Here is a 144,179-nt window from a genome sequence, read left to right as displayed (position 1 = left end):
AAAAAATATGAATGAATATTATTAGAAAAAAGATAAATATAACTTCATTCCAATATTCTCTTTCTTTCTAATGTAGAATTCTGTACTCTGCAGCCCAGTATTTTAGGAAATCAGTGAACATCTTCTAAGAAATAAAAATGAATGTACAATAAAATTAATTCTCAAAAGAAAGAACCAAAGCATGGCTTGTCTTACATTCAAAATTGAGCATGCCAAAACATGTATCTCACTCATTAATAGAAATAGCACATCAAAGGTGAATTTAATGATGTATTTAGAAAGACAAGAACTTCAGAGATAATAGTTTTTGAAAATTAAGCAACACATTTTTGGTTGTTTCCATTAAGTTTATCTATAGAAGTTGAAGAAAGCATCTTAGATGGTGGTCTCCTATTTTAAAGTCACTTCTATATATTGCTTAAGATAAATCAAATCCAAAATGATTATCAGTGATCGGGCCATAGCTCATGGCTAAGTACATACACTGTTGAGGAATGGACCTAAATCCTATCCTTACAGTACACTGAAAATTGATTATTTATTGGATAAATAAAATTGCTTCAGAAAATCCCAGATGGAGACATGAATCAGAGATCTAGTTTATGAAAAGAGACTCTATAAATTTAGAGAGTCTTGCATACAAGGTAGCTTTCAGAAAACTGAGAAAAAAGAAAGATTGAAGCTAATACTGAGGGAATTTAAAAAGGTCCCTAATGATTCCCGTACCGAATAGAATTAAATCAAGAGCATTTAAAGTTTTTGTGATAAACTTGTATCCCAACTTTCTTCCTTGCATTCATTTTTACATGATTCAATCTTGATTCAACTCTGAGTTTTTGAAAATGGGGACATTAAAATATTTTAGGAATGCTGTACAGCGCCATCAAATCGTACAGTAATAAATGTTAAAAACATCATGAAACAGATGGAACATTTTGCCACGTGTGGTAGACATGAAAAAAAACCCCAAAGTATTGTAAAGATATACATAGTACAATGCATTAAATTTTGGAATATAAATTTGAAATTAAATTCCAACTTTTCTTGCTGGTTATAATTTCAGAAAAAGAAAACCAGCAACAAACATTACAATTTATTTTAAAAGAAATATACTTACTGCAGCGAAAATAATTTTTGCCAAATACAGAAAGAAAGATATAATGCCAACAATATTTGGTAATTTAAATTGGAGAATATGTAGCAAAGGCTAGATTAAATGTATATAAAAGAAAATTAACCGAATTCAAGCAAGAATGGTTCTAGTCCAGTCAATATATCATGCAGCATGGCCAATGTAATCATAAATAGTCTGGCTTCTAAGGGGCTCAAATGTTTATAAATATTTTAAATTAGGAGGGGTACAAAAAGGGAAAAGTACAAAACCCAATAGATTTTTCTCTTTTTTCTTGTTCTTTTTCCCCCTTATTTTTTGGTATTTTAATAGTTGTGAAACTTTATCTTTTTTTTTCTTTTATCAATATGTAATAAAAGTATTAAGTAACAATATAATGGAGACATAAATACCAAATAATCAGCTTAAGAATTAAATCTTTATTGTACAATAAATACTTCAATGCAATCTGTAGTTTTTGTTTTGTTTTTTGTTTTTTGTTTTTAATGCTGTATTTTATTCTGGATGAAAAAGTCAAATACTTTTACACTCATTAACACTGATAGCCCAAAGTGCAATTAATATTGACTTAATACTTCTTTTTTTTCTTTTTATCCTCAAGAGTCCAAGCTATCAATATATTAGTGTGTTAATAATCCTCAAGCACTATTACAGAAATATTACTACATCGAAATAATATAATGTATTAAGATTTACAACAACATAATATTTTTTTTAAAAATAAAACAAGATAAAAAGAAAAGTGGGACCTTAATATGTTTCCTTATTAGTTGTTCCTCAAATACAGTCAAATACAGTCCATTAAAAAAAAAAAAAAAGGAAGCTACAGGCACATATAGGATCAAACAGGTCTTTCACATACTTAATGCAAATCAATTGAATAAAGAAACAAAAGGTGCAGGAATTAAGTCAGAAAGTGAGATATCAGATCAGGGTGAGAAAAATTGATCTAATATAGAAGTAGAGAGAAAAAACATGGAATATTAGAAGACTCTGAAAATGTAATTAGACAAAGAGGGAGATCATATCACTTTACCTAGAATTAAGCCTTATGCTTTCCATAATGCCCTCAGAGTTCACACAGTGTAAGATGTGGCTCATTCACTCCCCACAGTGTCTGCAAGAAGGACCTCCATTTCTTCAGTATCTATGATTCTATGAGTATTTTCTACATTAAGCGAATTAATCTTTCTTTAAGCTGCAGCTTTACGATTGCTAAATCTTCTAAGAAAATATATCAAAGTAAAAGTTCTTACATAAGGTCTTCATGCAATGATGGTGGGGGCTCCTCACTGAAACTTATAGCATTGTCCATGGAAGATGCTAGAGATGCTATGCCACCAACTATAACATCTCCCGATTCATGATAGGTATGTTGTGGCTTATGAGGAGTATGAATGTTGCATTTCACATTGTAAGCCTTGCATACTTTAGGAGAGAACAGAGCTACCAGCAATGGTACTACAAGCACCATCTTCAGTGCAAGTCAAATCTTACTTTTGCATTGGGATTCTTATTTCATTGACAGGAATTTAATTGACAGAAATTTAAGTAGACCACTTATGATTAAAACAAAATAAAAAACTACTCATACAAGTGGACCTTAGAAAAGAAGAATCTATCACACATTTATCTGAAAGGTCCACATCTGTTTTCATTCTTTCTCCTCTTCAAATAGATATTTGTGTGTTTAAATATTGTTCACTTCCTTTTGTACTTGGAAACTAAAAATCCAAAGGAGATTGAACCAAGAGATGCATTAATTGCCAGTCTTGGCATAATAAAAGGGTAGGATATTTACCCCTTCAATCCCCACAGTAGTTGAGGAAAACATGTTTTATTCACCTTTGAATGAACTTTCCTCTCCAACTTAGTTAGAAAGAAGGCCTGTAGACTTGACATATCCTACAGCAAAAAGGATGCTGGAAACACATAGACCATCCTCGCCCAACATGGTTCCCTCCAGATATGTAGAAACTACAGCTTGCAGAATTCCCAGTCATACACAAACATTGGAGAAAGTTATTCTAACATTTATGTTCTGGATATGGTCGAATCCAATGCTCCATTTTTGGTTTCTGTCAAATACTTTTGGGGGGTTGTGTTTTCCTCTTCTTTTCTTTTTTGCTTTTGGGAAAGCAAGGATTCTGTTTGGACAGGATTTCAAAAATAGTAAAGATCCCAGTTTCAGACGGGGTCAGAACTGTGCCATAAAGTTCCCAGATGAAAGGATAATCAGTTCTTACCTCTTAGGCTCAACTCTACTCTTGCATCTGCTCACCACAAGCACAAGACAGTAGTCCTCAAAGATACACAAAATAGCTATAATTTTGATCTTGCTGGAGTAGGGTTATCTTCCCTGTTTTCAGTCTTGCACCTTAGTTCTCTGAGCAATAGGAACTCAAAAAGGGAGCTCAATCTGTATCTATTACATCCATAATCCAGCAGTCATCAATCAATAAATAAAGATCTGTAAAATGAATGTGATGTTTAAAAGTTAAAATTCTTTAAAGGCAGATTTTTTTAGTTAAAGTTTTGATTTTTGTGTTTCAATGTGTTGGAAATTAGAATCAGAATTCTATAGAAATAAGAATGTTACTGGGATTCAGGATGCCATTTCACTTCAAGCTGACCCTAAAGAACATAGTAGAAGGCAGAGAACAATTTTGGCATTTTGAGGAAGTGAAGTATGAAAGAGATCCACCTCATCATAATATTGAAAGGAATGTCTATATTTTGGTTTTGAAAAAATGTCAAATAGAGTTGAAATCAAGGCTAAGCCCCAGTCTCCAGGCTAGGTCTGATTGATTACCCTATTGCCAATATAGAGTTGGGGGCTTCAGCTGTCTTCTAATGGAATGTAATTTATCATGACTGTTGAGGCACCTCTTTTATCTCCTCTATGAACCTTTGCCAATCTATTATCAGGGCTCTGGCTGTGTTGGCTATGAGCCCAGGGATTACTGCTGTTGGGTCTTTAAAAAAGAAAACGTCATTTCACACCTCTATTGTTTCAGTTCATACTTTACTGGATTGTTATTCTTCCACAACACAAAAAAGAAGGAATATTGATATGAATTTTTGAAACCGAAGGAAGGCAGATACTATAGATAAAAACAGAACTGGGCATCCAGGAAGGATATACAAGTAGTCCTCATCTAGCGACCACAATAGGGACCAGCAGCTAAGGACAATGAGGCCTGCAACAGCACTCTTAGGTGTTGGAGGCATGCCTCTGCTGGTTTCCATTCTTATGAGTTTGCCAGTTAGGAACTGAATGTTAGCCTCAACCAAAAAGTAGGAATTTCTTTTGTACCTTCAATGCCCTTCTCATTCCCACCTAGAAGACAGATAAAATCACAACCTTGTCTCCTCATAGAACAACCAGAATCACTCAGGCTGCTAACACAAGGGAGTGATCGGTGGACATAGAGACAGGTAGTCTCAGTTCAACATTATTGAAATGTTGTAATGTAATCATTTTTGAACAATGCTTTACTTTTGACTGGCATGGTGTCCACTTTTGTTACAAAAATGTATGTTTTGTTCTGTAATCAATTCTTTGAATAGGTTTTCACCAGCACTGTGCCTCTGGTTATCCACTGAGATTCAATACATGAGTTGGCCTGCATACAGTAGCATGCCCATATTTGACCCGCCTCGTTGATGGATACACACCTAGTTTTCTTGTGTGCTGTCAAGGGGACAACCCTCCTCTTTATTCCAGACTTAGGACCTGCTGCAGTTTCCTGCAGATGGAGCTGAACAGTAGCTGTAGATGAAGAACAAGATCTTCTTCACCGCAAAGGCCAAAGCCAGAATATGTTGGTAATTCTTAGCTACTGAACTAAAAGGGAACATGAAGTGCATGTGAGAAGGATATTCAAAGCCTGAAAAATCATGATCATTTACAGTACATCTTCCTGATTATATTCTTTGATATTATTTTTATCATACTTCCAAAGGTTAAATTGCTTCAGGTAGCCTGCCTTTATATTACAGAGCTAAGGGATATCAAAACCTAATCCTCTCTGTATGTTGGCCATTTATTTTTATTCAAAGAAGATGGTAAATTTAAAAGCATAGTTTTACATTACATTGTTCTATAAAGTGGCTGCATTTTAAATTTCCTGATTCCTTCGGCAGGACCTTTCCTATAAACTGTCCTAAAACCAAAGCAGGATGGAGAGGAATAGGAGAAAACATTCTGAAAGAAGAAATCCACACCCAAGCACATTTAAATTAACTAGTTTCTGTTTTTCCAACCAGAATGTAGAGACATGCACTATGCTGGTCTATGTCCATAATAAAGATTTGATTTGATTAGAGATGAGCATATGATCTTCTGATCCCTTAGGTGGGTTCAACCTGATTAACTGGTGGTTTTAATCAGTCCTCCAACTCTAAGCTGCACATGATGCTTTTTATTTCAGGTAAACCTGGAACTGATGGGTGTGGAGCCATGGCTTTCAGAAAGCAGATACTGTATCTATGTCAGGCATGTAGACTCAGGCATCTCAGAGGGGTGTGATTTCTATACCTGTCAAGGTCTTCAGTCAACACTGGAACAGGGACCATCGGTTCTGGTAGATTCTCTCCCACCTTTTCTTGTTTCATCCTCTAGCCTAAGTGATTCCTCTTTTTCACCCTTTTAACTGACAGTAAAAGATCACACAGCATTCTTGCCGCTGCTTCCTTACAAGTCCCCATTGGCTACAAAGACTGAATCCAAATGTGCCCTGGGAGTCTTCTGTCCCCAAAATGTCAACAGCACCCATTTGCACACTTTCCACACTCACCCTTCAGACATGCATGTGGGGTTTGCTGACTCCTTGCCATGCCAAAAAATACGGACTTGGCAGATGTGTTGGAGGCAGAAGCAAATGAGCTTCCTCCCTATCAGGCATATGACTGTGTCATGAACCTGAGAGCTGGGAGCTAATATTTTTTTCAGAAATTCCAATTGATTATGTATGTATCTTATTTAATTAAGGACTTCTATGCTACGGTAATCAGATCAAACTGAATAGCTTCTGTAATCTGATATAATAATTTTATTTTTCATAAATAATAATAACAACAACAAAAGTAACCATAAAAGCCACCACATGGCAACTTCCTCTTGCTTACCACTTTCACCTTCCCATTCAGAAAGGCACAATGTTACCAGATTCTGACATCTTATCAAGCCCTTTTATTTTTATTTACATTTTATTGTACTTATTTATTTATTTGTTTGTTTATTAAATTTATATAGCCACCTATCACAGACCAGTTACTCTGGGCAGCTAACAATAAAAACAATTAAACAATTAAAACAATACAGAAAATGAAATATAAATACAGCTAAGAGATCTTTAAAAACTGTGGTGTCACCACAATCACGAAACGGGGCCCTGAGTGTGTGAAGGCCCAGACATAAAGCCAGGTCTTCAAGGCCTTCTGAAAAGCCAAAAGGGTCGGGGCCATCCTAATGTCAGGAGGGAGGATGTTCCAGAGGGCAGCCACCATAGCAGAAAAGGCACGTCTCCTGGTCCATGCCAGCCGATATTCCTTGGCTGATAGGACCCAGAGCATGCCCATCCTGCCACACTGGAATGGATGGGTAGAAACAACTGGGAAAAGAAGGTCTCTAAGGTAACCTGGTCCCAAGCCATGAAGGGTTTTATAGGTGATCACCAGTACTTTGAAGTGCACCTGGAAACACACCAGCAACCAATGCAGCTCCCAAAGCAGTGGTGCTACATGTGCTGAGTAGCTAACACTATTTACAACCTGGGCAGCTGTATTCTGTACCAGCTGAGGCTTCTGAATGCTCTTCATGTAGAGTGCATTGCAACAGTCCAAATGGGATGACACAAGGGCATGAGTGACAGTGGGTAGAGCCTCCTGGTACAGGAATGGGTGCAACTGGTGCACAACCAGAAGGTGTGCAAAGGTCCTCTTAGCCATGGCTGCCACTTGCTCTTCCAGCAGGAGCTGTGAGTCTGAGAAGACCCCCAGATTGCACACCGGGTCTGTCTGGGGCAGAACTATCACATCCAGAACCAAAGATGTAAGAACCTTGGTACTGGGAGGCCCAAACAACCAAAGCCACTCAGTCTTGCTTGGGTTGAGCTGGAGCCCATTGTGCCCCATCCAGGTGCCTACAGCCTCCAGGCACTGAGATAGGACATCCACGGCATCACTCAGACAGCCCAGGGAGGAGATATAAAGCTGGGTATCATCAGCATACTGATGATACCTCACCCCAAACCATCAGATCACCTCACCCAGCAGCCTCATGTAGATGTTAAATAAGAGGGGCGAGAGAACTGAATCCTGTGCGACCATACACAGTAGGGAACGTTGACTGGACCTGTCCCCTCTTACCAACACCGACTGGAACCAACCCTGGAGGAAGGAGGAGAACCAGCACAACACAGCGCCATCCACCCCCAACTCCCAAAGCCAGTCCAGAAGGATAACATGATCAATGGTATTGAAGGCTGCTGAGAAGTCAAGAAGAGCAAGGATGGAAGCACTGCCCTCATCCTGCTCCTGCCAGAGGTCATCCAAGAGCATGATCAATGCCATCTCAGTCCCATATCTCGGTCTGAATCCTGACTGAAAGGGGTCCAGATAATCCACTTCATCCAGAGACCTTTGAAGCTGCCATGCGACCACTTTCTCAAAAACCTTCCTTAAAAACGGGAGGTTGGAGACTTGATGAAAACTATCCTGATTAGTTGGGTTGAGCAATGGCCCCTTGAGTAAGGGGTGTACCACCACCTCCTTGAGAGCTGGTAGGACCACCCCCTCCCTCAAAGAGGAATTAACCACTGCCCAGACCCAATTATGTGTCCTCTCTCGGGCAGCCCTGACCAGCCAGGAGGGGCACGGATCTAACACAGAAGTGGCTGAACTAAAGCTACAAGAACCCTGTCCACTTCCTCACGTTCAACAGGCTCCAACTCCTCCCAGATAACCATGCAATTTGCAGATTTGTATCCCTCCTTTCTTCAGAAGCAAAAGGCAGCAAACTTCACTGTCATTTTCTTCCACAACAACAATCCTTTGAGATACATTGAGCTGAGGTCACATGTAGGGAACCACAAAAATGACTTGGCTGAGGGTATGCGAGAACTGTTATAAAAACATGGTTTAAACCCAGTACAGGAAGAAAACATTTGAAAGAAACATCAACAGTTTTTATCTTGACTCTCTTTGGTGTAAAAGAGAGGGAGAGAGGGAAAATACTGTTAGGCTTTCAAGATTCTGTTATTGTAGTTTATAAAAATCAAAGAGCGTTCTACTAAATTTTGTCAAGTCTGTTTCCTGACTTGGCTATCTCCATCATTAAAAGATTCTTCCATATAAATCCAGGAGATCCTGCAAATTGCAAGGTTGATTTAGCACAATGCCATCCACACCCATATAAAGCTATAAAGTCTCAAAGATGGATTATTTCAGATTACATTTCACCAGCCTTACATATTGCAATGGAGAAAAAAATCATTGGTACAAGGAAGATGACTGAAATCAGCATCCATAGCGGAAAGCAAAAACAAATATGAACTTTTTATTATTATATTAACAACACACAATTGATACTTTATAAACTACAGCAAAGGACACTCTCAGTAAAACTCATTACTGTTTTCTATTCATTAGGCGTTCCCTGTGGTTAAGATTGGGCTTAACAACCTTCAACAAAATAATGTAACACTTGGGGAAAAAGATGCAGCCCACCAAACCAGTGCTGGAGGTTAAGATAGAAAATATCTCCACAGCCACCATGTATTTCCCTTTAGTGCTCAGATAGGTTGAAATGAAGGAGAGCCACATGCTGCAGAAGACCAACATGCTGAACGTGATGAACTTGGCTTCTTTGAAAGTGTCAGGCAGCTTTCTGGCCAAAAATGCAACTATGAAACCAATAACAGCCAAGAAGCCCATATAGGTGAGGACACAATAGAACATGGTCTATTCCCTGATTACACATTGATTTTGCTTTCCATTATTTTATCATGTATTTTTGCACCTTGTTCAAATAGTTTAGAGAATTTGGTAACTGGCCCTATATAGCCAATTCTCTCTGTCAATGTAAAGCAAATGCCATGCTTAGAAAATAATGGAGTGATCATATCAAGAAATCTTTCTCCATTAGCATTATCCATCACAAATACCACAATCCATGTCCATTTGAAATGAAGAAGCAAAGACAGGATCCCTTCATACTGAAGTCTTTCCATGAGGCTTATTTGGAAGAAGGAAAGGCCTGGGGTTTTATAGTTCATGACTGGAGCAGAGCCATAGACAAGCTGAAGTAGGTTCAAGGGTGAAAGGAGGAGGAGGAGGAGGAGGAGGAGGAGGAAGAGGAGGAGGAGGAGGAGGAGGAAGAAGAAGAAGAAGAAGAAGAAGAAGAAGAAGAAGAAGAAGAAGAAGAAGAAGAAGAAGAAGAAGAAGAAGAAGAAGAAGAAGAAGAAGAAGAAGAAGAAGAAGAAGAAGAAGAAGAATGGAGTGCTAGAGATTGAGAGGAAGGGGAAAACCTTCACATTCAGTTAACTGTTTCCAGCTTTCCTAGAGCTTCATTTGTTAAATGCAAGAGCCCCATTGACATCATTCCATTGTATTATTTCCTGCTAATCAAATAAAACTGATCCAAAATAATAGTTTCTGGACTATGACCTTGTAATTAGTTCAGGTGTGAGTGAGAAACTGAATTTTTACTAATTCTTTAAAAATAAGTTTTTACAATGACCACATGAAACTCAGGAAAAACATTTTGTTTATTTTTTGTGTATCCATTTTTTAACTTAAAATCTGCTTTTCTCTTTGCCAGCCCTGAAAGTCTCTTAAAACAATTCAGATATAAAATTCATGTCACTTAATAGAATTTTTCCCCTTGGATAGCTTTTTTTCCGAGGGTTGCATAATTATCCCTCAAGCTCATCTCTTCTTTCCCTATGATCACCAGTAATGAAGCATAACGTGCAACTACTGTATTTTCAACCTATGGATTCTAATTTTCATACGCATGAATCACCTAGATAATATTAATTTATCCTTGCATTATTTTTATTGAACAAGCTACACCTTTTCTTCTCTGCTTATATTCATTAGGTCTACCCTACAAGATCAGACTCCCTTTATGCAAATCAGTTCCACCCTTCCCCTTTCTTTTAGTTTCATTGGCACAGAACAAACCTTTGTTTTTCTTTCATTTTATTTTTAAATCATATTACTTCTTATTTCCTCCTGTTTCATTTCAATTTACAATCTTATATTTGCCATGGTTGTCACCAGATGAGCCTATAGAAATTAACCTCCACTGCTTAAAATAGCTTTGGGCCATTGTGGCTTACACGTAACACCTAAATGGATAAATATTTCAGTTCCTGGCTGCTGCTGCTGCTGCTGCTGCTGCTGCTGCTGCTGCTGCTTCTTCTTCTTCTTCTTCTTCTTCTTCTTCTTCTTCTTCTTCTTCTTCTTCTTCTTCTTCTTCTTCTTCTTCTTCTTCTTCTTGTCTCCATATTATCATATATTTTGTATTTTATTTTCTGCTGTTTTATAAAAACTTTATATTTTTGTTTGTGTTTTATAATTTTAATGGTCCAACTCTACAATATATAATATGGTCAGTGACTATAATAAAGACACTTCATTATTAATAAAATAAAAAGTAAACTAAGTTATCAGTTATCGCTAAGAGATAACTTCCAGAATGCCCGTTCACTTTTGGAGTTCAGTGAAACTACAAAGATGCTGCTATTTAACACATTTAAGGACTCTGAGATACTTGTCCCACAGTGCTGTTTTAACTATATTCATGATATTTTTTCCATAATATTTTTGAAATGCTTTCATGTGGCTTTCTCAGAAGCTGTGGAATCAGGTGGGGTATATTTTTTTTCATACATGAACAAATCAACCCAATGTTCTCACTCAAGGAATAAATGACCAGGCTCAAATTATCCTGCTTGGGACACAATATGTGAAGACCTAGCTCTGTGGAGAAGGCTCTAATGCTGAGAAAGGGGGAAGGAAAGAGAAGAAGAAGAGGATGACCAGCAGCCAAGTGGATGGACAAAGTTACAGTGGTGATGATGACACTGTTGGGAGACTTAAAAGAAGACATTAGGAATGGATTGTGATGGTCGGAATACAGTATATGGTGTTCGCTAGGATTAGAAAAAGACTTGAAGGCACATAATCAATCAAAAAGGTTATAATCAATCTATCAATCAATCCATGTGAAATTTTGAAGTATCACAGACTAGTTTGGACACATTTTTGCTGGACTGTCAAAAACGTAACCCTAGAATGCTGCACCTATGAAGAGCAGCTCTGCCATACTGGAAAGAGATACGTCATTTCTAATGAGTCACTGTCAGGTATTGTATAAGGTTCCACAAGTGATGTGAAGTATCTTTTCACCAGAAGCTCTGCCCAACCCTAGTCAAACATAGGATAACGGAATATTTACAGATTTAAGGCTAAAAATACCATGTGTGAAAATTCATGGCAGAAATATATCCCCAAAGGAAGTAATAACTATAAATTACTTAAGTGATACCTAGACTGGGATGAAGTTGGAAATGACAGTCATGAATTCACACTTCCATGCACTGCTAAAATAATGGAATCCATTAATCTATTACATTCTCATTTTAATTGCATCCATTATCTTGTTTTATTTCTCCAGTATGATTTTAAAATGTAAAAAGTACAGTTTTCAAAAGAACTTTCACAATGGTTGTATATGCAATGCTTTATCTGCAAATAATTCCTTGTCTCATTTCTATAGGAGCTACACTACAATTATGTAGCACCTACTGCTGAAAAAGTCTTACTGATGTAACTAAGAATCACTGCATGAACTCAAAAGAGATCCCTTTTAATCTTCTCTGAGTGCTTAGATTTGGGAATTTAAGTACATGTACAATAGGGATTTTGTTCACCAGAAGGTGGTCCTTGATCCTGCAGAGATGTTCCCCTCTTTTAAAGGCATTGCGCTGAACCACCACTTTTTCCAGATAATACTCTGTACACTGTCATATCCTTGAAGCAGGCTATTAGCCCCAAACTTTGAATTAATCTAATCTAATATTTACAGCTGAGATTTTATTCTTCATGTACCAATGTACAATTTTATTACTTTAAGCAGTGTCTCAGGAAAATGATGATGGTGTCATTGGACAAAAAATGATGAAAACGTGTTGTCATACCTTCCACCGTGTTGGTAATGGAGGCAGATTGTTCAATGAGGTTTCAAGAAATGCCCTTGATTAATATGAATGGATGAGAAGATATATTTACTTTAGAGCTAGATGAGCTTCCAATTTAGGGATACATGCATTATACACAGTTTAATTTACAAATAGGCAAATATAAACAATTTGAAAGAAATAGCCATTCACTTTGCTGCACCTCTGTGTTCATTTTTCATTTGCTCATTAGTTTTGGCTCATTCTCTTCCTCTAGAGGAAAAGGCAGAATGCAAACTGGTCTCCCAATTGCTTTTTCACAGTAGAGAGCGTGGCAGCTCCTCTGCTTCCCTCTCCCTTTGGCTTTTATATCCTCTAATAGTTTGTGTCTAGAGAACCAACCTTAATCAATTATCTTATCTTAACCATTAAGATGTTACAGAAGATGCTGCACAAGATTTAAACTACTGCTCCTGTGGAAATCATTACATTTCAGTAAATCATAAACTAAGTCTTTCATTGGTAATCTTAGTCACACTTGCTATGTGTTTGGGTACAATACTATAAATTGCCTTCAGCTTTTTTTTAAAAAAAGTCATGAGGAAACACATATAACGGGGAAATACTGCTAATAAAAGTTTCATTGGCTTTCTGTGATATAGAGATTTTAAAAAATCTTGAAGAAGCAGAGAAATAAGAAATGATATTGTGCTCCAAGTGTTAGACATAGTCTGAGGCTGATATACTCTACCTGTGAACCTTGAAGATATCCAAGATATTTGCAATGTCAATGGAGGTTTTGGAGTCGAGTCACCCAATCATTGCTGTCAGATTATTCTGGATGCCACAGATGTAGTTAGGAACAAACCTCTTCAGGTTGTAAAGCAGTAACATTGTGGTGTGACAGGTCTTCGGTGTGCTGCAGTAAGTGTCATAGATGTGGAAGCCCAAAGTGAAATTGGATAAGAGGTGTGGGTTTTCATTGATCTCCTTCACTGCAAATACCAAGGCCAGGATATTTGTTGATCAAGGGTAAGATTAATTTGCTCTGGAGCTCTTTATAAAGAGCACAACAAAGAAGAACGTGATCTATAGTTTCTACCTCTCCAATCTCACAAGAGCACCGCCTTTCCGCTAATGGAATTTTTTTATATCTGCCATCCAGCACTGCAGAAGGGAGAGCATGGCTTCAAGCTAAAGAAAAAGCTTTCCGATGTCTAGGAATTTCAAGCTGAGCAAGGTACTTAGCAGCAGTGATGATAAATTTACTATTCACTGGCGATAAGAAGTGGGAAGCCTTCCCTAAATCCGCTTGCCGCTGTATATCTTTTGTCCTTTGCTTCAAGGCCAATTTTGCCTGTTCATATTCCATCCTCAGAATTAGAGCTGTGGAAAATCCTAGCTTTGAGAGACTAAGTGCAATGTCCTTTTTCCAAGAAGATTGGAAATTATCTTGGAAGATAAGTGGTGTTAGACCTTGAGGATAATACTTGAACTTGAGCCAAAGGTTCAGGGAAGCTACGTGAACTCTTGTCTCAACTTTTATTATCCTTTCTTCCAGTTGAAACTATCACTTTTTCAATTAATATAAGCCTGTTTTTTCTATATTATGAAGCTAAAAACCTCCCATCTCTCCCAGGGATAACAAAAATAATAATAAAATAAAACAAAGGCAAAACAGGGTTCTGCTGTTTTCTCTTTTAAAAGCACACAGAAACGAGAGAGAGAGAAAGAAGGTAAACTTTCTGACCTGAATGGTGGTTTTGGAATTTGAATTTCCCAGGTTTTGCTGGAATCTGCTCATTATCTAAATTAATCCATTACTGATTTCATATTTGAAATACTGGGACTGTTTCCCCCTCTTCATCTCAAATATGAACAGCAGAAAGTTATTATTAAGAGTGAAAAAGATCTCAGAGGTCACGAAGAACTCTACCATCAGCTATAAAGTCTCAGGAATGGATGACTTCAGATTCCATTTTATCAGCCTTACATATTTTGAACAAAACCAATATATATATTTCTAGCAGGAAGATTATTGAAATCACCATCCATAATTGCTACTTTGCATATTAAAGCAAAGGGCAGTCTCTGTTAAATTCATTCCTTTTTTCTATTCATTAGGTGTTCCCTGTGGTTAAGGCTGGGCTTCAACAAAATAATATAACATTTGGGGGAAAAAATGCAGGCCAACAGACCAGCACTAGAGGCTAAAATGGAAAATATCTCCACAGCCACTGTGTATTTCCCTTTAGTGCTCAGGTAGGTTGGAATGAAGGAGAGCCACACGCTGCAGAAGACCAACATGCTGAACGTGATGAACTTGGCTTCATTGAAAGTGTCAGGTAACTTCCTGGCCATGAAAGCAACTATGAAACTAATAACAGCCAAGAAGCCCATGTAGGTGAGGACACAATAGAACATGGTCTCAGATCCCTGATTACACTGCAGGACAATTTCTTCAACCACCGAGTACATGTCAAACTCTGGGAATGGCGGAGAGGTTGCCAGCCATGACATACAAATGGCTGTTTGAAGAAGAGAGCAGGAAATGACCAGGGAGTTGGAGAATCTCTTTCCCACAAACATTCTCATCCTGGATCCTGGTTTGGTGGCCAGGAAAGCCAGAACCACAGTGACCGTTTTTGCCAACACTGAAGAAACAGCCACGGAGAAGGAGATGCCAAAAGCAGCTTGTCGGAGGAGACAGATCACCGTGTTGGGACGGCCAATGAAGAGGAGTGCCGAAAGGAAGCAGAGCAGGAGGGAGGTGAGGAGAACGTAGGTGAGGTCTCGGTTATTGGCTACCACAATGGGAGTGTTGTGTTTCCTCACAAAGATTCCAAGCACAAAGGCTGATAGCAAAGAAAAGAAAAGAGCAAAGGAGGCTAAACTGATCCCCAGAGGTTCTTCATAGGACAAAAAGATGACAGTCTTAGGACGACAGGAATCCCGATTGGTGTTTGGATAGCTTCCATCATTGCAAGTGTAGCATTCTTTACTATCTGAAAAAATAAACAGGCAATTGGGTCTTCATCTTAGGAACCTTTCCATAATACAGTGTACATTTCCAGAATAGAATAACTAAGCATCTAGAACACCAAAAAAAAAAAAAACCCAACAACAACAACAGAATAAGGTTGCCTGCATTAAAGTTTGTTACAAAGAAATCTAATTGCACACCGCAGGCAGAATCTCCAATTTGAGTCGAATCAGAAATGTTTTTACCAATCCATGGATACAGATACTGCAATGAACCAGTCAACACCTGACAAGGAAGAAACACTGGCATTGACAAAATCACCATCAGTCAATTGCAAATGGCAGCTTTACTTGGAACAGTTTGCATCCTGCGATGATATATTTCACACCATCAAACAAGAACATCTGCCTTTCCCAGGTAGTTGGATAAAAATGCCAAATCCAGTTGAAACGTAGCTTCTGTTCAGTGCTGATATTGTTGATGATGCTGGTGTGATGTACTGTGATAGGGTTCAATTCTGATATACATAATGGAATGTCAGTAAAATCATGTTCCCCAGATAACTGTGGACAGTGTCTCGAATTCATGTCTTTCAATATCTGTATCTCTTAAAACACCAAATCACTACCCCAAATTCTAAACAAAATGTAATATAAAAAACATTTCTGTCCTAATCAAAGCATAAGTGATGCCTTTCATATCTAAAGAGAAAAGAGTGAAGTTTCTAAGAATAATTTGCAATTCTCACTTTTGTGGACACAACAATGTTTGCTAAACTGAGTGATAAATAAAGGTAGACCCAAATTGGAAAGTTTTATACTTGGGATATAACAGGAATGGCCAACCTCCAGGCTTTAGTATTCATATTTCAACCCCTTCAGCACTTTTAGAATTATAAAAGGAAAGTACCCTGGTTACAAACGGCTCTTCCACATTGCTCTAGAGTGCCACCATTTTCCTTGCTAAATCCAAGCAGCACATTTCTTACCCTCCTTCTCTGAAATCTTCCCAGCGGGGCACAGGACACAGTCATAGCAGCAAAAGGGTTCCCCTTCCTTCACTTTCTTGCTGGAACCAGGATGGCAACTCTCACTGCATACTGAAAGAGGCTGAGACTAATCCAGCAAGGAGAAAAAACAATGGCAATCTTGAGTGAATGACTTCAGCATTGTTTGAGATACCTTTTTTCTTAGTTTATGAATAGGCTCAATTTGCAGCACCTAGAGTGTTATCTTTCCAGACTTATTCTTATTTTTATTATTACTATTTGCATGTGATAAAGGACTTCATGGCTGGTGAAAAACAGTAGCTTTCAAAAATGCCTTGATTTTGAATCTTACCTGGTTAAACCAGCTGTGCCAAGTGATGGCATGTTTATTAATGGTGAAAGTTTGCTGTGTGGGAACTCCAGAAACTACCTTCCCAACTTTCACTCTAACAAAGGATTGGTTTGAAAAAACAATCCAGTTCATTACGTCCAGACCAGCTAATAATTCTCCATTGGCATCAAGAGAAACCTCATCCCCAGCACTATTGTTAAATGAAAGGCCTTTCAGGAAGTGATGCACCTAGAATGAAAAGGGAAAGGCAGAGGTTTAGAAAGAGACAGAGTTTTATCTTTTGGAGAAAAAGTCTAGTAGCCAGAGAAGAAATATTGAACTCATACTTTGACTGAAGCTGTATTTTGCATCATTACTGTTGGTGTGAAACAGTGATGGAAATGGAACCAAAAATGGTTTACAGTTTCCTTGATAATACATTCTGCAGTTGCTGATTACCTGAAGATCTTCTCCCCATTTACCTGCCAGGCAACTTGATTGTGAAAATTCAAGCTCCATTCCTCTACCTTTGCTCTATTTCGAAATCTAGATGACAGCATGGTATGTAACGCATAGGCCACAGCATAGACAGAATTATAGATGCTGTAACTGTGACCAATCATGCCCATTTCAAAGACCATTTCAGGAAGGTTTTCCAAATTCTCTCTCCCAGTGCAGGGATCTCCAAACACCTTGTCAAACACTGAAGTTTGAAATACACAATTGAAAGTCTGTTCCCAGAAGAATATAATAAAACCATCTGCTTTTGGGTTAAGAGGGTTTCTGCTTTCAAGAAAAGGTTGAAATCCTGGTGGGTTGTTGGTGTGAATTCTGAAGGAGAGAGCCCCATGGATTATTTGTGTGTCCCAATCCTTTTGATAGACATTTGATGCAAGTTCTGCTTGAGATGTTAATATCCATACTTTCCCTTTTAATATGTCTGTATCATGTTCTTTTTTTGACAGATATGGTAACCATCTCAGGAAAACCAAGGCATTGGATTCTCCATAGAAAATTATAACATTGCTTTTGCTTTCCATGATTTTATGATGTATTTTTTTACCTTGTTCAAATATGGAAGACAATTCGTTAACTGACCCTATATATGAAATTCTCTCTGTCGATGTAACACAAATGCCATGCTTAGAAAACAATGGAATGATCACATCTAGAAGTCTTTCTCCATTATCATTATCCATTACGCCCACCCCAGTCCACGTCCAGTTGAAATGAAGAAGCAAAGACAGAATCCCTTCATACTGAAGTCTTTCCATGGGGCTCATTTGGAAGAAAGAAAGTCCTGGGGTTTTATACTTCATGACAGGAGCAGAGCCATAGACAAGCTGAAGTAGGTTTAAGGGTTTAAAAAAGGAAAAAGGAAAAAGAGACAGAGACAGAGACAGAGAGAGAGAGGAGAAGGAAAACCTTCACATTTAATTAATGGTTTCCAGCTTTTCCTGAGCTTCATTTGTTAAATCCAAGAGCACCACTGACATTATTCCATTGTATTATCTCCTGCTAATCAAATAAGACTGATCCAAGAGAATACTCTGTGTACTATAACCTTGTAATTAGTTTAGGTCTGAATGAGGAATTTTACTAAGTTTTACTAATCGTTTATAATCACTTTTTACAATTACTTCATGAAACTGAGGAAAAATATTTATTTGGTTATGCATTCATTTATTTATTTTTCAACTTAAAATCTGATTTTTTCTTTGCCAACCTTGAATGTCTCTTAAAACAATTCAGATATGAAATTCATGTCATTTAATAGAATTTTTCCTCTTGGATCACTTTTATTCAGATCATTGCATAATTATCCCTGAAGCTCATCTCTTCTTTCCTTATAATCACCAGAGAAAACTTGCAGAATGCCCTTTCATTCTGGAATTCAGTAACACTACAAATATGCTGCTATTTCAACAGATTTGAGGACTCTGAGGTACTTGCCCCTCAGGGCTGTTTTAACAATGTTCATGATATTTTTTCAATGTTATTTATGAAATGCCTTCATGTGATTTTCTCAGAAGCTATGGAATCAGGTGATGTATAACTCTTTTTAGTATATCAAACACATCAACCCAGAGTTCTCACTCAAAGCATAAATGATGAGGCTCAAATTACCCTTCTTCAGACGCAGTACGTGAAGACCTAGCTCTCTGGAGAAGGCTCTGATGCTGGAAAAGGGGGAAGGAAAGAGAAGAGGATGACCAGTAGCAAGGTGGAGAGACTCAGTTACATTGGTGATAAGGACACCATTGGGAGACTTGAAAGAAGAGGTTAGGGATAGCTTTTCATGGAGAAAATCAAACTATGTGGTCGCTAGGATTAGAAAATGACTTGGTGGCACATGATCAATCAAAAAGGTTATAATCAACCTATCAACCTATCCCTGCCAAAGTTAGAGATATTGCAGGTTGGTTGGACACATTTTGCCTGGAATCTCACAAGCTTCACCCTAGAATTCTGCAGCTGTAAAGAGCAGCTCTTTCATTCTGGGAAGAGTTACGGCTTTACTAATAGTCATTGTCAGGTATATTTTCGCATTTTAAATATTTTTTTAAGCATTTGTTTAACACCACTAACAAAATCCCAGGGATGTATGTGGAAGGGGAAATGGAAATCAGAAGACAGGAAATGAGAAACACAATCTTGTTCCCAAGAAAGCTAGATGGATCTCAACTTCAAGGAGATTTAATATATTTACAGTATAGTGATATGGGTGGAATGAAATAATGAAAGGTATCTTTCTTTGGGGAGTTATGACTGCATTGGAAAATGCTTATTTAGAATTCTTAGGTTGTACAATAGCTGCTAAAGAACTTTCGCAATGTTTATATATGCAGTGCTTTATCTGCAAATAATTCCTTCTGTTATTTCTATATGAGCTGTACTACAATTATTTAACAGGCACGCAACATATATAATTTGCAAATACTGCAAATAAAAATTCCATTGGCTTTCTCTGATTACAGATTTTCAAAATTCTTGAAGATGCAGGGAAGTAAGATATGAATTTGCGCTCCAATAGTTAAACATACTCAGAGGTTGATACACTCTACCTGTGGAACCTTGTAGATATCCAAGATATTTGCAATTTCAATGGAGATTTTGGAGTCGAGTCCCCCAATCACTGCTGTCAGATTATTCTGGATGCCACAGACGTAGTTAGGAACAAAGTTCTCCATGTTGTAAAGGAGGAACATTGTGGCGTGGCAGGTCTTCTGTGCACTGCGATAACTGTCATAGATGTGGAAGCCCAAGGTGACATTGGGTAAGAGATGAGGGTTTTCATTGATCTCCTTCACTGCAAATACCAAGGCTAGAATGTGTTGGTAATTCTTAGGCAGTAAACTACAATACAAAATAAATTCTATGTGAAAATATGTATCACTTTCCTGAAAGGAAAGCAAAAGAAACAAAACCAACCTAGTTTTGCCCCTTCCTTATAATTTTATTTTTATAAAATTTATATAACTTTCTGAAAGTGATTAGATTCGCTGAGTGAGCCGATACTCGTAGAGCAGAAATATGGAATATAACAAGTTAATTCCCAATTTCTTGATAAAAAGTATCAATAAGAAAAGGTTGCAGACTCCAGAGCACAACTATGTAATGTTAGATAAATCTGGTCCTGTCGGGTTCAGCCCAAGAATCACACAAGGCAGTCCAGAAATCAACTCAGCTTCTTTATTAGCTAACAGCTAAGAGACAGAATCTCGCCAGACTAACTCTAATCCCCAATGATAGCAACTATAGCCAACCTGCCCTCAGAGAGGGGCTATTCTCTTTCTCTTGACTTTCACACAGTCCATCTTGGGGCTGAGGAGATGCTTGCCTGGAATGTCTCTCCCCCCTCCCTGTAACCTGGAAGCTCCATTCCAGAATCCTCCCCACTCGTGCCTTCTATTAGAGGCCCATTTCTTAGTTCTTGAGGGTTTTGATGTAATAGATGGTTTAGCACATTGTCTTATGCCCCATTCTTTTATTTCTGCAAAAGCCTGTACAGTTCTATGGCTAAGAGGGTTTCTAAATAAAATAAATCAATAATAGGCATCAATACAATACAATAAAGGTGTATTCTTATACATTCTTTTCCATTAAATAATTTATTATATTACAAACTAGTATTTTAGGAGGTAATATGGTATCTCTGAAGAAATGGATGTGAGTGTAGAAGAGAACAGCCTCTAAAGAAAAGAAGCAAGTTATGTCCCATCTCAATATCTAGAATCAGGAATGATGATCAAACAGTGTTTCTCAGTGGGCAAAAATCCTTCCAAAGAGAATTCAACCATCTATAAAAGGGGCAAAGTTGACAGAGAGACTATACAGACAGAGTTTTCTTAATCTTCAGTACTCTCTTTCTCGATGATCTATTTACCAGGTTCTTTGGAAGCTTCTAAATATTATATTGTGATATAGGTCTGATGCATTTTTATTGCATTGGGCTTCCATAAAAGTTCTTACATGATATGATAAAACGTTCACTAGATTGAACTTCATATTTTCTTAATTTATATATTTTCACAAAGTATGTTTCCTTTGAAAGGTGGTTTGTAGATAAAGTAAAGCAAAAATAGGAATGAATTTATTTTCTGATGTAGAATTCTGTCCTTTATAGCCTAGTATTTCACAAAATCAGAGAGCATCTTCTAAGAAAGAAACGTAAACATACAACAAAATTAATTCTCAAAAGAAAGACTCAGTGGTTTGTCTTCCATTCAAAATTAATCATGCAGAAAAATATATGTCACTCATGAATAGAAATAGCACATGAAAGGTAAATTTAATGGTACGTTTAGAAAGTCAAAAATTGCAGGGATAATAGTTTTTGAAAATTAAGCCACACATTTTGGTTATTTCCATTAAGCTTACCTATAAAGGTTGAGCAAAGCACCTTAGATGGTGTGCTCCTATTTAAAACTTGTATCTAAATATTGATTAAGAGAAGTCAAATCCAAAAGCGATTATAGGTGGTAGGGTCATAGCTCATGGCTAAGTACATGTGTTGTTTATTAATGGACCCAAATTCTATCCTCACATTGAAAATTGATTATTTAATTGGAAAAGGAAAATTGCTTTAGAATTAATCCCAGAAGGAAGAGATGAATAAAAGACCTAGTTTATTAAAAAGAAAAAAAACTCTAAATTTAGAGAGTCTTGCATACAAGGTAGCTTTCAGAAAACTGAGAAAAAAGAAAGATTGAAGCTAATACTGAGGGAATTTTAAAAGGTCCCTAATGATTCCACTACTCTATATTATTAAATCAAGAGTGTGTAAAGCTTTTGTGATAAACCTCTATCTTAATTTTCTTCCTTGCATTCATTTTTATATGATGCAATCTCGATTCATCTCTGGGTTTTAGAAAGGCGGAAGCTTAAAATGATTTATGGATGTTATACAGAACGATCAATAGTATCTGAGATAGCCAAATCATACAGTAATAAATGTTGGAAAAGCCTGGAAACAGATGGAACATTTTACCACATGTAGTGGATGTTACAAAAAAACAAAAAAACAAAAACTCCTAATTATTGTCAAAGTTTGACAAAGTTAGAGAACTACTAGACCCCACCACATACAGAAAACTAAAACGGGATCCGACCAGCAAAATCATGAAACAAACTAACACCCTGACGAGGAGCTCCTCCCTTCACCCCAACGTACTTCAACGCATACGCAAGACAGAAGCCCTTACACCAGACTATACGGACTCCCCAAAATCCACAAAGACTCGATCCCACTCAGACCCATTGTAAGCGCCATTGGTTCCCCAACATATGAATTATCCAAACATCTGGCCACCCTTCTACAGACCCACGTTGGACAGACTCCAGCCCACATCAGAGACTCAGGACATTTCATCGACAAAATCAGCACCCTGAAACTCAACCCCACGGACAAACTGGTCAGCTTTGACGTGGTCTCCCTGTTCACCAAGGTACCAGTGAGGGACACCCTGGCACTCATCAAACAGATCTTCCCAGAAGACATAACAGCCTTATTTCAGCACTGCCTAACAACCAGTTACTTCCTATGGGATAATGAGTACTACGAACAGATGGACGGTGTCGCCATGGGAAGCCCCCTGAGCCCAGTCGTAGCAAATTTCTACATGGAACATTTTGAAAAATGGGCTTTAGAAACCGCACCCGCTACCCCAACAGTCTGGTTCCGATTTGTGGATGACACCTTTGCAATTTGGAGTCAGGATGAAGAAGACCTAGAGAAGTTCCTGAACCACCTAAACAGCGTCCACCCCAATATACAATTCACCATGGAAAAAGAGGTGGACGGCCAACTTCCATTTCTAGACACGTTGGTGATACGCAAACCAGACCTCAAATTAGGACACAAAGTCTACAGAAAACCCACCCACACAGACCGGTACCTACACAAAAACTCCAACCACCACCCACATCAAAAAAGAGGCATTATCAAAACCCTCATGGATCGTGCCAATCGGATCTGCGAAACCCAATTCCTAAACTCTGAACTTAACCACCTTAATTGGGTCCTACAAGTGAATGGCTACTCGAAAAATGAAATAAAAAGAGCCATCAAACCAAGAAAGCAACAAGCGACTGAAGAAGAAAAACAGCCACCCACCAACAAAGTTTTTCTGCCCTATATCAAAGGGGTCACAGACCGCATGGGAAAACTGATGGAAAAACACAATTTCCAAACAATCTTCAGACCCACCAGAAAAGTACAAGAAGTGCTAAAATCAGCAAAAGACAAAAGGGATCCCCTCACCGCCGCAGGAGTATACCGCATACCATGCAGTTGCGGGCAAGTATACATCGGGACCACAAAACGCAGCATCCATACCAGGATAAAAGAACATGAAAGGCACTGCAGACTACAGCAACCAGAAAAATCTGCAGTAGCTGAACATGCTCTCAGGCACACTGGACACAAAATCCTATTTGAAAACACAGAGATACTGGACAACACCAACAGCCACTATACCAGGCTATACCGGGAAGCCATTGAGATTCACAAACACCAGCACAGTTTCAATAAAAAAGAGGAGAGTCTAAAAATCAACAAAACCTGGCTACCAATCCTGAAAAATACAGCCTGCAAAAGGTCAATGAACTCAGCTCAACCACCAGGACATGTGAACAGTTCACACAATGAACTTGCTAATCACCCCCAGCAGCCCCTCGTTAACATTTCAATAGAAGAAAAAACCCTGCCTAATCCCCAGGAAGATACACACAGATTCTGACACCAAAACAAGCAGCCACTCAGTAACTCAACCCCCCCCACACACACACAATCCCCCCTTCCCCCCCCCCTCAGATCTCTATAAATCCACAGAAGGGTCACATCACCCTGGGCACAGAGAGAACTGCTCCTGTCTGTGCTCCTGCACTTTGAAGATGGCGGTCACAGGTGCTGGCGAAACGTTAGGAAACAAAACTTCAAGAACACGGCCACACAGCCCGGAAGACCCACACCAGCCATCGTATGCCGGCCATGAAAGCCTTCGACAATACAATCAGCTTAAGAATGAAACCTTTATTGCACAATAAAGACTTTGAGGCAATCTGTAATGTTTTATTCAATTCTGGATGAAAAAGTAAAATAATCTTATGCTCATTAACTCTGAGGGCCTAAAGTGTAATTAATATTGATAATATACCTCTTTTTCTTTTTATCCTCAATAGTTCAAGCTATCTACATATTAGAGTGTTAACAATCTTCAAGCAATAGTATACAAATATTACTGCACTGAAACAGTATAACATGTTACTATTTACAACATAATATTTTTTAAAAAAATGGAAAGATAATAAAAAGAAAAGTGGGATCTTAACATGTTCCCTTATTCATTGCACCTCAAATATAATCAAATATGGTCCATTAAAAAAGAAAAAAAGGGAACTACTGAAACATATAGGATCAAACAGGTCCTTCTCATAGATAAAGCAAATCAACTGAGTAAAGAAATAAAAGGTGAAGGAATTAAGCCAGAAACAGATTTCAGAGCAGGCTCAGTAAAATTGACCCAATAGAGAAGTAATGAAAGAAAATAAGGAAAATTAGAAGACTCTGAAAATGTAATTAGAGAAATAGGGAGATCATATCACTTTACATAGAATTAAGCCTTACTGAGTTCCGTAGTGCACTCAGAGTTTACACAGTCTAAGATGTGGCACATTTACTCCCCACAGTGAATGGAAGAGGGAGCTCCATTTCTTAAGTGTCAATGATTCATAAAGATTTTCTATATTAAGCTAATTAATCTTTCTTTAGGCTGCAGCTTTACGACTGCTAAATCTTCTAAGAAAATATATCACAGTAAACGTTCTTACATAAGGTCTTCCTGCAATGATGGTGGGGGCTCTTCACTGAAACTTATAGCATTCTCCAAGAAAGATGCTAGAGATGCTATGCCACCAATAATGACGTCTCCTGATTCATGATATGTATGCTGTGGCTTATGAGGAGTATGAATGTTATATTTCGCTTTATAAGCCTTGCATACTTTGGGACAGAACAGTGCTACCAGCAGAAGTACTACAAGCACCATCTTTGGTACAAATCAAATCTTACTTCTGCATTAGGATTCTTATTTAATTGACAGAAATCTAATTGACAGAAAGTTAATTAGACCTCTTATAATAATAATAATAATAAAAACCTGTTCATACTAGTGGGCCTTCGGAAAGAAGAATCTATCACACATTTATCTGAAAGATCCACATCTGTTTTCATTCTTTCTCCACTTCAGATAGATATATGTGTGTTTAAAAAATGCTCATTTTCTTTTGTACTTCAGAACTAGAAATCCAAAAGAGATTGAACCAGGAGAAGCATTAATTACTAGTTTTCGGATAATGAAAGAGTCAGATATTTACCCTTTCAATCCCCACAGTACTTGAGGAAAACATGTTTTATTCACCTTTGAATGAACTTTCCTCTCCAACTTAAGTCAGAAAGACCTGTAGACGTGAAATATCCAACAGCAAAAAGAAGATGCTGGAAATACTTAGAGCATCCTTGCCCAGCATGGTTCCCTCCTGATATGTAGACACTAGAGCTTGCAGAATTCCCAGTCACACACAAGAATTGGAGAAAGTTATTCTAACATTACTGTTCTGGATATGGTCAAATCCAATATCCATTTTTGGTTTCTGTTAAAGATTTTGGGGGGGTTGTGTTTTCCTCTTGCCTTGTCTTGTCTTGTCTTGTCTTGTCTTTTCTCTTCTTCTTCTTCTTCTTCTTCTTCTTCTTCTTCTTCTTCTTCTTCTGCTTCTGCTTCTGCTTCTGCTTCTGCTTCTGCTTCTGCTTCTGCTTCTGCTTCTGCTTCTTCCGCTTCCGCTTCCACTTCTGCTTCTTCCTTTTGACAAAGCAGGGATTATTTTTGCACAGGAATTCAAAAATAGCAGAGATCCTAGTTTCAGACTCACCCAGAAGTATGGTTCAACTGTCCTGTTGCATTTTTCCAGCAGAACCACAAGTCACTAACCCTGAAAGATACACAAAATAGCTAACCTTTGATTATCCTTGAGTGGGGTCACCTTCCCTGTTTTCAGTCTTGCACCTCACTTCTCTGAGCAATGGGAGCTTAAAAAGGGAGCTCAATCTATATCTGTTGAATCTATAAGGCCAGCAGACAGAAATAAATATAAAAATACATAAAATGTATCTGATGTTTAAAAGTTAACATTCTTTAAAAGCAGATTTTCTTAGTTAAGGTTTTGATATTTGTGTTTCAATGTGTGGGTAATAAGAATCACAATTCTATAGAAATCAGAACGTTACTGGGATTCAGGATTCCTTTTTTTATTTTTTTTATTATTTTTTACAACAAACACATACAAACAATAACATAAAAAACATTAAAAAAAACCATCTTCCATTTTAAACCGTGTGTCAGCCAGTTACCAATCATTTGTGCCATCCTTTCATAGTCTTCACTCATCATTTATATAGAATCTCATGTCATCTATCTAACATATATTTATATATTTATCAATTATCAATTATTATTCATTTGTTACTAGTCTATAACATCAGCTTTCATAATAAGATTTATATCATTTTTATCCATTGATTATATATATATATATATATATATATATAGTAATTTATATCAGTTTGTCAAGTTTCTATTATATAATTTGCTGATCTATTACATTACTATATCTTTTCATCCAACCATTGATAAAACAGATCCCATATCATATAGAATTGTTTATCTTCTTGCTCTCTAATTTCAAATGTTAATTTACTCATCTCTGCACATTCCATAATTTTCTTAATAACTTCCTCCTGCATAGGTACTTTTTCATTTTTCCAGTTTTTAGCAAATACAATTCTAGCCGCTGTCAAAACATTTACAATCAAATATTTCAGTTCTTTACTATATGTTTCAGGTATAATTCCTAATAGAAATGTCTCTGGTTTAAAGTCTATATGTTGTTTTGTCATTTTTCCAACCATGTGTGGATTTTAATCCAATATCTTTTAGCTTCTGGACATGTCCACCACATATGGTAATATGTACCGGGCTTCTGATGACACTTCCAACATTTATCAGACTTGTTCTTATACATTCTCGCAATCCTTGCTGGAGGTAAATGCCACCTGTAAAACATCTTATACAAGTTTTCTTTATATGCAGTTGACATTGTCATTTTATAGTTTTGAGACCATAGTTTTTGCCACTTCTCTAAATCAATTCCATATCCAAAATTTTTCCCCCATGCAATCATTGTATCTTTAACCTGTTCTTCCTCCATCTTAAATTCTAGTAAATGTCCATAAAGTTTTTTAATCACCTTTTCATCAGTGCCCATCAAAATTTTATCTAAAACAGTCAGCTCATCATAGATACCTTCTGTTTTAAAATCTTTATCAAATCTAGATTGTATTTGCAAATATGAAAACCAGTTCATTTTTATACCTTGTTCTTCTAACGCTTGCATAGTTTTAAGTTCACCCTTTTCATTCAATATCTCAGTATATCTAACTGTTTGTTCCTTTTTATATGTTATTGGATAAGAAAAAGCTTCAATAGTGGATATCCATCGTGGAACTTTTAAATAATATTGTCTTCTTATCTTCTCCCAGTTTAAAAACAATGCCTCTCGAATATAGTGCCTTCTAAAGTAGCCCTGTGTTTTCGTTCCCTTATACCATAAGAAAGCATGCCAGCCCAACAACAGGTCATGTCCCTCTAAAGTCAATAGTCTATTATTTCTTAAAGTTATCCAGTCCTTTACCCACATCAGATTTGTCGCCTGATAGTATAATTCCCAGTTAGGCAAGGCAAACCCACCTCTTACTCTTGCATCTTGTAGTAATTTAAGCTTTATTCTTGCTTTTTGCCCTGCCAGATATATTTCAATACAATTTTATTTAAATCATCAAAAAACTCTTTCCCTAAACGAATTGGAATTGTCTGGAATAAATATAACATCCTAGGCAATATATTCATCTTGATAGTGGATATTCTCCCAGTCATTGATAATTGTAAATTCTCCCATTTTGTCAGATCTATTACAATCTGTCGTTTAAGTTTAAGATAATTATCCTCCTTCAATGTACTACATCTTGGTGTAATGTATATCCCTAGGTATTTAACCCTGTTTGTAACCTGTATTTCCAAGACTTCTTCCAATTCTTTCTTTTGCCTTGCTAGCATATTCTTTGTTAATATCTTTGTTTTGTCTTTATTTATTTTTAGTCCTGCTACTTTTCCATATTCTTCTATCTTTTCAACTAATTTAGGTGCTGTTTCCAGTGGGTCCTCTAGTATAAATACTAGGTCATCTGCAAAAGCTTGCAATTTGTACTCTTCCTTTTAATCTTCATTCCTTTTATTTCTTTCTCTTCTCTTATATTCCTGTTCAACACTTCTAGTGTTAAGACAAACAACAAGGGCGATAGTGGACAACCTTGTCTCGTCCCTTTTGTTATGTCTATCTGTTCTGTTAAATCTCCATTTATCATGATTTTTGCAGTCTGTTTATGATATATTGTTTCAATGGCTTGGGTAAATTTTCTACCAAAGCCCATTTGTTCCAGTTGCAGTAGCATAAATCGCCAATTCACGTTGTCAAAGGCTTTTTGTGCGTCTAAAAATATCAGGGCCATTTGCTTTTCAGGGTGTGCCTCATAGTATTCCAGTGTGTCCAGAATTACTCTCATGTTGTCTTTAATTTGTCTCTTTGGCAAAAATCCGTTTTGATCGGCATGGATAAAATTATTTAAATATCTTTTTAGTCTTTCTGCCAATATTGAAGCAAAAATTTTATAATCTGAATTTAGTAGAGATATAGGTCTATAATTTTTAACCTGTTGTGGGTCAGTGTCCTCCTTTGGTATAAGTGTAATATATGCTTCAGTCCATGTTTGGGGTATCCTCTTCTTTGTCATAACTTCATTCATAACTTCCAATAGTTGAAGGCTCAATATGTCCTGGAAGGTTTTGTAAAATTCCACTGGCAGCCCATCTGGACCCGGGGCTTTCCCGACATTCTGCTTTTTTAGAGCTTCTGTTAGTTCCATCATAGTTATATTCCCCTCTAACATTATTTCAATGTCTTTAGGTATCTGAGGTAATTTCACTTTCTGTAAATGTTGTCTTACTTCTTCTTCTTGTACATTCTCTTGATAGTACAATTTTCCATAGTAATCTTGTATAATTTTTTTCTTGTCCTCATTACCAAAGCAGATCTGTCCTTCTTCATTTATCAATTGATTAATCCTTTTTGATTCTCTCTCTTTTCTCAGTTTATAAGCTAGCCATCTACCTGGTTTATTTGCATCTTCAAAATAATTCTGTTTAGCACTTCTAATTTTTTGTGCCAGCTCCTCCTTTTCCATTAATCCCATTTTATGTTTAATTAAATCCATTTTAGCTTTAATATCTTTTTTGCGGGGATTTCTGTAACTCTTCTTCCAATTTTTTATGGTCATCCTCCAATAGTTTAAAAGTCTTTTTCTGCGTTATGTTTCTTTTCCTTGTATAATCTATTATTAAACCTCTTGTATAAGCCTTCATTGTATCCCAAAGATTCTGTAATGATGTATCCTCTTTTTTATTTACATTAAAAAAGAAGGTAAGTTCTTTCTCTATTTTTTGTTTGAAATCTTTTTCTTTTAGTATCCTGTTATTTAAAGTCCATCTAGATCTCTTCCGTTGTCCTTTCCAGATAACTACCATTGGGTTGTGGTCGGCCCAAATACTTGTTTGTATTTCAATTTCTCGAATGTTAGCAAATAAATCCGCTGACATCCATATCATGTCAATTCTAGACCAAGATGCATGTCTGTCTGAATAAAAAGTATATTGTTTGTTTGCTGGGTTTCTTTCTCTCCAAGCATCTTTCAAGTCTATTTCTTCTGTCATTCGAAGGAAGGATTTTGGCAATGTCTTCCTAGTTCTCTTTGTCAATTTCTGTGTTTTATAGTCTAATTGATCATTCATTATTCCATTAAAATCTCCCATCATACAAATATTAACATAATCCAATTCAGCTATTTTCATATGTAATTTCCTATAAAATTTTTCTTGATTGTCATTGGGCGCATAAATTGCAATTAAAAGAGTTTTAACATTATTATCTATTATTTCAACCATCAAAATCCTTCCATCATCATCCGCATAGATTTGTTCTGCTGGCATTGTATCTCTAATATATAGGACCACACCTCTTTTTTTACATTGTGGCAAGGAAGTGAATAATTTACCCAGTTTTTTTTGCTGCAACAAATATTCGTGTTGTTTTTTGATATGTACTTCTTGCAGACAAATTATATCAAACTTTAACTTCTCTAATTTATGAAATACTTTCCTTCTTTTAATAGCCAAATTAAGTCCATTTATATTGATCGTAATCAATTTTCTTTCCTCCATGTTAGGCTTTATACGAGGGTTTAATTGCTCTAGTAGATCTTACTTCTCGTTGTTCTCTAGGAGCACCATCTCCCCCACTTTCTTCTTTTTCTTTTCCAATTGCTGCTGCACCTTCTTCTTGAAACTCAATTAACGACTCTTCCTTTTGTGTGTCTTCTTCTTTTCCTTTAAAGAATTCTGAATAGAATAGCTCTGCTTTTGGACTGTATCAACTCTTTGTCTTTGCTCCTGCCAAGTGAACTGAAGACCTTCTGGAATCAACCATCTGTAGTTTACTCCTCTTCTAAGTAGCTCTTTAGTCAGGAATGAGTATTGCCTTCTTATATCTCTTACTTTTCTTGGCACCTGCTTCAGGACTACAATTTCTTTATCTTTGTACTTTAGTGTTTTCTCTCTTGCCACCTGGAGTATCTGTGCCTTAATAGTTTTTTTAGTAAATCTTATGTGTACTTCTCTTGGTAGTTTATTTCTCATTGCATATCTCGTATATACACGAAAAATTTCATCCATCCCATCCGACATCTTCTCTGTGGTTATCTCCAATGCTTCTGCCAGTATTTCTGTCATTATTTCCGCAAGGTTTTCACCTTTTCCTTCCTCTATGTTTTGAAATCTCAAATAGTATTCTGATTTATCAATTTCCCATCCTAGCAAGTCACTCCTGGCTTTTTCGACTTCACTCAGTCGAGTATCAATATCTCCAATTTTCTTATCTCTTTGTGTGTCTTCATCTTCAATTTTCTTAAATCTCTCCTCATATTTTGTCATCATCTGTTGTATACTTTCATCTGTCTTTTCAATTCTATGCTCAATATTCTCCGTCCTCTTTCCAATCTTCTGAATTTCTTGCATAATTGCCTGTAATGTCACTTCCTTCTCTTTTTCATATTATATCATTGTCTGAATTGAACGTTGTCTCCCAGGAGGTGAAGAGGAAGCTACTGACGTTGATGGGATTGGGGCTGTTATTTTCTTGCTCATCTTGATGCTTAAAACTGCAGAAAAAAGAAAAAAGGGAGAGAACAAGGCAAGAACCACAGATACTATTCCACAAAGTGAAAATGAAAAACAATAGAAAGGAGATAAAAATAAACCTGGAAATAAAAGGGAATGGAAAAGGAAAAACCTTCAGGCACTTGTCCGCCTTAATCCAATAGTATACAGTTAAAAAAAAATTAAAGGAAGGGGAAAAGAAAGCTAAATTTCTTTTCCTTTAAAAATAAAAAAAAAAAGAAAAAGAAAAAAAAACCAAGGCTCTAGCAAGAAGTACGCTACTGCCACTAAATGTCCAAGGCTCTTGTGACTAAATCAGGCTTTCCACCTTAAACATTTTCAGAATCCACTCTCCGCTGTCTTGTTTATAAATATTCAGGTGGCACCTATATAAACAGTTTATGATGCACTTCGCTATCTTTTTAAGAGTCCTTGAGTATGAGTAAAACAAGTCACAGTAGAAAAAACAATATATATATATATATCCAAGCCTCTAGGTGGCAGTGCTACTTTCTTTCATTAGCTTTCACTTCACTTTTCCTCTTTCCCAGCCAGAGAGAAAGGAGAGAGAAAAAAAAAAGGGAAAAGAAGAGAAAAAGAAATATGCTTCTTAAAACACTAAAAAAAAATCTTAGTCCTAATGCTTGAAATCAGAAATTATTGAGTATCAAACAGAAAAGCCAGTCCAGTTGAGTTTAAAAATGAAATAAACCACACTCTGCCAGATTCAAGTCCATAAAAAGGGAAAGTTGAATAACTAAAAAAAATTTTCCCAAAGGCTTAATCTCGCCGCTTAGTCCCACTTTTCTTCACTTTTAAAAATTCACTTTGGATTACTTAGGGTGTTCTCTAAGCAAAATTGAATAATAAAGGTCCATCTCACCCGGTTGGCACACTTTCTTCTTCCGTTTGGAGCTGTCCCGGCTTTTGCAGTCTCAATGGCTGCCACTCCGTCGCTGGTTTCAGGGCTTCTCCCGGATCAACCAGAGATTTTGCGATATCCCTGGGATCAACAGGACGTGCCCTATCTAGTCGCCGTCTCTACGGGACGGCTTAGGTCCTTCGGGACCGTCCAGCATCGGAGATATCAGCTGCGATCTTGGGAGCTCCAGATCGCACACCGTACCGCCGCGACGCCAGCTCCGCCTCCCTCGGGATTCAGGATTCCAATGGGCATTGCATTTCTGTCCAAGCTGACTCTGAAGATCAAAGTAGAAGGCAGAGAAAAAGTAGCAGACTAGCATTTTGAGGAAGTGAAGGATGAAAATCTCCACCTCATCATAATATTGAAAGGAATGTCTATATTTTGGTTTTTAAAAAATGTCAAATAGAGTTGAGATGAAGACTGAGCCCCAGGCTCCAGGCTGGGTCTGAGTGATTACCCTATTGCCAATATAGAGTTGGGGGCTTCAGCTGTTTTGTAATGGAATGTAATTATTCATGACTCTTGAGGCATCTCTTTTATCTCCTTTATGAACTTTTGCCAATCTATTATCAGGGCTCTGGCTGTGTTGGCAATGAGCCCAGAGATCACCGCTGTTGGGACTTTAAAAAAGAAAACTTTGTTTCGCACCTCTATTGTTCCAGTTCATACTTTACTGGATTGTTATTCGTCCACAACACAAAAAAGAAAGAATACTGATATGCATTTTTGAAACCGAAGGAAGGCAGATACTATAGATAAAAACAGAATTGGGTATTCAGGAAGGATATACGAGTAGTCCTCATTTAGCAACCGCAATGGGGAATGGCAACTAAGGACAATGAGGCCTGTGACAGCACTCTTAGGTGCTACAGGCATGCATCTGCTTGACTGCATTTCTATGAGTTTGCCAATCAGGAATTGTATGTTAGTTTCATCCAGAAAGTAGTTTAGTTTTGAGCCTTCAATGCCCTTCTCATTCCCACCTAGAAGATTGGCAAAAACACAACATTGCCACCATATAGAACAACTGGAATCACTCAGCCTGCTAACACAAGGGAGTGATCAGTGGAGACAGAGTCAGGTAGTCTCAGTTCAGACAGTAATGCTTTGCTTTGGACTGGCATGGTGTCCAATTTTGATATACAAATATCTGTTTTGTTCTATCATCATTTCTTTGGCCAGGTTTTCACTGGCACCGTGGTTGTCAGTACCTGCAGCTTTCAGCCACAATAAAAAGGAACCTTCTCTGGAACTCAGGAAGTCCAAATGAAAATTAATGTATTGAGGGTTAACAGACAGTCCATAGTAGAGATTGCTGGAACTGAAACACCCACGTGTCCCAATGCTTTCTTAACCCCTTGTCCCTTGCCCCCCTTCCTCCCTTCAGTCTTTCTGATGCCTTCTCCTGCTCTCATGCCAGCACGACCTTGGCATTCTTGAGCACTAGATACCAGGCCATCTGCTCTAACTGCTATTCACCTAGCCCCCCCCCCCCCCACTACTACTATGGCAGAACCAAGCAAGCTAGCTATAATGCTGATTGATTGCAAGGTTTCTGACAGTGGTTCTGCTCATCCACTGATGCTGGATACATGAGTTGGCCTGAATGCAGTTAGATGTCCATATTTGACCTGCCTCATTGATGGATAAACACCTAGTTTTCTTGTGTGCTGTCAGGGGGACAACCCTCCTCTTTATTCCAGACTTAGGACCAGCTGCAGGTTCCTGCAGATGGAGTTGAACAGTAGTTTTAGATGAAGAACAAGATCTTCTTCACTGCAAAAGCCAAAGCCAGAATATGTTGGTAATTCTTAGCTACTGAACTAAAAGGGAACATGAAGTGCATGTGAGAAGGATATTCAAAGCCTGAAAAATCATGATCATTTACAGTACATCTTCCTGATTATATTCTTTGATATTATTTTTATCATACCTACAAAGGCAACATTGCTTGAGGTACCTTATCTTCATATTACAGAACTAAGGGATATCAACACCTAATCCTCTCTGTATGTTGGCCATTTATTTTATTCAAAGAAGATTGCAAATTTAAAAGCACAGTCTTACATTATATTGTATTATAAAGATGCTGCATTTTTAAATTTCCTGATTCCTTTGGCAGGACCTTTCCTGTAAACTGTCCCAAAAGCCAATGCAGGATAGAGAAGATTAGGAGAAAACATTGTGAAAGAAGAAATCCACACCCAAGCACATTTCAGTTAACTGATTTCTGTTTTTCTAACAAGAATGTAGATATATGCATTAGGCTGGTCTCCGACCATAATAAAGATTGAATTGGATTAGAGATGGGCATATGAACTTCTGATCCTTTGGGTGGATTGAATCCAACTAACTGATGATGTTCATCACTCCTCCAACTCTAAGCTGGTCATGATACTCTTTATTACAGGTAAACCTGGCACTGATGGATCTGGGACCATGGCTTTCCAATAGCAGATAAATATGTCAGGCCTGTAGACTCAGGCATGATGTCAGAGGGGTGTGTTTTCTACACCTGTCAGGGTCTTTTCGTCCACACTGGAACAGGGACCATCGGTTCTGGTAGTTTCTCTCCCACCTTTTCTTGTTTCATCCTCTAGCCTAAGTGATTCCTCTTTTTCACCCTTTTCACTGACAGTAAAAGATCACACAGCATTCTTGCTGCTGCTTCCTTACAAGTCCCCATTGGCTACAAAGACAGAATCCAAATGGGCCCTGGGAGTCTTCTGTTCCCAAAATGTCAACAGCACCCATTTGCACGCTTTCCACACTCACCCTTCAGATATGCACATGGGGTTTGCTGACTCCTTGACATGCCAAAAAATACGGACTTGGCAGATGTGTTGGAGGCAGAAACAAATGAACTTCCTCCCTATCAGGCATGTTACTGTGCCGTCAATCTGAAAGTTTCAAGCTGATATTTTTGTTATTAATTCCAGGTTATTATTTATATATCTTAATTTTTTCAGGACTTCTATCCTCCTTCAATCAGATCAAACTGAATAGCTAAACTTATATAACAATTATATTTGATTAAATAATAAGAGCAATAAAAACAACAACCATCAAAGCCACCACATGGCATCCTCTTCTTCCTTAGCAGCAGAAAGTTCACCACTTTTACCTTTCCATTCAGAAAAAAATAATTTTAACAGGTTCTGACATCTTATCAAGCCCTTTTATTTTTATTTGCAATTGGTTATATCTGTGTCCCTCCTTTCTTCAGGAGCAAAAGGCAGCATACACTATGCCCTTCCATGTTATTTTCTTCCACAACAACAATTCTTTGAGATATGCTGAGCTGAGATAATGTGGAGAGAACCACGAAAATGGCCTTCTTGAGGGTATGTGATGACTGTTACAAAAACTTAATTTAAGCTCAGTACAGGAAGAAAACATTAAAAAGAAACATATTCTCTGACTTTGCTTTGACACTTGTTGGTATGTTAGGTTTTCAAGATTCTGTTATTGTAGTTTATATAAACCAAAGAGAATTCTACTAAATTTTGTCAAGTCTGTTAACTGACCTGGCTATTCTCATAAATACAGGAAAACCTGCAAATTACAGGGTTCAGATAGCACAATGCCATCCATACCGTGACAGAATTCTCACAGAATCACAAAGATTCTGAATCTACAATCACTTTTTTTTAAATTAATATAAGCCTGTTTTCCTGTACTATGAAGCCAAAAACCTCCCAGCTGTAGGTCAGGACCTACAGAATAAGGGATATGAAATAAAAAAAAGGGGTTCTCCCTTTTCCCTTTTAAAAGCGCACAGGAGAGAGAGAGAGAGAGAGAGAGAGAGAGAGAGAGAGGGAGGGAAAACTTTATGATCTGAATAGCTGTTTTGGAGTTTGAATTTCTCAGGTTTTGCTGGACTCTGCCCACTATCTGAATTGATCCATTAATGATTTTATATTTGAAACTCTAGGACTGTTTCCTCCTCTTGATCTCAAATATGAAAAGGAGAAAGTTACTAGTAAGACTGAAGGAGATCACGAGGTCAAGCAGAACTCCACCATCAGCTATAAAGTCTCAAGGATGGAGGATTTCAGATTACATTTAATCAGCCTTCCATCTTTTGGAGAAAAAACATTGCTGTGAGGAAGATGATTGAAATCAGCATCCACACCAGAAAGCAAAAACAAAAATGAACTTTTTTATTATTACATTAACAACACACAATTAATACTTCATAAATTACAGCAAAGGGCACTCCCTCTTAAACTCATTCCTGTTTTCTATTCATTAGGTGTTCTCTGCAGTTAAGGTTGGGCTTGAACAAAATAATATAACATTTGGGGAAAAAGATGCAGCCCAGCAAACCAGCACTAGAGGTTAAGATAGAAAATACCTCCACAGCCACCATGTATTTCCCTTTAGTGCTCAAATAGGTTGGAACGAAGGAGAGCCACACGCTGCAGAAGACCAACATGCTGAACGTGATGAACTTGGCTTCATTGAAAGTGTCAGGTAACTTCCTGGCCATGAAAGCAACTATGAAACTAATTACAGCCAAGAAGCCCATGTAGGTGAGGACACAATAGAACATGGCCTCAGATCCCTGATTGCACTGCAGGACAATTTCTTCCACCACTGAGTGCATGTCAAACTCTGGGAAGGGCGGAGAGGTTACCAGCCATGACATACAAATGGCTGTTTGAAGAAGAGAGCAGGAAATGACCAGGGAGTTGGAGAGTCTCTTTCCCACAAACATTCTCATCCTGGATCCTGGCTTGGTGGCCAGGAAAGCCAGAACCACAGTGACCGTTTTTGCCAACACTGAAGAAACAGCCACGGAGAAGGAGATGCCAAAAGCAGCTTGTCGGAGGAGACAGATCACCGTGTTGGGACGGCCAATGAAGAGGAGTGCCGAAAGGAAGCAGAGCTGAAGGGAGGTGAGGAGAACGTAGGTGAGGTCTCGGTTATTGGCTACCACAATGGGAGTGTTGTGTTTCCTCACAAAGATTCCAAGCACAAAGGCTGAGAGCAAAGAAAGGAAAAGTGCAGAGAAGGCTAAACTGACCCCCAGAGGTTCTTCATAAGACAAAAAGATGACCATCTTAGGATTGCAGGAATCCCGATTGGTGTTTGGATAACTTCCATCTTTGCAAGTGTAGCATTCATTACTATCTGAAAAAAATGAACAGACAAACAATGCAGGCTTCATCTTAGAAACCTTTCCATAATACAGTGTATATTTCATAAATACGCTGCTAGGTATATCTGGGGTGGGGGGGCTGCATACGCATAATATGTAATGTATATTCTATATTATATGTTTACACATATAATAATATATTAAATAATAATTATACACATTGGTGTGTGTGTGTAGATATAAGATAATTACAAAGATTATATTCATACCAATAACAATAATCACAACTACTATTATTGTTATTATAATATTTTGATGATACTGGTGTGATATATTGTGATAAAGTTCAATTTTGATATACACAATGGAATGTCAGCAAAATAATGTTCCCAGGATTATTGTGGCCAGTTTCTCAAATTCAAGGCCTCTATATCCTGTATCTCTTAAAACACCTAATCCCTAACACAAATTCTAAAGACAATCTACTAAAAATGTTGATGCCTTCTATATCAAAAGAGAAAGGTGTCAGGTTTCTAAGAATGGTTTGCAATTCTCATTTTTCTGGACACAACAATGTTTGATGATCTCAGTGATGAGTATAGGCCGATCCAAGTTAGAAAGGTTTTACATTTGGGATATAATAGGAACGGCCAACCTCCAGGTTTTATATTCATATTTTGACTTCCTTCAGCACTTTTAGCTTTATAAAAGGAAAATACCCTGGTTACAAACAAACTTTGGTCTAGAGTGCCACCATTTTCCTTGCTAACTCCAAGCAGCAAATTTCTTACCCTCCTTCTCTGAAATCTTCCCATCTGGGCACGGGACGCAGTTGTAGCAGCAAAAGAGTTCCCCTTCCTTCACTTTCTTGCTGGAACCAGGACGGCAACTCTCACTACATACTGAAAGAGGCTGAGACTAATCCAGAAAGGAGAAAAAACAATGGCAATCTTGAGTTTGAGATACCTTTTTTCTTAGTGTATGAATGGGCTCAATTTGCAGCACCTAGAAAGCTATCTTTCCAGAATTATTATATTACTTGCAGATGAAAATCCTGAGATCACAGCAGCAACACTCAGATTTTTAACTATGGCTATAAAAAAAAAGGGGGGGGGTTTAATAACAAATTAATGAATTGGGCCTTTAAATGTATCATGTAATATTTATTAAATATTTTATTTGTTAAATTGTTTTATTTAATGTCAAGTCCATATTATATTTGTAACTTGTTTTGGGGCCTTTTAGCTGTAAATAAATAAATAAATGATCATTATTACTTGCATGTTATAAAGGACCTCAAGCCTGGTGAAAAAAGAGAAGCTTTTAAAAATGCCTTGACTTTGAATCTTACCTGGTTAAACCAGCTGTGCCAAGTGATGGCATCTTTATTAATGGTGAAAGTTTGGTCTGTGGGAACTCCAGGATCTACCTTCCCAACTTTCACTCTAACAAAGGATTGGTTTGAAAAAACAATCCAGTTCATGACATCCAGACCCGCTAGTAATTCTCCATTGGCATCAAGAGAAACCTCATCCCCAGCACTATTATTAAATGAAAGACCTTTCAAGAAGTGATGCACCTAAAATGAAAAGGGAAAGGCAGAGGTTTAGAAAGACACAGTTGTATCTTTGGAGAGAAAACTCTAGTACACAGAGCAGATACATGAAACTCATAGCTTGATTGAAACAACATTTTGCATCATTACCATTGGCCTGAAACAGTGATGGAAATGGAACCAAAGATGTTTTACACTTTCCTTGATAATATTTTCTGTAGTTCCTGATTACTTGAGGATCTTCTCCCCATTTACCTGCCAGGCAACCTGATTGTGAATGTTCAGGCTCCCTTCATCTACTCTTGCTCTATGTCTAAATCTGGAGGACAGCATGGTATGTAAAGCATAAGCCACAGCATAGACAGAAATATACATGCTGTAACTGTGAGCAATCATGCCCATTTCAAAAACAATTTTAGGAAGTTTTTCCATATTCTCTCTCCCAGTGCAGAGATCTCCAACCACCTTGTCAACCAATGAAGTTTGAAATACACAATTGAAGGCATGTTGCCAGAAGTCTAGGATAAAGCCATCTGCTTTTGGGTTAAGAGGGTTTCTGCTTTCAAGAAAAGGTTGAAATCCTGGTGGGTTGTTGGTGTGAATTCTGAAGGAGAGAGCCCCATGGATTATTTGTGTGTCCCAATCCTTTTGATAGACATTTGATGCAAGTTCTGCTTGAGATGTCAATATCCACACTTTCCCTTTTGCTGTCTCTGCATCATGTTCTTTTAGTGACAGATATGGTAACCATCTCAGGAAAACCAAGGCATTGGACTCTCCATAGAAAATCATCACATTGCTTTTGCTTTCCATGATTTTATGATGTATTTTTGCACCTTGTTCAAATACAGAAGACAATTCATTTATTGACTCTATATAGTTAATTCTCTCTGTCAATGTAACACAAATGCCATGCTTAGAAAACAATGGAATGATCACATCTAGAAGTCTTTCTCCATTATCATTATCCATTACGCCAACCCCGATCCACGTCCAGTTGAAATGAAGAAGTAAAGACAGAATCCCTTCATACTGCAGTCTTTCCATGGGGCTCATTTGGAAGAAAGAAAGGCCTGGGGTTTTATAGTTCATGACTGGAGCAGAGCCATAGACAAGCTGAAGTAGGTTTAAGGGTAGAAGGGGGGGAAAAAAGAGGGAAAGAGAGTGAGAGAGAGGAGCGGGAAACCTTCACAATTAATTAATTGTTTCCACCTTTCCCTAAAAATCATTCTTTAAATCCATGAACACCATTGACATCATTCCATTGTATTGTCTGCTGCTAATCAAATAGGATTTGTCCAAGACATTCATTTCCAGACTATAAGCTTCTAATTAGTTTAGGTCTGAGTGAGAAATTTGCCTAATTTTTATTAATTGTTCAAAATCACTTTTTACATTGACCACATGAAACTGAGGAAAAATATATCTAGTTTAGGACTTGTAATGAGAACAGATCCCATTTTAGGTCACATTTTTGCAGAAATATTGAAAATTCAAAAGGGCTCAAAAACCTTTAAGCACTACTGTATTGTTACTGTGAACTATTCTGAACTCTACAGAGTGCAGAAACATTTAGATTAACATATATATCAAACAAATTTCAGTTTTCAAGTTCACATTGACCTGAGAAAGATGAGGCACCTAAAAGAGAGTAAACCCAACCCAGTCAAGGATGAACTGAGCCCTCATGTGCAAATCTTGCACTTAACTATTAGACTTTCGGAAAACATGGCAGATCTTATGAAACATGCAGACAGAGGGTTGAATTTGGTCATCTGCTTCCAGCTAGGGAATGAGTGCAGTCATTTGGGATAATTAATACAAGGTTGGGGTCTCTGCTACTGTGCAATATCACAGATCGCATCATGGACACCAAACCAAAATCCTATTTCTGCAATGGAAACCAATCCTGGGAGAGAAATGAGAGATTTTCACATCCAAAGAGGAGTAAAGTAGAAGAGTTATTTCATTCCTGTAAGCTATGTTGGGCTGGATATTTCTGGTGTCTCTCTTCTCTAGAAGAAGAGAGGGACAAGGTTGGGGAAAGGTGATGTAAAGTATAATTTTTTTTGTTACTGGTTATTTCAATGATAAATGTCCTTTCTAAATGAAAGAGAAAAGTTTGTTTAGTAGGTGTGGACACCTGTGTTCTTCTTCATTGTTTCTGGGATTTGTACTGGTAATTTCTTTCCTCTTTAATTATAATAATATTAGTAGTTTTCTTTTTGTTTATCCTCATGCAGAGCTGCAATGTCCAGGGACAAGGTCAACAGCAAAAATACAGAGGATGGTATTAACATATCAATCTATATTTTGAGCTGGAAGAAAGAGTCAAAACAGACATGGGCCCTCCAGGGTGATGTATGATAGATTTTGCTCTAAAGGGTTGGATGACAGAGTTTTTATCACAAGACATTGAATTTTCACTCTCTCCAAAGAAATGAGAAGAGTACAGTATGCGTGAAAGGCAAAATTCAGGCTTTTCTTTGAGAATGGTAGCTTTAACAATCTTGCTGCTAGCACTATTTTCTCCCCAAATATATGAGACTCATCAAGTGAGATGTAAAGTTCAAAGTCTTTTTGTGCCATATCATAGATATCTTCAATCAGGAGACCTCACAGTAGGTGTCATCACAACCCTAGCTAGTTTCTTGCAGGGTGCCCTAAGTTTCAATGAAGTCCCACCACCACCACCATTGCATGAAGATCTTGTGTAAGGATTTTGTTTTAGTTTGATCCATTTTATTATGGATGTAATTGGTCATAGAGCTGAATTCAATTACTCACTTTTGAAGAGAATGAGATACATATTAGAGATATGCTCCATGTCTTTTCTTAATTTCCTTACCAATAATCATTTTGCTTCAATCCCTCTGTTACAGATATACTGTATGCAATTGCCTTTTCCTTAATCAGACCTTTCTACCTTCTCTTCTTTCTAGCCTACATTTTTTATCCTGGAGGATCCTTTTCTCCAGGTAGATATAGGATTTGTAACTCAATATGTTGGATAGAACATTTAGTGAAAATACAGCATTCTTCATTTAACTCCAAGAATGAAATAAAAAGAGCCATCAAACAAAGAAAACAACATGCGACTGAAGAAGAAAAAAGAAAAACAGCCACCCACCAACAAAGTATTTCTGCCCTACATCAAAGGGGTCACAGACCGCATGGGAAAACTGGTAGAAAAACACAATTTCCAAACAATCTTCAGACCCACCAGAAAAGTACAAGAAGTGCTAAAATCAGCAAAAGACAAAAGGGATCCCCTCACCGCCGCAGGAATATACAGCATACCATGCAGTTGCAGGCAAGTATACATCGGGACCACAAAACACAGCATCCATACCAGGATAAAAGAACACGGAAGACACTGCAGACTACAGCAACCAGAAAAATCTGCAGTAGCTGAACATGCTCTCAAGCACACTGGACACAAAATCCTATTTGAAACACAGAGATACTGGACAACACCAACAGCCACTATACCAGGCTATACCGGGAAGCCATTGAGATTCACAAACACCAGCACAGTTTCAATAAAAAAGAGGAGTGTCTAAAAATCAACAAAACCTAGCTACCAATCCTGAAAAATACAGCCTGCAAAAGGTCAACGAACTCAGCTCAACCACCAGGACATGTGAACAGTTCACACAATGAACTTGCTAATCACCCCCAGCAGCCCCTCGTTAGCAATTCAATAGAAGAAAAAACCCTGCCTAATCCCCAGGAAGATACACACAGATTCTGACACCAAAACAAGCAGCCACTCAGTAACCCAACACCCCCCAATCCCCCTCCCCCCAGATCTCTATAAATACCCACAAAAGGGTCACATCACCCTGGGCACAGAGAGAACTGCTCCTGTCTGTGCTCCTGCTCTCTGAAGATGCCGGTCACAGATGCTGGTGAAACGTTAGGAAACAAAACTTCCAGAACACGGCCACACAGCCCGGAAGACCCACACCAGATTTTATTATACTAATATGAGTAGAAAGATTTAATGAAAGATATTCTTATATGGGGAGTTATAACTGTATTGGAAAAGGCCTATTAAGAATTCTTAGTTTATATAATAGCTGCTGAAGAAGAACTTTCACAATGGTTATATATGCAATGCTTTATATGCAAATAATTCCTCCTCTCATTTTTATATGAGCTATGCTACAATTATGATGCATGTACTGCTGAAAAAGTCTTTCTGATGCAACTGAGAATCACTGCATGAACTCAAAAGAGATCCCCTTTAATCCTGTCTGAGTGCCACTTTTGGGGACGTACGTAAGTATTGTACAACATGGATAGGGATCTTGTTCATCAGAAGATGGCCCTTGATCCTGCAGAGATTGTCCCCCTCTTTTTCCAGATCATACTCTGCACATTATCTTATCCCTCAAGCAGGCTATAGGCCCCAAATTGTGAATTAATCTGACCTTGTGCATTAATCTATTCTTTACAGCTGAGAAATTGTTCCTCATGCATCAATGTACAATTTTATTCTTTTAAGCAGTGGCTCGGGAAAATGGTGATTGGTGTAGTTGGACAAAAAACACGGTGAAAAGGTGCTGTCATACTTCCACCATGTTGGCAATGGAAGCAGATTGTTCAATGCAGTTTAAAAAATGCCCTTGATTAACATGAATGGATGGGGAGATATATTTACATTAAAGCTAGATGAGCTTCCAATTTAGGAATCTATGCATTATGCTGAGTTTAATTTGCAAATATGCAAATATAAACAATTTAAAAGAAATAGCCATTCAGTTTGCTGTACCTCTGTGTTCCTTTTTCATTCATTCATTAATTTTGGCTCATTCTCTTCCTCTAGAGGAAAAGGCAGAATGCAAACTGGTCTCCCAACTGCTTTTTCAGAGTAGCGAGTGTGGCAACTCCTCTGCTTCTCTCTTCCTTTGGTTTTCCTATCCTCTAAAAGTTTGTGTCTAGAGAACCAACCTTATTCCATTATTTTATCTTAGCCATTAAAATGCCATGCAAGATGCAGGAAAAGATTTAACTGCTGCTCCTGTGGAAATCATTACATTTCAGTAAATCATAAACAATGCTTTTCATTGGTACCATTTTTTGCATTTGCTTTCTTTTGGCTATAAATACTATAAAATGGCTTTTAAAGGTAATGAGGAACCATATATAATGTGCAAATACTGCTAATAAAAATTCCATTGGCTTTCTGTGATTTACAGATTTTAAAAATTCTTGAAGATGCAGAGAAGTAAGATATGAATTTGCACTCCAATAGTTAAACATACACAGAGGTTGATACACTCTACCTGTGGAACCTTGTAGATATCCAAGATATTTGCAATTTCAATTGAGGTTTTGGAGTCGAGTCCCCCAATCACCACCATCAGATTATTCTGGATGCCACAGATGTAGTTAGGAACAAAGCTCTTCAAGTTGTAAAGCAGTAACATTGTGACCTGGCAGGTCTTCTGTGCACTATAGTGACTGTCATAGATGTGGAAGCCCAGGGTGAGATTGGGTAAGAGATGAGGATTTTCATTGATCTCCTTCACTGCAAATACCAAGGCCAGGATATGTTGGTAATTCTTAGGCAGTAAACTACAATACAAAATAATTTCTATGTGAAAATATTTATAGCTTTCATGAAAGCAAAGCAAAAGAACCGAAACCAGTTAGATTGGCCTCTTCCTTATAATTTTATTTTTTATTATATTTATATAACTTTATATATAACTAGTGATTAGACTCTATGAGTGAGGCAATAGTCATAGAGCAGAAATGTGGAATATAACAAGTTAATTCCCTATTTTCTTGATAAAAAGAACAGATTGCAGACTCCAGAGCATTCCTCTCTAATATTATTTAAATCTGGTCCATTTCTTATTTCTTGAGGGTTTTAATGCAATAGATGGTATCTCCCATTGTTTTATTTCTACAAAGACCTCTACAATTCTATGGCTAAGATGGCTTCTAAATGAAATAAATCAATAACAGGCATCAATACAATAAAGGAGTATTCTTTTTTCATTCTTTTCCATTCAATAATTTATTATATTACAACCTAGTATTTTAGGAGATGATATGGTATCCCTGAAGAAATGGATGTGAGTGTAGAAGAGAACAGCCTCTAAAAGAGAGAAGCAAGTTATGTTCCATCTAAAACTCTAGAATCAGGAATGCATGATCTAATCTTGTTTCTCAGTAGGCAGAAATCCTTCCAAAGAGAACTCAACCATCTATGAAAATGGCAAACTTCATGGACAGACTCTACAGACACAGTAGATTTTTCTTAATCTTCAGAACTCTCTTTCTTGATTATCTATTTACCACGTGTGTTCTCAAGCTTCCAAATATTATATTGCTATGTAAAACTGCTGCATTTTTATTGCTTTGGGCTTCCACAAAACTTCTTATATGATATGATAAACATTTGCTAGATTGAGTTTCATGTTTTCTTATTTTTTTTTCACTAAGTATGTATGCTCTGAAAGGTAGCGCATACATAAAAGAAAGCAGAAAGAGGAATGAATGTTATTTTAAAAAGGAGAATCCTTCATTCCAATATATTTTTATTCTCTAATGCAGAATTCTGTCCTTTACAGCCTAGTGTTTTAGGAAATCAGAGAGCATCTTCTAAGAAATAAACATGAACATACCACAAAATTAATTCTCAAAAGAAAGAATCAAAACATGGCTTCTCTTACATTCAAAATTAATCATGCTGAGATATATTTCACTGATTAATAGAAATAACACATCAAAGGTGAATTTAATGATACATTTAGAAAGACAAGAGATAATAGTTTTTGAAAATTAAGCCAGACATTTTTGGTTGTTTCCATTAAGCTGATCTATAATGGTTGAACAGAGCACCTTAAAATGGTGTGCTCCTATTTGAAAGTATTTCTAAATATTAAGATAAATGAAATCCAAAAGTGAATGTAGGTTGGAGGGCCATAACTCATGGCTCAGTACATATATTGTTTATGAATGGACCCAAATTCTATCCTCACATTAAAAATTAACTGGAAAAAGAAAATTGCTTCAGAATTAATCCCAGAAGGAAGAGATGAATCAGAGACCTAATTTATGAAAAGAAACTCTATAAATTTAGAGGGGCATGCATATAAGGTAGCTTTTGGAAAACTGAAAAAAAGAAAGATTGAAATGTACACTGAGGTAATTTAAAAAGGTCCCTAATAATTCCAATGCTGAACATAATTAAATCAAGTGGGTTTAAAGTTTTTGTGATAAACTTGTAGCCCAGTTTTCATCCTTGGATTCATTTTTAATATGATTCAATCTGGATTCAATTCTCGGTTTTAGAAAATTGGGACCTTAACATGTTTTATGGATGGTATACAACACCATCAATAATACCTAAGATAGACAAATCATACAGTAATAAATGTCGGAAATGCTATGAAACAGATAGGATGTTTTACCACTTGTGGTCGACTTGAAAAAAAAACCAAGGTACTGTAATGACATACATAGTAAAATGCAGGAAATTTTGGAATTTAAATTTGAAATGAAGTCACAACTTTTCTTACTAGGTATAATTTCAGGAAAAGAAGGGGAAAAAAACAACAAGAAACATCACAATTTATTGTAAAAGATATACACTCACAGCAGTGAAAATAAATGTTGCCCAAAATTGAAAGAAAGATGTAATTCTAACAATATCTGACTGAGACCTTAAATTGGGAGAAGATGCAGGAATGGCAAAATTAAATGCAAATATTCACAAAAGAAAATTAACCAAAGTCAAGGAAGAATGGTTCTCATATAGACAATACATCACACAGCATGGCAAATATAATCAATACTAAATAATCAGCTTAAGAATGAAACTTTTATTGCACAACAAATACTTTGATGCAATCTGTAGGGGTTTTTTTTAATGTTATATCCAATTCAATAATTAATTGCAATTAATGTTGATATAATTCCCCTTTTTTCTTTTTATATCTAAATATTAGAGTGTTAGCAATCCTCAATTATTGCTATATAAATATTACTGCTTCTAAACAATATAATGTTCTAATATTTATGACATTTCTTTAAAAAAATTAAAAGATAATAAAAAGAAAAGTGGGACATTAACATGTTTCCTTATTTCTTGTACCTCAAATATGGTCAAATATGGTCCATTAAAAAAAAAAAAGGAAGCTACTGGCACATACTGTATAGGATCAAACAGGTCCTTCACATACATAATGGAAATTAATTGTGTAAAGCAATAAAAAGTGCAGGAATTAAGTCAGGAAGTGATATATCAGATAAGGCTGAGAAAAAGTGGTCTAATATAGAAGTAGTGAAAGAAAACATGAAAAATTAGATGGCTCTGAAAATGTAATTAGACAAATAGGGAAATCATATCACTTTACCTAGAATTAAGCCTTACGGAGTTCCATTATGCACTCAGAGTTTGCACAGTCTAAGATGTGGCTCATTCACTCCCCACAGTGAATGGAAGAAGGATCTCCATTTCTTCAGTATCTATGATTCAATGAGTACTTTGTACATTAAGCTAATTAATCTTTCTTTAGGCTGCAGTTTTACAACTGCTAAATCTTCTAAGAAAATATATGAAAGTAAAAGTTCTTACATAAGGTCTTCATGCAGTGATGGTGGGGGCTCTTCAATGAAACTTATAGCATTCTCCAAGAAAGATGCTAGAGTTGCTATGCCACCAATTATAACATCTCCAGATTCATGATAGGTGTGCTGGGGCTTATGAGGAGTATGAATTTCACAATTCACATTATAAGCCTTGCATACTCTAGGAGAGAACAGGGCTACCAACAAAACTACTACAAGCACCATCTTCATTGTAAGTCAAATCGTACTTCTGCATTGGGATTGTTATTTAATTGACAGGAATTTAATTGACAGAAATTTAATTAGACCCCTTGTGATAATCTATCTGAAAGGTCCACATCTGTTTTCATTCTTTCTTCACTTCAAATAGATCTTTGTGTATTTAAAAGTTTTTCACTTTCTTTGGTACTTGGAAACTGAAAATCCAAAGGAGATTGAACCAAAACAAGCATTAATTACCAATCTTGGGATAATTAAAGAGTAAGATATTTACCCCTTCAATCCCCATAGTATTTGAGGGAAACATATTGTCTTCACCTTCAAATGAACTTTTCTCTCCAACTTAGTCAGAAAGCAGACCTGTAGACTTGAAATATCCAAAAGCAAAAAGAAGATGCTGGAAATACTTAGACCATCCTTGCCCAACATGGTTCCCTCCAAATACTTACATACTAAAGCTTGCAAAATTCCCACTCATACACAAACAATTGGAGAAAGTTCTTCTAACAGTACTGTTCTGGATATGGTCAAACCTTTGCCAGTCTATTATCAGGGCACTGGCTATGTTGGCTATGAGGTCATTGACTACTACTTTTGGGTGTTTAAAAAAGGAAACTTTCTTTGCATCTTTATTGTTTTAGTTCATACTTTAGTGGATTGTTATTCTTCCAAAATGCAAAAAAGAAAGAATACTGATATATATTTTCCAAATCTGAGAGAAGGCAGATACTATAGATAAAAGCACAGAATTGGGCATCCCGGAAGGATATGCAGGTAGTCCTCGTTTAGCAACCACAATGGGGACCAGCAACTAAGGACAATGAGGCCTGCAACAGTGCTCTTAAGTGTTGCAGGCATGCATCTCCTGGAATGCATTCCTATGAGATTGCCAGTTAGGAATTGTATGTTAGTTTCATCCAAAAAGTAGGAGTTCAGTTTTGTGCCTTCAATGCCTTTCTCATTCCCATCTAGAATGACAGGCAAAATCACAGCACTGTCTTCATATAAAATAATGGGAATCACACAGCCTGCTAACACAAGGGAGTGATCAGTGGGGACAGAGTCAGATAGTCTCAGTTCAGACAGGGCCATTGTTGAAATTTTGTAATGTGATCATGTCTGAGCAATGCTTTGCTTTGGACTGGCATGATGTCCAATTTTGTTACAAAAATATATATTTTGTTCTGTAATCAATTCTTTGGACAAGTTTTCACCAGCACTGTGGTTCTGTTAATGCACTGAGGCTCGATACATGAGTTGGCCTGAATGCAGTAGCATGTCCATATTTCATCTGCCTCTTGTTCATGGATACATACCTGGTTTCCTGGTGTGCTGGCAAGAGGACAACCCCTCTGTTTTATCCAGACTTAAGACCAGCCTCAGTTTCCTGCAGATGGAGTTGAATAGTAGCTTTAGACAAAGAACAAGATCTCCTTCACTGCAAAGGCCAAAGCCAGAATATGTTGGCAATTCTTAGCTACTGAACTAAAAGAGAACATAAAGTGTATGTGTGAACAATATTCAAACCTTTAAAAAATCATTATCATTTACATCTTCCTGATTATATTCTTTGACATTATTTTTATCATACCTGGAAAGGCTAAATTGCTTAAGGTATCTTATCCTCATCTTACAGAAGTAATCCTCTTTGTATGTTGGCAATTTGTTTTTATTCAAAGACTGCAAATTTAAAAGCATACTTTAAAAATTTTTGTTTTTTAATTTCCTGATTCCTTTGGCAGTCATAAAAGTTAACGGAGAATGAGGAAGATAACCAGAAAACATTCTGAAAGAAGAAATCCACACTCAAGCACATTTAACTAATTTCTGGGTTTTTTTTAACAAGAATGTAGAGATATGCACTATGCTGGTCTATGACCATAATGAACATTTGATGTGATTAGGAATGGGCTTATGATCTTCATAACCTCTAGGTGGATTGAATGCAATTAACTGGTCATTTTAATCAGTCCTCCAAGTGTAAGTTTTTAGTGCAGGTAAACCTGTCATTGAAGGATCTGGGACCATGATTTTCAGACAGGAGATATATATGTCAGACATGAGGGATGATGTCAGAGGGGTGTGATTTCTGCAGCTGTCCAAGGTCCAGTGCTCCTGAACTATTAACAACCATGCCATTGAACAAGTCCAATGTTTCGCTCCTTGGGGTAATCATCCAGGCCCATGTTAACTATGTTTCACAAATGCACTAACAGCAGCTAGTTTATCATCCCAGAGGAGGTCAGTATATACCTGTAGCCACCAAGTTGTTTGAGGCCAGGCCCCTAGATCAATTATTATATGGTGCACAACTTGGACCACCCCCCAACCTTGTACCACTAGAACTTGTTCAATCTAATTTTAAGAGCAATTTCACAAGTTCCTCACTGTGTTTCTAATGCTTCATTATACATAGAGGCTGGAATGGTGAGAGTGGAGATTAGAATAAGGTGAGCTGTGCTATGCTTCTGGTTGAAGCTGCCATTTTTCCCTACAGGCTTAGCCCCATTGACTTTAGAAGATAGATTCCAAAGTGGGTGGAAACAAGCAGTTTATATATAACAAGTTCTGCCTCCAAGGATTTTCCTCCACTTACTCACTATCTCTGGGCTATCAGCAACCAAGGGCCACACTTAAGCAACATCTGCTCAACATAGATCATCAAGCGGGTGCTGGCAGTACCACTCAGCTTCCCATGGCAGACAGCCGGAGATATACTCTGGCACCAGCTATGTATCTCACACAGCTTAACATTCCAAATCAGAGCAAGGCCTTCACCTTAGCCCAATGTACTGCTCTCCCTTCAGCACTTCTGGCTGGAAGATGTAACAAGACACCATATCTACTACCAACATGCCCTTGTCACTCAGGACAAATAGCACTATCAAACATGTTCTTCTGGATTGCCAGTTTTTTACAGAACCCTGAAATGCCCTAATTACCCCACTTTTGACCAGCAAAATAGGATACAGAAATCAACAGTATAAGAGATTTCTAGATTCTGATATCAACCCTGAAATAACATACAAGGTTGCCAGGCTTAAAACCAGGCAAAGGATGTTTAACAGCAACTGAAGCTGCCTGAGTGTGGATAGCAAGAAAGGACTCAGGCGCAGTATGATCCATTGGGTACTTTCTAACTTCTTTGATGCTTTGGTGTGTACATGCCATGTTAGCTATTTTACACTATATTTGTCTTAGGTCTGACAGGGTCCTGTAAGGGAAGTTTACATTTCTTAAATCCCATTTGGATAATTTTATTGTACTGTTTATAAATATTTACATTTGTATGTGTGTGTGTGTATGAACACATACTGTACACACACACATACACACACACAAATGCACACTCACATACACACACACACACATACAACTCTATGCATATATACCTGTATTGTATTGGCATGTTATATTGCCATTTCAAAGTTTATATTATCCAGATTATTAAACTTAATTTATTTTTCTTGCTGCATATGTGTAGCCCGAGAGCATATTTTGATGCAATGTTGCCTTTAATTAAATTCTCTGTCTATATGTACTTTTCCTAATTATCCTGATATTGTCAACTTACCTTGGGTATTTTGGATAATGGAGTGCCAGTTTCCTTGCTGGTTGATGAGCACAATAAAGTTTGATTGATTGATGTTAGAGCGGTGTGATTTCTCCAGCTGCTACGTGATTCTTCTTTTTCACCCTTTTAACGGACAGTAAAAGATCACACAGCATTCTTGCCACTGCTTCCTTACAAGTTCCCATTCCCATATTTTTGTTGGTGGTCATTCCAAAAAAGTTTCTCCTACTTTTTAAATATATGGCAGAGAAAAGTTTATTCAAATATGAGAAAAACATATTTACTCTTTTAGTTTCAATTCTACAAGGATTTGAATTAATAAATACCTTAATCTTTAATTATACAAACCCAGTAATTTATTATTTCTCTTGGGTAAATCTCCCATGGAATTCAGTGTCCAATGCCAAGATCAATAATAAAAACTGTGAAGGAAGTTAAAGCTAGGAAGGCAGAAAAAAAAAAAAAAGAATCAGGCATGGATCCTACAACATGACCAGTTACAGTAATTGATCCAGAGGCTTAGTTCTTCTCCAAATTGCTCCTCTAAAAATGAAGTCTTGGAGCAGTTTTTTAAGACAGAACTCTAATCTGATTGCTCCCCCCAAAATGATTATTCTTCATGTTAAAGAAAGATCTGAGCTTGTGCTGAGTATGATGGTTTTAGAAGTCGTTCTAGCTGCAGCGTTTTCTCCTGCATTGTACATGTATCATAATGTGAAATGTGAAGTTCCTACTCTTCATACTGGACCTCATCTGTACCATCAGTCAGGAGACTTCATAGCTGGTGGCATAACCACTGCTGCTAATTTCCTGCAAGATTTCAAATACTTCTCAAAATTGCCCACACCTCCACTGCCTGAGGATCTTGTGTAAAGACTTTTATTTAAATGTTATGTTTTAATAAAGCAATAACTGACTGTAAAGTAGTAATGGCAAGAATGCATCTAATTACCTTAGAGATGTTAATAGACTCATAAAAAGCTCTTCTAGAAATTGTGATGAAAGAATGTGTCAGACTTGTTTAGAGTATGTCAATTATCTTAAAATTGTTCATTTATTTTAAGTGTATTTCAATGTGCTCTGCTTTTCTTTCAGACTGTTTTTTTGAGGGGGGTCATGACTTCAGTATTAAATCAGGTTCTTTTGTAATTTTTTCTGTATAATCCAGTGTTACTCTTAACACTTTAGATCTTCATTTATTCCTTATTGCTTTGCTCACAACTTTTCCATAGTATACATGTAGGAAAATATATTCAAAGATATATATTTATTTGCCCAGTTTCCTTAGATAATTGAGCCAGTTGCTAAAAAAAATATAGCGCAGAATAATGCAAAAGTAGCAATGATCAGGAAGATGGAAACTACAGTGATTCTTTAAAAAAAGTTTATCCCATATATTATTTCTTTCATTCTAGTTTCGTGCCTAAGAATTACCAGCATGTCTTGGCCTTGGAATTTGCAGTGAAGGAGATCAATGCAAACCCTCAGATCTTGCCCAATGTCACCTTGGGCTTCCAGATCTATGACAACTACTACAGTGCACAGAAGACCTACCATGCCACAATGTTACTGCTTTACAACCTGAAGAGCTTTGTTCCCAGCTACGTCTGTGGCATCCAGAATCATCTTATAGCAGTGATTGGGGGACTAGATGCCAAAACCTCCATTGACATTGCAAATATCTTGAATATATATAAAGTTCCACAGGTAGAGTATATGGCCTCAGGGTATGTCTGACTACAGGAACTCAAATTTTCCTCTTCGGCTGTTTGGATCTTCCAGATTTCTCTTATGAATCAAAGATAAAGAATGGGATTTTTATGAAGCACATGAGTGCCTTTTCTATATATCCTTCAACTTGTTAAAAATCAGTACCAACACAGCTGGTGTAACGGTATTAACTAAGAAATCTTTTTCAGTAACCATGGGTCAGCAGATTATTAATCTAAAAGGTAACTATATTATGTTGGGTTTAAGGTAAATGAGTGTGTACACTGGGATGGTTAATTTTTATGGCCCTACAGCAAACACTCCTGAGGAATTTCACAATTGTACATCAACATTATTTAATGTTGCGTATGATCACTTCATAATTGGTGGAGGTTTAAATTTAGCTCTAGACTTAAATAGGGATAGAAATATTTTGCCAAAAAAGATCAGATATAATCAAAATTATAATAAAAAAAGGTTTCACAAGCTTATATTAAATAATTTCAGTTAGCAGATAGTATATGGCAGTATCAGCATCCCACTGACCCAGAATATACTTCTTCTTTCTTTTTTACATGCTCATAAAATATGTTCTAGAAGAGATTATTCTTTGGTTTCTTCTTCTTCATTGTGTTATAGACTCTAATATACAATTCTATAGTTATTTCTGATCACGTTCCCGTGACATTAATACTTAACATTCAGGGTGCTTTATTTGAAAACCTAAGGTTGTATATGAATACTTTGCTGCAACAAAATTTTGTGAATTATATTAAAAAACAGAACACAATTTTGTTAACTTAATATGAATTGAACTATTTAGTTACTAGTTTGGGATTCATATAAAGCTTATATAAGGGGACATATTATTTCTTACGCTTCTGCTTATGTGAAAAAAAAGATTAATGGAGCACAACAATTTGGTATAAGAAGTTAAACTTTTCTTCCCTCATATATGCTAATAAACCTTTAGAGTTGACTTATAATAAACATTGCCATGCTAAGTATTGTCGAAGGCTTTCACGGCCAGCATACGATGGCTGGTGTGGGTCTTCCAGGCTGTGTGGCCGTGGTCTTGAAGTTTTGTTTCCTAACGTTTCGCCAGCACCTGTGACCGGCATCTTCAGAGTGCAGGAGCACAGACAGGAGCAGTTCTCTCTGTGCCCAGGGTGATGTGTTTTGAAGAATTTATGTCCTGTGATTTAAAGTTGACATTAATCCATCAAAATATTGTTTTTCATGTCTACTAAACACCATCTAGCATGTTTCATAAAGGATGGACTAATGATTATTTGCGTTGGCACTGGAAGAACTCTGAGGACATTTTAACTCATATATAATGGGCATGTTCTTCCTTACATCGCTTTTGGAGAAATGTTATACCATAGATCAGGGTTTCTCAACCAGGGTTCCGCAGGGTAATGATTTATTTTAAAAAAATTCAAATTTTGGCAATGTGTTCTTGTAGTGATGAGCAGAGACCAAACAAAAATCAAGTTACAACTCTTTCTGAGCTCACTTGGTCAACCTTGAAAGCCTAGTTTTTCCTTTTAAATGCTTACAAAGTCAGGTGAACTTGGAATATAGTTGTAATTATAGGTTGTTGTTATTTTTATCCATTTATTTTGTTGTGTAATTTATTCTTATTTTATATTGTTTTATGTAAGTCTATTTGAAAATGGATTAATGTAAACTATTGGGTTTTGGGAAAAAAAAATACAGTTCCCCAGGTAAACTATAACAACCTCAGAGTTGTTTGATATCAAAAATCTCCCCCTAATTGATTTTGATCCTCCCTTTTTTATTTTTTATTATTTTTTTAATTAAAGAGAAAAAGCTGCATATGTCAGATGTTAATTAACAGGATTTTCATCATATAATACTAGGAATATATAAGATTATAGTAAAATGAAAAACCCTACATATTGTTTCCAGTTGTGTTAACTTGATGCTTCCAAACACCAAAAAGTCTTATTGCATCTTTAATATCAGCTTGGTTCTTATTCTCTAGAAAATGTGTGTTTATGAAAGCAAACTGTAAAGAAACCAGAGAATATTGAAATGGTTGATGTCATGAAGAGTACCGTTTGTTAAAGTAGGCACAGTGGATACTGCCCATAAGCCCAAAAGGAGAACTAAGGTTATTCATCCAGTTTCTGAATGAAAAAATAAAGATAACTCTAGAAAAGCTACTGTGAATAGAATCTTCTCTGACATTCTCCACTACTGCTCCATTAGCAGTATTTGATCAGCAAATGACATCACCCTTTCTGAACTTTTTTATATGATTTTTTTCTCACATGAACATAATTAAGGTTCTTTCCATTCACTAAAGCCTCATTATACATTGTATCACAAGAGAGTGTACTTGACTTAATTATGTCAAACAAGATGTAACAAAACATTTATAATTAATATTGTTTCTGTTGTTTTTATGATTGGAAGACTACTGTCAGAATAGTCATTTCAGAAGAGTCCCCTCAGTGGAAAGAATAAATCTAAGAATTTTAGAGTGAAATAAAACTGGGGAAAATATGAAATTTAAAGTCATAAATTCATATTAAGAGACAGAGTAGACAAAAAGGAAGGGAAGGGAAGGGAAGGGAAGGGAAGGGAAGGGAAGGGAAGGAGAGGAGAGGAAAGGAAAGGAAAGGAAAGGAAAGGAAAGGAAAGGAAAGGAAAGGAAAGGAAAGGAAAGGAAAGGAAAGGAAAGGAAAGGAAAGGAAAGGAAAGGAAAGGAAAGGAAAGGAAAGGAAAGGAAAGGAAAGGAAAGAATGTTTTCCTTTCAACATAGCTTATTGTTACAAAAAAAATTTAAAGAATATATAGTAAATTACTCAGTAAGTCCTAACATAATGAAGAGACCTCAAGGCAGAAATTCTTAGCTTTACTCAACGCTACCACATCATACAGTTGAATCATATGATGTGGTATTCTTGTAAGATCTTTTATGTAACATGTGAGGAATTTTGAATGTTGGAAAAGAATAATTCAGTGTGATAGTTACCATGGCTCTGTTCTCATTCTCTCTTTAGCTCATTTATGGCTCTCCTCCAGCAATGAATTATAAAATCCCAGGCCTTTTCTTCTTTCAGATGAGCCCAAGTGAAAGACTTCAGTATGAAGGGATTCTATCTTTACTTCTCCACTTCAGATGGACTTGGATTGGGGTTGCTGTCATGGATAATGCTAATGGAGAAAGATTTTTGAATATGATAATTCCACTCTTTTCCCAACAAGGCATCTGCTTTGACTTCATAGAAAGAGTTACCTATATACATTCGCTCAATGAAATGTCTGCTATATTTCAGAAAGGCGCAAAAATTCATGATAAAATCATGGATGCTAAAACTGACGTGGTGGTTTTCTATGGAGAATCTTATTCCATGGTATTATTGAGATGGTTACCGTATCTATCAAACAAAGACAAATTTACAAATATGGCAAAAGGTAAAGTGTGGATATTGACAACCCAATTAGAGTTTACTGCAAATGTCCATCAAAGAGATTGGGATACAGATATAATCAATGGTGCTCTGTCCTTCACAATTCATGCTAACAATCCACCAGGATTCAAACAATTTGTTGAAAAGAGAAATCCTATCAGCACAAACGAAGATGGATTTATCAGAGATTTCTGGCAACAGGCCTTCTGTTGTGTATTTCATGTGTCAGATGTGGATGAAGTAGATGGCAATATCTGCACTGGGAGAGAGAAAATGGAAAATCTTCCTGGAAGTTTTTTTGAAATGAGCATGACTGGTCACAGCTACAGCATCTATAATTCTGTCTATGCAGTGGCCCATGCTTTACATGCCATGTTCTCATCTAAATGTAGACCCACAGGAAGTGCAGGGAGAGTGGGACTGAAGCTTCAGGAGCAGGTTTCGTGGCAGGTAAAGAGCCCAATCCCCCTACAGGGAGGGCATTACTTTAATGCAAACAAGATATAGGCCCAATCTTGATAGTTAATAGCCATCATAAACTCTTGGCCTTTCCTTTCCATCTTCCCATCTTCTGTAATGACCCAAATTTGTATCTTTCATTCAAGCCACCATCATTCATCCATTCCAAGTGACCCAACTGCATTCTTTCTCAGCTGTCCCTTTTCTTTTCATTCCAGCTGCATCACTTTTTGAAAGGTCTCTCATTTAATAATAGCGCCAGCTACCAGCTTTCCCTTGACTACAATGGAGAGTTAGTTGTGGGTCTGGATGTAATGAACTGGGTCTTTTCTTCAAACCAGTCCTTTGTTAGAGTGAAAGTTGGGAAGGTAGATCCTGGAGTTCCTGCAGACCAAATGCTCACCATCAATGACAGTACCATAAACTGGCACAGTTGGTTTAACCAGGTAGGATCCAGAATCCAACCATTTCTGAAAATGTTTGGGTTTTGATATTTGCCATCCCTTTTCACCAGATTCTTAAAGCATTATGCATTCTCTCTGCAGTGCTCTCTGTACAACGATATGTAAGCTGATTGTGGTGAGGTTGAATAATTGTTTTATTTTATTTTCAGCTCTTAATTCTACTCTTACAGCTCCTAATGTTGTGGGGGAGAGGGATTGTTGGTTTATTCCATTTATTCCAATGTTTTGGTCATACCAATACATGGGGACAACATCTGTATTCTTTAAATAAGTTCCAGTATATCATTTTTCCCCATGATCTTTATAATCTCTCTGGCAATATTGCTTCACTGCTTAATGGGAGACAAAACAGTCCCCTCTTTTTTTTTCTTTGACTAATTTAAGTTTGCTGTTGCTTCTTTTATTTTTTCATTTATTTATCTTTAAAAAAAAAAATTGTTGTTAGTGCTTGTTCTTGTGCTGCAAACATTAATCCTTCTCTTTTCTTCTTGATGTATCCAATCTGAACCCATTCTCAAATTTTATTACTTTTCACTTTCCCTTCAGGTACTGATCATGCAGTACCATATTTTCATTTTTTTTTAAATAGCTGCTCTAACTATTCAGTTTTGTATGCCACCTCGGATTCTGTCACATTCAAAATGTTTTCCTTGCAGACCATTATTGGCTTTTTTTTTCTTTGCTTGTTTTTTGTTATTATTTCAGCCTCTGGTTTTATTTTCCACCATTTGCTTCACTTGAAACAAATCATGACCACCAATTTTGCTCAGTAAATAGAAATTGTCCATGCCACGTTTTGAGTGTAATGTATGATGAATTATCATAGGTTTGGGGTCCTGTGATTTAAAGCCCCCAGTTCAACATGTAAACAGTCATATTATCTGTTGTATGGTTCATTACAGTCCAAATATTAATGGCTTTGATTGTATTACCAGCTTTCAGATCTGATTTTACAACTTTTCCAACTTGTTTTACATATTTGGCACTGATTTTTGTGCATGCAAAATATTATTTGCTTCTAAATTACACAAATACTTGTACTTTTCTTTCATTGTCAATGCTTTGATTTGAGCGCCATTCTGTAGTTCAGTTCTGAGCACTCAATTTTTCTGTTTTTTACTGTCAGTGTTGTACACACGTCCAATCTAAATTTTGATGTTATCCTTAAAGATTTGAATTGCATCTGAAAGTGATTACTATCTCTAGACGATTCTGCCTATAGTTTCAAATCATCCTTGAAGAACAAATGTGAATTTTTTGTCTTTTGCTTCTATAATTCATAGTTTGATGGTATTTTATTCAAAAGCCTAGCTGTATTGAAAAGCAATGGACACAAACAGTTTCCCTGAAAAATTGCTCTGCCAATTTTTTTATTTCTCCAAATTCCTCAGTGCTTGCAATCAGTGTCGTTTTCCGTTATTTAAAAACGTTTTAGTTGTGCATGGTTCCCATTTATAGTTCAGTTTTGTTATTACTGTTGGAAGGCTATACATGAGCTGACTCTTTGATAGGCTTTGTAAAAAATGATTGTGTAATCATGTTTCCTTCATAACAAATTTCATTTAAAGCTTTTATTTGAATAGATTTCAAAGGAGGTAATCTTTGTCTTATAATTTATTTCATTGTATTCCAAAACTTTTTTTGTCTAAGCTGTTGTGGATATTCAGACACTTGTAGTTCTGTCTCATTATGTTGAAAATGTTCATGAGTGCATTCAAATAGCTATTTAGGTTGACTTGCTTTTCTACTGCATATTTTTTTATTTTTCAATTTCAAACTTTTGGTTCTGAAGATGATGATGATGATGATGATGATGATGATGATGATGACATCAATGCATTAAGTTCAATATTTGTAGATACCTTGTTTCTTCATATGAAGGGCTTTTGGTCCATAGGTAGTGCAATAATACTTGATTCTCGAACATTTGCTTTCAAAATTTCATACATGTTTTTGGAAACCATGAATCAATGGATCTAACTCATAATACCATTTCATCATTTCCTAATTTTCATTGATTGTCCAAATATTACATCCTTGAGGTCATATTGCAGTTCCTTGCCATAGGTGCCTAGCAGAGGGAACTGAGTATTGTAGTTCTATTGCTGTTGTTTTTGTTACTATTACTGATATTGTTGTTGTTATTATTGACTTGATATGGAACATGTAAATTAGTTTTTTTCCTTTCTTTTCCTTTATCAAGGATCCATGATTTTAGAAAGGCTCAAGGAGGAACATATCTGTCACAACATGATAATGTTCTGTATTTGGCAAAGCTTCTCTGATTCAGAAAATCCCAGTTTGAAAATGTGTCATTGTAATCTACAGCAGAATAAACAGAAAAACTGTTGTTTGGACAAAAGCTTATAGACTATGTTCCTCAGCTTTCCAATATCCTCAGTATCGTCTTCATTATTCAAATAAATAAACAGAGCAACACATGTTAATAAACTGAGCACATCCGGTGAAGCCCAGTCACACATTAGAAAAAAGAGTTTCTGAAGAAATGTAAGATCATTATACTCATGAATGCCATTGTTTTCTTTCATACATAAATTAGTCTCAGCCTGTTTCAGTATGTAGTGAGAGTTGCCATCCTGGTTCCAGCAAGAAAGTGAAGGAAGGGGAACCCTTTTGCTGCTACGACTGCATCCCATGCCCAGATGGGAAGATTTCAGAGAAGGAGGGTAAGAAATGTGTTGCTTGGATTTATCAAAGAAAATCATGGCAATCTAAAGGAATATGGAAATAAAATTCTGTTTATCAGATACTTTTGTTTGGTAATTCCAACTTTGTAGTAAGTATGTATATAAGTATGTATTTTTATTCTTATACCATGACTTCTATGCCTTTTGAATCAAATGAAAATAAGCAGCATATACACACAACCAAGTAGGTGGCATTCTGTACAGGGACATCTGCACAGCATATGGGCTAGACCCTCCCAAGTCCAGATGGGAGATTCCACAGAAAGTTTTGGAGAATAACAGGGCTGAGTTCCTATGGGACTTTCAGATCCAGATGGACAGGCAGGTACTGGCCAATCAACCAGACATCATGGTAGGAGATAAGGACCAGAAGACAGTGGTGGTGATAGATGTAGCCATGCCAAGTGATAGCAATATCAGGAATAAGGAGTATGAGAGGCTGGAGAAGTATCAAGATCTGAAGGAGGAACTAGAGAGAATGTGGAAAGTAAAAACTAAAGTGGTCCCAGTAGTGGTAGGAACACCTGGGGCTTTGACTCCTGAGCTGGAAGAGTGGCTCCAACAGATCCCAGGAATTACATCAGAGCTCTTGTCCAAAAGACTGCAGTGCTAGGAACAGCTGAGATACTGTGCAGAGCCCTCAAACTCCCAGGCTTCTAGCAGAGAACCCAAGATTGAGGAACACACATACCACCTATAGGGATGAGAGATGATGCTTTTTATAAAATAGTCCAATAATAAGAGAGGCATAAATGATATAAATATAAATCTAGGCAGATAGATAGATAGGATTCTGAATCTACAGTCACTTCATCTTGTCGGGATAAACTTAAGCCTGTTTTTCTGTCTCATAAACCAAACAACATAAAGCTCAGGACATCTATCATGGCCTCCGTTTAGCCATAGACACACAATTAAATATCATCAATGTATTGATAATACTTCATCCTGTGCTAACAGGTTACTTCCTCGAGGGGATTCATATAGATATTAAGCTGTTTCACCTAAACCCTAGGTCAACTGAAGTGGCGTGTCCAAGGGCTTGACCTTTCCTCCCCCTAACAACATTGATTGTGAATACCTGCTAAGGAAGGAGTGGAACCACTGTAAAGAAAATATGTTTCCAACTCCAACCCTTGATGATGTAGTGTTCAATGGAATTAAAGGTGGGGGAGAATCAAAACCCTTACATTCTGCCATTCACTGAGATTACCAGACATAATTCACATATTCACCAACTATGACAATTGATTGTTGAACATTATGCTTTATATCTAGAAAGATTACTTGAATTTGAAAGGTCATTACATAATCTTTAGGTACTACACAAAGTAAAAGAATTAGCAAAATCTAAAAAAAGTCTGGATGATTTTATCAAGCTTATCACAATGCACAGCAAAATTACATTTTTTTTCAGTACTGCAGCATCAATCCTGAAAATATCTTAGGATAGTATAAGTGAAGTTTATTTCTGTGAATAGTAATAAAATAGCACTGAGATTTGAAGTGTATTATTGAAATCTTCCTAAGATCAAGGAACTGATTATATTTTTCAGACAGTAATCAATGTTACCCCTGTAAAGATGACAGTTATCCAAACAAGAACCAGGATTTCTGTATCCCTAAGACTCTCACCTTTTTGTCTTATGAGGAACCTTTGGGAATCAGTTTAGCCTTCTTTGCTCTTTTCTTTTCTTTGGCCTCAGTGATGGTGCTTGGAATATTTGTGAAGAACCACAACACTCCCATTGTTGTCGCCAACAACCGAGACCTCACTTACATTCTCCTCATCTCTCTCCTCCTCTGCTTCCTTTCTGCATTCCTGTTCATTGGTCATCCTGAGAAGGTGGTGTGTCTCCTGCAACAAACTACTTTTGGCATCATCTTTGCAGTGGCTGTTTCCTCAGTGTTGGCAAAAACGGTCACCGTGGTTCTGGCTTTCTTGGCCACCAAGCCAGGATCCAAGATGAGAATGTTTGTGGGAAAGAGACTCTCCAACTCCATGGTCATTTCCTGCTCTCTTATTCAAATAGGCATTTGCCTGACATGGCTGACAACCTCTCCCCCCTTCCCAGATGCTGACATGGATTCATTAGTCGAAGAAATTATTCTGCAGTGCAATCAAGGCTCTGTGACTATGTTCTACAGCGTCCTAAGCTATTTGGGCTTCCTGGCCATTGTTAGCTTCATAGTTGCTTTCTTAGCCAGGAAATTACCTGACACTTTCAACGAAGCCAAGTTCATCACGTTCAGCATGTTGGTCTTCTGCAGTGTTTGGCTCTCCTTCATTCCAACCTACCTGAGCACCAAGGGGAAATACACGGTGGCGGTGGAGATATTCTCCATCTTGACCTCTAGTGCCGGTTTGTTGGGCTGCATCTTTCTCCCCAAATGTTATGTCATTGTCTTAAGGCCTGACCTGAACAACAGGGAAAAATTAATGAAGAGAAAAAAGTGATGATTTTAATCCATGATGCTCTTTGCTGTACTTTATAATTTTGAAAACAATGACATCTTTCTCCAGAGTGAGAAGGCTGCTTGGGGAACTGCTGCACTCCCTGCTTGCATCTGCCAGCATGGGTGCTTCAGTTCGCTGTGGGAAATGTGCTGCAGCAAAGTGGCTGTGCACAAGCTTAAGGAGGCAGCAGGAGCAGCCCCTGACACAGCCCTGCAACCCTAAAGATGGATTGAATAACTGGAACAACAAGGTTGTCCTATTTACCCTCGACAGTCCAAAACACTTCTTCCAAATGGCTTGCTTAGACGTAGCTGTTTGTATGCAGTTTAATATAATTTTTAAAATATTTCTTTATTAAACTAAAGTAATGGAGAAATTTTGTGTTCATATGATGCTGTTAATAATATGATAAGAATATAGGGGATATGTGGTATGGAATTTCTGAAGACTTCTATGAATTGTAAAAAACAAAGATTTCCAAAAATGTTGACCGAGTTACTGAAAATTCTTCTTTTCCTGGCTCTTTCTTGGAAAATAAATACATAAATACATAAATGAATAAATTAATGTATTAGCAATCCATTTGTTTTCTCTATGAAGTATAGATTTATGGTTGGTCTTCATGGTTTATGGTCTATGGTTTATAGATTTATGGTTGGTCCTCAGCCAACCATATTATCATATTTATGGTTCTTTTATGGTTATGGTTATGGTTCATTTATGGTTATGGTTCATTTATGGTTCTTCATTCTTAGGAACATCTCCAACCTCTTAAGATCTGGATTAATTCTTATTCCTGGGACTACAGCAAAAAGAATACATGCTTTCTTCACGCAAAATGATCAGCCTAAATAGAGTGACAAGTTCAGACCATGGTGGGGGCTAAATTTCCCACACCTATCTTGCATTTCTTACAGCAAGAAAATTGCAACCAATTCTTATTCAACATTCTTTATGAGGTCAAACATAAATATAACAGAGTTTGTGTTGAATTAATTTAACAGCAAAGAGAGCCTAGAATTTTTGTTTAAAGCAGCCTTAATTAATTTGGAAGAAAGGACATCCCAGCTTGTTAGTCTACATTTAGTGTAAATCATTAGCTGTAGCATAAAATTGCTTACTGCTTTTACAATGTGTTTCCTCTAAAATGTCTAAGACATTTAAAAACTCTAGAAGGCAGAATAGCATCAGGATAAAACTATCCCAAAAGGAATGGCTTTATTTAAAATGTATTCAAGAAGCACTCTGAAATAAAGAATGGATTTATATTGAACAGAAGTTTTAACAGCTCCTTCATACTAATTTATTTTTGCCTTTAAAGGGGGCCCATTTAAATCAGAGACCAAAACACATTGCCTTAGAGCACAATTTCATCTATGAACCCCCCAGTACAAATATACTGTATGCAATTGCCTTTTCCTTAATCAGATCTCCCCAGCTTCTGTTCTTTCTAGCCTACATTTTTTATCCTGGAGAATCCTTTTCTCCACGTAGATATCGGATTTGTAACTCAATATGTTGAACTTAGACATTATCATAGGCTTCTTTGAGACCTCCTGGAGTATTACCAGTTTAGCTCTTCTTGTCATCTTGGTAGATCGATCATTCCTCGGAAGTGTAACAGTGGTGTTCAATTGCTTCCATTTTTATATGATCTGCCTGACAGTGGACTGGTGAAGTCCAAACTCTTTGGAAATTGTTTTGTACTCTTTCCATCCTGGTGAGCATCAACAACTGTGTTTTGGAGGTCCTCTGAAATCTTCTTTGTTCGAGCCCATGCAAACTCTCACATCCCTGTGTGTGAAAATCAGACTTTGATAGTGAATACACAGAATTCTGTTCTTTAAATAAGGCAAGACGTCCCATGCTCACACCTGATTGTCATCTCATTGATAGAAACACCGGACTCTAATTTCCCCTTCAAATGAACTGATAATCCTAGATGTTCAGACACTTTTGCCACATGCAAATATGTAGCTTTGGATCCTTTTCTTCAATACGTAAGTGCACAAGTACAATGTTTGTTCCTCTTTTGTTTAACTGGATTCTCTTTATCTAGTTTAGGACTTGTATGGAGAACAGATCCCATTTTAGGTCACATTTATGCAGAAATATTGAAAATTCAAAAGGGCTCACAAACCTTTAAGCACTACTGTATTGTTATTGTGAACTATTTTGAACTCTACAGAGTGCGGAAATATTTAGATTAATATATATATCAAACAAATTTCAGTTTTCAAGTTCATATTGACCTGAGAAAGATGAGGCACCTAAAAGAGAGTAAACCCAACCCAGTCAAGGATGAACTGAGCCCTCATGTGCAAATCTTGCACTTAACTATTAGACTTTCGGAAAACATGGCAGATCTTATGAAACATGCAGTCAGAGGGTTGAATTTGGTCATGTGCTTCCATCTGGGGAGTCACTGCAGCCATTTGGATAATTAATACCGGGTTGGGGTCTCTGCTACTGTGCAAATATCACAGATCGCATCATGGACACCAAACCAAAATCCTATTTCTGCAATGGAAACCAATCCTGGGAGAGAAATGAGAGATTTTCACATCCAAAGAGGAGTAAAGTAGAAGAGTTATTTCATTCCTGTAAGCTATGTTGGGCTGGATATTTCTGGTGTCTCTCTTCTCTAGAAGAAGAGAGGGACAAGGTTGGGGAAAGGTCATGTAAAGTATAATGTTTTTTGTTCTTGACTATTTCAATGATAAATATCCTTTCTTAATGAAAGAGAAAAGTTTGTTTAGTAGGTGTGGACACCTGTGTTCTTCCTCATTGTTTCTGGGATTTGTACTGGTAATTGCTTTCCTCTTTAATTATAATAATATTAGTAGTTTTCTTTTTGTTTATCCTCATGCAGAGCTGCAATGTCCAGGGACAAGGTCAACAGCAAAAATACAGAGGATGGTATTAACATATCAATCTATATTTTGAGCTGGAAGAAAGAGTCAAAACAGACATGGGCCCTCCAGGGTGATGTATGATAGATTTTGCTCTAAAGGGTTGGATGACAGAGTTTTTATCACCAGACATTGAATTTTCACTCTCTCCAAAGAAATGAGAAGAGTACAGTATGCGTGAAAGGCAAAATTCAGGCTTTTCTTTGAGAATGGTGGCTTTAACAATCTTGCTGCTAGCACTATTTTCTCCCCAAATATATGAGACTCATCAAGTGAGATGTAAAGTTCAAAGTCTTTTTGTGCCATATCATAGATATCTTCAATCAGGAGACCTCACAGTAGGTGTCATCGCAACCCTAGCTAGTTTCTTGCAGGGTGCCCTAAATTTCAATGGAGTCCCACCACCACCATTGCATGAAGATCTTGTGTAAGGATTTTGTTTTAGTTTGATCCATTTTGTTATGGCTGTAACTGATCATAGAGCTGAATTCAATTACTCACTTTTGAAGAGAGTGAGATACATATTAGAGATATGCCCTATGTCTTTTCTTAATTTCCTTACCAATAATCATTTTTCTTCAATCCCTCTGATACAGATATACTGTATGCAATTGCCTTTTCCTTAATCAGGCCTTTCTACCTTCTGTTCTTTCTAGCCTACATTTTTTATCCTGGAGGATCCTTTTCTCCAGGTAGATATAGGATTTGTAACTCAATGTGTTGGATAGAACATTTAGTGAAAATACAGCATTAAGTTCTTCATTTAACTTTTCATTGAGTGTTCTGATAAGCTTGAGAAACACTACCAAGCCTCTTCATTGTAAATTCTGGAGATTCTCCCTTCTGATTTTCCCACTCTTTTAGCTAATATACAATTGAGATCATTTTGAGATGCCATTCTTCAGTGATGAGTGGCATTTGTTAATATTTCTTAACGATCCAAATTCACCTTTCTTGACTTACAGTTTGTATACACTACTTTTCATCACCAAGTTGTTTGCAGAAATAAAAGAATACAAATGTATAAAACACCATCTTGTAAACTTTCTATAAATTTGATAGAGAAAGTGTCCTATCAAGGCCCTCCTCAAGGACCCAGATTTATATAATGATAAAAAGAAATCATTTGAAAGGTACAGCAAGAAAGAAATTGCAAATCAGAGGGATTTTTTCAATTGAAATTTCCATCTCACATAGAATTTTAAATATCCATAGCAAATAACATTGTATTCCATTCCAGTTTACTTCCTAAGAATTACCAACACATCCTGGCCCTGGTATTTGCAGTGAAGGAGATCAATGAAGATCCTTCTGTCCTACCCAACGTCACTTTGGGCTTCCACATTTACGACAGTCACTTCAGTACACAGAAGACCTACCATGCCACAATGCTACTACTTTACACCCTGAAGCATTTTGTTCCTAACTACATCTGTGGCACTGAGAATCCTCTGACAGCAGTAATTGGGGGACTCGACTCCAAAACCTCCATTCACATTGCAACTCTCTTGGATATCTACAAGATTCCACAGGTATTTTATATCAGTCTGATATTATATCTATCTATAGATGTTATTTCTTTATTGTTGATGTACAGTTTATTCTGTGAATCAATTTTAGAAATTGGGAGTTTTGCAAACAGCGTATATACCACTCTTTATGTTTCTTAATGATGGTTATTTTTTTCAAGTTAAGTATCATTTATAAGGAAACTAATTAATTGAATCTAATGAAAGTGTGTATGTGTGTGTGTGTGTGTGTGTGTGTGTACATATTTAGTGACGGGGAAAATGCCTACAGATTCTGATTTATTGAAATGTAAATATTGCCTGATGGACTGTTATGTGAAGCTTGTATAGTGCAATCAGTAAAGAGTATAAAGAGTATTTTTAAACTGATGCTTGTCCAGGAGTGAAAATAAAAACTATTTCATATAGTAGTCAAGCTCAACATAACATGAATTGGTTTAAGGCAAAACAATATCATTTTTAAATGTATTAAGGCCTTTGGGACATACTGTAAATAGAAACATCCCATAGCCATCATTCTATTTCCTTTCAGGTTAAGCATCCTAATGCAGAGCACAGAGAAAGAATAAGAAATTTTATCAAAAAGAATTTAAAGGGATGATGTAGGAAAAATAAAAAGAAATGTAGCAAAAACTAGTGTACACTAACAACATTCACTGTACCATTTCTTTCTTTGAAAAGCATCCTTCTTTCCGTCACACACATGCATTGTTTCATTCATTTTCTCTTGTCCTTTAAGCTTCTTAGGTCTCTCTACCCATTCACTTTCACTTCAGGTGTTTGTTTAGGAATTCACTCCTCATTCTTTCTCTCTACATCACCCAGCCATCTCAATGCCCTTCTTTCATATGATCCCTCGCTTGTATCTTCCATCCACAGTCATTCAGCAGCCATTCATTGTATCTCCCAGTTCTTCTTCTTTACCACACACATATAAAAATGGTCTAGACAATTTTGCTTCACTCTCCAATCATCCCTTTTAGGCAAATGTTTTGGAGAAAGTGTCAGATTGTAGCTTCAGAGGGTCCTGGAGGCAGCGGTTTGTCTGGACCCAGTCAGGCTTCAGGCTGAGATTGAACACAGAGAGCATTGATCCCACTCACTTATGGTCTTTGCACACCCATGTGAAACCCCTGCTGCTCTTTCTATATAAGAGTGTGGGCAAAAGCATGCTCTTATACACAGACACTTTCACTTCTTTCAACATTCCTCTCAAGAGTTGAACCACCATTTGTACATCTTGAGATGTCACCTTCAATTTTCTCTTCTTTAACAAATAGTTTACCAAGAGGAACACAATCATCTGTTTGTCCTGGTCTTTTGCTATGTGTGTATAACATGCAAACATTTCCATTAATGTTAAGATCTGTATTGCTTGTTTCATCATGCTCCTTGTTGCAAAATATCAAAAATTCAGTGGAAATCACTTAAGATTTTAGCCAGCAACGTGGCATCATCTGAAAAAAAAAGCATCCATACATTCCTGTCTTAATATTCTCCAGAAAGCATTTCAAGTTGTCAATGAGCTGAAAGATCAAGAGGAAACCTCTTCAGCAGGTTACAATTTTTAACTACCTCGGCATCCCCTTTCAATCTTCTACTCGCTGGATCAATCAGGCAAAAGAACTTCTTGTAAAAGCCCAAAAGGCATCTTTGGCAATTATTAAATATGCATATCAATATAGATACGTACTAGAAGCCATCCCATCATTCAAGGCAAAAGCACTGGGATCCATGATAAATGGTGCCCAGTTATGTATTTATAAGGATGTTTCTGGCTTAGAAGCTATCCAATCCAAATTTTCAGAGGCCATAACCTGGATTTCTATTCTACTCTTAACCCACATATCCACCTGCAATTAGGCTGTATCTTCTTTAGGGCTCATCTGAGGCTCTGTCACCTCAGATACTGGTTGAAGGAAATTCTTTGGAGAACATATTTTTGTTCATATTCTACCTTTTGGCTATGATCAAGTGTAATATCACTGCTTCACTTCATCTTATTAGATAGGTTTGAATCTTCCCAAAGAAGAGAAGTTCATTTTGATCTATCTTACTACAGCTTTTCTCTTCCAGCATTAAGTGATCTCACCCTTGATAAAGCCATAGGCCCCCTTTAGTGGAGGATCTGGGACCTAGATCTCTAGAGAGATGGAACGAGAGTTTCCCTCCTCAGTTAGAATTCAGCACTCATCCTTCTCTGCTCCATTGCCAGATCCTTTTATACAATTTCACATATTTCACATAGGAAACTCTTCACTTTAGTCTGATTCTTAAGAAATTTTAACAAGATAAAATCCATCCGGACGTTTAAAAGAAATAGAGCAGAGTAAAAAAAATAGTGAGAAAAGAAAAAAATAGATATCTTTTTTCACAAAAAGTCCATAAGGAGTTTCCAGCTACTAATAAATCTAGTTGTTGATCTTTCTCTAATCTAACAAGTCAACTCTGCCCTCTCTGCTAGTTCTGTCACCTTCACCCTTCATTCCTTCATTTTGGGTATTTCAGAGTCTTTCCATTTTTGTGGCAGTGATCATATACAAAAATAGTCTTCCATGACTCTTTTCTAACCCTCTATCCATTAATCCCAGCAAGAAAAGGTGATCTGTAAAATTCTTTCTGTCATTATATGTATCTGAACCCAAAGTTTTCCTGCTTTTTTACAAGAGCACCAGGTGTGATACAAGGACCCTTTTTGTTGCCACATTTCCAACCTAAATTTGAAGTACTTTTATACATTCTAGATCATTTTTCTGGACCTGAATGAATGAATGATCTGAGTAACAACTGGTCGATACATCAGTATCCTCTATGAAAAACACACCTGTATATGTTTCAATAGAGAAGTCAAATGTGTTTCACATGTACTGCTAGAAGGCCCTCTATACATTAAATGGAGGATAGAACTCAAGACACCAATTGTTATAAATCTTATTTTTTAATTTATAATGAGCAGGAGTTTCTCATTTTCCTCCTAGGAGATGAAAGTTCAGCTGATAGAGTTGAATTCTTCTTTGAATTTTAAATGTGAAAATTAAATAGGTTTAAAATTCAAATAAGAATTAAATCACTTCATCTGTTTCCAATAACCTTGCTAAATATTTAGCAATGACCATAGCTTGCAGAAATTTTCAGGGGTCTTCCTTACACTCCTAATTATTCACCCTTTTTTGTATGAGTTTTATTTATTATTTTATATTGTTTTGTGTTTACTCTGTTGTAATATAGCCATTTTTGGTTCCGGATACAAAACACTATAACTTTAATGTAACATCACTTTCATCATGCAAGCTGCTGATACATAAGTGATAGTTGCTGGAGGATATATGAACTCCAAATAGAGAACAGACATTCTACTCCTACAGAAAATGCAGGAAATCTGTACAGAATGAAGAGAAGAAAAAAGGAATGGAGAAATACAGAAAAGAGTCTGAGCGAGGGAACTGAATTATGATGTTGTACAGCTGGGTAATCAAGACTGTAGTGCAGCTTTGAATTTCTTCTTCTATGTGTTGCCTCTGGTAATAAAGCAATAAATTAATATAACTATGGTTAATGTGATTGTTACTATCTCTTTCTTTTGCTGTCAACCTTTCTTCAGCTTGTCTATGGCTCTGCTCCAATCATGAATTATAAAACCCCAGGCCTTTCCTTCTTCCAGATGAGCCCTACAGAAAGACTTCAGTATGAAGGGATTGTGTCTTTGCTTCTCTACTTCACATGGACATGGATTGGACTTGGTGTCATTGAAAATGATAATGGAGAAAGATTTTTAGATGCAATCATACCATTATTTTTTGAGCATGGTATCTGCTTTGGATTGATAGAGAAAGTTGCCATGATACCGTCTTTCAATGAATTTGGTAGTTTGTTCCACCATGGTGCAGACATCCATGATAAAATCATGGATAGCAATGTTAATATTATGATATTTTATGGAGAATCTTATTCCATGATGCTATTGAGATGGTTACCATATCTGTCAAAAAAAGAAAAGTTGAGCAATATCATCAAAGGTAAAGTCTGGATATTGACAGCACAGGTGGAACTCACTTCACAGGTCTATCAACGTGACTGGGATACCCAAATGATCCATGGTGCTCTGTCCTTCACAATACATGCTAATAACCCACCAGGATTCAAACCTTTTCTTTTAAATAGAAATCCCTCCACTACAGAAGATGGTTTTATCAAAGACTTCTGGCAGCAGGCCTTCAACTGTGTATTCAAAACTTCAGATATGGATGAGGTGAATGGAGATATCTGCAGTGGGGAAGAGAAAGTGGAAGATCTTCCTGGAACCTTTTTTGAAATGAACATGATTGGTCACAGCTATAGCATCTATAATTCTGTCTATGCCATAGCCCATGCTTTACAGGCTATGTCTTCATCCAGATTAAGACAGAGATTGATGGCAGATGCAGGAAGACTGAAGCTTCAGAATGCAAATGCATGGCAGGTAATGGGTTCAACATCTTCTGGAAGATCATTATTTCTATGAATAACAGATTAGTTCATATCTCCATAGTTAACTCCCTTTACATTTTCTTTCCATGCTTCCATTTCTTTTGATTGCATGTTTTCAACAGGCCATGACATCCACTATACCTCGTCTTAGGCTTTTCCTAAAGATATATCCAGTTCCTGTTTTTTAATCTTTCTTTCTCTCTCTCTCTCTCCCTCCCGCCCTCCCTCCCTCCCACCACCCCATTTCTTATGTAGCTCCATCATTTCTTGAGAGGTTTTTCATTTAACAACAGTGCTGGGGACAAAGTGTCACTTGACCACAATGGAGAATTAATAGCTGGATATGATGTACTGAACTGGATTGTTTCTTCTAACCAATCTGTCATTAGGAAAAGAGTTGGGAGGTTGGACCCTGAAGCTTCTCCAGACCAAATGCTCACAATCAGTGACAATGCCATAACCTGGCATAGCTGGTTTAACCTGGTAAGATCCCAGTTGGAGGAATCTGTGAAAAATCTAGTTTCCACTTCATCGCTACTTTGGCCAGATGTATAAAAGACATTTCACTGACTAGTGATAAGCAGGGGTAAATCAAGTATTGAGAGCTGATTTGTGGAAGAAAATGTTAATTCATGTAAAAAATGGGGCCCAAAAGTTTTTGCTCTAGTTCTCATTATAAATTCATTATGCATAACATGTTGATCTGAAGTTCCTTTCATATAAAATATTAGAGATTACTTGTTATGTACAGTATATCAAATTAATTGTTTCTGGTGGCTTATACAATTTATAATTAAAAAAAAAATAACACTGTTAAGAAAAACCAAATCATCTCCATTAAAGTCCTTCATTTACATTTTTATTGATTACATACAGTAATTGTGGATCTCTTTTAGCAAGATTTTCTTCAACCATAGCAGACAATGTAATTGCCAGAGCAGTCGTAAATATGTCCCATTGTTCAGACTAGATGTACCTTGGAAGAAATGGATTCTTTCTTTAAGGGTTACCGGAAACGTTAAAAGAAATGGGTAGATTATAGCATCAATCAGGCCACCAACCTATGTCCATCTGCAATCCAAAGTTCAACATTATTTATGGAGGCATGGCCATTTCTCATTAGTTGATTATCCACTGAGATGAATTCCTCTTTCTATTGGACACAGTCGTCATTTGAAGAACTGGCACCTTAAGTGAGAGCTGTGACACTGATGTCCGTTGGGGCACAGAATAATAAGGTAGTGGACCAGTATTCTTAATAAGCAGAAGACAGCATTCTTAATTCCTAAGTACCATGTTCCTTATGTAGAAAGATTTCAATGTCCTGCAGTTAATTAGACACTTCCAATGAATCTCATTCATACCAAAATATTTTTTCAGAATTTCCTAGTTCATTATGCTCCAAATCCACATTCTCCTTTTGTTTGTTTTTTGTTTATGCCTCAGTCCCAGCCTCGTTCAGCATGTTCTGAAAGTTGCCACCCTGGTTCCAGCAAGAAAGTGAAGGAAGGGGAACCTTTTTGCTGCTACGACTGCATGGTGTGTCCAGATGGGAAGATTTCCGAGAAGGAAGGTAAAAATATGCTGTTTGGAGTACCAGCCAAAGTCAAGCTAATCTGGAGAAAGAATGAAATACAAATTGCTTCACACCAATGGTCCCTTTGCCCAGAATGTTGAATGAGACTTAAAGCATTCTTAGATAATCTGGTATGCAGGGATATGGGAACACTATGCTTATTTATGATGACTGCATGATCTTTTCTGGTTTTCCATTAAGAATCTGAAAATTGCACCTGGCCACATCTCACAAGGCCAATATGAAACCTCAGCGTGTAATTAGATTAAAAGCAGTTTCCATAGGAAAAAATCATGAAAGGATATTGTTCAAATTTCCCATTGAAGTTTTGCATGATTTCTAAGGTTAAGAAGGGGAACCTTTTTGCTGCTACGACTGCATGGTGTGTCCAGATGGGAAGATTTCCGAGAAGGAAGGTAAAAATATGCTGTTTGGAGTACCAGCCAAAGTCAAGCTAATCTGGAGAAAGAATGAAATACAAATTGCTTCACACCAATGGTCCCTTTGCCCAGAATGTTGAATGAGACTTAAAGCATTCTTAGATAATCTGGTATGCAGGGATATGGGAACACTATGCTTATTTATGATGACTGCATGATCTTTTCTGGTTTTCCATTAAGAATCTGAAAATTGCACCTGGCCACATCTCACAAGGCCAATATGAAACCTCAGCGTGTAATTAGATTAAAAGCAGTTTCCATAGGAAAAAATCATGAAAGGATATTGTTCAAATTTCCCATTGAAGTTTTGCATGATTTCTAAGGTTAAGAAGGGGAACCTTTTTGCTGCTACGACTGCATGGTGTGTCCAGATGGGAAGATTTCCGAGAAGGAAGGTAAAAATATGCTGTTTGGAGTACCAGCCAAAGTCAAGCTAATCTGGAGAAAGAATGAAATACAAATTGCTTCACACCAATGGTCCCTTTGCCCAGAATGTTGAATGAGACTTAAAGCATTCTTAGATAATCTGGTATGCAGGGATATGGGAACACTATGCTTATTTATGATGACTGCATGATCTTTTCTGGTTTTCCATTAAGAATCTGAAAATTGCACCTGGCCACATCTCACAAGGCCAATATGAAACCTCAGCGTGTAATTAGATTAAAAGCAGTTTCCATAGGAAAAAATCATGAAAGGATATTGTTCAAATTTCCCATTGAAGTTTTTCATGATTTCTAAGGTTAAGAATACAAATATTCAATAGTAACAAGATATTATTGAAATGTGCATTCTATTTTTTTCTGCTATTGCTAAAAATTTTAATGCATTTCATTTTTCAGATAGTAATGAATGTTACACATGTACAGAAGGAAGCTATCCAAACAAGGATCACAATTTCTGTATACTGAAAATTGTGACATTTTTATCTTATGAAGAACCTTTGGGGATCAGTTTAGCCTTCTTTGCTCTTGTCTTTTCTTTGTTCTCAGTGATGGTGCTTGGAATATTTATCAAGAACCACAACACTCCCATCGTTGTGGCCAACAACCGAGACCTCACTTACATTCTCCTCATCTCTCTCCTCCTCTGCTTCCTTTCTGCATTCCTGTTCATTGGTCATCCTGAGAAGGTGGTGTGCCTCCTGCAACAAACTACTTTTGGGGTCATCTTTGCAGTGGCTGTTTCCTCAGTGTTGGCAAAAACCGTCACCGTGGTTCTGGCTTTCGTGGCCACCCAGCCAGGATCCAGGATGAGAATGTTTGTGGGAAAGAGATTCTCCAACTCCATGGTCATTTCCTGCTCTCTTATTCAAATAGGCATTTGCCTGACATGGCTGACAACCTCTCCCCCCTTCCCAGATGCTGACATGGATTCAGTAGCTGAAGAAATTGTCCTCCAGTGTAATCAAGGCTCTGTGACTATGTTCTACAGCGTCCTAAGCTATTTGGGCTTCTTGGCCGTTGTTAGCTTCGTGGTTGCTTTCCTGGCCAGGAAATTACCTGACACTTTCAACGAAGCCAAGTTCATCACTTTCAGCATGTTGGTCTTCTGCAGTGTTTGGCTCTCCTTCATTCCAACCTACCTGAGCACCAAGGGGAAATACACGGTGGCGGTGGAGATATTCTCCATCTTGGCCTCTAGTGCCGGTTTGCTGGGCTGCATCTTTCTACCCAAATGTTATGTCATTGTCTTAAGGCCTGACTTGAACAACAGGGAAAAATTAATGAAGAGAAAAAAGTGATGATTTTAATTCATGATGCTTTTTGTTGTCCTTCATAACTGTGAAAACAATATCATCTTCCTCCAGAGTGAGAAGGCTGCTTGGGGAACTGCTGCACTCCCTGCTTGCGTGTGCCGGCATGGGTGGTTCAGTTCGCTGTGGGAAATGTGCTGCTGCAAAGTGGCTGTGCTAAGCAGAAGGAGGCAGCAGGAGCAGCCCCTGATACAGCCCTGCAACCCTAAAGATGGATCGAATAACTGAAACAAGACATTTGTCCCATTTACCCTCCATAGTCCATAAAACTTCTTCCAAAGGGCTCCCTTAGGCATAGCTATTTGCGTGCAGTCAAATATAATTTTTAAAACGTTTCTTTAATAAATTAAACAAATAGGAAATTTTGAAGTCGTATGTTGCTGTTAACTATTTGAATTAGCATAAATATATGGGGAAAAAGCAATATTGAAGTTGTGAAGAAATCTATAAATTATAAAAACAAAGAATTTCCAAAATGTTGTCCAAGTTGCTGAAAACTCTTCTTTTCCTGGCTCTTTCTTGGAAGAAAAAAAAAAAAAAGAATAAATTAATGTATTAGCAATCCATCTGTTTTCTTTATGAAGCATAGATTTATTTATTGATGGTTATTTATTCTTATGAGCATCTCCCAGTTCTTAACGTCTTGATTAACTCTCATTCCAGGATTCCAGCCAAAAGAAGTTATGCTTTCTTCACTACAATGATCAGCCAGGTTACCAGTCATATGGATATTAGCCTCATGCATAGCAACAGAATGAGAAGTTCACACCATGGTGGGAGCTAATATTCTCATACCTGTGTTATGCTTCTTACAGTAAGAAAATTGCAATTAATTCTTATTCAACGTTCTTTATGGTATCAAATATAACATAGTTTTTGTTGAGTTAATTGAATAGCAAAGGGAGCCTACAGTTCTCTAAAGCAGCCTTAAAGAATTTGAAGAAAAGACTTTCAAGCTTGTTAGTTTATATTTAGTGTAAATCATTAGCTGTACATAAAATTGCTTACTGTCTTGAAGATGTGTTTCCTTTAAAACGTCTGAGACATTTAAAACCTCAATAGTGCCAGAATAAAGTTATCCCCAAAGGAATTGCTTAAATTGGAAAGGTATTCAAGGAGCACTCTGAAATAAATAATGGATTCATATTCCACAAAAGTTTTAACAGCTCCTTCATACTAAGTTATTTTTGCCTTTAAAGGGGGCTCATTTAAATCAAAGACCAAGACACATTGCTTTCGAGCACAGTTTGGTTTATGGACATCCCTTGAGGCAAAGACAGGCTTAAAGGGAAGTGGGGTTACAATCATTCTTTAGAGATGTATGCAAATATGCATATTCATGTGAATAAATTCTACTATAAATACTGTATATTGATTGGGGATTGACAAGAGCAAATATTTGATTGGATTATGCCCTAGTGAGATCAAGGTGGCCATTAGGATATAACCATGAGGCAACTGGACAGGACTACCAAAACATTATGGTTTTGACAGAAAAAGAGTCAATATTCTATGAACATAGTTTCTTTCTAGGGGACTATGTTCTTTTGCTTTCCAAAACTTCAGCTCTTCCCAAAAGATCTTTTTCTACCTTATCATCATTCCTTGGTCTTCTGAATATTTTTATGGCTAAGCAGACAGAGTGGTTTCCCTGGGCTCGCAGCTATGTAAAGGGGTAGTTGGCTAATTCAACGTCATATAGTTGAACTAGGCCTTTGCATTCCTTGGGAAAAATATTTGGGGTAGGGGCTTTAAACTTGATCCCCTGTACTTTCCTTCAGTTAGCTGAAGGTAATAATATTATGAAAGAGCCATTTTACAAATTATAATCTTGGTGGGCATGCTTTTTCTAAAATACAGTAAATGATGACATGGTGCAATATATCATGTGTTGTTGTTCATCTGAGGTTGTATTTACCTACTTTTGAGAACTGTTAAGGACCAGATGATTTTTATTATGTCCTGATATGTAAAACCATAGAAGTCAAAGGGGGTGTACTTTCTTTTTCACATGACTGTATGTTTTTTTTAAAATATAATTGAAAATATAAAGTTAAATATAAAGTGTTATAAGATGCAAAGAAAAGTGGAGGATTGGGTTTACTGGACCAGTAATTGGATTTCCTTTTTCTGGCTTTAGTTTGTATTTCCTTTTACTATTGTAATTAAAATATTTAATAAAAATTATGAAAAAATGTAATCTGGGGTGTGTGGGAATGCAGTGTTTTCCTTTCACCAAAGCAACATTTTTAATTCACTAAGGCAAGAGAGGCTTTAGTTCCTTAAGCATTTCCCTGGGCTTCTTTGAGACCTTCCAAAGTATTACAAGCCTTGCCCTTAGTGTGATCTCAGTTGGTCAACCAATACTGAGAAGTGTAATCACGGTGTTGAATTGCTTCCATTTGTACATAACCTGCCCCTGACAGTGGAGTGGTGAAGTCCAAACTCTTTGGAAATTGTTTTGTCATCTTTCCAGCTGGAGGAGCATCAACTTTTTTTTGAAGGTCCTCAGGAATCTTGGTTTAAGACAATGCACACATCCCTGTGTTGTGAAGATCAGACTTTGATAGTGAAAACCCAGAATTCTGTCCTTTAAATAAGGCAAGACCTCCCACACTCACACCTGATTCTCATCTCATTGACTGAAACACTTGACTCTAACTTCCCCTCCAAATGAACTGATAATCCTAGAGGTTCACACACTTTTGTCACACACCAATATTTACTTTTGGATCATTTTCCTCAATAAACAAATGAACAAGTATAATGTTTCTTCTTCTTTTGTTTAACTGGGTTTTCTTTATCTAGTTTAGGACTTATATGGAAAACACATCCCATTTTAGGTCACATTTATGCCAAAATATTGAAATTTCAAAAGGGTTCACAAACTTTTAAGCACTCCTGTATTGTTGAAATGAACCTATTTGAATTCTATAGAGTGCAGAAATATTTAAATTATTTCAAACAAATTTCGGTTTTTAAGTTCCCATTGACCTGAGAAAGGTGGGGCAGCTAAAAGAAAGAATACTAAGCCCAGTCAAGGATGAGCTGAGGCTTTATGTGCAAATGTTGCACTTAGCTGTTAGATTTTCAGAAAATATGCCAGGTCTTAAGAAAGATACAGACAGAGGGGTAAATTGGGTCATCTGCTTCCAACTGGGGAGTCAGTGCAGCTGTGTGGGGTAATTAATACAGGGTTAGACTCTCTGTTACTTTGCAAATATGAGAATCACATCATGTACACCAAACCAAAATCCTATTTCTGCAATGGAAACCAAACCGGGGAGAGAAATGAGACATTTTCACATCCAGCATGTGACGAGGAGGCAAGTACTATGGTTATTTTATTCATTTAAGCTATGTTGGACTGGATATATCAGGTGTCTCTCTTCTGTACATCAGGACTTCACAAGGTTATGGAAAGGTGATGTAAAGTTGGTCTCTTGGTCTCTCCTTCTTTTTAGTAATGTTTTAAATTAAGGTTTTATGTATTTATATATTTTATGTTTTTAATGTTTGTTGTGAATCGCCCAGAGTTCCCCCACTGGGGGGAGATGGGTGCTTGAAAAATTTAATAAATAAATAAAAAAATTTAAAAAGTGTAACTTTTTTGTTACTGATTATTTCAATAATAAATGTCCTTTCTAAATGAAAGAGAACATTTTGTTTCATAGGTGTGAACACCTGTTTTCTTCTTCATTGTTTCTGGGATTTGTACTGGTAATTACTTTCCCCTTTAATTATATGAATGGTAGTAGTTTTCTTTTTGTTTACCCTCATGCAGAGTTACAATGTCCAGGGACAAGGTCAAGACCCAAAACTATGAAGGATGTCATTAACATATCAATGTATATTTCAAGCTGGAAGAAAGAGTCAAAACAGACGTGGGCCCTCCAGGAGGATGTCAGACAGATTCTTCTCTAAAGGGCTGGCTGACAGGAGTCTTGATTACCAGACATTGAATTTTCACTGTCACCAAAGAAATGAGAAGAGTACAGTATGCGTGAAAGGCAAAATCCAGGCTTTACTTTGAGAATGGCGGCTTTAATAATCTTGCTACTAGCATTATTTTCTCCCCAAATTTATAAGACTCATCAAGGAAAATGTGAAGTTCAAAGACTTTTTATGCCATATCACAAATATCATCAATCGGGAGACCTCACAGTAGGTGGCATAGCAACCCTAGCTAGTTTTTTGCACGATGGCCTAATTTTCAATAAAGTCCCGCCACCACCATTGCATGAAGATCTTGTGTAAGGATTCAGTTTTAGGTTGATATATTTTGTTATGGGTATGAATGGGCATGGAGTTATACCCATAACTCCATGCTCAGTTATATTACTGGGCTCAATTCCTCAGTTTTGAAGAGAGTGAAATCCAGGTTAGAGATATGCACCATTTCTTTTCTTAATTTCCTTGCCAACAATCATTTCACTTCAACCCCTCTCGAAGAAATATGCGCAATTGCCCTTTCCTTCATCGGATCTCTTCTCCTTCTGTTCCTTCTAGCATACAGTCCTGATCCTGGAGGATCCTTTTCTCCTGGTAGATATTGGATTTGTAACTCAATATGTTTGGCAGAACATTTTATGAAAATACAGCATTAAAATACTTCATTTAACTTTTCATTGAGTCTTCTGATAAGCTTGACAAACAGTACTAGCCTTCTCTTTGTAAATTGCACAGATTCTCCCTTTCTGATTTTCCCACTCTTTTGGATAACGTATGATTGAGATCATTCTGAGATGCCATTCTCCAGTGATGAGTGGCAATTTGTTTATATTTTTTAATGAACCAAATTCACCTTTATTGACCTATCATTTCTATACACTACTCTTCATCACAAAGGTGTTTGCAAAAATAGAAGGATATAAATGTATAAAACACTATCTTGTAAACTTTCTATAAATTTGATAGAGAAAGTCTCCTACCAAGGGCCTCCACAAATTAAAAAGGACCCAGATTTATATAATAAAAAAAAGAAATGATTTGAAGGGTACAGCAATAAGGAAGATGCAAAACAGAGGGCATTTTAGATTTAAATTTCCATCTCACATAGAATTTTAAATATCTATATCAAATAAAAGTTTTATTCCATTCCAGTTTACTTCCTAAGAATTACCAACACATCCTGGCCATGGTATTTGCAGTGAAGGAGATCAATGAAAATCCTTCTATCCTACCCAATGTCACCTTGGGCTTCCACATTTATGACAGTCATTTCAGTGCACAGAAGACCTACCATGCCACAATGCTACTACTTTGCAACCTAAAGAGCTTTATTCCTAACTACATCTGTGGTACTGAGAATCCTCTGACAGCAGTGATTGGGGGACTAGACTCCATAACCTCCATTGACATTGCAACTATCTTGGATATCTACAAGGTTCCACAGGTATTTTATGTCAACCTGAAATTATATCCCTGTGTAGATGCTATTTCTTTGTTGTTCATATAAAGTTTATTCTGTGAATCAAAGAAATTGGGAGTTTTGCAGATAACATACAGTATATATCACTCTATATGTTTCTTCATTATGGTTATTTTTTTAGGCTTAAGTATTATTTTATAAAAACACTAATTTATATTATTTTAATCTAATGAAAGTTTATGCGTGTAGACATATAGAGAGAGGACAAAAACCTATAGATTCTGATTTATTGAAATTTAAATGTTGCCAGATGGACAGTTAGAATTATGATGTTGTACATCTTGAGTAATCCTATGTAAGACTATTCAACTCCGAAGGAGAAACTGCATTTAAAGATCTGAAACATCATGGGAAGATATGTAAATAACTACATGACATCACAGTTCCATTCTTTTGTCTCCAGTTCTACCAGCATAAATTCTCACTTCAGAGTAAACTTATGATGTTCTCTGCTAACATAGCAAGCTGAGTGCCACTTCATTTAAATAAATCTTGGCACAGAATGAGTTCAGTGGCTGAATGGAGTGTCATTCCTGTGGGAATGAAAGATCCATATTAATTGCAGATCCTGTAATTTTACTTCCTCTTTTAAATAACCTGACCTCATTATTTTACAAAACAATGCTGGCCTGCCATTCTGAAAGGGTACAGATATTATTCCAGCCTTTTAGTAGTAGCTCTTCTTGAAAATATGCATACGTACAGCAATTTAGGGAGTTCCACTATCTAAAAATACAAGTTCAAAATCGCTTGTCAGTCTGAAGAAAAATAAATCAGATATTAGGCAACATACTGTATGTAACAGGAATATACTGTATATTCCAGTGAGTTTTTTCACTGTTCTAATGTAAGTAAAACCCAAAATCAAATAGGGTACAATTAAACCTGTGGGATTTTTGTGCAGAATCCTATGCTACAACTTTGTGGTAAACATGGGTAGTCAAAATATCATCTGGGTACCCTTCACTGAAGTTCTTCTCATACAACATGCACTGAAGATGTGTAATTAGCTTCCTAATAACTTAGAATGGTGGGTTTGCATGTAAGGTTCACATTCATTGATTCATCATACAGTAATCATTAGGCTATACTTCAGCTTGCCTCAGATTGGCTTGTAGTGGGATAAAGAAGATGAGCTCGGCCACAAAGCATCAGATGTAAGTTGCATTTTTTTTTCTAAATTCTGCCAATTGTAACCACTTTTTTCTGACCTCTACACTTAGGGGAAAACTTCTTCAAAGTCCTTTTGTATCTCAACTCATGGAACTTACTTCTTCTCAGGTGTTTGGGTGTCCCCTTTTTCCTAACTTAAGCAATGCTAAATATTCACCATTCACATAATCACCACTAAGTGAGATTGAATATATGAAACGAATCAGAAAAATCATAAGGAATAATTAAATGTAATGATTAGGTATTGCAGGCAGTTTGATGAGATAAAAACCAGGCAAGGCCATTGATTCTTGCTCCCATGTTTTGTGGTAAGATCCTATTTCTTTCAGCTGTATACCAAGAGATCAGCTAAGAGACTAAGGAGAAATTACATTCATTCAGTGAAAAGGGCTCCTGGAGTAGACCAGGTCAGGACTGCATCTGGAACAGGGAGGCCAGTCAGGTCTAAAAAGAAGCTACTTGACTTGGTCTCTAATGCCAACACACTTGAGTGGAAAAGCTGGAAATAGGCTCATTGAGGTATAAAGGAGTTATCCCTTGATTGAATTGTTGTCTGCCCCAGTGCAGGGAATTTGCAGGAGCAAAGTCAGCATATGTCATGCTTTGACATTTCTGCAAAGTCTGTGGAGCAATGGCTCCTCTGGTTCAGTATAATGAAGAGGCAAAGGAGAAGTGTAGAATGAGGCCAACTTGATTTCATTATTTGGCAAAGGACTGTAGGAACACGGTCACTAATAGCACTAGAGACAGAAACACTGAAGTTGAGAGATAGGATTGTTTCATACAATGTAGTGTCAGAATGTAGTTTTAATAGGTATTGTTTTAGGTTCTCCAATCTGTGAAGGATAAATATTTGCTCCTTCCTTGGTAGCTATTGAAAGGAGTTCTGTACCAGGGCTTTAGGAAGGACACTTGGAGTTGAAAGTGTTGTCCTTGGGCAAGTCTTCCTTCTCTTTGCTCAAGACTAGCTTATTTTCTAAAGATACTTTTGTTTTTCAGAAAGGGGAGTTGACAGAATGCCTATGTTTTCTTTTAGGCAGCAAGGCCTTCATGTTCAAATCACAAACACACACACACATTTTGGGTAGATTTGAAAGGACTTGGGTAGATTTGAAAGGGTGTCAAATTGGTTACCTGAAGTGAATATATCATTTCCAATTGCTAAAATTGTAATACTGAACAGTTCTGTGCATATTTTTTTCACTCGCATTTTCAAAATGTCCAGTCCCCATTCATTCAAGCTTAATCATGGTCTCCTACTCTGTTCCAAATGCACTTCTTCAGTTAAACTTTGGATGTCCCTTAATAGCAGCTCAAACGAGGATCGGTTACCTGAAATATTGGCTATGACAGACCCTCTTCGATGAATTGCTGACCTATATAACTTTGGCCGATAAACGTATTTCCATTTAGAAGAATGCCGTGCCAATTATTCCTGCCCTTGTGGCTTTCTTTTCATTTTTGTAATATCCACTTGGAATAGGCAAAGTCAGGCAGATGAATAAAGAGGCCTTCATCTGAACATATTGAAGTCACACTTAAAATTCCAACTTATTTTCTCAAGGAGCTCTTTCACAGTTATTTCATATTCCCCAATGATCTCAATAGACATACCTGTGCTACAGTCCAAAGGGCATCCACATTAGGAAGGTTCAGTGTGTTATCCTCAATGCTGACACAGGGGAGATGTCATAACATCCCTTCTACAGATTTCTGCATCATAGTAACTCCACAATCAAATCACTGGCTATGTTTGATTTCTTTGTCCTCCCCTCTATCATGCTTGGCATGCAGAATTTATGACCTCTCTCACTGCTCATTGTGCGATCTGCTCAGAAACATAACATTCTTTGCATTTTTCTTGCTGATATATGCACCGAAATTACCAGGAATGTCTTGAAGTTGCGCACTTTTTCTTCTGTGTGTTGCCTCTCACAGTGAAGTAATAAAGGAATAAAACTATGGTTAATATGACTGTTACTATCTCTTTCTTTTGCTGTCAACCTTTCTTCAGTTTGTCTATGGCTCTGCTCCAATCATGAATTATAAAACCCCGGGCCTTTCCTTCTTCCAAATGAGCCCTACAGAAAGACTTCAGTATGAAGGGATTGTGTCTTTGCTTCTCTACTTCACATGGACATGGATCGGGGTTTTGGTGATGGAAAATGATAATGGAGAAAGATTTTTAGATGCAATCATACCATTATTTTTTGGTCATGGCATCTGCTTTGCATTGATAGAGAAAGTTGCCGTAATAACATCTTTCAAAGAACTTGCCAGAGCATTCAACCAAGGTGCAGAAACCCATGATAAAATCATGGATAGCAATGCTAATATAATGATATTTTATGGAGAATCTTATTCCATGATGGTATTGAGATGGTTACCACATCTGTCAAAAAAAGAAACAATGAGTAATATCATCAAAGGTAAAGTCTGGATATTTACAGCCCAGGTGGAATTTACTTCACAGGTCTATCAACGTGACTGGGATGCCCAAATGATCCATGGTGCTCTGTCCTTCACAATCCATGGTAATAACCCACCAGGATTCAAACCTTTTCTTTTAAATAGAAATCCCTCCACTACAGAAGATGGTTTTATCAAAGACTTCTGGCAGCAGGCCTTCAACTGTGTATTCAAAACTTCAGATATGGATGAGGTGAATGGAGATATCTGCAGTGGGGAAGAGAAAGTGGAAGATCTTCCTGGAACCTTTTTTGAAATGAACATGATTGGTCACAGCTATAGCATCTATAATTCTGTCTATGCCATAGCCCATGCTTTACAGGCTATGTCTTCATTCAGATTAAGACAGAGATTGATGGCAGATGCAGGAAGACTGAAGCTTCAGAATGCAAATGCATGGCAGGTAATAGGCTCAACATCTGGAAGATCATTATTTCTGTGAATAAAGATTAATTCATATCTCCATAGTTAACTCCCTTTACATTTTCTTTCCATGCTTCCATTTCTTTTGATTGCATGTTTTCAACAGGCCATGACATCCACTATACCTCGTCTTAGGCTTTTCCTAAAGATATATCCAGTTCCTGTTTTTTAATCTTTCTTTCTCATTCTCTCTCTCTCCCTCCCTCCCACCCTCCCTCCCACCACCCCATTTCTTATGTAGCTCCATCATTTCTTGAGAGGTTTTTCATTTAACAACAGTGCTGGGGACAAAGTGTCACTTGACCACAATGGAGAATTACTAGCTGGATATGATGTATTGAACTGGATTGTTTCTTCTAACCAATCTGTCATTAGGAAAAGAGTTGGGAGGTTGGACCCTGAAGCTTCTCCAGACCAAATGCTCACAATCAGTGACAATGCCATAACCTGGCATAGCTGGTTTAACCTGGTAAGATCCCAGCTGTAGGAATCTGTGAAAAATCTAGTTTCCAGTTCATTGTTATTTTGGCCAAATCTATAAAACACATTTCACTGAGTAGTGATAAGCAGGAGTAAACCAAATATTGAGATCTGATTTCTGGAAGAACATGTTAATTAATGCAAGAAAATGGGGCCATAGGTTTTTGCTCTAGTTCTACTTGTTAATTCATTATGTATAACATAATGCTAACCTAAAGTTCTTTTCATATAAAACATTAGACCTTCCTCTTTAATGCATTCCTTCTGGTGACTTAAAGAATCCATAATTTTTAAAAAAAATCCCAAAAAGTCTTACTTGAAAGGTGAAAAGAACTGGGTAGATCATAGCATTAATTCTGCCATCAACCTATGTCCATCTACAATCCAGATTTCAATATTATTTATGGGGGTATCGCCATTTCTCATCAGTTGATCCACTGAGATGATTTCCTGTTTTTATTCGACACAGTCCTCAGTTGAATAACTGGAGGCTGAGGTGAGAGCAGTGACACGATGTCTGTTGGTGCAACTAATAATAAGTTAGTTGACCAATCTTCTTAATAAGGAGATGACAGCATTCTTAATTTCTATGTACCATGTTCATTATAAGGGGGACGCGGTGGTGCAGTGGCTTAATGATGCTGAAAGTTACCTAACCCTAACCCAGAAATGGTTGACACTTCAGCGGTTCAAGCCCAGCTCCGCGCAGCAGAGCGAGCTCCTGCTTCCTGGTCTACTACCAGTCTTCTTCATAAGGAGATGACAGCATTCTTAATTCCTATGTACCATGTTCATTATAAAGATATCAATATCCTAAAGCTGATTAATAACTTCCTATGGATCACATTCACATTAAATTAATTTTTCAGAATCTCTAATGTTATTACGCGCAAGAGGGGTATTTTCCTTTTGCTTGTTTTTTTATCCTGCATTTATTATTTTTATGATTAAGTCAAGGAGGGAAATATACCTAATACTCCTTCCTCCTCCTCTTTTCCCCACCACAACATCCCTATCAGGTGAGTTGGGCTGAGAGAGAGTGACTGGCCCAAAGTCACCCAGCCGGCTTTCATGCATAAGGTAGGAGTAGAACTCAGTCTCCTGCTTTCTAGCCTGATGCCTTCACCACTAGACCAAACTGGCTCTTTTTTAAATTTTCTTCTTTAGTCCCAGCCTTGTTCAGCATGTTCTGAATGTTGCCACCCTGGTTCAAGCAAGAAAGTGAAAGAAGGGGAACCCTTTTGCTGCTACAACTGCATCGTGTGTCCAGATGGGAAGATTTCCGAGAAGGAAGGTAAAAATATGCTGTTTGGATTACCAACCAAAGTCAAGCTAATCTAGAGAAAGAATGAAATACAAATTGCTTCACACCAATGGTTGCTTTGCCCAGGACTTTGAGTGAGCCTGAAAGCATTCTCAGATAGGGGCTAAGACAAGCTTCTGAAGAGTAAAAAACCTAGGTAGGGATATAGGAACACTATACATATTTATGAGGACTGCATGATCTTTTCTGGTTTTCCATTAAGAATCTGAAAATTGCGCCTGGCCACATCTCACAAGGTCAATAGGAAAGCTCAGTGTGTAATTAGATTAAAAGCAGTTTGTATAGGAAAAAATGATGACAGGATACTGTTCAAATTTCCAGTTGAAGTTTTGCATGATTTCTAAGGTTAGGAATCAAAATATTCCATAGGATCAGGATAGTATTGAAATGTGCATTCTGTTTTTTCATGATATTGCTAAAAATGTTAATGCATTTCATTTTTCAGATAGTAATGAATGTTACACATGTACAGAAGGAAGCTATCCAAACAAGGATCACAATTTCTGTATACCGAAAATTGTGACATTTTTATCCTATGAAGAACCTTTGGGGATCAGTTTAGCCTTCTTTGCTCTTTTCTTTTCTTTGTTCTCAGTGATGGTGCTTGGAATATTTGTCAAGAACCACAACACTCCCATCGTTGTGGCCAACAACCGAGATCTTACTTACATTCTCCTCATCTCCCTCCTCCTCTGCTTCCTTTCTGCATTCCTGTTCATCGGTCATCCTGAGAAAGTGGTGTGTCTCCTGCAACAAACGGCTTTTGGCATCATCTTTGCAGTGGCTGTTTCTTCAGTGTTGGCAAAAACCGTCACCGTGGTTCTGGCTTTCGTGGCCACCCAGCCAGGATCCAGGATGAGAATGTTTGTGGGAAAGAGATTCTCCAACTCCATGGTCATTTCCTGCTCTCTTATTCAAATAGGCATTTGCCTGACATGGCTGACAACCTCTCCCCCCTTCCTAGATGCTGACATGGATTCAGTAGCTGAAGAAATTGTCCTCCAGTGTAATCAAGGCTCTGTGACTATGTTCTACAGCGTCCTAAGCTATCTGGGCTTCTTGGCCATTATTAGCTTCGTGGTTGCTTTCCTGGCCAGGAAATTACCTAACACTTTCAACGAAGCCAAGTTCATCACGTTCAGCATGTTGGTCTTCTGCAGTGTTTGGCTCTCCTTCATTCCAACCTACCTGAGCACTAAAGGGAAATACACGGTGGCGGTGGAGATATTCTCCATCTTGGCCTCTAGTGCCGGTTTGTTGGGCTGCATCTTTCTCCCCAAATGTTATGTCATTGTCTTAAGGCCTGACCTGAACAACAGGGAAAAATTAATGAAGAGAAAAAAGTGATGATTTTAATTCATGATGCTTTTTGCTGTCCTTCATAACTGTGAAAACAATATCATCTTCCTCCAGAGTAAGAAGGCTGCTTTGGGGACTGCTGCACTCCCTGCTTGCGTGTGCCAGCATGGGTGCATCAGTGCACTGTGGGAAATGTGCTGCTGCAAAGTGGCTGTGCTAAGCATAAAGAGGCAGCAGGAGCAGCCCCTGACACAGTCCTAAATCCACTAAATCCACTAAAGATGGATTGAATAACTGGAACAAGATATTTGTCCCATTTACCCTCCACTGTCCAAAACACTTCTTCCAAAGGGCTTGCTTAGACACAGCTATTTGCATGCAGCCGAATATAGTTTTTAAAGTATTTGTCTATTAAATTAAACATATAGGAAATTTTGAATTCATATGATGCTGCTAACTATATGACATACCCTAGAAATATTGGAGAAAGAGGATATGGAAAATCTGAAGAAATACATAAAGTGTAAAACAATTGTAGAAGAAAAAAAATTAAAAGAAATATATAAATTGTAAAAATTATAAAAACAAAGAATTTCCAAAAGTATTGACCAGATTGCTGAAAACTCTTCTTTTCCTGACTCTTTCTTGGAAAAAAAAGTAAATTAAAAATTTTGCAAGTAACACATATTGACAAGTGTTGTTGGTTTTTCCCCTTTATGAAGTGTAGCTGTATTATTCCATTGATGGTGATTCATCCTTATGAGTATCTTAAGGTCTTGATTAATTCTTACTTCTGGGATTACTGACAAAGGAAAATATGCTTTCTTCACTCACAATGATCAGACTAAACGTATGTTAGCAATCATGGATGTTAACCCTATATATAACAATAGAAGGACAGATTCAGACCATGGTGGGAGTTAATTTTCTCACACCTATGTTGCATTTCTTACAGCAAGAAAATTGCAACCAATTCTTATTCAACATTCTTTACTTTCTTTGGTTTTTGACTATCAAAACAATAGGGTTTTGAGAGAAAAGGAGGCAATATTCCATGAACATGATTTCTTTCTAGGGGACTATCTTCTTTTGCTCTCCAAGAGCTCTGTTCATCCCCCAACATCTTTTTTCTACCTTATCATTCCTTGGTTTTGTGAATGTTTTTATGGCTAAGCTGACAGTTGAGTTTCCCTTGGCCAGCATCTGTGAAAAGTGGTACTTACCTAATTCATCACCATATAGTGGAACTAAGCCTTTGTCTTCCCTGGGAAAATTATTTGGGGTGGGAGCTTTAAACTGGATCCCTTGTATTTTCCTTCAGTTAGCTGAAGGTAATAATATTATGAAAGAGCCATTTCACAAAGAGGAGGAGGATGGTTATCTTGGTGGGCATGCTCCAGGCCCCTTCCTTTAAATGTTGTCATCTGGTGGGACCTAGGAAGGATGCCTTCTCTGTAGCTGCCCTGGCCCCGTGGGACACCTTTTCTCGACAGATCTGGCAGGCCCTTACTCTCCTTGCCTTCCAGAAGGCCTTGAGGAGCTGCCTATTGCAACAAGCATTGGGGTGGAATGAGGGTGGGGAAAGGTGGTAGCTAATGTGTGAGAAAGTGTTGCCCTGGGCACCAGAAGTTTTATTGTTGTTTGTGTGTTTTGTTTGTTTTTACTGTTTTTATTGTTTTGAGAGCCACCCAGGGTTGTGGTTCATAACATAGGCAGTGATATGAATCTTTTAAATAGATGCATATATTACATTTTCATCAGTAAATAGTCAACATTGAATCTGCAACCCAATATTTTCTACAGATGTCATATGGTATTAGGAACAGGCTTAAAACTAATTCCCCCACAAAGCAAGAAATCACAATATTTGCCAGAATTTCAGTAAGGCTAAATAATAGCCTTTTAATAGACTTTTGATCTCCTTCATCAAACCAGAACAAAGCTAAAAGAAATGGCTAATAATGCATCTAAAATATATTATTAAATTAAATTCACAGTTAAATTTTCCAATAGATAACTGTAATTTTTGTAGTGAAAATCTCCAAGAATGCTTCTACCTAAAGGAAAAATCAATAGAAGCTAAATTTACTTGAAAAATATGTAAAGGAATATAAAGAGAAAAACCTGCTGACATACTGTATCAGTCAGACTTGAAATAAATCTTTTCCAAATTTAACATGCCCTAAAAGCTGAAGGGAATTCAGACTAGATGTTCTTTCATTTGGGTTAAAATAGGAAATAAATCTGAGGAAGTTTCCTAGGAATCTTGAGATGAAGAAAAAAATGAATCAGAGCGCTACATAAAACCCCATTCTCTAAACATATTGATATGATTACTGAGACCCAATGACATCAACTCTGATTTACTCCAGTGGATAGAATAACAGAATGGCTTCCAAGCTCATGCATTAATAACATTAGATTAAGAAAGTAAGTTCCTGATCTGTTCTGTCTATTTTGAATCAAAATTACACCACTTAAGAATCTACTTGTATCAGACCTTAGAGAGCCCTCTCAAAGGACTGGAGGCACAATATTCACAAGCAATAATCTACAAGCAAAGGTTGTAGATATTTATAGATTTATCTTTGGAATGGATAATAGGACTTCTGCAAGGCTTAGGAAGGACTACAATATTAGCCTATTGAAATGAGAAGGTAGGAGTCTGTTTGAAGAATTTTAAGTGTAACACTCCAGCACAAGAGATGTACCAATGTACTTTTTAAAAAATCAGATGAGAAAATTCAAAAGAAAATAACATGGAATTGCACTAAACACCACTCTTTCATACCTCTGGAATCAGCATACACTTCTCAAACATATCCTGAAAAGAAAATGCGCAAGGAAGGCAGAGACAGAAATATGAGAGATATACAGTAGATGATAGATAGATAGAGATAGAGGTAGACAGAGATAGTTACAATGTACAGTATGTGTAAATTTTATGCTGAAATTTTAAGGAAAAAAAGGTAAAATAATTTTATGTTGTGGGAATCCTTAATTTTTAAAAAAGGAAGGTTTGTTGTGACCTAAACCTGGTGGTTTAGCTATAATAGAAGAAGTGAAAGAATAATACATCCCATTAATTCCTAAGATTTGACTAACTGAGAATTCAGCATAAGCATTAACATCTACCCTCATTAACAGGTATCCAAAAGTTGGTGAAGATGTTTTTCAACAGCTACAGTTTAACATTTTAAATATTTGAATGTGTTCTTTAGGATTTCAAGCTTCGTTTTTAAACCATCCCAGAGAGAGAGAGACAGAGACAGACAGACAGACAGACAGACAGACAGATGTTTTATCCATATTATCAGCTGCCTACAATTCTGTGGGGCAGATGGGAAACAGAAGCCTTTCAGATTAGTAAGTAATAAATAAAGCTCCATTTGCAAGTTCTCACTGACCTGTAAAATATGGGAAGCATTAAACAGAGAATGCTCAACTCATTCAAAGATGAATGAAGCTGTCATATGAACATTGGAGAAAAGGATTGTTGGATCTGTTATGAAACCAGGCCAATCATAAGACAGATCAAGCCTAAATCCACCTGCTTCCATCTGAGGAATCTATGAAGGAGTTTGGGCTAAGCAATATGGGCCTGGGAGTTTTGCTGCTGTGCCCATGTGGGAATCACATTAGGCCCACAAAAGGAAGTTCTGCCTCTCCAATGAACACAGACTCAGGGAGTGAAATGGGACATTACAACTTTCACCATCAGGCAGAGAAGCAGACTTTTCTGAGCACCATGCTGGTGACACATGTTGGGATGCATACCTAAGAGTTGGAGCCCAAACATATATGGCAGCAGGTTGTGGAAGGAGGATGTTTAAAAGCTTTTTCTTTCTTTCTTTCTTTCTTTCTTTCTTTCTTTCTTTCTTTCTTTCTTTCTTTCTTTCTTTCTTTCTTTCTTTCTTTCTTTCTTTCTTTCTTTCTTTCTTTCTTTCTTTCTTTCTCTCTCTCCTATCTCTCTCTCATCACTGTATGTCAAAACATGTTTTTTTCTTCAATTCTACAAGGATTTCTATTGATAATTACATACTTCTTTATTTTAAAGGGTGCCAGTTAGTTTATGTTGGTTCAAAGTCCTACACAATTTCAGTCTCCAAGCACAAAGTGAAAAGGTTATACATACATATATAAAGATTAAGTAAAATAATTATTTTCAGTTAGGAAAATAGTTTGAAAACAGATAGGGATTGCCCAGGGTGATTAATAGTAGGTTCTTCCTTTTTTCAAAGGAAGTTTTTATCAACAGAACACTAATTTCACTTTCATCAAAGAAACAAGAAGAAGCTGGATGTCAGAGAAAGGTTTGGCTTTCCTCTAAGAATGGTTACTTTCATCATTTTGTTGCTACCACTATCTTCTCCCCAAATTGCTAAGCCTCATAAAGTGAAATGTAAAATTCAAAGTCCTCGTGATCCACATCATAGCTACCATCAGTCGGGTGACCTCATAGTGGGCGGCATAGCTACTCTAGCAGCTTTCCTGCATACCACCATAAGGTTCAGCAAAGTCCCACCACCGCCGTTACTTGAAGACCTCATGTGTGTAGTTTATGTTTAGCTTTATATGTTTTCTTAGAAGATTAAGTGATCTTAGACCTTGTTCTATTAGCGTAATTTGAAGATAATTGAATTAATATCCAACTATTAAAGGGCTGCCCAGAAAAATTATTAAGGCCTTTTTTTTCTTCAACCAGAATTTTTATTTCTAATGAGAGGTATTACATGGAATATTAAGGGAAAGTTATCAGAAATAAACATACCATACAAAAGTATTTCATTAAAAAAATTTATGTGATATCCGGACACATCTGGCCAACATGAACAAGTATCCTCTTCTCTATAAATCTCATACCTTCTCTCTCATGATTTTCTTCTCCTTTGGCTGATATATCACATAGATGAATCCAGTGACCAGTGGCACTGGTTTATATTTTAACTGATGTAAATACCAGTTATTGATTTATAGTAGTATTTACTACTTTTCATCATAGAATCATAAAATGGATTACAAAAATACAAGAGTATGTGTGACCCATTGATTTGTAGTAAAGTTGGGAGATTGCATAAATAAGTGGACATGTACAAAATACCATTTTCTAAGTTTTCCATATATTATATTGTATGAAGTAACAATGGAGGCGAGTATGAAGTAACTGCTCTGTGAAAACCTTTAACAACAAAGAACTGCATTAGTTTCATATACTAACATATACTAATAAAAATAAATATTCTGAGGCTTGTAATAATGAGATGCAAAATTGGTACTTCTTTTCTTTAAAAAAAATCCTTTAAATATTTATCTGACATTGAATCTATCTTCCATTGCAGATTGGTGCCAAAATATTACCAAAATATTGTGGCCCTGGCATTCACAGTCAAGGAGATCAATAAAAACCCTCAGATCTTATCCAATGTCACTCTTGGCTTCCACATCTATGACAGTCACTTCAGCGCACAGAAAACATACCATGCCACAATGTTACTGATTTACAACCTGAAGACATTTGTTCCCAACTACATCTGTGGCAGCCAGAATCATCTGACTGCAGTGATTGGGGGACTCGACTCCAAAACTTCCATTGACATTGCAAATTTCTTGGATATCTATAAGATCCCACAGGTAAAGTACATCCGATTCAGAGCATGCCTAGCTTTTTAGAACTTCTTGATTTCATTTTGAACATTAGAGACAGAAATTGGGATTCTTCTAAATAACATTGTAGCTTGTGTGCTTCTTCAGTGTCAAAACCCTCTTACTCCATTTTATTTTTTTTAAGAAGGACAATGACAAGCTAGAGAATGTTAACCCAATAAAACAAAGTATTATACTATTGTGATTGAAAATATGCATTCTGACATGGAATGGCATGGAAATATTTTCATAGGAACAGAGATGGGATGCCAAATTAGATAAAGAAGAGGTTACAGAAAAGGTGAATGAGGAAGAAAATGCAGTATACACCCCTTACAGCTCCTGCAGAAAAGAAATACATAACAATGATTTTATTGATTGATTAAATGTATTTCTATACCACCACAATCAAAATTATTCTTGGCAGCTTATGTAGAAAAAATACAATATAAACCATACACATTGTAAACAATAAAAGCACAAGTAATGCCACAATGCAAAGAAAAAAGAATAAAGGAAGATGGCAATATCAAATCAAATCATTTTTGATTTGCTGCATGAATGGATAACGTGATTTTAAAAACTTGAAAATAACAATTAAATGTGACTCTCTCCATCTCCTCCCTTTGCTCTCAATCCTTATTCAGCTCGTCTATGGCTCTAGTCCAGTCATGAATTATAAAACTCCAGGCCTCTCCTTCTTCCAGATGAACCCTAAGGAAAAGCTTCAATATGAAGGGATTCTATCTTTGCTTCTCCATTTCAGGTGGACATGGATCGGGGTATTTGTGATGGCTAATGATAATGGAGAAAGGTTTATAGACATGATTGTTCCAATATTTTCCCAGCACAGTATCTGCTTTTCATTTATAGAGAGAATTGCAGAATTAACTTCAGTCAATGAAATTTATGACTTGTTCAACCATGGTGCACAAATACATGACAAAATTATGGATAGCAGTGCTAACGTTCTGATATTTTATGGAGAATCTGATACCACGGTGAGGCTGAGATGGTTACCATATTTAACAAAAAAAGGAAACATAACTAATATGGTCAAAGGTAAAGTGTGGATATTTACAGCACAGGTAGAGCTCAACTCACATGTATATCAAAGAGACTGGGATACTGAAATAATCAATGGTGCTCTGTCCTTCACTGTTCATGCCAATGACCCACCAGGTTTCCAATCATTTATTGAAAGTAGAAATCCTTCCATGACAGAAGATGGATTTATCAAGGACTACTGGCAGCAGTCCTTTGCCTGTGTATTTAAAACTTCAAATGTAGGTGAGGTAACTGGAGATATCTGCACAGGAGAAGAGAAACTAGAAAATCTTCCTGTAACCTTTTTTGAAAAGAGGATGACTGGTCACAGCTACAGTATTTATAATTCTGTCTACGCAGTAGCCCATGCATTACATGCCATGATTTCATCCAGATTTGTACAGAGATCAGTGGCAAATAAAGGGAGATTGAAGCTTCAAAATCAAGATGCATGGCAGGTAATGGACTCAACATCATCTTGAAGAAGAACATTATCTGTATAAATGAAAATGAGCCCTATATCTCTATCATTAAATATCAGTGATAGGAATTAATTTTGATCTTCTTTCCCTCCCCTAGAAAGGACACAAGTTTCTGTATTTTGATCAGCCATGATTTCCACTACACCATATTCTTCTTAGATTTTCCCCCCAAAATTGAACTGCACCTTCTAACCTTTTATCTTTTCTTTTCCATCTAGTTGCACCGCCTCTTGAAAGGTCTCTCATTTAATAATAGTGCCGGGGATCAGGTTTCTATTGACTACAATGGAGAGTTACTAGCTGGATATGATGTATTGAATTGGATTGTTTCTTCTAACCAGTCCTTCATGAGAGTTAAAGTTGGGAGGGTTAACCCTGCAGGTTCTTCAGACCAAATATTCACCATAATTGAAAATGTCATAACCTGGCACAGCTGGTTCAACCAGGTGGGATCCTGCTTCTAAGAATTTGTACCAAATCTACTTTTCAGTTCATAACTTTTTTGGCCAGATGCATAAAATGAATAATTCAGGCCTGATGAGATAAAAACATGTCATTTAATGCAACCAATAATGCCTACAATAGCTGTGCTTCTTATGAATTCATTATTTAATATGATGGAAGAAAACATTTCATGTTCTTTTAAAAAACAATATTAGAACTTGCTTTTCTACAGACATAAATTCCAACTGTATTGTTCATGTTGACTTGCCATAATTCATCATTAAGATCACAGTAATTATTTAAAAGAAAAGCCCAATAGCTGAACTTTTGCTTTTTAAATTTTGTATTGCATAATAGTGGGGCTGTCATATTTGGATTTCTTCAAATTTTAATATATAAATTATAGAATGAATGAACAGAGTGATTTGGTTAATCTTATTTGAATCTGTTTCTTTGGCCATTTTCAGTAACACACACACACACAAAAGGTTCTTTTTGGATCCACACTTACCACTGAATTTCAACCATACCAAGCTTATGGTGTTCTCAAAAACACCCCAATTTCTGAACTAAATTGTTAGGCAGGAATTGAACAAGGATGCCTGTTTTAACTACCTTGGGATGGATGTTAATTCAAATGGGGATTGGATGGCTCACTTCTTATATGCCACAGAAGGCTGAAACAAGCACCCCATCCCAGTTTGAGTCTATCCAATCCAGATCTAAGAAATGCCTAAAAGGAGAATGCTGTATATCAGATGCGGTATTCTACCTGGAGACAGGCCCTCACATACTTGATTATTTAATGTAAGAGCTTGTTTAATGTCTGCAAACTTGACTTTCCTACCTCAAAGCTTGGCCCTACTGATACTGGTTAATTCCTTTCATGCACCCAGGAAATTGGGATGCAGCAAAATGTGGTGCAACATGGTCTTTTCACTCAGAAGTCTTTGGGTATGAGATATGATCACATAAAAGGTATCCTGAAATGGAGACTAATTGACATGCATAGGTAGGTAGCTCAATGCAGAATTTCTCCAAGTGTTGTAGCTAGTCACTTGGCACATGTCCCCCAAGCAGCCCAACATTTTAAATATCTCACTTTCTCAAAGTTTCAGAAAATGTTCACTCTTCTTCACTTTGATATTCTCCCATCAGCAACCCTTCAGGTAGATATAAGATAGATACAAGATCTCCCATAGTTAAAAACTCTTACCTCATGGTGATGGATCATTAGAAACATTCGCCCATGTTCTTTGGCACTGCCACCTCTTCACAGATGATTGCAGAATGTTGCTGATCCGCTTGATGCCAGCCATTCTGAATGCACCAGATATTTATGTAAAATATGTACTTGTAAAGAAGGATCCAAAAATTAGCTGTTGAATAACATCTTGATAGGTAAAATATTTTAGGAAGTATATACGATATGACATATGATAACGGAATAGGAAGGAATTGAATGGGTTAGGATAGGATGATATTCATGGAAGCCTTTAAGTGGCACTGACTTGTAACATAGACAAAGGATTTGATAAAGTGTCTCATTAATTAAGGTTCTAATGTTGGGAAAGGTGGAAGGAAAGAGAAGAAGAAGATAACCAACAGCAAGCTAGATGGACTCAGTTACGGTGGTGATGGGTGTACCATTGGAAGGCCTGAAGGACCAAATTAGGGCAGATCATCATGGAAAAATATCTATCTATATGGTCACTAAAGCTTTACACTTGACTTGATGGCAGATATTCAATCTTCATGTTTCAGAATTTTAAAATTGTAGTTATATATTTGAATAGTGGTATATTAAAATAGAATTTTAGTGTACATGTGTGGTATTAATTTAGACATTTCACAGGAATAGGAGTTATTAGATTAGACACTCAGCTTTTGGAATACACACAGACACAGACACAGACACAGACACAGACACAGACACACAGACACACAGACACACAGACACACACACACACACACACACACATATATATATATATATATATATATATATATATATATATGCATACATACATACACACACACGGGGTGTGTGTGTGTGTGTGTGTGTGTGTGTATTCCTTTCAGTCAGTCTTGACTCCTGGGGACTGCCTGGATAAGTCCCTGCAGTTTTTGATTTTGGAAGTGATTTGCCATTGTCTACTTCCTAGAGCTGAGAGAAAGTGACTAGCCCAAGGTCACCCAGCTGACTTCATGTCCAAGGCAGGACCAGAACTCACAGTCTCCTAGTTTCTAGCTTGATGCCTTAACCACTACACCACACTGGCTGTAAACTACTTTACCCATAACTACTTTAAGTCAATTTTCCTTAATGAGTTTTCTTATTGCCTGACTATTCGCATATACTTTGTCATTTACTTACTTTCGTAATATAGGAACACCTCCTGCATTTTTATTTTGGATTTATAATTGTAGTTGTAAACTGTATATTGCATTGATTAGTGATCCCTGTAAACCTGTCATTCATTCATTCATTCATTCATTCATTCATTCATTGAGCAGAACCCTGCCCAGTGCTCTTGATGAGGCTATCTTCATCAAATCATAATAATAGCATTCTATCACTAGTGTCTACAAAAAGCCAAACCACATCAACCAATACCAAAACTATTATCCAAACTATCTGGAAAAAACCGTGGTTAGGATTATTAAAGTTATGTGTCTAGGATCAGATGCAATATGTACCAAGATAAGACATAAGGAAATAAAAGACTGAAAAAAGATTTCAGGAAAAACAACTACTGTTCCAGGACAATTTGACAGGGAAGAAAAACTTATTAGCTCCTAGATAATGATACACTGCTATGACCTCTGTACATGGAAAGAATCAGGAAAATCTTTCAATATTATAAAACCGGTCTAGTAGCAATGAATCAAGATATAGCACCAGAACACTTCACCAAAGTGGTGCCTCAACGATTGAAAGAATGACAAGCTGCCATTTCTCAGATCCCCGTGTCACTCTAAAAGAAAGTATGCATAGGAGAAACAGGGTGGGCATTGATTGCAGTGAAGAAACAAAGTAGCAAAACATGAGGAATTGGTAAAATTGACGTGAAGTGCTGTGGCAGACCACAAGGTGAAAACCTGAAAACCATAGCGTGTGATGCCAGTAATTGCCAAATATCTCTCTGAGAAGTTTAATAGAACTGATGGAGCACCAATTTTTTGAGAAAACAGCCAAGAACCAGAAAGAAATGCAGAATTCCCTGACCATTATTTCTCCTTTTCTCATGATGCCGGTTGGTTTATTGTGAAACCAATGAGGTTTTGTACCTTGTATGCAATTGTTGTGTAGATTAAGAAATCATTTTTAAGGCAACTGAATATGGCCAGTGTAGCAACTTCATGAACATCTGCTCCAGGTCATGTTTAAAAATAGCTGCAAAGTGGAACTAAACAATTTTATGTATATGATAGTGCTGGAAATCTGATGCCTATCTCTGTAAGGCAGTGAAGGAGTATCAATATAACTTGAAGCCAGCATAACTTACTAATTGAATGCTTCTTAAAATCTCTCATACTAGAAATACTTCCCAGAATCTGCCAGCTCATTACACTCTAGATTCCAATTGCTCTTTTTTGATTCTGCATTTGGCCCCAGCCTGTTTCAGGATACACTGAAGAGTTGCCATCTTGGAGCTAGCAGGAAAATGAAAAAGCAGTCATGTGACTTCCTGATAAAGGATTGATCATGTGACCCATCTACAGTTATTTGGCTGCTGCTTCTGCTTTTCTCATAATAACAATGGGTATATTGTCAACTTGCTGTAGGTTAAAAAAACACACATTTTTATGCATCTGAAAATGGTCAATGAAACAACTTCATGTTGTAGTTCCTCTTTAAAGATAGCTGTAAGGTGGAACACAATGGATTGTCACAGTAGCAATTGTCTACATTTGGGAGTGCTGGAAATCTGATGCATCTCTCTATAGACAATACTGTGGTAGTAGACCAGTACCTAAATAAGTAGAATAGCATTTAAACAACTTTCTAAATTAAAGGCATATTGATCTCATTGTAATTCCTTTGTTTGGTTTTTGTGAGCTGTTGAGTCAGGCAGCATACAAATTTAATAACATGCTAATTATTATCCTAATTCAGACTGATGTGATCTCCAGGATCATTGCACTCTAGATTCCAACGGTTCTTCTCTTCTTCTCTTCTCTTCTCTTCTCTTCTCTTCTCTTCTCTTCTCTTCTCTTCTCTTCTCTTCTCTTTTCATTTCATTTCTGCTTCAGTCCCAGCCTGTTTCAGTATGTGCTGGGAGTTGCTGGCCTGGTTCCAGGAAGAAAATGAAGGAAGGGGAGCCCTTTTGCTGCTATGACTGCATCCCCTGCCCAGATGGGAAGATTTCAGAGAAGGAGGGTAAGAAATATTCTGTTTGCAATTATCTTGCCCACTGATAGCAGCTTCCAAATGCAGCCTTGTTCCCTTGAAGGCTCCTTTTGCCCAGTATTTTGCCCAATATTTTGAATGGGATTGAGATCCTGTAGTATTAGGGCTTGCTGAAGACAAAGCAGGTGACTATTATTCTCCTACCTAGTTCAAATAATTTTCCATAGGTTATATGGAGAATTATATAATTATATAAAGAATTAGAATTAGAATTCTAATTATGTAATTACAAGAGCCTTTACATATTAAAGTATTGTAATTAAAATGCAACATCATCATTAAACATTGTGTAAAGTATTATAGAGCATAGTTGAAATGTACAGACTAATATTGTAGTATTTAATGAAGTGGGAATAAAAATGTTCTAAGTACTCTTAAAATATCTAAAGAATACTACTGAGATGTACTTTACTTTATGTTCTTGAGATGGTCTTCAAATCAAGCCAGCATGTTCTTTTTCAGATACAAACGATTGTTACTTGTGTCCATACGGAACCTATCCAAGCAAGAATCAGGATTTCTGTATCCCTAAAACTCTCACCTTTTTGTCTTATGAAGAACCTTTGGGGATCAGTTCAGCCTTCTTTGTTCTTTTCTTTTCTTTGGTCTCAGTCATGGTGCTTGGAATATTTGTCAAGAACCACAACACTCCTATCATCATTGCCAATAACCGAGACCTCACTTACATTCTTCTCATCTCCCTCCCTCTCTGCTTCCTTTCTGCATTCCTGTTCATTGGTCATCCTGAGAAGGTGGTGTGTCTCCTGCAACAAACTACTTTTGGGGTGATCTTTACAATGTCTGTTTCTTCAGTGTTGGCAAAAACGATCACCGTGGTTCTGGCTTTCATGGCCACCAAGCCAGGATCCAGGATGAGAATGTTTGTGGGAAAGAGATTCTCCAACTCCATGGTCATTTCCTGCTCTCTTATTCAGATAGGGATTTGCATGACATGGCTGACAACCTCTCCCCCCTTCCCAGATACTGACATGGATTCAGCAGTTGAAGAAATTGTCCTGCAGTGTAATCAAGGCTCTGCAACTATGTTCTACAGCGTCCTAAGCTATTTGGGCTTCTTGGCCATTATTAGCTTCGTGGTTGCTTTCCTGGCCAGGAAATTACCTGAGACTTTCAATGAATCCAAGTTCATCACATTCAGCATGTTGGTCTTCTGCTGTGTTTGGCTCTCCTTTGTTCCAACCTACTTGAGCACCAAGGGGAAATACACGGTGGCAGTGGAGATATTCTCCATCTTGGCCTCTAGTGGCGGTTTGCTGGGCTGCATCTTTCTTCCCAAATGTTATATAATTGTCTTGAGGCCTGACTTGAATAATAGGGAACACCTAATGAAGAGAAAAAAGTGATGACTTTATCCTGTGATACCCTTTCCTATACTTTACAATGTAGCAATTTTTTATAGAGCTATTCACAAGAGGTTCTTTAGAACCCTTAAGGAGCACACACCAAGCTCCTCTTTTGAAATTGTAAAAGCAGACTCTTCTTTCATCAGGCTCACCTCTGCTGATTGCCCTCAGCATAACCCTAGCCCTAACTGTGGAGGAAATAATGTGACTCCCCAAATATAAAGCGGCTGTCCTTGACAGCTTCTGAAACTGCTCTAAACATCCTGAAAAATATGAAGAAGTTTCATCAGAACTAAGGTAGTACAAATGTAAAAACCAATTTGCTAATCCCCCCAAAGATTTATCTGCAACCTTTAATTTTGGGTTATCTGACAGTACCATATTTCAGTAGAAGAGAATATATGTAGCTCACGGTTGAACTGTGGATTACCTGGTGCTCTCTGAGCATGTTTGTGAGTGCTGACGATGTTACCTAGTTGGGTAATGAAAGGTCTGCAAGCAAGAAACGAAGCTCAGAGAGCACCAGGGACTCCACAATACCATATTTTCATGGCTGAAATTGTTACAGTTATTTTTATATACGGTTATATTTAGAGTCTAATATTTTCCATATTCACTTCTCTGTATTAGGAAAAAGCCTTGAAACTGAACCCGAAGAAAATAAGGTTTCCAATATTGGACAAAAATTCAATGACTTTAAATAATACCTTTCAACGTAGGCCGTAACAGGAGATGAATTCTGCAATTCCATTATGAGACAAAACTGGTAGTTAAAGTAAATGTTGAATGCTAAGTCAGAAAAAGTGGAAAATTAAACTGCAATTTACACATTAAAAGTTTCAAAAAATGTTTCTGTCAGTGAAAAATATCAATGTACTTGAAATAACCTAATGAAATAGTGAATTATTTCATGATGGTTTGATTTGGTCTGTGCCTTTGTGTTCTGAGTTCTATTTTGTTCTGTCTGTCTCTGTCTGTCTGTCTGCCTATCTTTTGTTCTGCTTTTGTTCTGTCTGTCATGCATGCATGCATGCATGCATATATATATATATGCATGCATATATATATATATATATATATATATATATGCATATATATGCATGCATATATATATATGCATATATATATATATGCATATATATGCATGCATATATATATATATATATATATATATATATATGCATATATATGCATGCATGTATATATATATATATGTATATATTCCCTCTAACGCTTACTTCATTCCTTAACCTCAATATGCCTAATAAAAGGCTTGCATTTTCTCCTGGCATCAGTCCTCTCATTTTTAAAGGATGTGTGGGATGGTACAAAAGGGTTGTGGATGGAAGATCTAGAACTCCTCTGCCATATGAAGGATTTTCAGGCACTGATATAATCAGCCAGCCAATAAATGTTACCATGCTAGTCTGGATGCAATCTATGTTCATGTGCTGGCCTGTTTCAGTGGCATTTTCTAATGAACTAATTGTAACTAAATTACATAAATATTGCCAAGAAGGCACAATCCTGAAGCAACTAAAGCCTGTCAGGGATGAAGACTGTCCTTGCCGACCTTTGCCTCCTATCTAATGCCAGTGTGCCAGTGATGAAAGAAAGAAAAAAAAAATACATCATCCAGTAAGAGGACATTACCAGTCATTCCAAAACTGGCAATGGAAGCCTCTAAGAGACTCTTCTGAGGGAGGTCAGTTCCACATCGTCCTTAACAACCGCCCAGAGTTGGTGAAGATCTTTGCTGAAGTTTTCAGTGCCTACTCTTTTTAATATTTTAAGTAGTTGTTGTTTTTCTCAAGGATTTCATGTCTCCTTCCTGTTTGTTTGTTTGTTCCTATGTTTTATGCTAATGGAAGTTCCAAGTTTTGTATCCCAGAAAACTGAGTGAAAGAATGAGACCTGAATTTCATTATTTATTTGTTTTGAGGTAGGGTATACCACTCTCTGCATTGGTTCAGCAAAACTTAGGTCTTTATTGGTGGCACTTCTGCTGTTCCTCATTCTTGCTTTGCCTCCCAAAATAGGGGGTAATATTTCATAAATGCCTCCTGGTGAAGACCTCAGAGATGTCTAGCTGAAACTAGGCAGAATTTATTTCATCTGAAGAGGTCAGCAACACTGCTGTCTCATCACATTCTGCCTAAAAATGAAACAGAGGTGTCACTTTTAACATTACCCTTTCTCAGTTATACACCAATGCTTAACAAAGCTTAATTTTATAATTGTGAATCTTAGAAAAGAAAAGGATCAGAAAGTTATAGACTGATTTCTTATTAAATGAGATTGATAGGCGAATTGTTGCATTTCATATCTTTTCAAGAAAATAGATACAGAAGTCCTTGTTCCTCTGACTGGAACTCCCAGCTGCTTCTTCAGTCTACCAGCACTGGAGACTTGGAGGTATATTAAATTTAATAAAATTTAATAAATAAATAAAAAATATTCTTATGAGCAAGGAAGTCAAGCTCCTTACACTTGTTATTTCTCAGGAGATGGATGATGGGAATGGGTGTTCTGTCCTGTGACCATAGGGACCTTCAGATAGTCAGCTCCAAATATTCTTTGGGGAGAAAAAAGTCTTCTTAACATGACAGGTGGAGAATCCTTGGCTCTTCATAGGCTTCAAACTACTCCCTTCCACTGGGCATCATCTTGGCCATGTCCTTTCACTCATCCACAGTAGGGGTACCACCTATTGACTATTACTTCCTTCTTGGGCACTTTGGCATCACAAAAGACATAGTTAAAATCATAACTTTCTTTTTGTCATTAGATGTTCCCAATTGTTCAAATTGGGTCTCAACACAATAATGTAACATTTGTTGAAACATTTGTAGCCCAGCAAACCAGCACTAGAAGCTAAGATCGAAAATATCTCCATAGCCACAACTAGGTTGGTACAAAAGATAATCAAACACAGCAGAAGACCAACAAGCTGAAAGTGATGAACTTGGCTTCATTGAAAGTGTCAGGTAACTTCCTAGCAAGGGAAGCTACAATGAAACATGCAGTTGCCAAGAAACCCGTTTGGCTCAAGATAGATTCAAACATAACAAAAGCTTACATTCTAGTATAATTTCCTCAGCCATGAAGTGCACGTCAGCATCTGGAAATGGAGGGTTAGTCCCCAACCAAACAACACAGATACCCCCTTGAATAGTGGAACAGGAAAGTTCAACAAAGCTGGCTAGTGCTATCCCCACATACTTATCTTAGATGTTTTATGTATTCTTTTATAGTTCTGATTATGCTTTGTTTACTTGTCTTAGATCCTGGATTAGTGGCCATGAAAGCCGTTACTTGCATCCCAGTGAATTTCTCTAAACAAATTCTACCAAAATAAGCAAGATACGAAAAGAGAGAATAATTCCTCCAAGCTGTCCCCTCTATGGAAGGAAAGCGGCAATCATGGTTCAGCGGATTAGAAAATATTTAAATATATGAATGCCTTTATCTCCATCCTTTTGACTCTTGCTATCTAAGAATATGATTTCCTCTTTCTTCTCTTTAAAGAATTCTAATGCCACAGTAAGTAACACTGTAGATAATAAAGTTCCATGGAGAATCTCCATATATGTGTATTCAAATCCTTCAGTGTGTATCTGTGAAAAAGTTACATATCAGTGTCAGGTTTTACTAATTCAAAACTTAATTTGAGCATTGTTATCTCAAGAGGTGGAGAGAATTATGTGTTCTGAAGCTAAACATTGATATTATTTAGCTCTATTCATAATCTCTCATTGTAGTCTAGTTCCTAAGAATTACCAACACATCCTGGCTATGGCATTTGCAGTAAAGGAGATCAATGAAAACCCACAGATCTTGCCCAATCTCACCTTGGGTTTCGGCATCCTTGACAGCTATGACGATGCTCAGAAGACTTTTAGGCTACAATGCTACTTCGGTCATCAGTGGAGATGCTGATCCCCAATTACAGCTGCAATATCCATCATAATTTAGGGGGATTGGATGCTGAAATCTCTCTTCATGTTTCCATCATCTTGAATATCTATAAAATTCCACAGGTAGGACACTTTTTGACTATGTGTATGAAACTTAACATATATCAGTTCTGTAACTTTTAGTTAGGTAGTTTCAATGGCTACAGAGCAAAATATTTTTGAATCATTTCTTAATACCTCTTTCAAGGCAGTGATTATAAAAGGAGACCAATGAGTGGCAGAAAGTGCTCTCCTCAAACTAAAAAATAAAAATTCAAGGATTGTTTAAAAAGTATCTTCTTATTAAAGATGGAAGCACCTGTCACCTTCTGACCACTAGTTTGCACACCTCATTGTTTGCACACCTCATTATTAAGGTTAGATCCTTCTGAAAGTGATCTCTTACATGCCCCTTGTGCAACATTATAAAAATCTCTGTCCCAGTGCAAATGTCTTCAGGCACATCACTCAAGATCACATCTGGGAATACACAGTTGAAAGCTTCTTGCCAAAACTGACTGATAAACCCATTTTCCTTTCCATTGAAGAAGGGGTGTTGTTTTGCAACAAATGAGCGGAACTCTGGTAGATCAGCAGAGGGCATGGAGAAGGAGAGGGCCCCATGGATTATTTCTGTACCCCAAGAGTGTTGAAATGCTGAGGAAGTCAGCTCTATCTGGGCTGTCATGATCCATACAATACCTTTTGCTTTAGTTCTTACCTCTTCTATTCTTGGTATATATTGCAACCATCTCAAAAATATCATGGTGAAAGATTCCCCATAGATCACAAATACATTGGCTTTACTACCCATGACTTGATCATATATTTTTACCCCCTTCTGAAGCATACCATCAAGTCCATCTATATTACTAAATTTGCCAATTTTTTCAATGAAAGAATAACAAATCCCCCTTTTGGAAAAAAGTGGAATCACAGTTTGTACAATTTTTTCCCCTTGGTCATTGTCCATGGTAAGGATCCCAATCCAGGTCCACCTAAAATGCAGGAGCAGTGAGACAATCCCTGCATGCTGAAGGGCTTCTGGGGGAACCATCTGGTAAAAAGCGAGGCCTGCAGTTTTATCATTCATCAGTGGAGCCAAGCCATAAATGAGCTAGAGAGAAATGGGGAAAAAATAATAACAGCATGCATAGAACCCTTATAACATGGATAAAATATATTAAGAATCCTACCAGCATTCATATAAAGTAGCCTTCAACATGCCTAGTTGAAATCATGTTTGAGTTTCTGCTGTATTTCCTATATGTATTGTTTTGTCATAATTCCAAAGGTAGTGCCTTAAATTTAGAACTCACTGAAACATCCTTTCAAACTGAATTTTTGAATTGTATCACAATGACATCAGATTGAATCAGGCCATTCTAAAATGTTTTAGAGGGCTCCAAAGTGATTTAGAGATTCAGTATACTTTCTAACCCGCTGAACCATGATTGCCGCTTTCCTTCCATAGAAGGGACAGCTTGGAGGAATTATTCTCTCTTTTCGTATCTTGCTTATTTTGGTAGAATTTGTTTAGAGAAATTCACTGGGATGCAAGGAAAGATAAATTCTGCTCCCATTTTTTATCTGATTTGCTATTTTTTGTGTGATGGTCTGCCTTTTCCCAAATTAATACTCTTTGGTTGTTACCTCACCTTAGTTGCTCTGTCTGATTTGTAGCATGCTCCCTACGGTCTTTCTGTTTGGAGCATTCACAGATCTTTACCTGTTGATCTCCACTTTCCTGCATTCTGTTTCCAAGAAAGCCCCTGTTTCCTTTCTGCCACTTCCTGTTTCTGTTTGTCTTGTCCTCAGCAAATCTAAGATGTAGTGTGGATTTGAGATACTGCATGTAATTTAGACTACTTATTGATATAATATTATATGCACTAAGCACATAGTCAGATTTACAATCATTTATACAGATTATATAAAGAAACCCAATTACATTTAAAATAAGGAATTTTTGAAAGAAAATTAATCCCCCAAAATGTGAAACAAGCATTGAAGGAATCTGGAAATGAATTAAAACTCAGAACAAATAATTTTCAAAGGTATAGCTATTTAAACTTCTGCAGATAGCTAGGCTTACACACCTTAGCATTTCTACAAAGATTCCTGTTTTGCTTGTGTTTCTGTAAGAAACAGGATTGCTCTTCCAGTTTATCACTAAATATTTTCCAGACAGAAAACAGTAATGAAACTGAAGAGCAATATCTTGAAAAAATATATATAACTAATCCTAGATCAGTTTTCCACAACTTGATACCTTCTAGATATGACAGATTTCAACTTCTCTCACTCACTGGGTAGCAGAGCAAAACAGAGTGGAAATTGAAGTCCATGTCAGGATGATACTAGATTGAAAAAGCTGTTGCAGATTTATTTCCTGCAATCAACATTTCATTATGGATATGACTAGAAAAGAATACGTAGTAGGCTAGATCCTATATCTTTTTGAAAATTCTCTCCTTGGGAACACCCATGGTAAAACAAAGATAAGCCCAAGAGATGTCCCTTAGATTAAAAAAAAACCAAAAAACTACAAATACAGTTGTGAACATCTCTAATTTTTTAAGGTTATGAGGAATGAATTTATTTGTCATTCTTTCAAGATGTATGTCCTGAAGTTTCATGAGAAATCTATGCTTCATTGTTTCATAAGAAATACAGAGGTTCATAGAAAAAATGGACATATAAAGCATGAAGATGAATGGGGGTAGTCACATAAGAAGCTAGCATCATGAGAGATTGGGCAGGAGAAGGCAATGAAGAGAAGACAATGGAAATATTACAGGAAGAAATAGAAGAGGTTTAAATTAGACTTCCACTATCTGGGCATCCTCTAGCTTTAGCTTCTAACCTTCTGCAGAAAACTGGGAATCAAAGTCACAAATCTGGAGGAACTTAAGATTTGGGAATGTTGCTTTAAATGTGTGAATACTTTCCAAACTATATTTCTCAACATCTCCTTAGTGTTAGGCAATGTAATCAGCTTATGTTCTAAGATGTCAGGGCCAGGTTTTACTATTTCAGTAACTGAAATCCCTGAAAATACAATCAAGTATATTGTTCCTTACATAAACTCTCCAGGCACTGCTGATGGAGGAGGTTCAGTTAAGCTGACTGGTTTGGAGACAATTGCAGTCTGTGAAACAATGTCACCAACCATAAGATCTCCCGGATGATGGTATCTGTGATATGGAGGGTGTGGATGAAAGATGTTGTATCTGTCGCTCTTGCACACCATGTGAGGAAGTAGCACTAGCAGGAAAACTAGTAAAAATGCCATCCTCAGTACAAGGGCAAATGTCAGGACTCTCTTTTTTCTAGGACCCAGCCATTACCATATCTGTGGTCAATACTGCCTGACTTGAATGGTGGCTTAATCTCCTAGTAAAGTCTGAAGCTTGGATCATCAAGCATTAGAATTGTGGATCCTTACCTGCTCATAATCTTATCTCTTCTTTGTAGCTCTAAACGATATTAGTGTTTGTGCATATATATCTCAAGAGAGAAAAAGAAGAAAGCAACAGTCTTAATTATGAGTTGTAAACTCCTTGCTGAAGGAACAGAATAAAGGAAGAGAATCTGAAGAGCCTTCCTGGGCCTATTTTTGAAATAGACATGACTGGCCATAGCTACAGTATCTACAATGGTATTTATGCAGTAGCTCATGCTGTCCATGCTATATCCACATCTAGATATAAGCACAGAGCAATGGCGGTCAGAGGAGGAGAAAAAAGTCATAAACAAGATTTCCTGCAGGTAATGTACCCAATATCCTCATTTCTCAGAGAACTATGCATGTTAGTATATTGATAAGCCTATGTCTGCATTTCATCTGTATTCCCATTTCCTGAATATGAAAGAACAGGTCATAGTTTTGTCACAATACTTTCCTTTCCCTTGTTACTATTTCAAAGGTTTAATTTGATTTCTATTGGGTTCCTCCCTATGAAGTTTAGGATGTTGGTTTTTTGTTTGATTGTTTGTTTGTTTGTTTATTTATTTCAATGTCTATAGCTGCCCATCTGAGACGTGACTGTGGGCAGTGAACAATCATAAGAACAGTTAAAACCAATACAAACCTAATGTAAAAGTAAATATATATTAATGTGGCAGGATAGCATAGTAGTTAGAGTGCTGCTCTTTGATGCAGGAGACTAGGGTTTGAATCCCAGCTGGTACCTACCTTACCAGTAGGGGGCAAAGACCCCCTAATGCTTCACCTTCCTACCTTGGATATGAGAGTGACATGAACTAAGAGAGTCATGCTGGCTCAGATGTGGCCCGGATTAACAATGTCCATGACAGATGTTGGGGAACCAAGACAATCTGATGATAAATGGGCTACTGGAACAAACTATACATGGATGAGATAGGAGAACCTGGAATTGATGGAATGCTACTACAACAGTAGACATAATGGGAGTGGACATATGAAACGTATGAGGGAAATTTGGATGGACAGAAGACCTACATCCACATTAACTGAGAAACAGCTAGTCACCCTACGCTTCAACATAGTGAAGAGGAAGCTGCTCTCACATCTTGAGATAGACCTACTATACATTATATCCTGGACTAAAGAAGACCCAGAAGAACAACTGGATGTGCAGCCAATACCTGAAGTTGGAATGTCACTGCCACCCCCTCCATTACAGAGCACAGCAGCTGGTATGAGGCATAAGATTATGGATAAAGTAGCTACAGTCAGCCCTTAAAACCAGCTGCCAAGTCTCAGTGGAGAAGTACCATCAGATAGTATGCTAGAAGATGCCAATAGAGCCCACACAACAATCCCTACTACCACCATAACTCAAACTAGTAAACTGGTATATGCTACAGCCACATTGCTCGGCTACATGATCAAGAAGAACAGCAGTACATACCCCTGCCCCTCGAAAATGAGGTTGGAGGCTAAGATCAAGGCAACTCAGAGAGAAGTTAGTCAGCTGGTGGAACTACAGAATGGTGTGGAGATTAAGGATAAGAGTTAGCTACTGAAAAAAATACAGGGGCCTTACTCCATCTGAAGCCCTAGAGACTGCTAAACAAAGGCTCTCAGCACTGATTACCAGGCTAAGGAGAAATACTAGAGAAGCAGAGGCCAAGAAGATATATGCCCTGTTCTCCAAAGAACCATCCGAGGTCTATTCCCAACTGCAGTGCAAAAACACAGTAACAGCAGAGCCACCAACAGAAGCTGGACAGTACTGGAAGAACATATGGGAGAAAGAGAAGACACATAACAGCAGTGCAAAGTGTCTGCAAGACCTGAAAGCAGACCTCAGCAATCTCCCAGAACAGGAATCAGTCACCATCACAGTAGCAGACATCCAGCAGTGGGTCAAGAATATGAAGAGCTGGACAGCACCTGGCCTAGACATGATCCATACCTACTGGCTAAAGAAACTAACAGTGCATGAACACCTAGTAGCACAGATGAACTAGCTGCTAGCAGCAGGTTCCCACCCAGACTAGTTAACACAAGGAAGGACAGTGCTGAACATGAAAGACCCCCACAAGGGAACAGAACTGGCCAACTAACCAGCCAATACCCTGCCTCCCCACAAAGTGGAAAGTCCTTTCAGGCATCATAGCTGCTATGCTATAGGACCATATGGGCCAGCACATGAGCACAGCTCAGAAGGGCATTGAGAAAAACACTGAGGCTCAAAACACCAGTTGCTCCTGAGAGCAGTTGTCTGAGACTCAAGATATAGACAGACCAATCTGAGCATAGCCTGGATTGACACAAGAAAGCCTACAACTCAATGCCACACACATGGATCTGTGATGCCTGGTACTATGCAAAGTCAACAGGACACTAAGGACCTTCCTCAAGAACTCAGTGGGACTGGGGAAGACAACACTGGAAGTCAACTCAAGATAGCTCGCACAAGTGGCTATCGAGTGCAGCATATCCCGAGGTGATGCATTGTCCCCACTGCTGTTCTGCATAGGTTATAAGCCTCCTCAGCCAGATAATCACAAGGACCGGATACAGATTCATGTTTAAGAGTGGAACTACCATCAGCCACCTCCTCTACATGGATGACATCAAGCTGCATGCTAAGAGTGAATGAGATATTGACTCACTGATCAACCTAACACAGTTCTACAGAGAGGACATTGAGATAGTCATTCAGACTGGAGAAGTGTGGCCAGATGGTAGTAAAGAGAGGGAAGGTAGCTAAGACTGATGGGGTGGAACTACCAGCAAGCCACGTAGCAGACATATAGACCAGCTACAAGTACCTTGGTATTCCAGAGTCACATGGGAACCATGATGAGGAGACAAGGAAAACAGCAACATCCAAGTACCATCAAAGGATAAGACAAGTCTTGAAGAGCCAGGTCAATGGGAAGAACAAGAACCACACCATCAACACGTACACCCTGCCAGTCATTAGATAGCCTGCCGGTATAGTGAGCTGGCCAAAGGAGGACATGGAGGCTGTTCCCTGTCACAATATATGGAGGTTTCCACCCAAAATCCAGCACCCAGAGCCTGTACACTAACCAGAAAGAGGGCAGGTAGGGTCTGGTGAGTGTCAAAGCCACTGTCCTGGATGAAACTCAGAGCATCCAGGAGTACATCAGTAGGATGGCACCCAAAGATGAGCTGCTGAGAGAATGTCTGAGGCAGCAGCAGACATGGGAGGAAATTCAAACAGAGGAAGTGCCATGGCAAGACAAGACCCTGCATGGGATGTACCATCAACAGAAACCTGAGGTGGCTGACATTGGGAAATCCTATTAGTGGCTAGAACGGGCTCCACTAAAAGACAGCACTGAGGCACTGATCATACTGTAAGGATCACTGCATTCGGTGCTGAACAAAACCCTCTTGAGACATAGGTTCGGACGAAAGTTAGTTTACTCAGGCGTAATGCATAACGGTTACAAACAAAGCCAGGATTGGCTTGGTGCAGTTTCTTACAGTGTTTTATAGGGGTCTCCCCTTTGACCTGTAATACCCCTGGGTTCTGCCCATGCCCTTGTCCCGGGTCACCCCTCTGCTTGTCGTGACCTCCCTCCCCTCTCCTTGATGGCAGATTCAGTCAGGTTCCATTGTCCTCATGATCGTTATCTTTTGTCCACATTGTCAGTGTGCTCATGGGGCTTTTCTCATGCAGATGAAATGGGGTTTCTTAAGTCGTGTTCCAACTGGTCACTGCTTGCCTCTGGATCACTGTATTCCTGAAGCATTGAAATCCACGTAACCCAGGGAATCTGGGGAGCTGCCTGTGCTACAATGTTGCCAGTTTCAATTCACTCTCGATAATGGGTTAATTGCTGCCACCTGCCAGCAATTAGCTTGCTGTTTGCCTTGTTTCCCTTCCCTGACCTTCTATACCTGAGGCAGTGAAATTGACTAGCGGTGGTGAAACTGAACAGTGGCACTGGCTGTACTAGGCTGAATCTGACACATACAACACAAAAACAGGCACTAAGCACCAGATCCATAGAAGCAGGGGTCTACCACACTAGACAGGACCCAAGGTGCAGACTGTGTAGAGAGGCCTCAGAGACAATCCAGCACATAGTGGCAGGGTGTAAGATGCAGGCAGGAACAGCATACACTGAACAGCACAACCAAGTAGCTAGCATGGTGTACAGGAACATCTGCACGGTGTATGGGCTAAACCTTCCCATGTTCAGATGGGAGATTCTACAGAAGGTTGTGGATAATAATAGGGCTACAATCCTGTGGGACTTACAGATGCAGATGGACAGGCAGGTACTGGCCAATCAACCAGACATCTTGATAATAGACAAGGACCAGAAGACAGCAGTGGTGATAGATGTAGCAGTGCCAAGTGACAGCAACATCAGGGAGAAGGAGTATGAGAAGCTGGAGAAGTATTAGGGCCTGAAGGAGGAATTAAAGAGAATGTGGAAAGTAAAGACCAAAGTGGTCTCAGCAGTGGTAGGAGTACTTGGGGCTGTGACTCCTAAGCTGGGAGAGTGGCTCCAACAGATCCCAGGAAAGACGTCAGAGCTCTCTGTCCAGAACAGTGCAGTGCTAATAATAGGTAAGATTCTAGCTAAGATACTGCATAGAACCCTCAAACTCCCAAGCCTCTGGTAGAGGAATCAAGATTGAGAAAGATACATACCACCCATAGGAATGAGAGGGGATTTGTTTTTGTGTGTTTGTTTTTTTAATAGCAGCTGAAAGAATTATAACCTTAAGTATCAATACAGCCAGGAAACAGGGCCCTTAACACACTCAGGGCCCCAGGTCAGAGCATGTAACCAGGTCTTCAAGGCCATACGAAAGGCCAACAGAGTTGGGGCCTTTTAATTTCTGGAGGGAGAATGTTCATATTGATGAGCTTAACTTTAGAAAGCCTACTCTGTTCTGAATCTTTCATGGAACTGTGTTTGTGTGTGTACCATTTTCTCATGACTCTGATAGATGAACAACTTTATTGGAATCAAGGTTGCTATTCCATTAAGCAGCACTTAAATCATAAGAGGAAGATTAGCGGAGACATAGCAAAATACATAAATTCACTCGAAATCTATAAATTCACTCCTCCCATTTTCAACACCTTTGACTCAACTGCAATAAATTAAAAGATATGAACAAAGAATGCAGCCATATATCTGCTTTTCTGCTAGGAAAAGTACCATCACAGGAAGGAGAAGTTTATCTTGAAATTTATTTATTTATTTATTTATTTGATTGTTTGTTTATTTATTTATTTATTTGGTTCAGCTTCATTACTTTCTAAGAGGAGTCTCTTTTAACAACAGTGCTGGGGACCAGGTCTCCTTTGACCAGAATGGGATAGTAAGAGCTGGATTTGAAATTATCAATTGGATTGCTTTCCCAAACAAATCATTTCTTCGTGTAAAAGTTGGGAAGGTGGATCACCTAGCTCCTTCAGATGACATATTCACCATCAATGATGAGATCGTTACATGGCACACCCAGTTCAACCAGGTAAGATCCAGTTATCATCTCTGGTTCTGAATTAATGTTGACTTTTATTCTGATGTTCATTGCTTCAGACAATGCTAAATGCTTATGAAATATTGAGTTTAATAAGCTTCATGTGAATTCATATAATGAGATCCTACCCATTTCTGTTTGCATGGCTACCTCTGCTAATTATGCCTGGAATGAAAGTATATTATTTAATAATTTACCTATTGCTGAAAGTTGGTGTGGAATGGAGTTGGGTTGCTCCACACCTATATGTGGTTGTTTAAGCTTTCTTAATATTGGGACTTTTGCTTTTTATAATATTTGAAAGCTGTGACTAAATCTATTCTAGCATGTATGCAGTGCTGGTCGAACCAGAGTTTCTGCCTGAGATGAGAGGGTTGGTCATGACATGCTGATAAGTGGATAGTGACCCCTGAAATTTATATATCAAGGTATTATATCTATCTAAACCCTTTGCAGGATTTGGGTTCTAAATGGGAGCTCACATAGATCAAGTGACTTGTCTGAAATAAAAAATAATTGTGTCACTCTTGTGGTCTTTTTCAAGCATCTAAATCTAGGAATTACAATACCTATGTCATTATTCCTAATCCAGGTGGTACTGTCCAAGGCAATTGAGTGTGGGTTAGAACCCAAATGAAATAATGGCAGTAAGTGGTCAGTCCTAGCCATAGTCCAACTTTAAATGAAATTACCAGATTAAAAAGATTGAAGAGGTTAAGACGTAATAAATTATACTAGATGTATGTGGCCTCAATTAGGTGAGCTCACCATTAAGGTCACCATCTGCTACCATGTTTAATATACAAATCCTAAATATTCTGGTGAGGGATAATAAATGCCAGAGTGCTGTGTTGACAACAAGATCTTCAAAACAGCACAGTTGACTTCCAGAATGACCTTTGATGGGGGGAAATATGGCTATTAAAAAGGAAGACATAGCCTTATCATTAGTAGCATGTCTGGCATTCAACATGCTTGCCAGTATATGATAAAGTATTTGGATGTTCCCAGGTAAGTTGAGACAGGTAGTTCTCTGATTTATTCTACCCAGCTTTGTTAAAGAAAACAACCCGCAATGTGGAAGCCTTTTCTTATTTTGTCTATAATAGCAATTTCCTTTTGTTTCTACCTTCTGTGATGCAATAATTTATTGCCTCCTAAAGGTTCTGAAAGTTGCTGTTTGAGAAATGGAAATTAATTCTTGTTGTGAGGCTGCACTTTGCTCAGAGAGCTATTGTACTGTATTTGTTCTTTTTTTCTTTTTCTATTTTAAAGAAATTAATAGGGGGTGGACTTTCTTCATTGGTGACTCTTGGTGAATCCACTTCTGGTCTCCCATTACCTGAAGCCACTAGAAGACTCTGCTAACAGCGGGGAAATTCCCTTTGTCCATTCACTAAGTTTCTCCTCAGAAAGGAGCTCATTTTGGCATCCAGCTTGGGGTGGCCAGTGGAAGAGATCTAAAAGTCAGGCAGGTCATTATAAAACATAAAACCACAACCGGGAGGTGACATGTGGCTGGATCCAGGCGATGGTTACTACATCCTTGCAGAAGGGATTGTTTCCGGCCGCCTTCAAGGAGGCGTTGGTGCACCCCCTCCTCAAGAAACCCTCCCTGGATCCTACCATACTGGACAATTTTCATCCAGTCTCCCACCTCCCCTTTTTGGGGAAGGTGGTTGAGAAAGTGGTGGCTTCACAGCTCCAAAGGGTTCTGGAGGAAACGGATTATCTGGACCCTTTTCAGTCAGGTTTCAGGCCCGGTTATGGGACAGAAACGGCATTGGTTGCACTTATGGATGATCTCTGGTGGGAGCGGGATGGTGGAAGTGTGACCATCCTTGCTCTCCTTGATCTCTCAGTGGCTTTCGATACCGTCGACCACGGTATCCTGTTGGGACGGCTCAGGGAGTTGGGGGTGGGTGGCACAGTCTTGTGCTGGTTCACCTCCTTTCTTCAGGGCTGATCCCAATCAGTGTTGATAGGGGGCGAGAGGTCCCATCCTTGGCCCCTCCTTTGTGGGGTGCTTCAGGGTTCAGTTCTCTCTCCGCTCCTTTTCAACATCTACATGAAACCTCTGGGTGAGATCATCCACCACCATGAGATGAGGTATCATCAGTATGCTAATGATACACAATTATACATCACCATCCCAGGTGAAGTAAGTGATGCCGTGACTACCCTTTCTCGGTGTCTGGAGGCTGTAAGGGTCTGGATGAGGAACAACAGGCTTCGGCTGAACCCTGGTAAGACGGAGTGGCTGTGGGTTAATGGCTCCTCTCTATCCGGGACTTTGTCATCTTTGGTGCTCAATGGGGTGGCACTACCCCAGACAGACCCAGTACATAATCTGGAGGTCCTCCTAGACTCACAGCTCCTGCTTGAAGAGCAGGTGGCAGCTGTGGCTGGGAGGGCCTTTGCACAGCTTCGGGTTGTGCATCAGTTACGCCCTTTCCTGGATCGGGATGCCCTTCGAACAGTCACTCATGCCCTTATTATCTCCCAGATAGACTACTGCAATGCGCTCTACATGGGGCTACCCTTGAAGACTATCTGGAAGCTACAGCTGGTCCAGAATGCGGCTGTGCGGGCTATTTTTGGAGCCCCAAGAAGGGCCCATGTAACACCATTGCTCCGCGAGCTGCATTGGGTACCAGTTTGCTTCTGGGTCCAATTCAAGGTGTTGGTTATCACCTTTAAAGCCCTACATGGCATGGGACCAGGAGGTTACCTAAGGGACCACCTCTCCCCATGTCTTCAACCCATCCCACCCGATCACACAGAGAGGGCATGCTTTGGACCCCCTCAGTAAAAGAACTCCATCTAGCGGGGTCCAGAAGGCGGGCCTTCTCTGCAGTAGCCCCCGCTCTTTGGAACATTCTGCCCCCGGAGGTGCAATTGGCCCCCTCACTCCTGGCCTTCCGAAGGGCCTTGAAGATCTGATTCTGCCACTTGGCCTGGGGTGGGGAGGGAATACTTCAAGCAGGGGGATGGCTAGCCCCGTAGTGGCCAGCTCTCCACAGCCTGATTTTCCATCTGCTTGGATCTTCCTTTCTTTAGTATTGTTTTAAATTTTGGATGTTTTATGTGTTTTAGATGTATTTATAGTTTTAATGTTTTTTGTAAGTCACCCAGAGTCCCCTATTGTGGGGGAGATGGGCGGCGGAGAAATCCAATAAAATAAATAAATAAAATAAATAAACCAACAATTTTGAACTTCAGCCAAATTCTACTTATCAAACCAAAGGAAATGTCTCTGTGTGTGACATTGAAAAACTCCATGTAACCCTTAGCAACAGATCAGAGAAGCAGTTGTTTTTTAAACACGTCAGCAATACCTTTTAATGCAACAACCATTTGTTATACTTCTCCAAATTTGCAGTTCTAGCATAATAAGATTGTGTCAAACAACATTTGAAGAACATAGATATGAATTATTTATCTGTTATCTAACTATCTATTTATCTGTCTGTCTGTCTGTCTGTCTATTTTGGGCCCTTAAGTCAGTGTTGACACCTGGTGACTACCTGGACAAGTCCCTGCAATTTTCTTGGCAAGGTTTTTTTGAAAGTGGTTTTCCATTGCCTTCTTCCTAGGTCTGAGAGAGAGTAACTGACCCAAGGTCATCCATTTGGCTTCATGCCTAAGGTGGGACTAGAACTCACAGTTTGCCAGTTTCTAGCCTGCTACCTTAACCAGTGCACCAAACTGGCTCTCTGTGGACATTTTAAGAGCTAATAATCCAAAAAATCTATTTTAATCACAAATGTTTTCATTTTTTTCAGTACGGAAAAAAGTCATAATCAATTGATGGGTTAACACAAACAAAAGTGATATGGATCAGCAAGAGACTAATGTGTGTATTAAATGTTGATAAAAAAATGAGATCCCTTTTCCAGATTATTATCTTTTTCCATTCCTAGGTGTAATCTATTTCTATCTGCAGTGAGAGTTGTTATCCAGGTTTCAGCAAGAAAGTGAAGGAAGGAAATCATTTTGCTGCTATGATTGCATCCCGTGCCCAGAAGGGAGGATTTCAACTGAGAATGGTAAAAAAAAAAATCATTTGATCCTGATTATTTGAAATAAATTTGCATAAGAGAAGTATACTATGTTCTGAGTTATTCAAGGTAGTGGGAAGCTGAAATATATTGAGAAGTCACTTCTCAGACAAATAGAGTGATATATTCTGCTCACTGGAAGTTCAGACATAGATTGCTTATGAATCATCAGTGGCTATTTCCTACTTTAAAGAATCAGTAAGTGCACAGCTTTTTTTCTAGACTTAACAGCTGTCATCAAGGAATTTATGAAATATAATTGCAGGTGTGCATCTCTCTTTGAATAGATCAGTTTTCTCCAACTTTTTGATCACCAGATGTACGTGATAACAATTCTCCTCCTACATGGCCAACATAGTGAAGTAAACTGAGGTACAAGAGGTATGGAGAGCAAATCCATCCACGATGAACAGGCTCAGAGCATCCTTCTAAAAATTCACCCAATTTCAAACCTCAAAAAGCAAGCTCCTAAACACTTCACGTTCCAGTATACCTAAAAAGGGTATCCTGCTGGGTTGCCAAGTAGGAGCCTGATCCCGAGTGAGTAGGGACCATGCAAACATCTGCTGGAAATGTAAAACAATGAGATGATGCATAGTCTTACTGATGTTAGTCAAGGAGAGAGGATAAGAATTATTTCATATAATGCTCACATTTAACTGCCAACTCCAATTGACTCTGTGTAATATTAATTTATTTAACACAAAATAATATTAGATTTGACTTTACTAAGAGAGAATTGGAAATATCATTATTATTATTGTTGGTCACACAGTCAGCCAGATGTTTAGGCTGGATTTGGCATTTTTATCCACCTATCAAGTCCTACCCAAGGACCTTGTATAGGCAGACATTGCTGTTTGATGGTGTTAAAGGTATTCTTGCAGGATATAAGCTGTTCCAAGTAAATCTACCTTTTGCAATTGACTGATGGTGATTTTGTCAATGCCGGTGGTGTTCAAGTGGTGTTCCAGATGTTATGGGATTGCACCCAAGGCACCTTGGTACTATCTTTGCTTTCTTTTGCTAGAGGCATCCTACTTCTATTTGCAGGTCTTCATATTTTGTGATTTTCTCCAGTTCTTTCTCTCCTAGTCTGCTGTCTTCAGGTATTGCAATGTCCACTATCCAGACTTTTTTATCTTTCTTATTAACAATTGTTAAGTCTGGGGTGTGATGTGGCAGGTGCTTGTCTGTTTGAATTATTATTATTATAAAATAAAATATTTTATAAATTAATATAAAATCATCATCATCATCATCATCATCATCATCATCATCATCATCATAATTGTATGCCTGTACCTCTACTCTTCATGTATTTAGACAGTTTCTAAATTAAGTTTTGAATAAAATCTGCAACATGAAAAAATAATGGTTAGTTGTTCAAAATTTATCAACTACCAGTGAGCTTGGAGGCTTTCCATAAGCCTATTTTTTTTTTAAAATGTTGTTTTTATTACTGTGATAAGCCACTATTCAGACTTTGACATGTTTGTGAGATAAACACATCTTTTCTTTTTCTTCAGACAGAAATGAATGCTTTAAAAGCAAAGACAACTACTATCCCAACACAAGACAGGATATCTGTGTTCCCAAAATTGTCAGTTTCTTATCTTACAAAGAACCTTTAGGGTTCAGTTTAGCCTGTCTCATGCATTCTTTTTCTCTGGCCACAGTTCTCGTGCTAGAAGTATTTGTAAGGCACAACAACACTCCCATCGTCATAGCCAACAACCGGGATCTGACCTACATTCTCCTCATCTCCCTCCTGCTCTGCTTCCTTTCTGCACTGCTATTCATTGGTCCACCAGGAAAAGTGACCTTTCTTTTGCAACAAACAACTTTTGGCATGGTCTTCTCAGTAGCTGTTTCTTCCATCTTGGCAAAAACTATCACAGTAGTTCTAGCATTTATGGCTACCAAGCCAGGTTCCAGAATAAGGAAGTGGGTGGGGAAGAAATTAACCAATTCCATTGTTGTTTCCTGCTCCCTGATCCAAGCAAGCATCTGTATTTTTGGCTGTCAATGGACCCCCCTTTTCCAGACATCGATATGACCTCAATGACTGAAGAAATTCTCCTGCAATGTAACGAAGGCTCTGTGACCATGTTTTATTGTGTGCTTGGCTATATGGGCTTCCTGGCTCTTATCAGCTTCACCACAGCTTTTCTTGCCAGGAAATTACCTGACAGTTTCAATGAAGCCAAGTTCATCACCTTCAGCATGTTGGTCTTTTGCAGTGTTTGGTTGTCCTTTGTCCCAGCATACCTGAGCTCCAAGGGGAAATACATGGTGGCTGTGGAGATCTTCTCCATCTTAGCCTCTGGTGCTGAGCTTCTGGGTTGCATCTTTTCCCCAAAATGTTATATCATTGTGTTGCGGCCAGAGTTGAATAACAGAGAACAACTAATTAGAAGAAAGGAATGATAAAAATTACGCTCTACAACTTTTATCAATCTTCTGAGTGCAGAATTTTGTTTCTATATACATAGTAGAATATACTATTTTTGAAAATAGTACTTTTAGCTACTTTTCTATATACATTTTGCCAACTCTGTCTATGTTCCTTCACTGAAACATTTATTTCCATATCTATGTTGTTAGAGTTAAGCTGTGGGCCAGCTCTCTAAAGTGATCTAGAAATGGACCAGAGGGAACCAACATCCCTCAGAGAGGAAAGACTGACAAGTACTCTAATCTAACTGTAAATTGCAATGCATTATCTGGTCCCTATTGTACTACCCTTGGCTACTAACATGGTCAGAAAGTTTCCCCCTTTTCTGCCCTACCTGATGTATTGTTTTTAAAATCCTCAATTAAAATTTTAGTAAAGTTAGTAAAAAATGAAGCATTAGTCTCAGACATAATCTGTATTTCTAACCCTGTCTAACAGTGAAAGAAAGACAAAAAAGGCAGTCACTCCTGGTTGGTATTTGGATGGTAGATCACCTGGGAACACCAGCAATGAAGAGTACTTTGCAAAATCTAAAAGAAAAAAGTACTCCTGGAAGAAACCAATGGCAAACATCTTCTGCATTGTTGCTGAGAAACTTGGGTCAAACTTGTTTTAGATTCAGGTTTGTGATTTAGGTGATCCAACCCAATGTCCAATCCCCAGTTTAGAATAAGAGATGACTGTGAAGCCTTGATTTGAATGGATCCAGTGAAAGGGAACATGTAATCTCTTCTCTTATTGGTCCCATATGCAACTACTCTTAGTAATCAGATGTATATATTTGCATATGTGTGTGTGCACATATGAATTTCAATGTTCAGTATCATCCTGCTTTCCTTTAACTTAAACCCTTATTCCATGTCCTACACTCTGCAATGAGAGCAAACATGCCTTGACTTTTTTTAGCTGACATTTTTTCAGGTATCTGAAGAGTGCTCTCATGTTGCCCTTCAGCTTCTTTTCTCAAAGCTTAATGTACCTAGCCACTTCCATCTTTCCTCATAGTATTTAATTTCTAATTCTCAATCATCTTAATTGTCTGTCTCCAAACCTGTTCCAGTCCCTCTAAATCTAAAATTGCAATGTCCAGAACCTTCACAAAATGCTTAAAGTAGGATCTGACCAAAGCAGGATAATGTAATTTAGAAAATTTAGAAAACATCATGGATAAACTTCCATGACTTCAAAATTATGCTTTCTTTATACTGCCTAAGTTGCTAGTCGTGCTACAGGTTTATATTCAGTTTGTGCTCAGTTACTATATCCTCCATCCTATAACTTTACAATTGAATTATGTTTCCTAATTGGACTTCTGAGGAAACAATGGCAGAATGAAAATAGCTCTGCAAGAGCGGAGCCAATGGCTGTGGCAGGATTGGCTCCTCAGAACTCCTCTCTGGATCAAGGAGAGGACTAGATCTCCCACAAGTTTGCTCCATACAGAGGCTTGCCTGTGAAGAGATTGCAAAATAGCATCTTCCAGCAGGTTTGAGAGCACTGGGAGCCAGAGGAACATCGTGTTGCCTAAGCCACAGCTCAGCACCTTTAAATGGACTCTGGGTTCCTCTCTTAACTTCTTCAGGAAATTGCTTGTTATTGATCTTTTGGTTGTTAAGAACCTTCTGAAGGGCAGGTTTCACTACCCCAGGCGTGTTTCCTTCTATCCTGGATGAAAGAAATTTCATGTAGATTGAAGGATTAAAAAGAAAAATTTTAATTGTTGGAAAATAGCAAAAGAGGGACTAGATGATGGCTTAGGCAACATGATGTTCCTCTGGCTCCCAGTGCTCTCAAACCTGCTGGAAAATGCTATTTTGCAATCTCTTCACAGGCAAGCCTCTGTATGGAGCAAACTTGTGGGATTTTGAAAAGTTAAGAGGCCATATGGGTTGTTTAAAATTTTATAGAAGTATACATGAAGATTTTGAAATGAACTGTAAGAAATCCTCCCATGGAAAAGTTTTGCTGATTGGAAAATAAACATGATAAGAGGGGATTTTGAAGGTTGACTAGAAGGAACCAGAGAGAAGTAAGGATTACAATTAAATGAGAAGAGACCTATTAATACAATGGAGCAATATTATCTGATTATAGAAGAAATTAAGGCTGTTTGGGAACAACGTACTCAGAAATTACTTTCAAGATTGTCTGCCATTATAAAAATGGATCTAATGGAAGCTATAGAAGAGGAACCGCTTCTACTGGACAAAATAGAGACTGAGGCTGACTTGAATGTGGATTTGAAAATGGGTTTTTAAAAAATGCCAGACTACAAGAGCGATATGGAAAAAGATGATTTGAAAATGGATTCAAAAATGACAGATTATAAGAGTGATATGGAAAAAGATACCACAATAGATTTATAAATAAAACTGGCTGATGTTTGAATAACTAAAGGGGATATACAAATAATAAATCAGAAGAGTGACTTGGATAGCCTTCTTATCTTCAATTTTCAATAGGGATATGTTAAACTACTGAAGTGGTTTCTGAGAGGAGACGAAGAGAAAATGATAAGAAATCAGTTTGTGGGATATTATTTGATGGGGTTAAAGATCAAGGTTTTTAAAAGTAAATGGAAGGACTATAAAGTGAATTTTTTTGATCAGGATTAAAATATAATGTTGTGGTTTCTGGTAGCTGTTAATATATATATTTGGACTAGGACTGAATGCCGAGGCTTTAAAGATTTGTTTATAAATGGGGAGAGATTTCTTTTGCTTTATTCCTCAGAGAAACTGATAAATTGGAATACAAAATGGATTTATTTAAGGTTAAAATATATATGTTATTATTTCTGGTACCTCTGAATGGACTTTTGCTGAATAGGACTGAATGACAAGTTTTTAAAATTTGTTTATTGATAAGAGATGAGATATGGGAAGAAGAGTTACTGAAATACTGAATTACTGAAATACTAGAGAAGGTGCTAAGTTAGGATTAGGGTTTACAGTTGTCTGGAGGGAAGTCATTTCTTTATATTTCTCCTTTTCTTATTTCTTTTTATTTTTCCTTTTCTTTTTTCTCTCTCTTTGCACTTTTTCTTTTCCTCATGTTTTGTATTTCTCTTACTTTGTATTAGTCTTTTATCTTTGTATTTGTGAACTTTACTAAAATTATTACCAAAAGAAAAAAAAGAATTTTGTTTCCTAATTGATGAATTTTGGACTTCTCTCTTTTAAATTTTATTTTGTTACTTTAAACCTATTTCTTCTATCAACAAAGACAATGTTGAACTTTATTTCTGATCTTATGGATTACTGGATATCCCACATAATACTGTGTCATTGGATAATTTGATAAGCACTATCTTTGCTTTTTCATTCAAGTTATTAATAAAAGCATCCAGGAGTAGAGGACCTAAGGAGGTATTCTTGTGTAAGTCACATGACTACATTTTCCAATTTGGTGAGCAACCAATGATGAATGCTCTGAATTTATATCTATCTATTCACTTAATTTTCATCCCACCTACAAGGCACTTCAGTGTCATAGCATGTTTTTGAAAAAGCTTTGGTTTTACTAAACCAATAACAATCTTCTTTAGTTCTCTTAGACTAAATGCATGAGGTCTTGAGGTTTAAACTCTTTCAAAGTAAATGGGTATCTTACTTTTTAAAATATTTAATATCAAAATAATGAACTGGAAAAAAAATCCTGTATGTAAAACTTTGTATTGTGTTTACCAAGCAATATAACATTAAAATTAAATAGAAGAAAAATAAAATGCCTGAAAAATGTAACATACAACAACAAAATTACAACTTATTTGACCAAATCACTCAAATGTCCTTTTCCTAGTTCATGGAAAAAACAGTGAAATATATCAATGAAACGTCCCAACAGGTCTTAAGCTGTGATTGAACATACCAGCTTTAAGATTTCTGCCACCTGTGCCCTACAGCTTCTTTCATTAACTGCAGTTCCTCAATATACCAAGAGGATCTATGGGCTTTGTAGGTCAGGAAAGACCTTTCAAGAGCCAATAACCAAGGAAAACTGTACATTTCAATCTGCTACTTCAATTGAAAAATGCAGTGCCTCAGTAAAATGAACTACTGTCAAACTCTAGAATTCCAAAAAATTCAGTAGATGACATTTAAAAATGACTGTCATGAATATTCAAGTAGAAACTATCCAAAGTAGAAATCCAAGTAGGATTCATGTATTATCAAGGTGATAAGAATCTTGTTTTCATAACGAACCTTTATGGATCAGTTTGGCTTTCTTTTCTTGTTCCTTTTCTTTGATCATTGCTTTAGTTCTGGGAACATTTATGAAACACAACACTCTTATCATCATAGCTAATAACCAAGACCACCCTTGCATTCTCATTTCCTTCCTCCTCTGCTACTTCTCTATATTATATCCTCTGACAGACTGCCTTTGGCATCATCTACCTCATTATTGTTTCCTGTTTTCATGGTGGCAGAAATTATCATAGTGATCCTAGTATCCATGGCCACCAAACCAGGATACATAATGAGGTAGTGGTCAAGGGAAAAATTGTTCAATTATATTGTTCTTTCCTGTTTTCTTATGCAAGCAGGTAATTCTGTTGCACGGTTGGCAATTTTTCTTTTATTCCCAGATCTTGATATACACTACTCTAGCTTTCTATGTCAAGAAGCTACCTGACACTTTCAATGAGGCCAATTTTATTACTTTCAATATTTTGACATTTTGCAATGTTTAGTTATGCTTTGTTCCAACCTACTAGAATGTCAATGGGACAGGGGTCCCATAAATATTTTCTCCAACTCCAACTCCAACTCAGCTTCAAATGCTGGGATAGTAGGCTGCGCTTCTCCCTAAATTATATATTATGATATGACATGAACTGAATAAAGAGGAATAGCTAATATGAAGAAAAGATTCTTCAACTATTTCCTAATTGGAAAGTTGTATCCTTTCTATTCTTCTCTTTCTTCAAACATTATCTACTTTTTCAACAGCTCTTCTCAAAAGACATTCAGTATATTTTGTACTGCCTAATTTCTTCCCAATGATAGCTGATAAGAACAGGATCACAACACTCTGAGCATGTTACTGATGTTAGGCCATGGGCAAACTTTCTATAAGTCAGAAACAGACTGGAGAACTATTAACAAGAGAAGGTAGATCTGAAAGTAGAACCAGTGGACAATTGCTCTAGTGTAACCCTGGAGTAGAGAACGTATTATTTGGGTCCTCACTGAAGCACTGATGTACCTGAAATTTCTCCTGTTCTTGCTCTGTCTGATTCTATTATTATCAGATTCTTTTAATTTAAAAGCTCAAGTACTATAAGCTAAAACACCAAACTCAAGCATATTTTTCCCCTAAAGATGTCTCTCAGTTATTCAGAGACCCCAACTATATGCTTAAAAATTGGAATGTTGGGTAACTATAGTCCAGTACTGTATTTTGTTTAGTGATTGGTTGGGACATCATGACAAATATTTTGTGAGAATACCCACAGTATAATCTCAAAATTCCAAACCTCTCCCCCAGAGAAAAAGATGGGCCCTACAGACTTATTTTTTCAGAACAAGCTACCTATCTATGAGTGAATTTATTAGACTAGATAGAATATCTAGAATAGATATGATTAAGTTCCCTCTGTCTTTAATGTTTATTGACTTCACTTTCAAAAAATTGCACTGCTACATTTTCATATTTCATATTTAGAATGAGATCTTTTTAGCAATTGTTGTTGTTCAATCGTTAAGTTGTGTCCAACTCTTCGTGACCCCGTGAACCATATCACGCCAGGCCTTCCTGTCCTTCACTGCCTCCCTGAGTTTGCTCAGTTTCATGCTCATTGCTTCAGTGATGCTATCTAACCATCTCATCCCCTGCTGTCCTCTTCTCCTTTTGCCTTCAATCTTTCCCAGTGTCAAGGTCTTTTTAGCAATACATTTTCCATATGTCCCCATGTAGAGTGGAAACATCATGATTTCACTAAGTGGCTAAGAAATTGGAAAGTTTTATTGGTCAAGACAATTGAATGATTTAAGCCTTGGATGATTTGTTGAGTAAAGATCAATTTCTTATTGATGAGATAGAAAATACTGTAATTTTTCTCTGTGCTGATAACTCTCATTGATACTTGAATATTAATTTGACTTTAACAGTGTTCTGTAGTTTTAAACAACATATTTACATAAAATTAATATTACACTGAAAAGGTTTATATAACTTTTCCATTTTATTCAGTTTTATGATGCGTGTAAATCTCTTATCTATTCATTTGCATTTTATGTTTCTTCTTGTTTTTTTTTTATTCTGCATCTTTTTATTTTTTAAAAACATGTTTAATAATTTTTAAAAAGACAATAGATGGATAATATATAAAGACAAAAATGGAAAAAGTCTGTGTAGGTGCACAGCACCCGCCCACATTTGCCTGTGCCCATTAATTATGCGGGTTCAAATTGCTCTACTGGGATTTTAAAAAAAAAAAATAGCTGCAGAGGACAATGACAACCCACTCCCCTATTGTGACCAAGAAAGCTATATTTCAATGTTATTTGTTTGGTTATTACATTTGTATGGCTGCCCACTTCCTATGACTCTTGGCAGCTCACAAATCACAGAAAAGCCAATAATAAGAAAACAAAACAATTTTTAAACAAACCAACAGAAGTTCAGCTAGGTGCTGGCACTTTGATGTAGACATCCCCAAGCTCCTTCTCCAAACAAAGAGAAACACACCAACATAAACCCAAGCCCCACCGATCACTCTTATCAACTTTCATGGTGTGCCCTCAACCTTCTCATAGATGTTTATTTGTGGATTTCAACTGGCAAAAAAAAAATAGCCCATCCTTGATTAGCCAAGATATCCCTTCCTATCTGAGTAGAAGAGAAAATACTTGCTCAACTGTGACAAACACAATTTCTTCAGTAATTCCATAGGGAATCAAGCTGTGTCTTAAAAATGATCTTCCTATTTGGGAATCTAAATGACTGCATTTAATTCTGTTCTTTCTCCAAATCCCTGTGGATTTTACTGCCCACTAGCAAAACGTTTAATTGCGAGAGAATTGCTTCTTGCCCTTGAGATATATATACACCAGTAACAATACCATTTAGAGGGGGAGAAAGGGTGGGATTATGGGCAAGTAAAGTCAACAGTACCTATGCAGGATAGTCCAAGGTTCAGATTTTGCTAGCAGATGAAACTCTTTCAACTCAAACAGAGTGAACCACAGAAATCTTAATAGCTATGCCTTAGGAGAAAGAACAGGGTTCTTGACGAGTGCCTTGCCCTGAGAATGGCAATTGTATTGGTCTTACTACTAGTATTGCTTCCTCATGTGGTGTGCAAGACTCACAGGTGCAGCATCAGTCATCCACACTCTCCATATCACAAGTACCATCAGCTAGGAGACCTCATGATTGGTGGCATTGTTTTCCAAGCTAGCATCTACAGCAAGGAAGTCACCTTCACTGAATTCCCCCCACCAGCATTGCCTGGAGATTTTGTGTAAGGACCTGAATCACTGCTTGCTAACACTTCCAGCTTTTGATCATTGGAATATTCAAACATAGCTTTGCCATACCGGAACGATCTCCGATTAGCTTGAGCATCAATAAGGAGATGCTTGGGAAAGCTGTCTTTTCCTCATCTCTGATTAAAGAAAAAAAAAATGAAACATTGAAACTTCACTGTACCTTGAAGGAATGACAAATAAATCCATTCCTCATATCCTTTGTAACCCTTAATAAAAGACCTGTATTTTTTATTATTTGTGACATAACACTGCCTTTAAAGTTGTCTTAGTGTTTAAACTTGCCAAAAGTGTTCCTAGGACTCAAATAGAGGACATAGCTTTATCACTCCTTAGATGACAGCCCCATTTAGATCATTGCAAGTTCTCATCTAGTCAAATATATAATGAAATGGGTGTCTCCAGGAACTGAATTTACAGAAGTCATTTCTAATGGGATACACTCTTATGTGGACTTCGACTTCCACCATTTCCTTCCTGCCAGGCTGTCCTATTTGGTGAGTTTCCAGAGCTGAAATCCTTCACTTCAGAAAGGTTAACAGGTTTGGGAAGATTGATCTAGAATGTCTATCACTAATTAGAAATATTTCCCAAGTAGAGCCAGTTTGGTCTAATGTGAAGTCACCTCACATGGTCGTTGTTGTGGGGAAAATAGGAGGAGAAAGGAGTGTTAGCTATGTTCGCTGCCTTGCATTATTTATAAAGATAATAAAGGTGGGATAAAAAAATCTATCTATCTATCTATCTATCTATCTATCTATCTATCTATCCATCCATCCATCCATCCATCCATCTTGTGCCTCATCACTGTTTTCCTTTTGGAAAATATTTGGTGATAACTTGGAGATTTAATCCTCTTTCTTTCAAAAATGACACACATACACACAAGCACATACATGCATCAGGAATCTTTATAGAAATATAAGACAGCAGTTTGAATATCTATCCCTGCAAAAACCACTTGTGCTGAATTTTGAGTACTTTTCAGACTACCCTATCTCTCCCTGTCTCACTTTTTTTGGCAGGGTGGGACATTTTCCTTCGGAATTTTGTTCCAGTACTCTCAAAGTTGTTGAGTTTATTCTTCTGATCTAAGATACCTTGAAAGAATATTTCTGTATCTATGCACATTCATTGCCTAAATTTTTGATGCTTAAAAAGATAATTTGCTATTTGTTATCTTGAAGTGTGCCTTTTTCCCCCCAATATCAAATAATTTTCTTGGTAATCCAGTTTCATGAAGGATCTCACTATTATGTGTTTGTGTGTACTACTATGACTGTGTATGAACATGTTAAATGCATATGTTGAACTATGCCGATGCATAATGTTAATTTTGGGTTGCCATATTTCAAAAAGACCTATTATCAGAAAAGGAGAATGTCTTGTGTCATCAATTTGAACAATTATGTTGTTTAGCTCTACTCAACTTTTTTAAGTACATAAATTCATTAGACACAAAGTAACTTCATATCTATCAACTTATTAGTGATATGCTTGATCAAAAAAGAATCTATACAGTATAGGCGTTTGAATAATGGATATCTGTATTATTGGAATGTGAGCATCAATGCAACAATGAATTGCAAATTCTTTATGAAATTATGTACACTGGGCAAAATTGCAAAGAAAAATGCAAATTTTGACAAATGTATTTTAAAAAATGTATTTATTTTACAAGTATTCAGAGAATGTGTGTGTGCTTAAAAAGCAACTTCTAAGTAATAGGAGAATGGATGACCAAATCTTACACATGAAAATCTCAGAGAACCCAAAATTAATATTTATCCATCACTAATGTATATGGAAAGGGGTCTGCCTTTTCAAAATGTACATTTCTGGACCTGATAGTCAAAATACTGCAAAGTTTTCACTCACGTGAAAGCCATCTCACTGCATCTTAACAGTAGATACAGATGGCTACTAGCTTACAATGTCAGAGAAATGGTGCAACTAGCCTGCTCAATTTTTCTACCTCAATAATTCCTGTTTAGAACACAGAAGTAGTTAGTATGGAATAGCATTCTGATATGGAGCACAAATCTCATTGTAGCTTAATTTCTAAGAATTATCAGCACATCCTGGCTTTGGTATTTGCTGTGAAGGAGATCAATGAAAACCCACAGATCTTACCCAATATCACTTTGGGCTTCCGCATCTATGACAGCTACGATAGTGCCCGGAACACTTATCATGCCACCATGCTACTTTTATCATCCATAGAGAGGTTGATCCCCAACTACATATGTAACATCTGGAATAATGCAATAGCTGTCGTTGGGGGACTGGATGCCCATATCTCCCTTCATGTGGCAACTATCTTGGATAACTATAAGATTCCACAGGTAAGATACCTTTATCTATATGCCAATTTAAAGTGTTTTCAGTTCCTTGATTATTCTGGATGTTGTATTGCACTCCAAACTATAATTGAGTATCTCTGTAATTCCAACCGTCAGATTCTTATAAGTAGCCCATTTAGACTGCAATCTTCCATATACTTACTTGGGTTTATGTCCACTGAATACATGGCATATATCTCTGTAAAGACATTAAGAGTTGCTGAACTAGACTTTTAAGTACTGCACACAACTTTAATTCCTTTTTGCTGCATTTAATTCCCATACAACTAGCCTGTTCTATTTATTGTCAATTAATGAACAGTTCATTGATTCTGATTCTGATTATTATCATTATGAATTGCAGGTTCATTAAGCATAGTTTATGGATTGGATACAGACCAGGTAGCTATCTTCATATCACTGCCAGCTTAAGCTAAAACTGGATGGGTAGTTTGTGGTTCAGTGTGTTATGGGAAAGCCAACCATTATTTTAGCATACTGTGTGAACTGAACCATCACAATAAGTAATAATATGGTTTATTTGTTTGGATACAGCATATTTTGTGAGCCCAGCAATTGGATGTTGTTAACCCAGGCTAACTATTTCTTAATTGTGTTAAGTCAGCCCTTTAGTTTCAATGAGATCCAAATAAAATCAATGCAAGAATAAACAAAATTCCAAATGAATGCTCAACAACTATAAGTGCTTCTGCAGGAAACTGTTTAAATATATTTCAGTTCAGATTCAGACTGGACAATAGCACAAAGACAGCTTTGGTACACTGAAGGTGGTCTCTGAAGGGAGCAGAAAATGGGCAAGCTTATTGTCCCAGCTCATGCTTGTGGATATCTTAATGACATTTAGTATCACTAACTATAGTTTTCTTCTGGAATGACTTTGGGAGTGGGAGGTAGACTACATGGTTCTCTCATGGTGTTGCTCCTACCTCGAGGATAGATTTCAGAAAATAGTAGTGGGAAACCCCTCTCTCATTCCATGTTCTTTAGGTACAGAGGGCTGTAAGGATCAACCTTGCTCCCTATGCTATTTATGAAGCTACTGGGTGTGATTATCAGTTATTGTGGATCAAAGGGTCTCAATGTATCAGATTGTTTCTTATTCCTCATCAGGAATGCTAAACTATTTGATTTGGTCCTACTTGGTTGGATTGTGGTGTGGATGTGGTATAATAGATTGAAATTGAATCCAGACAAGTCTGATAATTTGCAGGTCAAGGATATTCTCAATAAATATAAGGTAGCTTCTTCTGTCCCAAATGGTGATATTTTTCCTCCAGGAATCAAGTTTACAATTTAAGAGTCTGGGAGTTGAAGTCCACACATCTTAAAGTTGCTAAGATTGAGAAGCACTGTACTAGTGTGATAAGAGAGATGGAAAATAATGGATACAAGTTGAGATTCAGTTCAATGAAAGGTTTGGTGTAGACACAACTACAGTTGTTTTATTTTCCAGCAGAATGGGGAAAAAATAGCAGAGATAACAGATCCTTTAGAAAACATTAAACCTGCAAATTTTAATCAAATATCCTCAGTGGTTACATGGCAAAATATTTGTGGAACTATTTCCCCATTTTAAGCCAGAAATTGCAGAGATAAGGAGAGGATAGCACAGCGGAAAATCTCCTTCTCAAAGTGAAAAAGTAAATAAATAAAAGAATGTTTAAAAAAGTAAAATCTTATTAAAGATTGAAGAGTCTGTCATCCTCCAATCATTTGCCAACATCAGTATGGAAAGACTCTTCTGAAATATTTAATTATCTGCTGCTTGTATAACAATATTTTTTAAGAGCCTGGGAACTCTGCCCACTATCACTATCACTGCTGGAGGTATAAAGTGTGGCAAACAATGAAATGTGCATCAAAACATTACCCTTCACATATGTGTATGTGATATCGTGGCACAATTAAGAAATGGCAAATCTGTTGTGATTTCCTGATGAAGGTTGCATTATTCTGGTGTTTCCATATTTGGGAATGGATGTCTTTCCTACTGTGTGTATAATGTGTAATGTGTATAAAGAAGCAGTTTGTATTATATGCAATTACAGCAAGCACATAATTTCAAATCTACACACACAGTGATGAAGGCTCACTTGAGACACAATAAGACATGACAGAAACAGAAAAGTAACAGAAAGGAAACATTTTTCTTTGAGAGGGGAAATGAATCTGGGGAGTGACCAGTCAACAGATTGGATGAGGAGAGTCAAGAGGACAAGCTAAAGATCAGACAATAGATTGAGAAATGAAGAAAGATAAGAAATCAAAGGGTATTGATTTGGAGATAGGCCCACAAAAAAAGATCAAATTCATTCATTCATTCATTCATTCATTCATTCATTCATTCATTTTTAAAGGGCCCTGCTCTGGCAGCACATACTATTTTTTTTTTTAAAGTTGCAGGATAAATCTATATTTCTTTCCCTCCAATTGCTTTTCCTTAAACAAATTCTATCCAAATAAGTGGCATAGAAAGATCTTCCCCCATACATTCGAACATATGGAAAGAGATCTGTAATAATGTTTCATGTGTTAGATAATTAATAATGTTCCAGGTATTAAAAACCTGGAAACCCCACTGAAGCTTCAAATCACTAAAGCATTTCCAAGGCACTTGATTAAATACAACATCTTGGATTACCCAAACGTTCAATTTAAAGCATCCTTTGACTGATCTGAAATGTAAGGCAATCCCCCCAATTTTATGTAAAAATAGTAATATGGGATACTGTATATAGGGGAACTTCAAATATGATTTCTATTAGCAGTGTTGAAGATTGCCTTGCATGACTGATATAACTATGGTTAATATTATCTACAGTACATAGCTTGTTACCAAAATCTGAAAATGCTATACAGATTTGGTTATTATTTTCTCTCCCACTTCTCACTAGCTCATTTATGGCTTTGCTCCACTGATGAATGATAAAACTCCAGGACTTCATTTTTACCAGATGGTTCCTCCAGAAGCCCTTCAACATGCAGGGATTGTCTCACTGCTCCTGCATTTTAAATGGACATGGGTTGGGGTCCTTATAGTGGACAATGATCACGGAGAAGAAATTATACAAAGTGTGGTTCCACTTTTTTCCAAAAAAGGAATATGTTATTCTTTTATTGAAAAAATCCCAAAATTTAGTTATGTAGGTGGATTGAATGGTATGATTCAGCAGGCAACAAAAATATACAAGCTTGTCATGGATAGTAAAGCTAATGTGTTTATTGTCTATGGAGAATCTACCACTGTGGGGACTTTGAGATGGCTCACATATATACCACGTATAGAACAGGTGAAAAGTCAACCAAAAGGAGTTATATGGATACTGAATGCCCAGATTGAGTTTACTTCATCAGCATTTCAACGCTCTTGGGATACAGAAATAATCCATGGTGCTCTCTCCTTCACAATGCACTCTGTTGACCTACCTGAGTTTAAATCATTTCTTGAGAAAAAAAATCCCTTCAGCACCAAGGAAGATGGATTTATCAATCTCTTCTGGCAAGAGGTTTTCAACTGTGTTTTCCCTGATGTGGTTATGAGTGATGTCCCTGAGAATATTTGTTATGGGACAGAGAATCTGGAGACCCTTCCTGGGTCTTTTTTTGAAATGAAAATGACTGGCCATAGCTACAGCATCTACAATGCTATTCATGTCTTAGCTCATGCTTTACATGCCATATCCTCCTCAAAACATAAAAGAAGAGGTATGACAGACAGAGAAGGAGGGAAGATCAATCAAGATAATCAAGACTTCTGGCAGGTAATGGATCCAACATCCGTATTTGGTTGAGCACCATGGGTATATGTATGATGGCACGTCTGAATCCACATTTCCTTATTTCCTGTGCCTCCCAAATCTGTATGTTTCTATGTGTCTGACTCTGGAAGTCATGCAGATTTTAGTTTATTGGGTCCTGTTAATTTTATGTTAGGGAACATTCAAATTATAAAAGGAAGGTTAGCAAAATTGTAGTGAAATCCATTATCTTCCATCTCTCCTATCACAACTTTAAGATATGTAGACTTCAACTCCCAGAATTCCCCAGTGAGCATGGCTGGCTGGGGAATTCTGGGAGTTGAGCTCCACATATCTTAAAGCTGCAAAGATTGAGAAGCACTGCACTAATCTATCTTCTTCCAATAATCCTTGTAAGTTATACTCTCAACTCTTCTTAATTCTAATAAAAAGAGGACTAATATGTATAGAATGCAACTATATATCCAGTTGTCTCTTCTGAAAATTACCATCATGGAGAGGAGTAATTTAACCCTTCCCAAACTCTTGCATTTTCCTTTTGATTCAGCTCCATTACTTTCTAAGAACTGTGGCCTTTAACAACAGTGTTGGGAAATTCATTTCCTTTGACCAGAATGGGATAGTAGCAGCTGGATTTGATGTTATCAACTGGATTGTTTTCCTAAACCAATCATTTATTCGAATGAAAGTTGGGAATGTAGATCACTTAGCTCCTCCAGATGAAATGTTAACAGTCAGCGATGAGAGCATTTCGTGGCACAGCTGGTTTAATCAGGTAATTCCTAATTTACGGTACGAATTACTATTTTCTCTCTATTCTAATATTTAACTTCATTGTATCTGGTAAATATTAAGAAAGTTAAATAAGCTCAGTATATGAATCGTTCTTACAACTTGCGGTTGATTGCCTTTTCATCCCAGGATCTTTTGCTGAAAAGAGAATTGTTTGAGCAAGGTCAGTAACTCAGCCATCCAGGTACTTTGACAATGACACTAATTAAAGGATGAGAAAAAGCATTCATGGGTCATAAAGAGAAGTTGAGGCATGAGGAAGATCCTTCTATCCTTTCAATTATGAGGAAAGTACATTGCAATATTGCAATTTGGAGCAGAGAAAATTGTCAAGTCCTTGTTTATTTTGGCCAGTTCTCTTAGTGGATTTTGTATTTTGCGCACCTTCATAGTCAGAAATTCTTGCCTTTTCTTTTCTTAGTTCATTTATTGTAGCAGTTCTCCGTATTTATTATGTGCTGTCTCATAATTCATTTCTGGGCCATAATTTCTTGAAGGTCCTGGTACTGTGTTCTCTGGTGGAGAAAAAGAGTTTATTATTTCCTTGCTAGTCTGTATTTATGTCAGCTAGCTATTGTAGTGTGCTATTTTTTTCAGCCTTTACAGTTTAATTAAGTATATAGTACTTTTTGGTATTTATGACTTTTTGCTTGTTGGAGATTCTGTTTCTACTGACTTGTGTCCAGAGGACACTCTGTGTCAAAAATGGGTTTCCTTTTTTTTTGCTGAAAAGGTGGAGGCAGGTTTCTAATATTGAATGCCCAGGAATGAGTCTCTTTGACAGCCATCCTTCCTTTTTGCAATCAGTTTTATTGAGCCTCAACTAACTCCATTTATCACAGCAAATTAAATATCAGAGAGAGTGTGTCTTTCCCTGCCACTCTTCCCAAGGCATCAGGGACAGTTGTTCTGATATACAGATTTAGAAATATATCACAAATAGAGCCAGCTTCATCTGGTGCTTAAGACTTCAGGCTAGAATAGATATTAAACTCAGATTGAAAAATGTATACAAGAGTCCCCCATTGTGGGGAGATGGGAGGGGACAAGTCCACTAAATAAATAAAATAAATAAACAAATACAACCTGAAGAGGAGGAGGAGGAGGAGGAGGAGGAGAAGGAGAAGGAGAAGGAGAAGGAGAAGAAGAAGAAGAAGAAGAAGAAGAAGAAGAAGAAGAAGAAGAAGAAGAAGAAGAAGAAGAAGAAGAAGAAGAAGAAGAAGAAGAAGGAGGAGGAGGAGGAGGAGGAGGAGGAGGAGGAGGAGGAGGAGGAGGAGGAGGAGGAGGAGGTATGGTCCATCTCTCCTTGTCTGCAACATCCCTCCCAATGCTGAAGACCTCCTTCTAAACTTGTAAGCAACAAAGGGATGCAATAATGTTATTGCATTAACATTCTCATCCTAGACATAGACACCTCTTGAAAGTGGTCATCTATAACAATATCAGAGGATGACTTTTTGAACCAGTAATTTAAAATAGGTTAAACCCCCTCCCCGACAAATGATCGATATTTATTTGAGATGATCAGTTTGGAATGGTGGGCATTTGGGCTTAACTTTGTTTGTTGAATTCATGCTATTGGCCTTGTAGCAAAGGATTCTACAATAATAGTCCCTTTACATAAAAATGATAAGTGGAGCTGCAAACAATTGCCTGTAAGACTACTAAATGTGTAAGCTTTATGCTAAACATATAAGTAACAAGCTGATGAATAAGATAGAAATGGAAAGCATCTTGGCAGAGTGCTTTAAAAATGGACTCCTCACCACAGAACAAATAATATTATAGGAGCATCTACAGGGGAGTAAAAAAAGTAAAAATGGCAGCCCAACCATGGATGCCTCTGTAAATACTGGATGCAAAAATATTCCACTGAAGCTAGAAAACAATATGCTACATTTGTTGATAACAAAAGTGTCTTTGACTAAATTTCTAGACAGAATTTAAGATGTAAGTAGTTTGAGTCACCAAATGAGTATCGCCTTATTGTATCAAAATACAAAATGCATAAGAATTCCAATTTAAAAGTGAATTGTCTTAGATCAGATCTTGTGACACCAGAAATTTCAGTCAAGAGAAGAATCGGACAAGGTTACACTTTTGTGTCAGTATGCCTTAATTTGTATGTAAATTCTATAGGCTCCATACATATATAGCCATCAGACTATTTCTTTCAGGATAAGGCACAAAAAAGAAAGAGAAAAAAGGATTGACAATCAATAAGCAAAAGAAATTAAAGGTGTGACGTAAGAGAAAAGGAAATTCTATATAGCTAAATCTAATTTTCACCTACACCATTCACTATACTTCTCCATTTTTTGTCTTTTTGCATATTGTATTTGCTTCCACCACATCTATATGCCAATTCATATACTGCTTTTTCTTGTTTAAATAACTCATCTCCCTGTTTCTGAGGATTTCATCAGTTCCATCCAACACAACTTTTCCATCTTCCAGATGCTTTCAACCGATTCACTCTTCCTTCAGAAGTTTGCTTTGAAATTCAATCCTCATTTATTCTCTCCTTATGGACAAATTATGGGCAATGTATTCTCTTCGAAGTTTAGAAACCCTGGTAAATATATGATAAATTTCCATCTAGAAAGAAACCCTGATTGCAGAAGCAATTACATTGCTATGGTCTGTTCGCAGATTTTCATTTTTTAATAGAACAAAGGAAAATAGTGCCTAAACATGTTGATAATAAGATATGGATTGACACATAGAAAATTCTTCAGTAATTTTTTTTTTTTCATTTTGAGAAGTCAGATCTATTCCTTAAAACCAGCAGGGTGTCTTGGAAAGATTACCATCCCCAAATAACATAGATCACTTTCATTGGCCTACTTTGATGCATTGCATAAAGCAGTGCTTGAAGGAAAATGTTAAAGATGTCATTATGAGCATTATTGCCCGTATGACATGCAGAATACTGCAACAAAGCAATTATTATTGCTTTTATTTTACTTTATTTTATTGCAATTGCAATAAACTTAACCACATTCATTATTTGAAAAGCAACAATATTCTCCAGGAGTCTCTTAAGTACAGAGAGAGGACACAATGGGTTTATGACCCAACACGTGTATAAATGATATGGATGAGAAATAAACTAATTTGTCCACCTCTAGCAATAGCCTTTAGTACATCAAGTAAACTGTCCTGAACTGGCTTTATTACTTTATCATCAGATGTTGAAATGTCTGTATAATTTGAAACATTCCATACTTCCTCTGAAGATGCCTACAAATTATTCTCAAAATTTCTAATGTGCTTGTTGGACAAGCAGTTTCAGAATCTCTGCTCCAGAACATTGTTTTCCTCTTTCATTTCTAGGTGCAGCCTATTTCTGCATGCAGTGAGAGTTGTTATGCTGGTTTCAGCAAAAAAGTGAAGGAAGGGGAGCCATTTTGCTGCTATGACTGCATCCCTTGTCCAGAAGGGAGAGTTTCAACTGAGAATGGTAATCTTAAATCTTACATTACTGTAACCTAATTTTACATAAATCTACTTTTATCGAAATATAATGTACAGAAATTTCAAATTCTATTAATTAAATTAAGCCATATAAATTAAACTAAATTAAATTAATCCACTGAACAATTCCATAAACCCAAATGAGGAAATTCATATTGGAAACATCAAAGAATAAGACGTAACATTATTTATTGAGGTAGTCTGGAAGGAAAAAAAATAAGAAATATTGATTTTAATAGTCACTATATACTGTATGTGCTAACAATAGTTTTAAAACAAAATGATGTTTTTATTTTAATAAAATACAATATTACTATAGATTTAGAATACATTTGGACACATATTTATCTTTAGTACTTACAAAAAATGTAGCTTTAATTCTTTATAAAATCTGAGAAACATTAAAAAAATGGTTTGGGATCAACCAAATTTAGGTGGCCCCTGTGATCTTAAAAATTTAAGTTTCCCTTAGAATTACAATAATGACATATTTTTGCTTTTATGATATGCTTGTTAGATTAACATTACATCTCTTCTTTTCTTTCAGACAGAAATGAATGTTCTAAATGCAAAGAGAAAAACTATCCCAACAAGAAAAGAGATTTCTGCGTTCCTAAAATTATTAGTTTCTTGTCTTATGAAGAACCTTTAGGGATCAGTTTAGCCTCTTTTGCACTTTCCTTTTCTTTGACCACAGTTCTTGTGCTAATTGTATTTATGAGGAACCACAACACTCCCATAGTCAAAGCTAACAACCGGGATCTGACCTACACTCTCATCATCTCCCTCCTGCTCTGCTTCCTTTCAGTGCTATTATTCATTGGCCAGCCTGGAAAAGTGACCTGTCTCCTCCGACAAACAACTTTTGGCATGGTCTTCTCGGTGGCTGTTTCTTCAGTCTTGGCAAAAACCACCACAGTGGTTCTAGCTTTTATGGCCACCAAACCAGGATCCAGGATGAGGAAGTGGGTGGGGAAAAGATTAACCAATTCCATTGTTGTTTCCTGCTCCCTGATCCAAGCATGCATCTGTATTTTGTGGCTGGCAATGGCTCCCCCATTCCCAGATGTTGATATGATCTCAGTGACTGAAGAAATTATCCTACAATGTAATGAAGGCTCTGTGACCATGTTTTATTGTGTGCTTGGCTATATGGGCTTCCTGGCTCTTATCAGCTTCACCACAGCTTTTCTTGCCAGGAAATTACCTGACAGTTTCAATGAAGCCAAGTTCATCACCTTCAGCATGTTGGTCTTTTGCAGTGTTTGGTTGTCCTTTGTCCCAGCATACCTGAGCTCCAAGGGGAAATATATGGTGGCTGTGGAGATCTTCTCCATCTTAGCCTCTGGTGCTGGGCTTCTTGGTTGCATCTTTTCCCCAAAATGTTATATCATTGTGTTCAGGGCTGAGCTGAACAATAGGGAACAACTTATTAGAAGAAAGGACTGATGAAAATATGTCTCTCTATCCTTTGTCAAAGTTTTAAATCTAGATTTCTTTGTTTGCAATGTCGAACATTTATAAAATGTCTCCCTTAGCTACTGATTTATATAAATTTTCCCTATTCTCCAAAAATTCTTAATTTTGTTTAATTAAAAAGCTGAATCAAGTTTGTAACAGGGAATGATCCTGAAACCTCTGCTCCTCACTTTTATTTATTTTTTTCCAGCATCATTTTCTCAAAGCACATTCATTTTTTTAAATTGCTTCATTCCTTGCTAGTTATAGCTGATGAGAACCCTCAGCCATCATTGTGATCAGCCCTGTATCTTAGGGCATCTCTCTGAAATAAGACAAAAAGAAACGAGAGCAAAGTGTGTGTGTGGGGGGGGGGGGAGCAGGCAATAAGAGAGGTGGTGCCAAAGATGAGAAGAAAGGTAGCAATGGGTGTGGAGTCAGATCACTGCTGTCCATGCACTGATCAGCTATTTGGTGGTCAGTAGTACAACACAACAGCAAGAGAGAAACAGTCTTGTACCTTTAAATTGGCCTTGACACCTGGTGACTGTCCCCTACAGTTTTCTTGGTAGCATTTTAGGGAAGTGGCTTGCCAGTTCCTTCTTCCTGTGGCTGAGAGAAGGTATTGGCCCAAGATAACCTTACCTGGCAGAGGAGATACAATGAAGATGAAGGTAGTTTTCTCAGGGTGAGGCTCATCTATTGCCAGTTTTAAAGCAACCTATTTACCTAAAATTAATATTACACAAAAATAGTTTATTGTTTTCATTTTATTCAACTTTACGATGCTTGTAAATCTCTTGTCTATTCATCTGCATTTTATGTTTCTTCCTGTTTCCTGTGTGTGTGTTTTTATTTAAAAACAAAGTTTAATAATTTTTAAAAAGACAATAGAATAGATAATTATAAATACAAAAATGGAGGAGACTTCCAGTGGTGGGTTTGGAGGTTTGATCTTCTTTGAGACTGTGGAGATGGCATCTTAGCTGTTTAGAGTCCAGTGGGCATCATAGGTGTCAGAATCTGCACACTCATTCCCAAAGTTCAGTAAATCCTCTGGAGACCAAACAGTTCCATCAAAGATTTCTTTATTGGGAGAAATCCGCAGCAGCTATAGTTTGTTGAGTCTAATTCTACAAAGCAAAACCCTTCCTTTTTAAGCCCAAACTCCCCCCCTTGTTCTTCTCTTTTCCCGCTTGAAATTCTTCACGCCTTGCTCCAGTTCTCACAGCACTTGGCCATGGAGATGCCTGTGTAAAGATAACAGCACCTGGCATTCTCTCTCCCCCTTCCTTCTAACTTCAATGGCAGGTCAAGCAAGCAGTCTGCAATAAGCATTTTACTATTAACCATTTAATATACATTGTTAAAACTAAATTAAAAAGCAATCGAAGGTTCTAGCTTGTGCAGATCCTGACAGTAGAATGCTTTAACTTCCTCCAGACAAAGAAGGAAGCTTGAAATCAACCTATCCAATTTCTGAATGGCAAAAATGGAAGTTTTTGCAAGTGGGTCTCAAGTGGAGCAGCTGGGAGGCAAGGAATACCTTATTGTTTGGGTCTGGGATGTAGCCTGTATATGGACATTGGAACCTGCTGACCCTGATTTCTATAGCAACTTTGGATTTTAATTATTTTTCAGTTTAGGAAAGACTTCCTTTTACATCAGAGAAGTCTTTCTCTTTGTATTTTTCTCATTTTGGGGGGACTATATAACTTTGGGAAGATTTGGAAACTTAAAGTAATTAAAGTACTTTAAACTTTGCAAAAAGCAGGATAATTAAAGTGATATAAGAAATTTAACAATGGAAAAAGGAGAAGATTTATTTTTAAAAGTTTCATCTTTTATGAATCTTTCAGTGTTGCTAAAACTACAATGGCTTTAACTGAACTCTACTGTTCCATGGGAACATTTTTTGTTTTACTTTAACTGACCAAAATTGGCTGGGATCATATATGAAAAGAACGTAGTAATCTGACAGCCTATTTTTAGCAGAGACATCTGCCTGCAATTACAGCTTTAAAATCACCAGAGGGAGTGAGCTGTCTGCTTGCGCCTCCCCCCCCTCCCCCCGCTTTGTACTTTTACTTTTTAAATTTTTTACAATGACAACATGTAGAGGTCAATTGGAAGTTAGATGAGGGTCTTTGGAGCAGCTGTTAGAGAAGAAAGAGAAAGAGAAATAAGATAAATCAACTTCTTTCAGTTTACTTAAACCAATGTTTGATGAATTAGGGTCTAAACTGGCTTAATCTTTGGAAGCTAAATTTATGACCCTTGAAAAAAAATGGAAGAAAGTTTGGATAAGATGGATAATTCTGTAAAACAAATGTCTGGAAATATGAAACTAATGTCTAGAGAAATGTAACAAACTAATGATAGAATGGAAATCTTAGAGAATAAATCAGGAATCAGAGATATAGAATTTGAAAGAGGAATGGATAATTTGGCTCTGTTGGAATTTAGAGAGAAATAATTTTGTTTGTGATTTAGAGCCATTCCAGAGGTTCCAGATGAAGATATTAGGAGAAAGGTGGTCCAGGCATTGTCACAATTTTTAGACTGGGAAGAGGATGATACTGAAGAGGAGATTGATAAGGTTTATTGGATTAATTCACAGTTTGCCTCAATAAGATATGTTCCAAGAGATGTCTGTGCATTTCACAAAGAAAAGGACAAAGATCAAGTTTTGCAACAGCATTTCAATTCAAGATTGAAAATTGATAATGCAGATATAATTATCTTACAAGAAATCCCTATCAGAATTTTACATAAAAGAAAAGATTTTTTTTGACTGAGGTATTAAAACAGAAGAGTCCATTCTGTTGGGAGAAATTAAAGAGTGTAATTTTTACTTTTCAATAGAGAAGATTGTGATTGAATACAGTTCAAAAGGCCAGAGAATCTTTGGAAAAATTTAAAGGAGACTTAGAAGAGGTTCAAATGGAGATTACAGAGAAAATTAACCAAAAATCACAACAGAAACAGGATCTTGAAAAAGATGATTCAGAATAAGGTGCTACTGGTGTAGCCTTTCTAAATTACTGATTTAACCATGGATTATAGGTATCTAAGGTAAAATATAAATGTGACAAATTCCCCCCCAAAAAAGAAAAAATATTTTTCACTATATAAAAAAACTAAAACAACATATAATTTGTTTATAAGAGACTCATATTAGAAATAAAGACATGAAGTATTTGACTTATAAAAATTTGGGAGAAGAATTTATTTCGACAGGACCCCCCAAAAAACTAATGGAATTGTTTTACCTGTTAGCCCTTAACTAAACCCACAATTAATATTGACTGATTAACACGGCAGATTTGTGGGGGTAGCAATTGAAATACAGGAACATAAAACCTTTGTTTTGGGACTTTATGCTCCAAATGAAGATAAAGGGAATTTTTATAAACAACTTATGGAACAATTGACAATTTTTTCTTATAAAACTTGGTATTTGATGGGAGCCTGGAATGGTGTGGCCTCACCACAGTCAGACAGAGCTTCAGAGGAGAAAATTAAAAATACCCAAGGTAACTTAACAAAGACTTTCTTTGATGTGATGGATAACCTAAAGTTAGTTGACATATAGAGACTAAAAAATGGCAATTCCAGGGAATATACTTCCTTTTCAGAAAGGCATAGATTGTTTTGAAGAATAGATATGATATGGATTTCAAAAAAATTGGCTACTAAAACTTCAAAAGTTGAAGTTTTACCAAAGACTTTTTCTCATCATAACCTGGTGAGTTTGATTTTTAAAAGGAAATCTACTACTTTCAGATAGAGATTAAATGAAATATTACTACAAAAAGAGTGGATAGTGAAAGACTATAAAAAGAAATTAACAAATTGTTTTGAGAACAATCTAAATAAAGGCATGGATTTAAGAACAGTCTGGGGCACAAGCAGAGCCTTTATTAGAGGGTATTTTATACAGCATAATATTGAATTCAAGAAAAAAGCACAAGAGAAAATACAGGCTATTTTGCAGGAG

General features: G+C 37.3%; 8 protein-coding genes and 1 pseudogene across 8 annotated transcripts; 8 read left to right on the top strand and 1 right to left on the bottom strand.

The window, feature by feature from the left end:
* Positions 1 to 36,658: 36,658 nt before the first annotated feature.
* LOC148215731 (vomeronasal type-2 receptor 26-like) lies at positions 36,659 to 47,906 on the bottom strand. Its single transcript, XM_088142428.1, has 6 exons — positions 47,683 to 47,906; positions 44,378 to 44,669; positions 39,342 to 40,202; positions 38,883 to 39,110; positions 38,323 to 38,449; positions 36,659 to 37,563 (listed from the first exon to the last, which is right to left on the bottom strand). The coding sequence occupies exons 1-6, from the start codon at positions 47,904 to 47,906 to the stop codon at positions 36,659 to 36,661; spliced, it is 2,637 nt and encodes an 878-aa protein (XP_087998554.1).
* Positions 47,907 to 56,237: 8,331 nt separating this feature from the next.
* LOC148215730 (vomeronasal type-2 receptor 26-like) lies at positions 56,238 to 62,713 on the top strand. The gene is made up of 4 exons (XM_088142426.1): positions 56,238 to 57,074; positions 57,302 to 57,529; positions 60,108 to 60,234; positions 61,812 to 62,713. The coding sequence occupies exons 1-4, from the start codon at positions 56,238 to 56,240 to the stop codon at positions 62,711 to 62,713; spliced, it is 2,094 nt and encodes a 697-aa protein (XP_087998552.1).
* Positions 62,714 to 62,831: 118 nt separating this feature from the next.
* Positions 62,832 to 76,373, top strand: LOC148215729 (vomeronasal type-2 receptor 26-like). The gene is made up of 7 exons (XM_088142425.1): positions 62,832 to 62,963; positions 66,688 to 66,758; positions 66,866 to 67,157; positions 70,756 to 71,613; positions 73,068 to 73,194; positions 74,480 to 75,377; positions 76,316 to 76,373. Exons 1-7 carry the CDS (start codon positions 62,832 to 62,834, stop codon positions 76,371 to 76,373), a joined length of 2,436 nt encoding a protein of 811 aa, XP_087998551.1.
* A 4,157-nt stretch (positions 76,374 to 80,530) lies between these two features.
* Positions 80,531 to 88,040, top strand: LOC148215728 (vomeronasal type-2 receptor 26-like). Its single transcript, XM_088142424.1, has 4 exons — positions 80,531 to 80,788; positions 84,012 to 84,869; positions 86,537 to 86,663; positions 87,139 to 88,040. The coding sequence occupies exons 1-4, from the start codon at positions 80,531 to 80,533 to the stop codon at positions 88,038 to 88,040; spliced, it is 2,145 nt and encodes a 714-aa protein (XP_087998550.1).
* A 4,780-nt stretch (positions 88,041 to 92,820) lies between these two features.
* Positions 92,821 to 95,628, top strand: LOC112541825 (vomeronasal type-2 receptor 26-like). The gene is made up of 4 exons (XM_088142423.1): positions 92,821 to 92,828; positions 93,332 to 93,623; positions 94,283 to 95,140; positions 95,383 to 95,628. Exons 1-4 carry the CDS (start codon positions 92,821 to 92,823, stop codon positions 95,626 to 95,628), a joined length of 1,404 nt encoding a protein of 467 aa, XP_087998549.1.
* Positions 95,629 to 99,919: 4,291 nt separating this feature from the next.
* On the top strand, positions 99,920 to 101,386 carry LOC148215727 (vomeronasal type-2 receptor 26-like). The gene is made up of 2 exons (XM_088142422.1): positions 99,920 to 99,992; positions 100,485 to 101,386. The coding sequence occupies exons 1-2, from the start codon at positions 99,920 to 99,922 to the stop codon at positions 101,384 to 101,386; spliced, it is 975 nt and encodes a 324-aa protein (XP_087998548.1).
* Positions 101,387 to 114,285: 12,899 nt separating this feature from the next.
* On the top strand, positions 114,286 to 120,807 carry LOC112541826 (vomeronasal type-2 receptor 26-like; annotated as a pseudogene).
* Positions 120,808 to 130,361: 9,554 nt separating this feature from the next.
* LOC148215726 (vomeronasal type-2 receptor 26-like) lies at positions 130,362 to 134,485 on the top strand. Its single transcript, XM_088142421.1, has 2 exons — positions 130,362 to 130,676; positions 133,589 to 134,485. The coding sequence occupies exons 1-2, from the start codon at positions 130,362 to 130,364 to the stop codon at positions 134,483 to 134,485; spliced, it is 1,212 nt and encodes a 403-aa protein (XP_087998547.1).
* Positions 134,486 to 135,134: 649 nt separating this feature from the next.
* LOC148215725 (vomeronasal type-2 receptor 26-like) lies at positions 135,135 to 140,170 on the top strand. Its single transcript, XM_088142418.1, has 3 exons — positions 135,135 to 135,227; positions 138,581 to 138,707; positions 139,269 to 140,170. The coding sequence occupies exons 1-3, from the start codon at positions 135,135 to 135,137 to the stop codon at positions 140,168 to 140,170; spliced, it is 1,122 nt and encodes a 373-aa protein (XP_087998544.1).
* The last annotated feature ends 4,009 nt before the right edge of the window (positions 140,171 to 144,179 follow it).

This window comes from Python bivittatus, unplaced genomic scaffold (genome assembly GCF_059951505.1).
Source record: "Python bivittatus isolate LINGU-HERP-01145 unplaced genomic scaffold, Pbiv_v1 ctg000440_np1212, whole genome shotgun sequence".
Taxonomy (NCBI): domain Eukaryota; kingdom Metazoa; phylum Chordata; class Lepidosauria; order Squamata; family Pythonidae; genus Python; species Python bivittatus.
Note: the sequence above shows the minus strand (reverse complement) of the source record. Positions and strands in the feature narration are given on the sequence as shown.

What these genes read in the sequence shown, in the direction of transcription:
- LOC148215727 (XM_088142422.1), top strand. Translation starts at nt 99,920, where the DNA reads ATGAAGGAAGGGGAGCCCTTTTGCTGCTATGACTGCATCCCCTGCCCA. An exon ending in GAAGATTTCAGAGAAGGAGG is followed by an intron (nt 99,993 to 100,484) that starts GTAAGAAATATT and finishes GTTCTTTTTCAG; the next exon opens with ATACAAACGATTGTTACTTG.
- LOC148215728 (XM_088142424.1), top strand. Translation starts at nt 80,531, where the DNA reads ATGGTATTTGCAGTGAAGGAGATCAATGAAAATCCTTCTATCCTACCC. An exon ending in ATATCTACAAGGTTCCACAG is followed by an intron (nt 80,789 to 84,011) that starts GTATTTTATGTC and finishes ACCTTTCTTCAG; the next exon opens with TTTGTCTATGGCTCTGCTCC. An exon ending in GAAGATTTCCGAGAAGGAAG is followed by an intron (nt 86,664 to 87,138) that starts GTAAAAATATGC and finishes TTCATTTTTCAG; the next exon opens with ATAGTAATGAATGTTACACA.
- LOC148215731 (XM_088142428.1), bottom strand. Translation starts at nt 47,906, where the DNA reads ATGAAGATGGTGCTTGTAGTAGTTTTGTTGGTAGCCCTGTTCTCTCCT. An exon ending in TCACTGCATGAAGACCTTAT is followed by an intron (nt 44,670 to 47,682) that starts GTAAGAACTTTT and finishes TTTGTATTGTAG; the next exon opens with TTTACTGCCTAAGAATTACC. An exon ending in GGCACAGCTGGTTTAACCAG is followed by an intron (nt 38,450 to 38,882) that starts GTAAGATTCAAA and finishes TTTCTGGATTAG; the next exon opens with TCTCAGCCTCTTTCAGTATG.
- LOC148215725 (XM_088142418.1), top strand. Translation starts at nt 135,135, where the DNA reads ATGAAAGTTGGGAATGTAGATCACTTAGCTCCTCCAGATGAAATGTTA. An exon ending in GGCACAGCTGGTTTAATCAG is followed by an intron (nt 135,228 to 138,580) that starts GTAATTCCTAAT and finishes TTTCATTTCTAG; the next exon opens with GTGCAGCCTATTTCTGCATG. An exon ending in GAGAGTTTCAACTGAGAATG is followed by an intron (nt 138,708 to 139,268) that starts GTAATCTTAAAT and finishes CTTTTCTTTCAG; the next exon opens with ACAGAAATGAATGTTCTAAA.
- LOC148215729 (XM_088142425.1), top strand. Translation starts at nt 62,832, where the DNA reads ATGGGTGCTTCAGTTCGCTGTGGGAAATGTGCTGCAGCAAAGTGGCTG. An exon ending in TGAATAACTGGAACAACAAG is followed by an intron (nt 62,964 to 66,687) that starts GTTGTCCTATTT and finishes TAAATTTGATAG; the next exon opens with AGAAAGTGTCCTATCAAGGC. An exon ending in ATATCTACAAGATTCCACAG is followed by an intron (nt 67,158 to 70,755) that starts GTATTTTATATC and finishes ACCTTTCTTCAG; the next exon opens with CTTGTCTATGGCTCTGCTCC.
- LOC112541825 (XM_088142423.1), top strand. An exon ending in ATATCTATAAGATCCCACAG is followed by an intron (nt 93,624 to 94,282) that starts GTAAAGTACATC and finishes ATCCTTATTCAG; the next exon opens with CTCGTCTATGGCTCTAGTCC. An exon ending in AAAATCAAGATGCATGGCAG is followed by an intron (nt 95,141 to 95,382) that starts GTAATGGACTCA and finishes TTTTCCATCTAG; the next exon opens with TTGCACCGCCTCTTGAAAGG.
- LOC148215726 (XM_088142421.1), top strand. Translation starts at nt 130,362, where the DNA reads ATGGAGCACAAATCTCATTGTAGCTTAATTTCTAAGAATTATCAGCAC. An exon ending in ATAACTATAAGATTCCACAG is followed by an intron (nt 130,677 to 133,588) that starts GTAAGATACCTT and finishes ACTTCTCACTAG; the next exon opens with CTCATTTATGGCTTTGCTCC.
- LOC148215730 (XM_088142426.1), top strand. Translation starts at nt 56,238, where the DNA reads ATGAATTATAAAATCCCAGGCCTTTTCTTCTTTCAGATGAGCCCAAGT. An exon ending in AGGAGCAGGTTTCGTGGCAG is followed by an intron (nt 57,075 to 57,301) that starts GTAAAGAGCCCA and finishes TTTTCATTCCAG; the next exon opens with CTGCATCACTTTTTGAAAGG. An exon ending in GAAGATTTCAGAGAAGGAGG is followed by an intron (nt 60,235 to 61,811) that starts GTAAGAAATGTG and finishes TATATTTTTCAG; the next exon opens with ACAGTAATCAATGTTACCCC.